Source organism: Tasmannia lanceolata, unplaced genomic scaffold (genome assembly GCF_043159265.1).
Source record: "Tasmannia lanceolata isolate RefF3 unplaced genomic scaffold, GAP_Taslan_0.1 ptg000020l, whole genome shotgun sequence".
Classification (NCBI taxonomy): domain Eukaryota; kingdom Viridiplantae; phylum Streptophyta; class Magnoliopsida; order Canellales; family Winteraceae; genus Tasmannia; species Tasmannia lanceolata.
In genome coordinates this window covers 27,797,192-27,941,370 of record NW_027518697.1, presented here as the reverse complement: position 1 = coordinate 27,941,370, position 144,179 = coordinate 27,797,192, and the positions used below count along the sequence as shown (strand labels likewise).

Sequence of the window (144,179 nt, the reverse complement as noted above, 5' to 3'; positions counted from 1 at the left end):
CGCCTTAGGAGCTTAGTAATTTGGACCCCATAAGGAAGACCACCATGTCCTCTCTTGACTGCCTCATCCATATAAGCCATCATAATGGATCCTAGGTTTAGCTGGATCTTTTCCATAATACAATGGATTATGAGAGCTTCGAAGGGCTTTACGACATCAAAGTTTCATGCTCAAGGGGTGATGTTGTAGGCCATAATTTTGTGAATCAGTCTTGCAGTGTAATTCATCGAGCCGGCATTGATGTTCAGTTTTTCTCCAGAAGGGGGTACAGTTCGTAAGGTTTTATAAACATCCGTCCTTGAAAAATGTTTTTCTATTTCATCATTTTTCTAAAAGAAAATCCTTCTCCCATCATTAGGTATATCAAGCCAAGCACAGAAATCCTTTAAATTTAATCCAAATTGTTCTCCTCGAAGGTGGGTGTTCATTACTACTCCTCCATGGGTAATTTTCAGATTGGCATAAAAATACCTAACTATTTTAGGATAGACCAAGGCAGAATAAATGAGGAAAAATGACCAAGCTTGGAATTTGAAAAGCGATAGAAGATTGAACTTATTAAAGTCTTAAAAAATCACTTTTCGCCCTACGATGACACCTCTAGGTTGAAAAACTGTGAAAAGATCCATGGCCTTTTTGTTGAAAAAGTGTTTGGTGGGGAACACCTCTTCGTCCGACTCGGTTCTCACACGCTTGCCCTTTTGTGTGATGAATTTTCTTGAGGATGACATTTTTGAGTTAGAGTTTTGAAAAAAATGAAGAATCAAAGTGAGAATAAAGGGGTTTTGAGAAAGATGATGAGAATGGATGAAAATGATGGGAATAAGAAGAAAATGAAAGATTTGTGGGAGAAAATGAGGAGAGATGAGGAGAGAATAAGCTATGGGGTGATTTGATGGATGAAACAAAGAAAAAAGATGAGAAATAGAAAAATAGAGAAATAGAGAAAGAGGGATGGATCAAAACTCACTTGAATGCCTTAATCTTGAAGATCTTGGTCAAAAATAATTTTAGGAGAGGAGGAGCACAAGAACCCTAGGGAAGAATGACACGACGGAAGTGAAAAATTGATTCGCGGACGCCCTTTAAAACACAGTTTTCGACCATCGCGGTCGCCTTCCGTGACCCGCCTGTCCCTTTTTATTTTTCCCATTTCGATCATCCCCTGTCGATAGGGTTCACACGGTCGTCCACCGCGTCTAACCTGTTTCGATTTTTTTTTCTCCAGGTTGCCTTCCGCGGTCGCCCGCCAAGGTTCGGTCGACCACCACACCTCTGTTTTCAATTTCTTGATATTTTTTAAGAAATTTTGTGGACAAATCGATTTTCTCCTATTTTTCGCATTTATGGGATTGTAATGAACATGTAAACTCAATTCCTAGGCTATGTGAGGACATCTAAAAATTTGTTTATATTTTTCTAACATTTAAGCTCAAAAAATGAATGGACATGTTTTCAATGAAGTTCTTTGTGGATGTGTGTTTGATGAATTTTACTAGATACAAAATGTGACACTTGTTAGATCTATGTCTAGCAATATTTGACATGTTAGCTCATCTAGTTTGTGGATGCTAAGTGCACGTGTGTGTGTTTTTGCACTTAGATGAATTTTATTAAAAGATTTTCAACAAAGCACAACATATAGTCTAAAGAGGTAATTTCTTATTTTCTTTAGACTATAGAAGATATATGATGTGATCATGAAGCTCAATAGGCAAAGATACATTCTATTAAAAACATAACTAATGATATGTATCTATGCTTAGTTATAAAATGATATATCATTAAAGCATAAGTGATCTAGATACATTGAATCCAACATTGAAATAGTATCTAGATAGAATTCATAGGATATAGCAATTAAAGCACAACCCATATATCAATAATTTTAAACAATGAGTTGAGTGCGGGATTTTGGAACCCAAATCACTTTGGTTCCAACTAAGTTTGTCTGTGGAAGTGTATCTTTTCTTATCCACACGAACTTGTTTGATTTCACAAATCTAAGCTTGCACCTAGATTTATGATCCCTAATCTACCACAATATGAACATGAATATGAGTGGGTAGATGAGGAGCAACTAGAACCACAAGAATATAAATGAGAGCATGTATGTTTATCTTTATCTTCTTGTAATCTTTGGTTCTTTAAAGAGAGTTCTTTATTTATTAATTCAAACTCATTCATTTGATTCTTAAGATGATTTATTTGATGAGTAGAATTAATTTTTATATGTTCTTCATTTTCACAAATAAGTTTATATTTTTCATTTAAATCTTTGTCTGTGTTTTCAAGGCTTTCATTTTCTTTTCTAAGAATAATGCATTTATTTAATTAAGTCATCATTTTTTTTTATCAAAATTTTGCTTAAATGACTTAATTTTTATTTCTTTCCAAGCATTCATTAACTTCCGATTTTAAATTTTTAATTTGTTTTTCTAAATCGAAAATTGAATGTTTGAAAGAATTTTCCTTTGAAAAAGATTTTTGTAGAGTCTCTTTTTCTTCAAAAATAATATTTTTATCATTTGAAGAGAGACTACTATTTTTCTCATAAAAATTTTCAAGATTAGTCCAAATATCTTTTGCATTTATACATGATGAAATTTTCTCAAAAGCATTAGGACATAGTCCACAACATATTATAATAATAGCTTTTGAATTTAATAGTGCATTTTCTTGGAATAGAAAAACCCCTTTCAATAACATCTAAGATGTCAATGTCTATGGATATGAGATAGGCAAGCATCTTTACTTTTCAAGCATTATAATTTGATCCATAAAAAAATGGAGGAATTATAGCTGATTGGCCTAGCTCAAAATCCATTTGGATTGTCACGGATCTTTATCTCTTGTAGATTTTGAATTTAAAAATCTCTTTAAGAGCCTTAGCTCTGATACCAAATGAAATACAAGGTGACAACCCAAGAGAGGGGTGAATTTGCTAATTAAAAAATTTGGGGCTTAATTAAGTGGATTATTAAAATCATTTTACCAATTAAGCCTTAACAAATCTAACCCTTTATCAATCAATAAATATAATGTAGGATAGGGATTAGATATGACTTTATGCTTATATACTCTAACCCTTGTTCAATGAAACATAATCACAAATAAAGGGTAGAGATTACCGAACACCAAAGTACAAAGAGAAAGAGACGAGAAAGCATCCACAAGGCACAAGTTTTATAGTGGTTCAGTCACAACTTGACTTACTCCACTCTTCCAAGTTTTCCTCCTTGGGATCTCCACTAAACCAATAAGATTCTTTAACAGTCGAATCTCAAAGCCGTACACCAACTTCTCCTTCAAAGGGATCACACCCTTTCTGCACGAAGCCTTGCGAGGGCACACTCCCTCTTACAATGATTCATTTTTCTTAAGGGGCCGAATCGGAGACCCTCAAGTACAAATGAAGAAATAAAAGAAAATAACTCTCAAAGCCTCTTAGATAGGCGGATTACAAACCTTGTATAACTCACAAACACTCCAAGGACGATAAAATGTGAAGCCTATGGAGTACCTCTTGATAGAATGTAAAAATCTAAGTTCAAAGAGGTTTTAAACTTTCATATAAAATTTTATGTTCATTAAGATAGGGTTTAATCTTGCAAAAGGTTATTTAGAAAGGTTTAGATAGTGTATATATATCCTACAAGGAAATATGGCTGTTTGGGGGTAAAACTGTAAATTACACGGTAGAGAAAGTCAACATGCGCAAGCCCCAACGGCTCTATTTCCATGTCGTGGCGGTCGACCGATGCACGGTGATCGCCCGCCCTTATCGGGCTCTCTATTTGAATTTCAAAATTCATACCGACGCGGTCGACCGACCATAGGGCGGTCGCCCGACGAGGGCTACCTGTTTGAAATAAATTTTCTGCTCAAAACACTATCGCGGTCGACTAGACCTATTGCGGTCGACCTCCAAGCCCAACCTGGGTATTTTCTGAATTTCCAGAAAACATATCCGCGGTCACCCGGCTTACTCCGGTCGACGGGCCCGATAGTTTTGAGATGTCCCGGACTTCCATGTAGCATCCCGCGGTCGCCCGGCATAGCCTGGTCGACTGGCCCTGAGTAAAATTCTATTTTTAACTTTAAATTCAAGGTACTTTAGGCTTTGGTCTTTGGGCTTAAGCCCTAGGTTTTCAAACACATTTTTGGGTGTGTGTATGGTTTTCAAGGATATTAAACTTTAAGTATGAAAACCATTTTGAAAACCAATTGAAAGTACATTTAAACATAAAATTAAGGGGACTCCAAATACATTCTAAAAATAAGAACCTTGAGTCTTCTTGGAATGTCTTGACTACTTTGCACTTCCTTGGACTTCTTATGCTTGAGTGAACAACTTGAACTTTGGCTTAGCTCTTGTGCCTTGTCCTCCAATCTTCAATGCATGTTGAGGTACATGAGGTGTCACTATGCCATATCCAACTCCAGGCTTCTTCTTGACACTTGCTGGGGAACTTGTGGGATCTTTATATTGAGCTCCTTGACTTGATCATCTACAAATGGTGATGACTCCAATGTAGGTGCAAGCTCTTGGTTCCTTGCTTTCTTGATCCACAAGCTATGTGTTGAGTTGAGATGTGTAATGGCGATTATGACATGAAATTCCTGTATATGACACAACCCTTCAAGGCAACACATTAGTTCATAAAAGCTAATCGATTTAGTTTGCTAGCATCAAAACAAGAAGGTAAGATGAATGATTAAGCCTTGGGCTTACACACTCAAACTCCTATGGATAAGTATTGCTAAATTGTAGGATCTACAAAGCAAGCAATATATTTTCGACACCAACTCTTATGAGATAAGGCCACAAGGGCTGGAGGGAGGCATCCATACACGTTCTCCCATGTATCTTGAGTCTCCCCACCCACCCTAGGAGGTTTGGGAGAGTCCCATTCACTCAAGGAGTCTCAATTCAAGTTGGTTTCTCAATTGGATTGGAATTAGGAGAGAGAAACAAGAATTTATCAAACCAAAACTCTACTTTGTATAAAGAAGAGAGGGGAGAACGAAATTTTAAGTGTAGAATCCTCAAAAATTTGTTCTCCCTTGCTTCCCTCTTTGGAAAAATAGTTTTCCATCTCTCTCTCTCTCTCTCTCTCTCTCTCTCTATTTCTCTTCCAATTGAAATAGTTTAAAAAAGAAAGGTTTCCAATCAATTTCTCTATTCCCTACAAGAAAGGTACTGATTAGATCAGACCTTAAATAGGTGAATAAGAGTTATTCACATCCCCAATAGTCCAAGCAAAGAAAAAGAATCCATCGGTTCAACTTGCGAGGTCTGCGGCGTATAGAACGATCGCAACCGTTCGAGGAGTAGATTAAGCAGCGTGATTCCTTGATTTCTTCTTCAAAGAGGTATTTATTTATGTTTGATTAACATAATTAACTAATATAAACTCTAGGATCTTTGGCAAAAACAAGATCAAAAGGAAAATTTTAAAGTTCTATGCGATTTTTGTTCCGCTGAGCATAGCGATCTTGCCGGAAGGGGATAACCTTCCTTCACCTTCGAGGTCAATAGTGATACCCGACATGGAATTCTCCACCTATTTTATAGGATAACATCTATGGTTTTGGTCAGAGTAGTAGGCCTAGAAAAATACATGGTCAGGTGGATTTGATTAAGTGTTTATCAAAAGGATCTCAAAAAATAAGTTTTGAAATGTTTTCAGCAAATGCATTTGCAGGCCAACACTGCTTGACTGAAAGGTATACCATGAGTGAGCTCAGGGGGTAATTAATGTCCATCCCTTGTAGGACTCAACTCAGTAGATGTGGACTTGGAGAAAGGACTTACACATTTGATGTGATTAAGGGTATGATGATTTGACGGTTATCTTCCGGGTTAAGTCTCAATAGAGGCCACTGACTCAATGCGATTGTAGCATTGGCTACGGAGCAATAATCGCAGTGGGGCCCACTTGTGTGTTCTGCAGTATCTACCGTTAAATCCCTGCTACGATCCCACTCACTACTCGATGGACCTATTATAATCTATTTGATAGAGGTCCTGCATTTATTTGGTTGCTTACACGAACTAGTTTCATGTCATTGGATGGATTAAAAGGATATATACAATGTATATAGTGAATATGCACTATGTATATGCACTATGGGATAAATTGGGAATACCAAAATTGTTAAGTATAAACAAAAAGGGTATTTTGAGAATTATAAAAAAATATGGATGGAGCTTTTATCCCATTGGATGGGAGGAAATATGTTTATTTAATTAAAAAATTAAATAAACAATTGTAAGTTTAGCTTATAGACTGGTTTTACTAAAATAGTCATAACTTACTCATCTTTTGGCCAAAAATTAATGTGTAAGTACTTATTTCGAAAGATTTTGAAATATCTACAACTTTGTAATATATGATTTTTTCTAATTCAGGCCATTTACTTGTCCAAAAATGAGGTCGAATTATGACTTACAGACTTATAACGGGAATGTAGAAAAAGAAAACAATGTGTGAGATATTTTTGAGATAGTTTTTATCCAATTAGGCAACGACATTTTTTACTTGGCAAAAAACCTCAATTTAGGGATTTCTAAAAGTTCAAAAGTTTCTAAAATCATTCCCCACATTGTTTGGTTTCTATTTTGAAAAAGCAAACTACCTTGTTTCCAAATTGGAGCTTCCAATTATGGCTAGTTTCCATTGTTTTTGGGATTTCTCTAGAAACTTTGGATTGTGCATATGAAAATTGAGAACTCTATAAATACAACACAAAGGATTCGAGTTTGCAAGAGCTCTTCCATAATTTCATGTGCTGGAAATTAGTAGAGACACTCCAAAGTCTTTTTCTTCATCTTATTCAATTCCATCAACTAGTTTTGTCGTTTATAACAACAAGATAAACATCCAACCAAGCTCCATTGATCTAAATACATATTCGCATATTATAATTTGATCTAGATCAGATTATAAAGTAAACAAAGAGTTGTTTACAAGATCCTTTGTGCAACGAAAGGAATCCATCGGTTCAACTTGTGGTTTCGCATCGATTAGATTGTTGGCAGATTTTCGAGGAGTAAATCACGCAGACGTTTTTCTTCTCATCAGCAAAATAAGGTATTCATATTTATGTTTATTAAATCACATTAGAATCCATTAGTTCCTAGGAATCCTGGGGTGAAGCAAAAAATTTGTTCTACACGGTTTATTTTTCGGCAACGTGTAGCCGATTTTGCTCGGGGTTTTACAACAAATCTAACAGGTAGTATCAGAGCTAACTAGGGAATAGATTATGAGGCTAACAAACCAAAGATAGATCATTCCATGATCCGCTGTGAGTCCGGACATTTATCCCGGCTATCTGAGGTTCCTAGTCTTTGTGTGTTTTTAATAAACAAATGACTGTTTGTCGGAAAACAGAAAAACTAAACAGCATGGTGGATTTTTGGACTGATCGCTTTTCATGGTTGGAAAGTAGACTCGAATACCAATCCAACGCATCAAGAATCATCAAAATTCGATGAGCGTTTTTGGAGATATGATTTTCCAAAGTTTGGAAAAAGTTGTTGGAATTTAGAAAATTAATTCGGAGAATTGATTTGGATTTTTGTTTCTCCACCCCAAACGATTTGAAAAGCCTATAACCTAGGCATAGACTTTTCTAATAACGTCTTGGGGTATTTGTAGCGTGATCAGATCCTTGACAAAGCATTCTAGTAACTATATCCCACTCAAAGTTACTCGAAAGGTCATGCTATGCGGATTGTGTTCCCAGTATGGAACAATTTTGTTTTCACAAGTTAAACGATCTTGTTTTCGTGCAAAATTTTGTTCGCTAATTTATTAGACCATATAAAAAGGTTTTATGATGTTTTTAATTAAAATCAGGATGGTTGTGTGTTAATCAAAATTGAATTAACCCGATTTTGTGCGAATTGATCGGTATTGGTGAAAGATGGGCAAAAAGGAGATTGGACCTCAATTCATGCATGAGATGCATAATTTTTTTTTTAGATGTTATGATCTGATGTGATGATTTATTTCATGGTTTGTAACATTAAAGTCCACAATGTAATTTAATTATTTCAGTTTTTAATTACTCCCTCTCGGCCGTTGGACGGACGACTGGTTTTTCATGGAGATTGATTATGATGTATATATTACCTGAGCTAGTGTAAGACACTAGGATAGTTTATATTTGTTTGTCCAAGACCAATTGAAGAAGAAATCATTCTCCTGGTGCTCAATTGATGGATCGTGGATATTGCGGCATGGTGATGCTCTGATTGACTAGCAGATGGAGACGGATTCGATCCAACCAAAGATGGACGAACTTGCTGATGTTGCTGATGTTATTGTGCTTCATAGAATGACGCAAATCAGATTACACTCATTTGGTAATTCACTTTTGTGGGACCCGTTCCTACAAGAGGGGTGCGCGAACCGCCTCTCTCTCTTGGTTTCTCGTACCCATGTGAATGGCGTGTGCCTTTTTATTATTAATATAAATCATCTTTTCTGTGAACTTCAGATCATAAAAGAAATCTGAATTTCACGCAAAAGAGAATGACCAGAGTCGCCACCTAGGTAAGGGACCTAGGACCCATAAGTGACACTGCAATGATCTGCGATCCTAGAAATCTAGATTCGTTACCTGATTACGAGAATGAAAGGTATGGCAGATTACCACTATATGCACTATTCTTGCCCGATAATCCAGTCTTCAATTTCAAAGATTAACTCATTTAAATTTCTTTTAAAAGGCTCATTTAAACTCTCTTGATGTGAAAACTACGGGGGATATATCCTAGATGATCTAATTTCAATGTGGTTCCTAGATGCATCTTTTGATTCTCTTGATTTGGTTTGATTCGATCTATGTGAAAGTTCTCCTAAAATCTAATTTTGAAAAAAATCCTATGTGATTTAACCAAGTTAATTTAAGGTTTGAAAAAGGATAAAGAAAAACAAAATAAAACCCTAAAAATCCTATTGAAGTGTGTAGGGCCGACTCGTGCATGGAATGCCATCCCAGCATCCAAGCTGCCTACGTACCCAAGCCTCACTGGGATCAGAGTCGACGTAGTTCGATGGCCTAAACTAAGCTATATGCCTAAGACGTCTAAGACACCGATCTAAACTGGAATGACTGTTTTAACAGTTTTAAAGAGATTATTTAATTCAAGTTGTTTAAGTTTTATTATCTTAGGACTTCATCTAGGATGCTATATGGTCCTATCTAAGTGCAAGACAACTCTTAGACTAATGCAGGTGGACCCTACATCCTAGGTTAACTAGGTTTGTCCTATAGAGAAAAGGGATCAACTAGTGAAACTAGTCTAAGGGTCGATTGCTAATAATAGCAACCGGTCGTGATAAGGCTGGACTCCTAACTGTAGGACTCCTACGAGGCGGGATCGTAATCCAACGGTTCCAAAATCAATTTGAACTTGGGTTTGCCCAACCCAGATTTATTAAGTGAATGATTTTCAGTTCTTTTAAGATTTCCTAACATCTAAAACTTATGGCTCTAAGGTTCCACAATTCTCATGCTTTGCTTTCAATCATGACAAAGAATTATGCCCTCAACCCTTAAACACTTCAACATATAAGTCATAACATATTATTGCCTGGCATATTTTCAGGATTTTCGTGGGCAAAGATCTCGGAGCCAAAAACATATTATAATTTAGATGCTAAACAATCCAAGGATCGATCGCAATGAATAATCAATCATGAACTAAAACCTAGCACTTAAACTAACCTAAGATAGCAATTTTACAAAGGAAGTATGTGACATTTAGGGTTTCTATTTAAGTGGCTTAAGGATTGAATATATGATGGAAAATTAAAGTATTCTGAAAATTTTCATGAGGTTTTGAATTGATTTCGATATTTTAAGTGAATTTATTAGAATCGGACTAGAATCATGATTTTACAAAGTATCCTATAGTAACCTAAGTTCTCTGTTTTAGAAACTTTGGGATACGATGTGTTCCGTAAAATTATGACTTTCTTAAATTTTTCATGATTTTGGAGAATAAATTCAATTTTTAGCGATTGTTCCAAAATCGGACCAGATTCATGACATTACAAAGTAACTTATAACAAATGAATTTCAATTCGAACTAAACTTTTACAGTGACATTATGATTATGAATAGGGCAAACTGTAAGAATTTAATCAGATAATATTATGAGTTAATATGTATTCCAGATTTGACAAATAATGGCTATTTTGGAAGAAGAAATCAAAAGGCATGCATAATGCAATTCTAAAATAATGATAAAATCAAGGTAAACTGAATATAAATCATAATATTTTTAATCCAAATTTTAGAACTCGAAAGTTAATATTTCTCCACGAACTCAATTTTTAAGGAAAGTGATCAATCATTTTCTTGAAATCCAAACCCGTTTTAACATGAAAAATTAAAAAACCATATCAAAACTTTATACAAATTCATGAAAAATTTTCTATAACATGCCAGTAACTTATGCTACTGGTTTGTCAAAAAAAATTCTAAAAAGTATAAATTTTAATATGAAAAAGAATTACAACAAGCAAAACAAAGATTTGAATAGAAAACCATAAAGAAAATAGATTTTTCAAAATTTTATTCATAAAAAATTCTATATATGTATAGACTTAAAATCTGAAAAGTTTCATGAGTTTTCAAAATAATTTGATATTTATTAAAAATAAGCCAATTTTAAAATAATTTAAAATCAAGTCAAATAAATTTCTAAAATTTTAATTTTTTTGGGTACTCTGAAAATATCAAAGTCGGATTAGGAACAAAATGTTATTAAGTTTTGACCTTATTTGATATGTTTTCGATTCTATTCATCGAGAAATAACCCTTTCCTGGGTTACCTTTCGAAAACTAAATAAAACAAGCCAACGTTGGGTGAAAATTATGTTTTTCAGTGGTTTTACGATTTACTTTAATCTCAGAAAATACTTGTTTTGGAAAAATCCCAAGATTTGAATGACTTGCTTTGAAAACCAAACTTGAAACCCATCTCGAATGAAAAACAAAAGAAAATTAATATTTATGGGAAAAAATTAATTTTTCATTGAAATTCTGGAATTAGTGATATTATGATTCATATTACTACATGCTGAAATTTCGTTGAAAAATTCATCCATTTAGACCATATTCAAAAATGAAACCCTAAAAAAATCATAAACATGCTTTCTAAACTAAAAATTGAAAAGGAGAAGAACACCTACCGTTGATCTCGAATCCGTGTATCTAGGGTGTGTAATTCCGTGATATTCGCTTTTACACACCCTTGTAACGCAATAGAAAACCTCAAAGATCGATCGAATATTCTCCAATAAGATGTGTGTTGATAAAGAAAAAGAAGAAATCCAATGGCTTTTGATGAAGAACACTTGGGGAAGATGAACCAAATCACCCAACAAAGTGGGACGAATTTCTAAGGGAGAGGAGAGAGAGGGGCATTTTTTCAAGAGTCCCTCCAAGGGTTGGGTTGTTGTTTATACAGAAAAAGTTAGGTTTGGAAAAGGAATAGTAATTTCCATTGTGAGAGCTCCGACCTTTAGCTAGTTTCCAATTTTCTTCTTTTGCTTTCTTTCTCTTTATTTACTATATTAGATTAGCTTCTAATTTTGTTTTCTTGGAAACCAAGGCATGATAATCATAAGAAAGAATATTTCATACTGCCTTTTTGCAAAATTCTCTCATATAAGCAACTTATCTCCTTCTTTCTTTCTTTCTTTCTTCTTTCTTTTTTATTTTTAAAATAAATATGACATCTCCAAAGCAAGGTTGGGCACCCAACCATGTGGGACCCCCCCCATGTGGGGCGCCCACCTTGTTGGGTGACCCACATGGGCCCCCACCTCATGGGCTTTTAGCCCAATGGGCCTTAAGACATGTATTTTGGATTTTTTCAATGAAATTCAATAAAATTCTTTAAATTTAAAATTTTTAGTGATGAACCCAACCCATATGACATTATGGTGCACCCTCAACATATAGTCGAACCATCCCCTTTAGAAAAATAACTTTTTAGATCAAAATGCCCCTATTTGACCATTACGCACCCAAATGGGACCAAAACACCCTCAAATTGGTTCACCCTTAAAGGGGAAAGTTAAAATTAGAAAGTCTTCGCGGTCAAACTTAAAAAATACAAACTTTTTAAGACGGCTCAATTTGGTGGGTGATATCAAACAGGATCAATTGGAATCCCTTGAAAATGCCCAAAATGCCCCCGCCTCACAAAATTTTAAATCAAACGAAACCCTTGAGAGTTTCTAAATTTAGCAGGCTTTTCAAAATTCATGGAATTACTCAAGATTTTTCAGACACTACTTGGGGGTCAAATGGGACACATTAAAAATGACCAAAATACGCCTATAGTGCAAAAATGGATGAATAATAGGAAAAACCTTGATAAATTCCAGAAATAGCAGATTTTTAAAAATTCATAGAATGACCCATAACTTCTTAGACATACCCCGGCGATCAAATGAATCACACAGGAAATGACCAAAATACCCCCGAAGTGCAAAAATAGACAAAAATGAGGGAAACCCTAAGAAACCCAAAAATAGCAGTTTTTCCTACTTGATTGGAAACATGATTTTTCATCTTCCGAAAACCAATGGAACTCCGTAGAGACTTTGAGGATTGTAAATCAACTTCAAAACTCCTTAAAAATGCAAGAATACCTAATCTAATGCGGAAGACCGATTCAAGACTCGATGAAACTTTCGAATCTCTTGCTTTTCAAAGCGTAGCAAAATGGAGGTGTCTACAGATGCCTATCTTTGGTAAAGATGACGTAATCATTGAATACCAAAGCAAAAGTGACAGAGCCATATGACGCAGCTTTAATTAACAAAGGACTCTCTAGACAAGATGCAACCTAGGCGCTAAATGCTTCCTATTACAAAACTCTAGACGAAGTCCTAGAACCAGAATGTTATAAAAAATCATTTCCTCTAAACACCATGACTTGGTAGTTCAGAATAATGGAGAAATGAATTCAATATAATTGCAAAAATTATGCAACTTAGAACGAAAGATAATTATGATGTGGAGCCGTTTTCAGACGGACAATGAAGGAAGGAGGCACCGTTTACGAACGGGCTCAACGAAAATGAGACACCGATTTCAAACAGGGCCAGGGAGATTTAACTTGTCTGCGAGTGAGAGAAGAGGCTAAAAGATTGACCTGGCTGCAAGTGGGCCCGGGATCAAAATGGTTGACTTCTCTGCAAGCGAGACGGAAGACCGGAAGGAATTAGCCTGTCTGCGAGTGAGACGGGAAGCTAAAGAATTGACCTGGCTGCGAGCGAGCCTGAGGTCAAGACGACTAACCTGTCCACGAGCGAGACAGAAGGTTAGAAGGAATTACCTTGTCTGCGAATGAGACAGAAAGCGAGCGAGATTGAAGACTGGAAGAAAATAGCCTATCTGCGAATGAGACGGAAAGCTAAATAATTGACCCAGCTTCGAGCGAGCCTGGGGTCAAGAGGATTGACTTGTCTACGAGCGAAACGGAAGACCGGAAGGAATTAGCCTGTCTGCGAGTGAGACGGGAAGCTAAGGGATTGACCTGGCTACGAGCGAGCCTATGGATCAAGAGATTTGACATGTCTGCGAGCGAGACGGAAGGTCAGAAGGAATTAGTGTGTCTGCGAACGAGACGAAAAGCTAAAGGATTGACCTGATTGCGAGCGAGCCTAGGATCGAGATGATTAACTTGTCTGCGAGCGAGATGGAAGGTCAGAAGGAATTAGCTTGTCTGCGAATGAGACGGAAAGCTAATGAGTTGACCCGGCTGCAAGCGAGCCTAGGGTCAAGATAATTGACCTGTCTACGAGCGAGATAGAAGGTCAGAAGGAATTAGCTTATCTGCGAATGAGAGGAAAAGCTAATGGATTAACCCTGCTGTGAGCGAGCCTGGGGTCAAGATGATTGAGCTGTCTGCGATCGAGATGGAAGGTCAGAAGGAATTAGCTTGTCTACGAATGAGACGAAAAGCTAAAGAATTTACCCGGCTGCGAGCGAGCCGGAAGGTCTGAAGGAATTAGCTTCTCTGCGAATGAGACGGAAAGCTAATGGATTAACCCGGCTGCGAGCGAGCTTGGAGTCAAGACGATTAACCTGTCTGCTAGCGAGACGGAAATTCGGAAGGAATTAGCTTGTCTACGAATGAGATGGAAAGCTAATGGATTAACCCGGCTGCGAGTGAGCCTGGATCAAGATGATTGACCTGTATGCGAGCGAGACGGAAGGTCGGAAGGAATTAACTTGTCTACGAATGATACGGAAAGCTAATGGATTAATCCGGATGCAAGCGAGCCTGGGGTCAAGATGATTGACTTGTCTGCGAGCGAAACGGAAGGTCAGAAGGAATTAACTTATCTGCGAATGAGACCGAATGCTAATGAATTGACCCGGCTGCGATCGAGCCTGGGGTCAAGATGATTATTTGGACAAATTGGATTAGAATCTGGTTAATGAAGAATGAGGTTATGAATAGGATTGAGATTTAGATTGCTTGATTAATCGATTGAGAGAGGCAGCTTTGATTGAGATGAATTGACGATTTCGACGATAAGAAATTTGGAGACTTTTCGTGAACTTGAATTTGCAGTGAACTTGAATTTGATGAATGAAGGATGAAGCTAGTGATAATAAAATTCGTGCCTAATGAAGATATTGATATTAAGATTTTGAAGAATGACGAGATGATAAACCTTAGGAACGATGAAGCATTACTAGCAAGAATGGTTTAGGAACGCTTTTAGGAAGCTTCAACAAGATTTTTTCGCAAAGAGACTGTTGGTCTTTTTTACTGAGGATTTTGATAACTATAACCGTGATCTAAATACCTGAAACTGATAAATCTAGAACAACGGCTCTCTTGGATACTGAAATTGGAAAGTGGGATTTTTCCTTTGACAGGTGTTTAGACAAACATTTTATGACCAGGATAGAATTCAACTAACTGGAAGAAAATTCTGAATTTTAATGGTTCATCTTTCTGAGAAATTGGCCCACCCATCATCACATCTGAAGCTCTCTCAAGCTTCGTGTACCCTTCTGGGGTATGGTCTTCTTATGGAAACTGCACTTTCCAATGTCTCTATTTTTAATGCTTCTGAACTGATCTTCATTAAAATGAAGCTCCTTGACTAGCTTCTCAAGATCTTTCCTTCAGGACTAGCTTGGCCCCAGTACAAATGCAGGGAGCTATGGGACCCGATCCCGCGAGAGGGGAATGGCCCGCGAGCTGCCACCCTCTCTCTTGGTCTCTCGTACCCACGTGGTTGGCTCGTGTCTTTTATTATTGATTTAATTCGTCATTTCCGTGAACTTGGGATCACTAAAGCAATCCGAACCTCACGGAAAAGAGAATGACAGAGTCGCCATCTAGATAAGAGATCTGGGATCCGTAAATGACCAGAAATCTAGATTCGTTACTTGATTACGAGAATGGAAGGTATGGGGAGTTACCACCACAAGCACCACTCTTGCCCGATATTTCGGTCTTCAATTCCAAACGTTAATTCACTTGAATTTCTTTTAAATGACTCATTTAACTCTTTATTAATATGTGAACTATATGACATGCATCGTAAAATCTAATTTCAATGTATTTCCTAATGTGTATCTTGATTTTTCTTGATTTATTTGGATTCAATCTAAGTGAATGTTCTCCTAAAATTCTAATTTGGAGGAATCCTATATATTTAGTTATTTTACTTAAGAATTTAGAAAAAAACTAATATACAAAACCTCACCATTTGTGGTTGGCCGACTCGTGCTCGATATGCCATTCAAAGCATCCAAAGCTGCCTACGTATCCAAGCCTCACTGGAATCAGAGTCGATCGTAGTTCGGTGCCTGAACTAAGCTACATGCCTAAAACATGTAGGACATCAATCTAGACCGGAATGACTGTTTAAACAGTTTAAGAGAGATTATTTAGTTCAAGTTAAGTAAATTTTATTATCCTAGGACTCCATCTAAGATGCTATATGGTCCTGTGGACCCCGATCCGAGAGTGAGGCGGCGGTGGGATGTGCCCCACACGCTAACTCTCTATGGATCATCCACGCGAATGGAGAGCTCTACCAAGGAACTCTCGAAAGAAGAATGCCTCTCACAGCATGAGTGGCGATACAAAGGGAGATACCTCTCGATTCGGGGACTAGCCCAGATTCGAGGCGTACCTTAAACAAAGAAGAGTCGCCATCCAAGGAAGTGGGCCAAGGATCCCATACTATGCTCTGTTGCAACGGATAACCAGAGATATAAAAGAGGGTTCGTGCCTGGTTACGAATTCGGAAGGTCTGAAGAGCACCTCATTCGTCCAAGTGCAAGCACCTGGTCTCTTATGCCATTTGTCATTGATTTTGAAGAGTTTTGAGCGAAATTCATATGAAATGGGAACATATATCTTTGAGAAGACGTCTACCTAATCATGCATGTCTCAGAGATGAAAATTAAACACATACACAAAATAAATGAAAGATGTGTCACCTAAGCAAAACTAGGTTATAAGTGACATGCCTAATGGGTGTCTAAGTTCTGGTGTGCAAACACATGCATGTTACAGCTAAATGTATAGGATCTGTACATGAAAGTAAGAAAACACAGCAAAACACACAACACAATTCAATTCCATACATGACTGGACAAAATGAGTCCTAACTCTAATGTGACCTGACTCGGACCAAGATGGCCGTCCATCCCAGCTGCTCTACGTATCCCGGCCTCGGGAAGAATCGGAGTCAACGTAGTTCGATGACCTATTCTAAACTACTATGCCTAACCATCTAGAACTGCTATCCTAGACTCGATTCCACTAGACTCGACTGATTTTTAAAGCTTTTTTGTACAATTGCTTAAGTTCATGTGAGTTGTAATTTTTAGGACTCTGGGAGAATATTTGAGCTCCCAATGCATATATTAAGGGGGAGCAAAGCTCTATGCTTAAAATGTTGCAATCAAATTTTCATCCTTAAAGTAATGCCTTAAATGTTCAATTAAATCAAACTCTTAGGGGGAGCCCAAAGTGTTTTATTCATCCCTAAAGGGGGAGCTCCTACCCTAAAACAAATTATGTTTGTTAATCATCAAAACAATTCAATAGGAGTACTTGTTGAACCCTTGGGCTAACAATCTCCCCCTTTTTGATGATGACAAACATAATTTGTTTTAGGGTAGGAGCTCCCCCTTTAGGGATGAATAAAACACTTTGGGCTCCCCCTAAGAGTTTGATTTAATTGAACATTTAAGGCATTACTTTAAGGATGAAAATTTGATTGCAACATTTTAAGCATAGAGCTTTGCTCCCCCTTAATATATGCATTGGGAGCTCAAATATTCTCCCCCTTTTGTCATCACCAAAAAGGTGGAACAAAAGGAGTGAGGGTAGGTGAGAGCAAATGAACAAGTAACGTGAAATGCGATAAAGAGAGTAGGCATAATACATGGTATGCAAGCAAAAAGAATGAAACATAGAGATATATATAGAGGATGTGAAATGGCATACAGAAAAGTGCATACAATCAGTCAGCATACATAGCATTCATGACACAGCATAATGGTGACAGATATAGATAAACCTAAAACATCCCAAAAAAAAGATCCATACAACCAGCGTATAGTCCAAAGACTATCGATACTCAACAGAAACAGATAGATACACCGAATAGAAATAGAAATCTGAGCATCAGAGAACTCGAGCCATCTACTGAGGCGGAGGAGGCGGTGGCTGATGAGAAGAGCTGCCCGGTGCCTGGCCCCACTGGTCACCGGAGAGGTAGCGATAATAAGCGGCCCACTGCTCATCAACATGGGTAGTCATGGTCTGGAAGCGAGCAGAGATCTCAGAGTCAACATGGGTAGATAGCTGCGCAAATTGTGAGGCCATGGATTGTTCAATAGCCTCCTGCATCTGAGCCAAATCCTGGCGAGTGCAGTATGAAGATGTATCCTGTGATGGCTGCGGGGCCGGTGCAGCCTGAGCATCGGCTTCGTAGCCGCCTTCAGCGGCAGGAGCATCGTCAACCGCGACTTGATTCAAAGCCATTCAGTTAAAGGTCTGCTCATCAAACGGGGCAGTCGGAGTCATGGTCAGTTCACCATCCAAGGTGATGCCAAAGTGACGGAAGACACGGGTGAGGACCATGCCATAGGGCAACGAAGAGCGGTAGCGGCCAGGGGTCTGAAACATGTAGCGAAACATGATGTACGGCAGACAAAGCTGGCGGCCCTCGAGAATGCTGTAGATAAGATAGGCCTCTAAGGGTCTGAGGGCTTCACGCATCCCACCACGAGGGATGAAGATGTGGTACATAAAGTTGTGAAGCATACGTGCTACCGGAATGAGGTCGGCGGATTGGACGGGCATACCAGAGTGGTAGTTCCGCGTAATCCTACCATAGACCGTGTCATGATCGATATCATCAAGTGAATGGGTCCCATCTTCCGGCCAGAAATAGTGGGTGAGGCCATCAAAGCTGATCCCAAGAAGAGTGGCAAAGGTGTGATAGTTGAGTTTGATCACTGTTTTCTTGATTTTGGATTCAATTTTGAAGAAGGAAGGAGAAATTGTGAGATTGGCGTAGAAGAGACGCACCAATCGAGGGTATACTGGTTCATTGAGGTGTAGGATGGATGTCCAGTGAAGGGCATCAAATTTGGCCTGTAAGTCGAAATTTTGAAGGACAGGAGGATCAATGTACCTGCCGGTGAGGATGCCCCTAGTGCCGATGTCGGCCCAGAGTTTCTTGGCTTTATCCCCAGTAAAAAATGAGTTAGGCACAACCTCAGCCGCTACAGCCTTTGCCTTTGCCTTCTTCCGAGAAGGCCCTTCTTCCTCGGGAACTTCTTCAGGAAAGTATTCAGGGTCTGCAGCTTGGGAGGAGCCTCCAATGTTGAGATTTTTGGTTTTGGGAGGCATTGTGAGAAGAAATGTGAGTAGAGAGATAGCCCTAAAATGAAGGAGAATAAGAGAAATAGAGAGAAATAGAGAAAAATAGAGAAATAGAGACGGATAAGGGTTTAAAAACAAGGAAATAGCCCTAGAATGGAAGAAAATAGAAGAAGGGGAGAAAGGAAGAAGAAGAAAAACGAAAAAAAGGAGAAATTTTAGGGTTTGAAGAAGAAAAATGGGTTGGTAGGAAGAAGAGAGGTAAAGGAAATGGTTTGAAGGAGGAAAAGGGGTTGTGGAAGTTGAAAAAGGAAGAAAAAGAACGAAAATGGAGGTAGTATTTGAGAAGAAAGGGAAGGAAGAGGGAAAGGGGAGAGGAGAAAATGAAAAAATGAACCGGATCCAGGGGTTTTAACGCTCCTGGACCGATTCTCGGAGCTCCGAGAAATAGGCTCGGAGTTCCGAGAACACACGCGTTTTTTTGTTTTGCTACTGTCCGATTCTCGGAGTTCCGAGAAATTTTCTCGGAGTTCCGAGAACACACGCAATTTTTTTTATTTTTCTACTGTCCGATTCTCGGAGTTCCGAGAAATTTTCTCGGAGTTCCGAGAAGCCTGGAAGAAATCTCGGAGTTCCGAGAAATTTTCTCGGAGTTCCGAGAAACGTTCCAGAGCCCTCTGTTCATTTCCTCGGAGTTCCGAGACAAAATCTCGGAGTTCCGAGAATTTTTTATTTTATTTTTTTTATTTTTTTTTTTTTTTTGAATGGGAGGAGAACAGAGTTACATGTGATATTTTGAGTTGCAACTTAACCAATCATGATCCAATGCATGAACATAGATGACTTTCCGAGGGTTTTGATGATGGCGCAAGGCCAAAGTTTTAAGTATCTTAATTTAGGGTGATAGTACCGACTCCCCCTTGAAATGAAGTGGGCTATGGGTACCAATTGAGTGATTTTTAGAGTTAGGGTTGGATCATCAAAAACCATGTAGTCACAATCAAAATATGAGATATATATATACAAAGATAATTATGTCTTCTATTCATGCTTCATGTGCAAACTCTTTCATTTGATCTAGACTCCAAATGTTGAGTCCACTCCTAAGGTCACAAAATCGATCCTCATTAAGGGGTTTTGTGAAGATATCCGCCAATTGTTCATTGGTGTGGATGTACTTAATTTCAATATCCCCTTTTTGAGAATGATCTCTTAAGAAATGATGCCTTACCTCTATGTGCTTAGTCCTAGAATGTTGAATTGGATTTTTTGTCAAGTTGATGGCGCTTGTATTATCACAATGGATTGGAACATTACTAAATGCAAGATTATAGTCCATGAGAGTGTTCTTCATCCATAGGATTTGTGCACAACAAGCGCCGGCCGCAATGTATTCTGCTTCGGTTGTAGACAAGGCTACCGAGTTTTGTTTTTTGCTAAACCAGGACACTAGAGACCTTCCTAGAAATTGACAAGTGCCACTTGTGCTTTTTCTATCAATTCTACAACCGGCAAAGTCGGCATCCGAAAATCCTACTAGATTGAATTCATTCGATCGTTCATACCATAATCCTAAAGAAGGAGTTCCTTTGAGATATTTGAATATCCTCTTAACGGCACTCAAATGAGACTCTTTAGGACCCGATTGAAACCTAGCACAAATGCAAACGCTAAACATTATATCCGGCCGACTAGCGGTCAAATATAATAGACTTCCTATCATTCCTCTAAACTTTTTCTCATCAACCGGTTTCCCACTTTCATCCTTTTCTAATTTTGTGGAAGTGCTCATAGGAGTTGGCTTGATTTGAGAGCTATCCATGCCAAATTTCTTAAGGAGTTCCTTAGTATACTTCTCTTGGTTGATGAAAATTCCATTTTTACATTGTTTGATTTGAAGTCCTAGGAAATAGGTAAGCTCTCCCATCATACTCATCTCAAACTCTTTTTGCATGGATTGTGCGAATTCTTCACACATCTTATCATTGGTAGCACCAAATATTGTATCATCTACATAGACTTGAACAATAAGCATATCTTTTCCTTTTCTTTTAATAAACAAGGTTTTGTCAACCGTGCCCATTTGAAAGCCACTCTCTAATAGGAAGGAGCTAAGCCTCTCATACCAAGCTCTAGGAGCTTGCTTTAGACCATACAAGGCTTTGTCCAACCTATATACGTGATTAGGGTATTTGAAATCCTCAAAACCGGGAGGTTGTTCAACATAAACTTCCTCCATAATATACCCATTTAGGAATGCACTCTTCACATCCATTTGATACAACTTAAAGTTTTTATGGGATGCAAATGCAAGTAGCATCCTTATGGCTTCCAATCTAGCAACCGGAGCAAAGGTCTCATCATAATCGATACCTTCCTCTTGGTTGTAACCTTGGGCTACCAATCTAGCTTTATTCCTTTGAATATCTCCATGCTCATCGAGTTTGTTTCTAAACACCCATTTAGTCCCAATAACCGGGTGATCACTAGGCCTAGGAACTAACCTCCATACTTGGTTTCTCTCAAATTGGTTTAGTTCCTCATTCATAGCAATCATCCAAAATTCATCCTTTTCAGCTTCTTTTATGGACTTGGGTTCTATTTGGGAGATAAAGGCCATGTTGGCACAAACATTCTTATAGTGAGATCTTGTCTTAACTCCTTGTGAGGTTTCACCTATGATTTGAGTAGAGGGGTGACTAGACATGATTCTACTATGTTTAGGAAGACTTTCTACTTCAAGTTCTTCTATAGGTTGACCTTCTAAATTAAGATTTTCTAAGGGTTGGACAATGGACTCTACTTGACTAAGAGGCTCTAGAAGATTGACACCATCATCATCTTCATTAATGACATTAGGAGGTTCAAATGACTCGTCAAATTTGACATGCACGGATTCTTCCACAATTTGAGTTCTTTTGTTATAGACTCTATAGGCTTTACTATGGGTTGAATAGCCTAAGAAGATACCTTCATCGGATTTTGAATCAAACTTATGCAAGGTGTCTTTCATGTTTAATATAAAACATTTACAACCAAAGACTTTGAAATAGCTAACTTTGGGGGGTGTTCCACTCCATAGTTCATAAGGTGTTTTGTTAAGGTGAGGTCTAATGAGCACTCTATTTAAAATATAGCAAGCCGAGTGAACGGCTTCCGCCCAAAAGTTTCTTGGAACATTGTGCTCATTTAACATAGTTCTAGCCATTTCAATAATAGATCTATTTTTCCTTTCAACTACCCCATTTTGTTGGGGAGTTCTTGGAGCCGAGAAATTGTGCTTGATTCCATTTTCATTGCAAAAGGTATCAAACTCAAAGTTCTCAAACTCGGTTCCATGATCACTTCTAATTTCATTTATGAAAACCCCTTGTTCATTTTGAATTCGCTTGCACAAGTTGACAAATTTCTTGAAGGTTTCATCTTTACTAGTTAAGAATAACACCCAAGTGAATCGAGAGTAGTCATCAACAATCACATATACATATCTACTTCCTCCTCTACTACTAGTCTTCATGGGACCAAATAGGTCCATATGAAGGAGTTGGAGTGGACAAGAGGTAGATAATACACTTATGGGTTTAAAAGAGTTTTTAGCATGTTTTCCATGAATGCAAGCACTACAAACTTTATCTCTAATGTATTTGAGTTTAGGTAACTCTCTCACAAGATTCTTAGAAGATAATCTTGAAATTAAATCCATATGAGCATGACCAAGTCTCCTATGCCATAACCAAGGGTTATCATCCATGGCGGAGAGACATTGGATGTTTTGATTTTCAAGGTCTTCTAATGCTAATGAATACATATTGCCATCTCTATATGCAACAAATTCAACATCATTATTCTTGGAATTCAAAATTTTACATCTATCTTTTTCAAAAAGAACTTTGTGACCAAGATCACATAGTTGACTAATGCTTATTAAATTAAATGAAAGACCGTCAACGAGCAAAACATGTTCAACCTTAATGTCCTTAATTTTAATGGTACCTTCACCGAGGATTTTGCTTCTTGTATCATCCCCAAAGGTGACATTTCCTTGATGACTCATGGTGACAAAGGCGAACTTGCTTACATCTCCCGTCATGTGCCTTGAGCAACCGCTATCCAAAAACCATTTGTCCTTTGAGGGTTTTCCTTTCAAGCACACCTACAAGAATCAAAGCTCATGTTGAAGTTTTAGGTACCCACTTTTTCTTGGGTCCTTCAAGGTTAGCAACATCATAAAGCTCATTCTTTTTAACCCACATAAATTTTGTTGCTTTTGATTTCTTAACATTGCATGCAAACCTTAAGTGTCCTATTCTACCACAATAGTGACAAGTGGGAATAAAGGCACTAGTGTTAGCATGGATGTAGGAGAAATTTCCTATAGCTTTATTTTTGAATGAGGCTTTTCCTTTAGAAAAGGGTTGGTAACCAAGACCATTTTTTTCTAGAGAGACAAGCTTATTTTCAAGAATTTCATCTAGTTTATTTTTGCCACATGAGAATTTTTTAAATGTCAAATCAAGTTCTTTGCATTTCAAAATAAGTTTCTCATTTTCTTCTTTTAAGCTTTTGTTTTCAAAGATTAATTTGTCTACTTCTTCATTCAAAGCTTTGTTTTCCAAAAACAATTTTTCACTTGTATTGGTTTGCAAATCGAATTCCTTTTTCATGAACCCAAAATCCCTAGTGACATTTTGTAAGGACTTTTTCATTGTTTTGTTTTTGGCGAGTTGTAAATCCAAATTTTCATGAAGTTTTTCACAAGCAAAAATTAGTTCATTATTAGAGAATTCATGAGATAAATCATCAACATCATTTACCTCGGATAAGGAGATGTCTTGTGTTACATCGGCGAGTCCCATGAAGCAAAGGTCATCTTCATCCTTTCCGTTGGATTCATTTCCGGATGAAGCACTCCCTTCATCCCAAGCCGCCGCACACAAAGCCTTTTTGCCATGTCTTCTATTCTTCCTATCCTTGTCATTGTTGTTGATGAGTGGGCAATTTGGCCGTATATGACCAACCTTGTTGCACTTATAGCATCTCATCTCCTCTTTGTTTGAGGGTCTATTTCTTCCTTGGCTAGAGTTGCCTCCTTTCTTGAATTTGAGAAATTTCTTGAATCTCTTGGTGAAGAGAGCAAGATCGTCTTGTGTGTCTTCTTCACTCTCTTCCTCTTCACTCTCAACTCTTGCTTTGAAAGCTATTCCTTTCCTTTTTGTATCTTCCTTTTGTTTGTTTAAGGTTTCTCTTCCTTTTAAAATCATTTCATAAGTTGTTAAGGAACCTATTAAGTCTTCTAAGCCCATTTTTGATACGTCTTTTGCTTCTTCAATGGCGGTGACCTTGGGATCCCAATCTTTAGGTAAAGACCTAAGTATTTTGGTAACTAAGTCCTTGCTAGACAATTGTTTACCTAAGGATCTCAACCCATTTGTTATGTTTGTGAACCTAGTATGCATTTCGGCAATGGTTTCATTTGGGTCCATCATGAATAGCTCATACTCTCTAAAGAGAAGATTCATCTTGGACTCTTTCACTTGATTTGTCCCTTCATGAGCTACCTCTAGCATATCCCAAATCTCCTTAGCGGTTTCAAGAGTAGAAACTCGATTGAACTCCTCGGGAGATAAGGCACAAATCAAGGCATTCATTGCTTTTGCATTGATAGTGGATTCTCTTCTTTCATTTTCATCCCATAGTTCCATATCAACACTAGGTTCATTATATCCATTTTGGATACTTCTCCAAACATCAAAATCCAAAGATTTTAAAAACACTCTCATTCTAGCTTTCCAATATGGATAGTTTGAGCCATTGAAGAAGGGAGGTCTAGTGGTGGATTGCCCCTCATTGCTATGAGAAAAGGTTGCCATTTGAATCTTTCCCTTGTAGGTTTTCAAAGAGAATTCCTATGTAAGAGCCTAAGCTCTGATACCAAGTGAAATTCCACTTAGCAACCCAAGAGGGGGTGAATTGGGTTTCTTTTCAAATTTTAAGAATTTTGAAAACTTAGATTGCACTAGTTTTAGATTGAATAGGAAATCAAAAATAGTATTCAAAGCAATAGTGAAAACTTACCACACAAGAAGAGGTGAAGAGGCAAAGAAGCTTTGACACCAAGATTTTTATAGTGGTTCGGTCTTATCTCAAGACCTACTCCACTCTTCTCAAGTTACTCTCCTTGAGGATTCCACTATCTTCTCCAAGGAACTTAAATACGGCGTTCCTTCCGCCTTGTACAAATCGAGCTCTACGCTCCAAGGGTCTTCTACGGCGCCCTTTGTGCCAAATACAAAGAAGATGAAATGAAAAAGCTTGCTTGCCTCTAGATAGGCTAATTTAAGGTAAAGCTCACTCACTCTCACAAGAACAAGATTGAACAAGTGAAGGTCCTAAGGTCTCTCAAGAATAATCTAAGGTAAATGGCACAAGAGAGAGATGGAGAGTGAAGATCTTCAAGAGAAGGAGAACAAATGACTTTTTGTGCTCTTGAAATCTTTGTAATGTCCTTAGGTAGAAAACCCAAGAGTCCCTAAGTTCATATAAATAGAGGGGACAAAAAAAGACAAAATATTCGCACCCCAACGGTCGTCTCGGACTCCGGGCTCGGAGCTCCGAGCGGCTAATTTTTTGAACCTGGAACAATTCTCGGAGTTCCGAGAATTTTCTCGGAGTTCCGAGCTCGGAGCTCCGAGAATATTCTCGGAGTTCCGAGAAGCCTACGGCCAGCAGATTTTCCTTATGTTTTGCTGATTTTGTTTGGGCTTTTGGAACTTTGATTTTTCAAGATAAATGGAGTGTCATGAGGGTCCAACAATGTTGAGACACCACTATGAACATTCACAAACCCATTAAATTCTATCTAGGTTGATTTTAACTCTCCTTTGTGCCATAGACCTAGACTAAACATTGAGGACCGTTTACATTCTAAATTTACTTGGTCTTCAATCTTGTTGGCACCTTGTAGAGGCTTTGACATGTCTTCACTCAACTCCATTGATGCTTGAGTTGATTTGCCATTCTTGTGCTTGAGTTCAACCTCGAGTTCAACCTTGAGTTCAACCTTGTCATGCACTCTTGAGGATGGTACACTGTGAACATTATAACTTTGCCAATGGAAATCATTAGTGTATAAAACCTTTAAAACAAATTTAGTTTGTTAATCATCAAAACAATTCAATAGGAGTACTTGTTGAACCCTTGGGCTAACAGACTCTCTATATGTCCTAACTAATGCAAGTTGGTTAGCCTTAAACCAATGCAGGTGGGCCATACATCCTATGTGTAACTAGGCTGTGCATCATAAAGAAAACCATGGGCTGACTATATGCTTCCTAGTCTAGCAATAATACTAGAAACCCTATGCTTCTTCATCTTCTTCTTCTCCACATTCTACAAACCTTAAATGGAGATTCTCCCAAAGTTCAAATCTAAAGAAAAAATAAGAGAGAAGAAAATCTGAAATTTGAGGATCGGAGGTTAGGGATTAGCAATAGAAATGATGGAAGCCCGAAGTAGATCGTCGGATCTATGAAAAACTCATGGAAATCTGAGGAATTCCGATCGGAAAATGGGTTAGGGTTTGCTAGAGAAGAAGGGGAAAGACTAGGGTTTGTATTAGGGTATTTAAAGAGCAAATTAAAGCTTGATGAGGATAGAAAAGGAAGAAGAGGATCAAAGGAGAAGACTAATAGCTGAAGAAAACAGACAAGGACCGGATCTCCGGTGATTTCACCGGAAAAAGTGATCGGAGAAGATGAAGCTTGGTTGAGATCTGTTTTTCTCTCTCTTCTCTCTTCTCACGGATTTCTCTCTTTAAGAAGAGATCGTCAGCAGAAATCATAGATCCGGAAGCTGTAGATCCAGTAGTAGAGAATCGAGCTTGCCGGAGCTTCGGCAATCCCACCGGAAAAGGTTGATCGGAGAGGATGACCGGAGCTCTCTCTCTCTCTCTCTCTCTCTCTCTCTCTCTCTCTGTGTGTGTGTGTGTGTGTGTGTGTGTGTGTAGATCCGATTTCTAAGAAAGAGAGAAGAGCCGAGCTTTGACGAAGGTTGGCCGGAGCTAGGGTGCTGCCGGAGATGAGGAAGGTGTGCGGCTGGCCGGAGAAAATGGAGATGGTTGCCGCGGCTCTCTCCCTCTCTATAAAAATTCTTCTCGATCCCCTTTTTTTAGAAAATGAAAATCCCTCCCCCTTCAACAAACCTCACTCGATGGGTTTTATAAATGGGAAATGATAAATTTACACCCCCATTCTTGCTTTGGACAACCCCACATAGTGAAATATATGACCATTCTGTTAGACTATAAGATGGTGGTCCAGGTTGAAAGAGACCCTAGGGAAAAACTGTATACTTGCTTCTCCTTTCACTCTTACGGACACCTCTCTCTAAAAAAAAATGACATACTTAACCCCCTTTCTTCCTATGGACAGCCACTTTCTACCAAAATAAATGATATATTTTTGCCCCCATTTCTTCCTAGCCAACCCCTTTTGGGCGCATTTATGACTACTCTTTTCAACCAAGGGGTGGCTCGGATGGGAAAAGGGATGGGATAAATTCTCTTTTCTTCTTCCTTACTGAATTGATATGGGCACATCTTGCAGAAATTTTGAGATCGGGCTTCAAAATTTTATTCGATTTTGAGGACTAGGGTCCGGTCAAAATGGGGTGTCTACAGATGCCCTTCTTTGATAGAGCGTGCTTGTGGCGTGAATGTCAAAGCTGAACAGACAGCACATTTTGACTGGCCCAAAATTGATTGAAAAGAAAGAAGAATGAAGAAGATGATTTTGTGAATATTGGACTTTTGGAAGAATCAGATACCTCAGGGGTTGTGATATGGAATGGATGCCTCAGGGGTTTGAAAATAGAACGGGTGCCTCAGGGGTATTAAAATGGGAGGGATGCCTCAGGGGTCTTGAATGAAAAGGATTTTGATTATTTGCTTGATGCTCTCAGAGATGCTCTCAGAGAGACTTTGGTTCTTTCTACGCTCGGGGCGAATATTATCAAGGAGAATTTGGTTTTACGCTCAGGACGAATGCTCTTGAAAAGAATTTGGTTTTACGCTCAGGACGAATGCTTTCAAAAAGAATTTTTGGGTTCTACACTTGAAGCGAATGCTTTCAGAAAGAATTTGGATTCTACGCTTGGAGCGAATGCTTTCAACGAGACAAAATTGATTTTACGCTTGGAGTGAATGCTTTCAAAGAGACAAAATTGATTTTACGCTTGGAGCGAATGCTTTCAGGAAGAATTTGGGTTCTACGCTTTGAGCGAATGCTTTCAGGAAGAATTTGGATTTTACACTTTGAGCGAATACTTTCAGAAAGAATTTTGGTTCTACGCTTGGAGCGAATGATTTCGGGAAGAATTTGGGTTCTACGCTTTGAGCGAATGCTTTCAGGAAGAATTTAGATTTTACGCTTTGAGCGAATGCTTTCAGGAAGAATTTGGATTTTACGCTTGGAGCGAATGCTTTCAGGAAGAATTTGAGTTCTACGCTTGGAGCGAATACTTTCAGGAGACAAGATGATTTTACGCTTGGAGCGAATGCTTTCTGGGATAATTCGGTTTCTTCACTCGGGGTGAATGCTCTCAGGGAGAATATGGTATTTTCACTCGGGGTGGATGCTCTCAGGGAGAATTTGGTATTTTCACTCGGGGTGAATGCTCTCAGGGAGAATTTTTGGTATTTTCACTCGGGGTGGATGCTCTCAGGGAGAATTTGGTTTCTTCACTCAGGGTGGATGCTCTCAGGGAGAATTTGGTAAACAGGAATCGAGGGTCCATGGTAATAAACCACGAAGAGCCTCACGAGAAAGATATTGAGATGGTTGGTAGGTTAGAAAACTAGGAATCAAGGGTCCATAGCCATAAGCTATGAAGAGCCAAGAAGTAATCGAGGGTCCACGATGACAAGTCGTGAAGAGCCACACAATGAATCTAGGGTTCATGGTAATAAACCATGAAGAGCCAAGCATTGAATCTGGGGTCCATGACAATAAGCCACGAAGAGCCCAGCATACAGAAACAATGACATGTAAAAGATATGAATGGAATGACCATGAATAGTGGGTCCATAATATATCTGAAAGGATATATCACAAAGAGCCACTCAGGAAGGAAGGGTCCATGGTATACCTGAATGTAGACCACGAAGAGCCTTGGAAGGACAAGGATATTGCTGAGAATTGATTGATTTTGAATGATGATTTTTTTTTTTTTAGACTGATCGCCTCTTGCCGAGGAAATTGGGAGTACGAGTTCCTTGCTGAGAATTGGACTCAGATAACTTGTAGGGATTTGGATATTAGCCCTTCTTTGACAGGTGAAAAGCATTATGCTGAGGTTTGAAAATTGTGGGAGCAAATTCTAGACTCTACTGGGGAAATTGATTTTCTTTGGAAATTGACTCTTTTAGAAAGATGGCTCATTTGAAGAGTTCAGAGATTTGGCTTAAGACGTGCTCGTATCTCTCTTATCTCAACTTGTTGAAAATATTGGCACTGATTGCCTTTGTGCGTTCGATATCTTTTATGACACAAGTCATAAAAGATGCCCCTAGTGTATTGTGATTCCATGACAAGAGTCTTAAGGGAACGGAACCAGGATAGGTAAGGGAAATTTGAATTTGCATGGGTTCTTTCTTTGGAATAAAGATAGGATGATGGTTTAGCCAGAAAATTTCTCTTTTCATTGACTATTATTTGAGGTTCACTCTTTCCACCACCTACTGCTTGAAACTTGACATCTTCGCCATGTCTGAACAGGATATTTCTCGCTTTTCTCTGGGACCTAAACCAGGGTCTATTCTAAGAATTTTTTTTTACTTTGGAAAGTATACACCCATTCTCCCAGTGCCAGACAACTTTGGACCTTGAAAGGAAAATGGATAAGAATGATGAACAGACTTCCAAGACTCTATCAAAGAAGATGTACATTATTCAAGGGACTTGACTCACTTTTGATTCACCCTAAGCCCTGATGTGTATTTTTAAATGGTAAGGCTAGCCGCTCTCAAAATAATTTCGAAAACCATGTCAAGAGGCACTAATTTCCTCCATCAGGATTTCCGTTATGGTTATTTTCCCCCTTTGGATTGCTCACTTTCAATGCCCCTAGTTTATAAAGGTGTCAAAGTAAATCTCACTGACACTACTGGATTCCAAGACCCTGCCTTGTGTAGTGATTGTTTCTTCATCTCTTCAAGTTTCCTCTGGTGGGAACTCATGATTATTGCATTCCAGGTTTCTGGTCTAGCAAACCATTTGCCTCAGCTTTTGCCTGGAATTCTCATATTACTCAAACTTCAGAGTTCTCCATAATCGAGGAAACTCCTTCCATGCTTATCAGCTCACTTTTTGGGAAGTCTTCGCCTATGACTGGATTGCCTCTTCAAGTTTTCAATCCAGTGGACCGCTACCCTCATTTTGCATAAGCCGGCTTCTTTGGTTATCGACTTAGCAAATACATGACTTTATCTAGGCCGCCATTTCGGGTTTTCAACCTAGTGGGTCTTCAGACTCTCATTCCTTTTATTTCTTTCTATTTTTTGTTTTTCAATTGCCTTGAACCTTTGCTCGTTTCACCAGAAGAACTTTATAGGTAGGCTCGGGTTCAAAAGGGTTGGATATCGGAAGTTCAAACGATTTGGATCGAATCTGGTCTTGCCAGACTACCTACGTACCCCAAAAATGGAGGATCAGATCCACGTAGTTCGCTTTGGGGTTTAACAAAGAATGGTATAGCTTTTAAGTTTCAAAATTTTGAAAGAGGGATGATTTGACTTTTATCCCCAAAGGTTTGACCGAACCTGAGTTGATCAGGTTGTGGTTTATAATGTGGTTGAAAGAGTTGTTTGGTTTTAAAATGTTGGCTCAAAGGGCTCACAAAATGATGTTTTTAAACATTGGGATTTTGGCTATAAAGGCTCAAATGTCCAAGGATGGCCTCCTGGTGTTTTTGATGTACAAGCTTTTTAATGTTTAAGGTTCAAGACTTTGAAAAAAAAAAATTTTTTTTTTTCGAGAGTCTGGCTGTATTTGCAAGCAAGACTTCTATCACAATGCTCCACTTTCGAATCTTGAAGATTTTGAATTGGTACTCAAGATTTTACAACTCTTACGAGTCTCCAAATGCCGAAGACAATTCTCATATTCAATCTATCTCATCGACTCCGTCATTTGGATCTTTGATTTTTCTAAGGAGTTGTCTTAGGGACACATTCCCTTCTCCTTCTTATCTTTTCATGCTCTTGTTTCTTTTGGACATAAGAATTGTCCGTAATCATGAAATATTCCAACTTGGAATCTTGTCAAAATATGCAACCCAAGTGTTCTTTTGAGGTTCATTCCATGACTTCATTTTCTGAAAGTCTTCTCTAGACTTCTCATCAGCTCTACTGGATGTCTGACGTTCATATCTCTCTCGAATCTTACTTTTGACTGATATCTAAAGCTGATGGAGTCTTGCTTTTCACAACAATAGGGCGTTCACCTGGTTTATCCTTATAGGATCAAGCAAGACTACCTCAAACCCCTATAAACAGGTTTATCAATTCTTTGCGCTCCTCGGGAGATAAAGTTTTGCCAATCCATCTTTCCTGAGTTTTGGATTTCAATACCACTATCAACAGCTTTGATTTCTTCTTTGAGTGGCTATGCTCAACGCTCTTCCTCTCGTTTGATCATGTTTCAGATCTTGAGGGGAATTTCGTCTGCATTCTCATCCGAGAAGGGTGTCTTTAGTTTTATTTTAAACATTAGATCTAAGAGTGAATAATAGAACATCAAAGATATAAAATGAACAACTTTATTGAATTGAAGACTCTTAAGTACATCAGCAACTCTCTTTTTTTCAACGCGCCTCAATGGGCTCTACATTAGACTTGACAAAGGACGGAAACAATTGACTATGAATGAACACGACTGACAAACATGACACTTTTTTCTTCTTTTTTTTACATCGACACAATAAGACTTACCAACTTTGAGAGAAGAAAGTTGGTGTACACTCAACGACAGACAAACAACACGTGACACTTCTTCGATGGTAAATGAATTGGCATTGAAAGGTTATGGGTGGCACTCCTTCCTCCATGATGTCCATAACTAGGGGTTCAACCTTGGTGTAGGTCCTGTTGACCTAGCTTCAGCTAATCTTCACTAACTGGCATCGGCGACATTTTTCTTGACATATAACCACCTCCTGACATTTCAAGCTCTAACATTCCCAAGTTTGAAGATGAAGAACGCTCTGACTCAAAACTGGGATGCATGATGATGGAGGGATCTTCAAAAGGTTCAACTGTCAAGTTAGCTTTAGCAACAGCTGGAGGAACATCAACACATCTAGGTGAAGGATTATGATTAGCATTAAATCCGGGCCAAATAGGACGGTCCCTATCTATGAGGTCCTGGATCGCAAATCTGAGGGAGCGACAACGATTGGTGATGTGACCAGGGCCTTGGTGATATTCACAGTATTCCTCCCTGTTGTAGAACCTTGGAAGAACCTTAGGAGGTGGCTTCTGAGCCATAAGTTTCAACTGTCCATCCTTAACAAGTTTTTGGAGAATGACCGCTGGTGGTTTCGGTAATGAAGTGAACTTCTTCTTCGGCTTCTGTGCTAAGTTTTCATCTCCTGGACCAGACCTCTGCATGACAGGTTGAGGTGCTTGATGAGATGACTCAATAATGTTGATCTTCTTAGAATCGACAACTGATTTGCTATCGTTTCTTGGATTCTTCACGCTTTGGTGATCAAAGGTCAATTCTTCAATTTCTTTAACACGTTCTTTCACTTTCCCTGCTGAGGTGGGAGATGGGAGACACTTGTCTTCGACATGTTGCTTGCCCTTGGAATTATCAATATGTGATACCGGGACCGAGACAGGAATAGGGATCATAAGAGACAGCTTCTCAACCTCGTCAGCAAATTCTTTCTCCTTTCCTACGACAGTTGGAGGTGTAAAACACTTCTCTTCAATAAATTCTTCTTCAGAATCACCAATATGTGCTATCATGGCCTTGGTAGGATCAAGGGTCACAGGAGGATGATTTTGGACTACAGAGTCCTCAGAGATCACAGATTTATCATCATCTTTTGTTTTCAAAAATGCCACTTCCTCCTTCACACTTGACATTTCTCTAGATACTTCATTCAGTAATTCTACCATTTCAGAAATCACGAATTGTCCATCATCTTTTGTTTTCAAAAGGGCCACTTCCTCCTTCACACTTGACACTTCTCTAGATACTTCCCTCAAAACTTCTACCACTTCCGCTAGGATGTCCATAGGTAGAGCCATTTTATCAGGGTAAAATGAAAGGAAACCGATGCAACGGATGGGTAAAGTCAATTAGGTCTGACTCCTGTCATGGAAATGACAAACACTAATTTTAGTGTGAGACAATCTCGTTGAATGTTATACACAAGTTGAAACAACAGATAATACAAACACATCTCTCCCTTGGGTAAGAACCAACAGCATAACAATTGGAAGAAGGGTTATGGTAAGATAAACACATGACTCATCAACAATCCCAATAGATGGCGATCACACTGAAAATGTGTTGGGTAAAATTCGACAGCATGACGGCCACACAAAGGGATCCCACAAGTCATTATAAGGGTATATGGATAAACTCGGTAGTATAGGACTCCCAGCAAGGATATTTGCACTCAAATGATGGTGGCAAGATAGGCTCATGAGTGAAAAACAGAATATGGTCATCAGAGGGATGTAATCAAATGAAGGACTGACCATGAATGACGACACTTGGCCATGGGTCGGATTTGTGACAAAGAGACTGAAGGATAGATCATGACAATAAGAATGGTGACGAAAAGCTATCGATCTGATCATATTCCAAAAAATGAATGGATAAGGATAATTGATTTAGATTAGGAATGAAAACCTAACTAAGAGATAAACCATAATCTAATAATGTAAATACACGATAGAAAAAAGGATCAATTTTATGAACAATAGATCACGAGATAGATTATGGATAAAGAGCCAATAATCTAATGAGTATCCACAGAATGGATAAATAGAAAGAATTGATTAGATTACGAAAGAGAACCTAACTAAGAGGTAAACCTTAATCTAATAATGCACATATAGGATCAATGATACAAGGTATGAATCAGATCAAAAGATCAAAAAAATACGTCACGGCCATAACGATGACAAGTAGGATTCAACGGCCAGATCCAAATCTCAAATGATGAATGAATATAATTGATTGGATTAGATAGGAAACATTACGAGGGATTAAGCCCCAACCTAATAATCAATAGATATAAATATATATACATACATATATATATATATATCCTAACCAGGGGCACCAGCCCTAAATATAATTCCGCAGAGTCAAGAAGCTTAACTCAAGACAGACATGTGAGTGTACTAGGACTGCGTCTGTAGCCACATAAAGTGAGCTACCCTAGTCTAAAAAAATAGGATAAGGCCCCTAACTTTAGGCTCCACATGTGTAAGCAACACATATGTTCGTCCATACATGCAAACAAAAGGACCATGCAATAATGTAAAGAGAGTAATGTCGCGAGGTCCACCTGGCCGTGTGCATAGTTACTTGTATGCTGTGACTATCGCCCAGCATACGAACTATGTCCGTTTTACACACAAGGTGTCCAGGTGTTGAGATACTACTAGTGCGGTGGCACTAGAAGGCGGGTATAGCCCTCACGGCTCCTACTTATAGTATCTCTCCGAAAGTAACCTGATAGTATATCCACAGCAATCCATAGCAGAAAGTAACCACAAAACAGATATATATGCAAGGGATGAGAGTGAGTGTGTGAGCCCTTGTTTTATTTTGTATCTATTTGGTGCCCCTAGCATTCTAACGGAAAAAAGGTTCCCATTTAAAATGATTTTAGTTCAAATGTCTTCAAAATTAAAAAAAATGGCATTTTAACAGAGTTAGGCAATATCTTGAAAGAATGTCCCCAGCAGAGTCGCCAGCCTGTGGACCCCGATCCGAGAGCGAGGCGGCGGTGGGATGTGCCCCACGCGCTAACTCTCTATGGATCATCCACGCGAATGGAGAGCTCTACCAAGGAACTCTCGAAAGAAGAATGCCTCTCACAGCATGAGTGGCGATACAAAGGGAGATACCTCTCGATTCGGGGACTAGCCCAGATTCGAGGCGTACCTTAAACAAAGAAGAGTCGCCATCCAAGGAAGTGGGCCAAGGATCCCATACTATGCTCTGTTGCAACGGATAACCAGAGATATAAAAGAGGGTTCGTGCCTGGTTACGAATTCGGAAGGTCTGAAGAGCACCTCATCCGTCCAAGTGCAAGCACCTGGTCTCTTATGCCATTTGTTATTGATTTTGAAGAGTTTTGAGCGAAATTCATATAAAATGGGAACATATATCTCTGAGAAGACGTCTACCTAATCATGCATGTCTCAGAGATGAAAATTAAACACATACACAAATTAAATGAAAAATGTGTCACCTAAGCAAAACTAGGTTATAAGTGACATGCCTAATGGGTGTCTAAGTTCTGGTATGCAAACACATGCATGTTACAGCTAAATGTATAGGATCTGTACATGAAAGTAAGAAAACACAGCAAAAAACACAACACAATTCAATTCCATACATGACTGGACAAAATGAGTCCTAACTCTAATGTGACCTGACTCGGACCAAGATGGCTGTCCATCCCAGCTGCTCTACGTATCCCGGCCTCGGGAAGAATCGGAGTCAACGTAGTTCGATGACTTATTCTAAACTACTATGCCTAACCATCTAGAACTGCTATCCTAGACTCGATTCCACTAAACTCGACTGATTTTTAAAGCTTTTTTGTACAATTGCTTAAGTTCATGTGAGTTGTAATTTTTAGGACTCTCTATATGTCCTAACTAATGCAAGTTGGTTAGCCTTAAACTAATGCAGGTGGGCCATACATCCTATGTGTAACTAGGCTGTGCATCCTAAAGAAAACCATGGGCTGACTATATGCTTCCTAGTCTAGCCATCGGTTCGACTAAGTGTCTAACCGATCAACTGAGGCCTCCTAACTCTAGGGAGACTCACGCGACGGGACACACCATATCAACAAATCAGGACAGACATCTAACTCTAAAACACCCTAAATAGCTAGGACAGACTCCTAACTCTAGGGGAAGATCTTTTTGAAAAGGGTTTGAATATTTTTGTAATTTTGAAAGGTTTGAAATGTTTATTTTTAAAGGTTTGGCTGGACTTGGGATGTGGATCCCAAGCTGCACTACGTACCCTGTTGAAAAGGATCAAGCCAACGTAGTTCGGAACAGAATTCCTAACTACTCTCCTAATGACTCAAGATTTTTGAGATTTTTGGTTTTTCAGATGTTTTTGATGTTTTTGACACGAGAGGACTGAATCCTATCTCATAAGGGGAGGACAGGCTCCTGATATCCCGCAAAGGTTGGACAGCATCCTATGCTTTGCGGGGGAATGAACAGAAACACGACTCTGCAAGGGTTGGACAGCATCCTATACCTTACAAGAGCGGATAGAAGAACATGATCTGATGAAAGGTTGGATAAAATCCTAACCCCTATGATGATAGAATTTGATTCCTGAACAAGAGGACTGACTCTCTAGACTAAGGACGGATTCCTATGCTAGTGGACTATCAAACCAAAATAAAGCTCACAAGTAATAAGGAAAAAAGAGACCCTGTGCATATTTGGCAAAGGAAAAACACCCAGCCGGGCCGGACAGCTACCTAGCCCTAGGGTGCAACAAATGTGCAACCCAATACCCATAAGGGTAGGGGTATGTTGCCAAGCCAAGTAAGGTGTTCTCCCAAAACTAAACGACGCACAAAGAGGAGGTTTAGCAAGAGAATGAGACTGTGTAAGTCTCTTAGACACAGAGGTAGGATAGAGAAAAATGCTAGCAAGACTGGACAAGTCTCCTAAGCACAAGGATGGGCTCCAAGTAACCTTATCATTGCCTAAACAATGATAAGAAAATGAGATAACTGACAGACCAAGTTGGTCTTCGACTAGAAGAGGGTTTAAGACCTGTGAGACTAGGGTAGTCTCCTAGGGGTTGACTCAGGTTGATTCATTAATGAGACAATGCCTGTCTCCAAAGATTTGGATCTAAAAGACTAGGCAAGTCTTTTGAGAAAATGGAATGCTATTTGGACTGTGCAAGTCCATATAGAGATGGGCTTGAAATGACAAAGGAAAGAAACCTGAAAGACTTAAACAGTCTCATAAAATGAAGAAAAGATTAGAAGGGAAAACATTACTAGGACTATGCAAGTCCTCTAAAAAAATGGGCTCGGGATGACTCCTTCATAGCCCTTGCAATGAGAGGGGATTCTAGTATCTAAAGAAAATTAACAGAAATCTGTAAGACTGTGTTAGTCTATCAAAGAGAGAAGAAAAGGCTACCAGATAATCGCAAATTCCATTCTATTCTTATAAAAATAAATCAAGTGCTAAGCAAAGAAGAATTTTCAATAATAATAAAAAATCTATAGCAATCATAAAATGATAAACAACATTATTAATTAGTCCAGACCAGCCGCTGGATAGCCTAATAAAGTAAAAGAAAACAATATCAAACACTTCTATGCCCAACCACAAACACCACCCCAATATGGAGATGAAATCAGATGATGCTAAAGTAATCATCTGATATCATATACACATGATAATATTTCTATATCCCGCCTTGAAATCAGACAGTACTCATGTCGATAATATCGAATAGAGTAGTCATCTGATCCACCTTCTTCCTATTAAATAATTTATTTAAATAAAAAGGAATGAGTATAATAAGCTTTGAGATAATCTCACCTGAACAATCCATTTATTACCGTCTTCGAACCCTAACTCAAAGCTTAGTATGAAAGAGAAGTATTAAATTTATAAATACTGGACTATAGGCTTAATTTTGGAAATCCTTATCGAAATCTTCTCAAATTTTATTTCAAAGTACTCTTTATTCAGTTTTTTTATATAATCAATTCAACATGAATCCAAATGTGTGTGATGTCCACTAAACACTTAGCATGCTTATAACTTTGTAGATTTTTACAATTTTTTTTTTAAGAATAGGATAAGAAAACACAAAAATTTCTGAGGCTATATGACATACATCCACAAAATATTCACAACAGACTTATAAACACAAGCCACAACATATGAGATCTTACGAATTTTCTCCTGGAAATACTTACAGATAACAGAAAAATGATAAGAGATTAAAAGATCTGATCAACAAATCTGATCCGAGGTAGGAGAGCTCGCCGGATATCCAGCATATTCACACAAAATCAACAAATTTGGGGGGAAATGACAGAGAATTACCTCAATTGCAGATTTCGGACAAATTTTTGCAAAGAACTTACAGATCCGTACAATTAATGTCCTGTGATGTTAGCACCTGGCGAAGGCCATGAACGACGAGCAATTCATCGTAATACATGTCTGGAAAGATGACCGGAATTCCGCTCAACACCGAGATATCACCAGATCTGGTGACATTGATTGAAAACCCCTCTCAATAATACTAGAAACCCTATGCTTCTTCATCTTCTTCTTCTCCACATTCTACAAACCTTAAATGGAGATTCTCCCAAAGTTCAAATCTAAAGAAAAAATAAGAGAGAAGAAAATCTGAAATTTGAGGATCGGAGGTTAGGGATTAGCAATAGAAATGATGGAAGCCCGAAGTAGATCGTCGGATCTATGAAAAACTCATGGAAATCTGAGGAATTCCGATCGGAAAATGGGTTAGGGTTTGCTAGAGAAGAAGGGGAAAGACTAGGGTTTGTATTACGGTATTTAAAGAGCAAATTAAAGCTTGATGAGGATAGAAAAGGAAGAAGAGGATCAAAGGAGAAGACTAATAGCTGAAGAAAACAGACAATGACCGGATCTCCGGTGATTTCACCGGAAAAAGTGATCGGAGAAGATGAAGCTTGGTTGAGATCTGTTTTTCTCTCTCTTCTCTCTTCTCACGGATTTCTCTCTTTAAGAAGAGCTCGTCAGCAGAAATCATAGATCCGGAAGCTGTAGATCCAGTAGTAGAGAATCGAGCTTGCCGGAGCTTCGGCAATCCCACCGGAAAAGGTTGATCGGAGAGGATGACCGGAGCTTTCTCTCTCTCTCTCTCTCTCTCTCTCTCTCTCTCTCTCTGTGTGTGTGTGTAGATCCGATTTCTAAGAAAGAGAGAAGAGCCGAGCTTTGACGGAGGTTGGCCGGAGCTAGGGTGCTGCCGGAGATGAGGAAGGTGTGCGGCTGGCCGGAGAAAATGGAGATGGTTGCCGCGGCTCTCTCCCTCTCTATAAAAATTCTTCTCGATCCCCTTTTTTTAGAAAATGAAAATCCCTCCCCCTTCAACAAACCTCACTCGATGGGTTTTATAAATGGGAAATCATAAATTTACACCCCCATTCTTGCTTTGGACAAACCCACATAGTGAAATATATGACCATTCTGTTAGACTATAAGATGGTGGTCCAGGTTGAAAGAGACCCTAGGGAAAAACTGTATACTTGCTTCTCCTTTCACTCTTACGGACACCTCTCTCTAAAAAAAATGACATACTTAACCCCCTTTCTTCCTATGGACAGCCACTTTCTACCAAAATAAATGATATATTTTTGCCCCCATTTCTTCCTAGCCAACCCCTTTTGGACGCATTTATGACTACTCTTTTCAACTAAGGGGTGGCTCGGATGGGAAAAGGGATGGGATAAATTCTCTTTTCTTCTTCCTTACTGAATTGATATGGGCACATCTTGCAGAAATTTTGAGATCGGGCTTCGAAATTTTATTCGATTTTGAGGACTAGGGTCCGGTCAAAATGGGGTGTCTACAGGTCCTATCTAAGTACAAGACATCCCTTAGACTAATGCATGTGAACCTACATCCTAAGTAACTAAGCTTGTCCTATGGGATAAATGGGTAACTAGTGTAACTAGATCTATGACTCGATTGCTAATAATAGCAATCGGTCGTGATGAGGGTGAACTCCCTAACTCTAGGGCACCCACTCTAGGACACCCTAAAACCTAGACCACAACACGACATAAGTGTTCCTAAGGGGCCCTAAAGGTTCCTACAATGGGAGATCGCAATCCAACGGTTCTGAAAGCATGGATCGAATGATCTTAATTTATTAAGTTAATAATTTTCAATTTTTTAAAGATTTTCGATTCCTAACATCTAAGGAATACCAAAGGGTCTAGAGCTTGACGAATTTCAGCTTTGAGTTGCATTCATGAAAGAAAATCGTGGTTTCTACCCTTGCATAATTTGGCACATAAATTATAGTATGTTATTGCCTGGCATAGTTCTCAGGATTTCCGTGGACAGTGGACCTCGGAGCCAACAACATACGATAATTTAAATGCTCAAATTATCAACAATTGATCGCAAATTGGATACGATTATGAACACAATCTGAGAGGTTAAACTATAGCATAGCAAATATTGAATGCATGATAGAGAATAAGAATTCTCTAAAAATTTGAATTTATTTTAATTCTCTTAAAGATTTTTAAAATTTCAATTCAGATTATAGATTTACACATCAACCTTTAACAAATCTAATCCAATTAGGCTATATTTTTTCTGTAGCTTCCTCTTGACCATAGAAAGTTACTATAAGATTGTCATGAATTTTCAAGATGATTTACTATCAGTTTTCCAATATTAAAGATGTCTGTCCAGATTATAGATTTACACATCAACTTATAGCAAATCTAATCTAAATGATTTCAAAATTTTAAAGTAACAACCTCTCGACCAGAGAAGGATACTGTACAATTTTCATGGATTTTAAAAATGATTTACTATCAATTTTCCAATGTTAAAGAGATTTGTCCAGATTATAGGTTTACACGTAAACTCACAGAAAATCTAATCCAAATAAGATGAAATGCTTACACTAGATGTATCTAGACAATAAAGGATTACTATAAAAGTTGCACGATTTTTAAAGATGATTTACTATCAATTTATTATTTTACAAGTATCTGTTCAGATTATAAATTTACAAAGAAAAATATAGTAAATCTAATCCCAATAAATCCAAACTTTGTGACAACATGTAATTCCAGCAGTAAATATTAATAACATATTTTTAGAATTTTTCATTGCAATTTGCTATTTTATTCCGATTTAATATGGCATGATTGATTTGGCATAAAAAATCATAAACAAGTATCTAACAGCAACCAAAAATCTTCAAACATTCACAGGAGATTAGATAAAGTCTTAGTTACTTCTCATCCAAATTACATCTCTAGAAACTCTATATATGTTTCCAAAATTAGTTTTTTCTAAGAATACCCCCGGGATTAAATAAATTTTTAAACCCCTTAACAAAAATTCAAAATTCTTCAAAAAATTCGTACTGTTTCAAAACCTTAAAAGTCCATCATGTTTAAATTTTTATTGATTTTTTATCTGTTTTGACATCTTTTTAAATTCGATCTTTAGAATTTTACCCCTTTAAGGGTAAAAGTTCAAAAGTTCAAATCGTGGTCAAAATAAAGTCAAAATTTCTGAAAATTCCAGATTTCTATGCTTTTTAATACACAAAAGACTCAGAGATTGAAAAATTCAAGAAATTTTAAAGGTTTATTAAAGTTGCTTTGTAAAGTGGATTTAAACCCTCTTAATTTTAAAAATAGGATTTTAATATTAAAAATAGATTTTCCAAGAAAAATTTTTGATTATGAAATAACCTAAACCTGATCTCATCTCCTCAAAATTTCACATGCAAACAATTTCATCTTAATAGTTTTTCAAAGAAAATCACAAATTCAATCCTAGCATGCTTCTAGTTTAAACTACATGAAAGAGGGTTTTGGAAGACCAACCTTGCTAGCTCTCCTTGTCTCTAGGTAAGTAATCCTTAGATATACGCTTTGACTTACACTATTAATCACAAAGAAAACCCCGAATAGCCTCTAATGTTGAATATGTTGAATATATGAAAGCACTTTGCGTAGAACTAAGTGATAGAGATGAACTTCAAAGCACACAAAACAATGGAACAAATTCCAAGATGGCGGAGAGAGGGATAAAAAAATTTTGAGAAAAATCAAAGGTTGTGCTTGCTTTATTTTTATAGAAAAAATTAGGGTTAAGAGAAAAATAGTAATTTCCCATGTGAGAGCTCACATCTTTAGTTAGTTTCCAATTTGTGCTTTGACTTTCTCATTGTTTGATTTTCATATTGAACTTATTTCTAAACCTTGTTTCTTGCAAGCTAAGCAATGCTAAATTACACAATGGAGATCCTTCAAGATCAATCTAGAAGTCTTCTCACATAGGAAACTAGCTTTTATGAATGATTTTCGTCTAAAAAGGGATGTCCGACGTTTGAACTCATTTTTGACCAATTTAGAGGCTAATTCAGGAAAAGTCATAAACTAGAAAGTTGTAGATATTTTCGAGACGTTCGAAACAAGTATAATCAAAATTATTTTGGACGAGAAGGTAAAACGTTATGGCCATTTTAGTAACCTGATCATACAAGCCCTTTCTAATTATAACTCTTCATTTCTTTATTCTTTTTTCAAAACAAATATGATGTCACCAACCACCTCATCCTATGTTGGACGTTTTTGCATGTGGCCTCCTCATGTGAGGCGCCCACTTATGTGGCCGACCCACATGCGTAGGTCCCCATGGACCCCCACCTTGTGGACTTTAGCCCAATGGGCCTTATGACATGTATTTTGAGTTTTCTTAATGAAAATTCAATAAAATCCTTTAAATTTAAAATTTTTATTGATAAACCCAACCCATATGACATTTATGGTGCACCATCGACATATGATCGAACCATCCTTTTTTGGAAAAATAACTTTTTGGACCAAAATGCCCCTATTTGACCATTACACATCCAAATGCGACCAAAATACCCTCAAATTGGTTCAGTCCTAAGGGGAAAAGTTAAAAATGGAAAGTCTTTGCGGTCAAACTTCAAAAATAGAAACGTCTAAAGTTGGGTCATTTTGTTGAGCAATATCAAACAGGATCATTTGGTACCCCCTGAAAATACCCAAAACGTCATCAACACTCAAAACTTCCAAATTAAGTGAAACCCCTTAGAAACTCTAAATTTAGCAGGTTTTCCAAAATTCAGAAAATTATTCATAATCTCTCAGACACATTTCCGGGATCAAAGTATCACACAAGAAAAGACCAAATTACCCCGAGGTGCAAAAATTTGGAAAACCCTGAGAAATCTAAATTTAGCAGGTCTTCCAAAACTTATGAAATTACTCATGATTTCTCAGCCATACCCTCAAGATGATTTTGGATATATAGAAAATGGTCGAAATATCTATAAGATGATAAAAATATGGATGCCCAATGAGTTTCTAAAACTAGCAGGTTCCTTAAAATACTTGAAATTTTAGAGGATTCTTCAGTCATACCTTAGAGGTAATCTTTAGGCACACCAGAAATGACCAACACAACCCCAAGTTACACAAAATGGGGAAAATCTTGAGAGATTCTAAAAACAGCAACTTTTTCAAAATTTATGGAATCGCTCTAGATTTCTCAAACACAACTCGGGGGTCAAACGGAACACATCGGGAAAGACCAAAATACCCATGTAGTGCAAAAATGGGTAAAAATGAGGGAAACCCTGAAAATTCTAAAAATAGCAAATTTTTTCACTTGCTTAGAAACTTGAACTTTCATCTTCTAGATACCATTGGAACACCCTAGAAACCTTTAGAATTGTGAATCAACTTTCAAACACCTAAAATGAGATTAAATCTACCGTAGAATGCATGGATGCCTAATCTATTGCGGAATATGGAATCGAGACTTGACAAACTACCGAATCTTTTACTTTTTTAAAGTGTAGCAAAATGGGGGTGTCTACAGGAGCTGGCGACGCCGGTCCTCTTTCACCGAGATAGTTGCATCATTTGAACATAAGGACGACGATTTACTCTTTTCAAAGTGAAAATTTGGCTAAAAGACACTATTCAAAGGGCTGAGGTCTTCACATCAAGGTGGTGTAATAACCTTGGGAGGACACGAGATTCCAGTAATCTGACGAGGGAAACACAGAGGTGCATAGAAAGAAGATTTTTCTAAACCCATGAGATAGACGAATGAGTATGGGGAGGTGCTGGTAATAACTTGTGAGCACGAATGACTTACCAAGTAAAATTGGTTTTCCCCTATATGCTGCAACCAATGGCGCCATTCAGTAGGCTGAGGTTGCTTAGTCTTTATTTTTCAGGAATGAAAACTCTTAAGGGTGTACTCAACGCGGTTTTGTGGCTGAAGGATAGTGAGTTTTTTCACAAAGCCACACGTATAACAGCTTAATACATCTGGAAAAATTATCCAGAACCTTTTTACTAGCAATACGGTCTAGTCCATAAAAGGTTTCTGCTAGCATTATAGGGATAGGATTCCTCCCTTTATTGATCTGATCTACTACTACTAACAAGGTCAAAGGAGCGGCGTGAGAGTCTCCGCGAATAATGTAACGTGCAAAGACGGCAAAAATTAAAGCATTACGTTGACACTCTTGAAAACGGGAGTTGGTATGATCGACATTTTTGAAAAAAAGGTCAATGAGGGCTTGGACTTGCACGTCTGTTTTTGTTAAACATGACAGAGCTTTTATGGCCTTTTTTGAATAATTTGCATAAAAGTTCTTGAGGAAAGGCTATACTTGAAGGTTTAATCCATAATCTTTCATTTGGGAGTTCCAGTAATGCACACCAGTCTTCGAAGATGGAACAAAGTTGGAAAGGACCAAATCGAAAAACATGAAGAACGGGATCCCATAGTCTAGCAGCTGCTTGGAGAAAATGCCAATTCACTCCTGATGGATTCAAGTGATAGAAAGTACTGATAAATTGCTCAACTGTACTCCACTTTGATTGTTCACTCGGAAAGGCTTCAATAGTCTCAGTTATCCATTTTCTCATCACATTGTTCATCGATGATCAAAGATGATTAGTAAATCAGAAAATAGACCACGGCCACAGAAAGACAGAAGTAGGTCATAGACCGGGTCTAAATCTGGTGATGAATATCAACAACTGTATGATCAAGAGGATAAAAAAGATAGACCATGGCTATATGAGAACAACAGACAAACTATCGGCCAGATCTAAGACAAAACCAGTATACTGACAAGGATATAATCTAATAAGTAATAGATACACAACATGAACCTGTGACACAACAAAAGAATGGATATATTATCAAAGGGTAACAAATAGATCGTGGTCATGAGAACGACATGTATAGGCCACTAATCTAATAATCAAAGTAATTTGATGAACAATCTACGAAATGGATAAATAGAAATAAACAAAAGGATCAGGATAAAGCAAACTGATGGTTTATCCCTGACTGGGTAAAAGTCGACAGCATAACGGCTATACAAGAAGGTCAAAGCAAGATAAACTCATGGTTTAACTGACTCTAAATAATAGTAATCATGCTCAAAATGTTGTGTGAAAAAATTCAGCAGCATAACGGCTAGACAAGAAGGTCAAGGTAGGGTAAACTCATGGTTTAACTAACTCTAAAGAATAGCGGCCATGCTCAAAATGTTAGAACAGCGGTCATGCTCAAAATATTCTAGGTAAAATCTGGCAGCATGACGGCGCTACAAAAAGGATCCCATAACTCAACATAAAGGTATATGAATAGGCTCAGTAATATAAGACTCTCAGCAAGGATACCAATACTCGAATAATGATAGCAAAAAATAAATAGACTGTCAGTAAATAGAATATGGTCACCAAACAAGGGTAATCAAATGAAAGACTGTCCATAAATGAGAATATATGACAATGGGTCAGATCCGATGACCGAAAGATCGAACGATAGATCATGAACATGATAACAGTAAGTAAGACCCACAAACCAGATCCGGATCTGAATAACGAATAGATATATTTAATTGAATTAGATAAGGAACCCGAACTAAGAAGAAATCCCTATTCTAATAATCAGTATATATAGATATATACATATACATATATCCTAACCATGGACACCAGCCTTAAATATAGTCTAGCGGAGTCAAGGAGATTTTAACTCAAGACAGACTTGTGAGTGTACTAGGATTGCGTTGTAGCCATGTAAAATAAGCTACCCTACCCTAGTCTAAAAATGGGACAAGGCTCCTAACTCTAAGCTCTACATGTGTAAGCAACACATGTTCATCCCTATATGAATGTAATATATATAAACACGTGTATCACCTAGTTGGATTTTATTAAGTCAGTAAAGATATACATAATTTATAAAACAAAGTAGGGCTCCGAACTCAATCTATCGAGCACTACGCATATGAGCCGAATGTTATGCATAGTATGCTTCATTGCTCATCTGCTGCTGTAAACACAGGTACACCGAGTGCTTACGGCCGCAGCACTGGCGCGTAGCTTGTAAATAGATCCAGTAGGCCATCAGGGTAATGACCTCCCAGTCGGGCATATATTGTATCTATACCATGGACCCAATAATAATAAAAAATAATAAAAGAAATAAAGAATATGATAATGCATGCTGTGCAGTGTGAGAATCCCTCATTTTATTTACACACCTATTTGGTGCCCTTAGATTCTAAGCAAAAAAGTTCTCATTTAACTTGGTTTTGGCCCAAATTTCTTCAAAATTAGTAAAAATGACATATTTACAGAGTTAGGCAATGTTTCAAGAACTCCACAGCAGAGTCGCCAGCCTGTAGACCCCGATCCGAGAGGAGGCGGCGAGGAAACGGTCCTCCGTCGGTCCTTTTGATCATCCACGTGAAGGAGAGCTCCACCAAGGAACTCTCGAAATGGTGCCACTCTCATAGTATAGCACGAGTGGCGATAAAAATGAGATACATCTTGATCCGGATCCAGGGCTTGAAACCAAGACGTACCTAAAATAACTCAGAGTCACCATCCAGGGAAGTCAGCCCTGGAACCCATAAAAACTAATCCTCTGTGCAATGGATAACCAGAAATAAATATAGGTCCGTGTCTGATTACGAATGAGGAAGGTCTGAAGAGCACCCCATCCGCCCAAGTGCAAGTACTTGATCTTTTATGCCATTTATTATTAACTTTGAAGAGTTTTAGGCGAAAATCATGTGAAATGGGAACAAATATCCCCGAGAAAAATGTCTACCTAAACATGCATGACCCGGGGATAATAAGCACATACAAAATAAATAAATAAATAAAGTGTCACCTACACATAGCTAAGTTATGAGTATCATGCCTAATGGGTGTCTAAGTTCTGGTGGGCAAACACATGCATGCTACAGCTAAAGGTATAAGGTAAATAAAGGAACAAGTATGATGAGATATGATAAGCGAGAAAAACAGTAAAGTAACTAACAACTAAGCATGTGATCAATAGAATATGAACAAATGCTATAGCTAAACATGTGAACAAGCCATAAACTAGATAAGATAGGCATGCCAATGCTACAGCTAAGCATGTGAATAACCAAATAAGAAAAATAATCTCAATCTGAGAGGAATACACGCAAGAAACAATGGTAACCATAAATACAAACTCTAAAATATTAATAACAAACCCTAAGATTCTAAATGTTGTCACCCGATTCTTCGGATGGTCTGATGTTCATCCGAAGCCGCCTACGTATCCCCGCCTCCACAAGAATCAAGGCAACGTAGTTCTTCCTATTTTAAACTATGATGCCTAAGACATCTAGACCACTAAACTAGACTCAATCCTAAAAGACCAAACTGATTTTTAAAGCTTCTTGAATGATATTTAAATTTAAATGGATTGTGAATTTTAATACTCCCTATATGCCCTAACTAGATGTTAGTTAGCCTTAAACTAATGCAGGTGGGCCCTACAATCTATGTGCAACTAAGTTGTGTATCCTAAGGAAAACAATGGGCAGACTAACGCATCATATTCTAGTCATCAGTCGGCAGTGTGGATCGCTAACTGACCGGACGGAGGCGTTCCTAGCTAGGACAAACTCCTAACTCTAACACAAACACACAACAACCAAAACACTCTATCTAAGACAAACTCCTAACTCTAGAGGAAGAGCTTTTTAAAAACAATGTTTATCGAGAAAGGTTTGAAATATTTTTGTATTTTGAAAGGTTTAAATGGTTTAGTTACAAAGTTTGACTGAACTTGGGATAAAAAACACAAGCTGTCTGTACCTCGTGGAAGAGGGTCAAGCCAATGTAGTTCGGAAACAAACTTTTCTAACTACTACTAATAACTTTAAAAGTTTTAAGATTTTTTAGGTTTTAAACTTTCCAATGTTTTTTGAATTTTTAATTTCTGATGTTTTTAAATTTTAAAATGATTTCAAATGTTTTTGGATTTTTAAATGTTGCAATATTTTTTAGTTTTAAAATGTTTTAGCATTTTTAGATTTTTCAAATGTTCAAATTTTTTAGATTTTTAAAATGTTTTCACCCTTTCGGTTAAAGGCCAAAGGGAACAAACGAAGCAACACCCTAGGGCAAAGGGAAACCCTAAATAAACAAATTCACTAAAAGTGAAATGATTCCAAAACGAGTAAACTAGTGTCCCAACTATGAAAAAAAACATGATAAGATCCCAAGCAGGTAAGGCTTTAATAAGACTAATATAGTCCCTATAAAGAGGAGTAGCAACAACTCTAAAAGACAAAGTCCTAACCAATAACCACTAAGGAAGTGGTGATAACAAATCAAAGACTCTTCAATAACGCTACCAAAATGGGGGCAAATAAGTCAAAGACTGTATAATAAACACACGGGAGATAAACAAGAGTGCTAGTGAGACGGGTCAAGTCTCCTAGACACAAAGACGGGCTCCAAGTATCCTTATCATTGCCCTTGCAATGATAAATAGGGAATAAGGTAACTAACAAACCAAATTGGTCTTCTACAAATAGGGGGTACAACTTATAGACGACTTTTACAAACAAGGCAAGGCATGCCTCCTATAAGCTAATTCTTTGCCAAAGTCAAGGTTTACTTCCTAAAGGATTGGTTCTAAACAACTAGGCTTATCTCCAGAGGAGAACTGCCTTAATGAGACAGAGTGTGTCTCCTATTGGGGCTCTAGATAACTCTTTCATTACCCTTGCAATGAAAATAATAAATGTCTAAGGGCGTCTAAAAGACTAAGAAAGTAGTCTACTATATAATAGAGGGGAGTGCTAATAGGACTGAGCGAGTCCCCTAAGGATGGACTTCGGCGAGCGCCTTCATCACCCTTGCAATGAATTTCCATAAAATTTAGATGGAACATACTAACCAAAATGCATACAAACAAGAGAATACAAAGTAGGGTGAAGCTTTTGATTCTTGCACTATAATGTTTTGACAAATAATGTAATGGGAAAATAAGTGAAATTTTGTTCAAACCAAAGCAAATCAAACAAGGGAATAAAAATTGGGACCTACTGCTCTCCTACACGGTTACATGATAGACAATAAGAAAAATATCAACTCATCGTACTCTTGCCAACTTTCTACTGATGAATATCCTATTCAAATAACATATTGACTACATGCATCCTTTCAAAACAATCCCTAAAATGCATAACATGAACAAACTAGATACCATCCATAACTCTTAGTGAAACCACTATGAAGCAATCAATATAAAGAATAAAGTATAGACTACAATTTACCTCTTTACTAGAGCATCATCAATGTCTGTAACCTAAACACAATAGTGTCATGTTTTAATGATGACCTTGCTTGCCTTATATTTTCAAAGTTGGTTGCTAAGTAAATGAAATTTTATAAGCCTGAAATATCCTATGATAGAAACTAACCTTAGCAGCCATCAATACAAGAGTATAAAACAGACAACTGTCCATTGATAAAATAAAATAAAACTAAAATGACTACTATATATCTTATGCACCTTAACAGAACAAACTTGTAAAAATAATATCCTTTCCCAAACACAGCTAACGTTAAAAAAGAATTTCAAGATATTGGCAAATCATTTTGGAAGCACAGAAAATTACTCCAAACAAACTCTTAATGAATAATAAATATTTTTACCAAATTAAGTCATAATATTTTATTCTCTTTGGCTTATGTCAAACGTTCAGGCCCTGTATCTTAAACAGGTTTTGCTATGGTGAGGGCTGCTATGGTGAGGGTTGCTATAAGTATCACCATGTCTTAATGACAAAGGAGGGACTGCCATGAGCAAAATACTTACAAACAAAACCAAACCATGGGGGAGTAAAGACAAGTTCATTCTACTCCCTATACAGCTCATGTCATACAATGCTAAGCATTATGAAACAGTGGTATCTTCATATCACCAATATGAAATTCAAACTAGTAATTCCCCCTATACTTGTGTCCAAGGAAGGTGAAGAGTGAAACATCCAAAGGAGGCTAAAAATAAAAACAAATTCATCAATCCATTCAAGACACAGAGGCTGATCCAAAATAGGTATCGAAACAGGAGCTAAACAAATGAATGATTCACACTTACTTCAAACTTCAGAATCAGTTTTCATAACTCTTTCTGACAAACTTACAATCTATGAGGAAAAGTATAATCAACTAATATTTCCACCGATCAATCTACATCATTCCCCCCTAAATCATCTTTGTCCTATAATCATCTACTTCTTCACATCCAGAATATAACATAGAGAAAACTCTTAGTAATTCACTCATGCTTCAGCAACGAAATTGAAACCTTACAGAATGATACATGCAAAAAGCACACTTCCTGTTGTAAAAAAAAATTGTCCGAGGCATGTTGATTAATTTGTTTTAAAGCTAATTTTTGAAAGAAAAAAAATTAACAGAGCAGAGCAAGATACAATAAAGAAATATGTAAAGTAAACACACAGCTAAGCCACAACAAAAGAATCAACAAAGCCTAAAACATGAGATCTATCATAATTTTACATCTAACAAATAATAAACTGAGAAATCATCATAAAAATTTGGATATAACATGCTTTTCATCAGAAAATCTTCACAAATCCTAGGTCTAACAGGTTTAAACCGAAAATTCATCTTAAATTTTAAATGCATTTATATGTATCTTAAACAATAATCTGAACCTTACCTGAATAAGATTATTTTCTTCACTTGTAATACTCTTTTCTTCTTCTTCTTTTTATCTTCTGAAACTTCTACTTTTATTTCACAATTCTTCACAGATCTTCTCACTTTCCACAGATCGGCTAAAATCACAAATCCTAACGGAACAAATGAAGGAGAAGAGTAGATCTTGTTGAAAATAAAGTTTCAATTTTCAGATCTAAGCTCCTAAGGCCTGATCTAACTTTAAAAAAAAGAAAATTCTAGGGTCTGAGATGAGGATAGGATAGCATAGTCAACAACTTGAAGTATATAGAGGAGGAATGAAAAGAAAATGAAGAAGAAGAAAAGGGGAATGAGTTAGGGTTTCATGAGGCTTTAGGGTTTTGTGGCTGAAAATGATAAAAAAGACAGTGAAATTCAGCAAACCGAAATGAGGAGAAGTAGTGGCCGAAGCTTGGCCGACTTGGCCAGAGAATAGCTGGAATCTAACCGGTGATTTGAGAAGAAGGAACAAATCTAGGGTTTTGATGTTAGGGTTTGAGGATTTTGGAGATTTTCTCTCTAAGCTCTCTCTCTCTCTCTCTCTCTCTCTCTCTCTCTCTCTCACGAATTTTCTAGAAAAATAGAGAATGTGTCCCCCAAAAAAAGACGAGGGTACTTCTATTTATAGAAAACCCCATAATTTTTAAGCCCTACAAGTTGACAAGACACCCTCTAATAGTTATGATTTAGCTTGCTTGTATTCAAATAGGGGTGGTCTCGGGAAAAAACACTTGGTGAAAATTATCAATGAGTTTGACTCCCTTTAGTTACCCACAGACAGCTCTCTGCCACCAATGAATCTAAATAAACAACCTCCGAACATGATAAACCACTCCCCTCTTTTACACTATATATACACTATCTCACGAACTTCGCTCATTTGCTAGGCAAACCTTGACGGATTTCGACAAAATTTTAAAGGAACCTAATTGGGATCCTAAACCACTCTAAAACTAAATTTGGGACTCTAATTCACCTATTCAATAGGTTTTTTATTCAAAATGATGGGTTAAGGGTTCGGTAAAAATAGGGTGTCTACAGTATCTTTTTTATATGGTAGAGACCTTCCTTGAGGTCTTTATGAATGATTTTTCTATACACGGCTCCGCCTATGCTGAATGTTTATATCACTTGAAATTGGTCTTAGAAATGAGTAGGGAAAAGAACTTGATCCTTAATTGGGAAAAATGTCACTTCATGGTAAAAGAGGGCATAGTTCTAGGGCACGTAATTTCCAATGAAGGAATCAAGGTTGATAAAGCCAAAGTGGACCTCATTGTCCATTTCCACCTCCCAAAAATGTGAAGGACATCCGAGCATTCTTGGGTCATGCAGGCTTTTACCGAAGATTCATAAAAGATGTTAGCAAAATTGCTAAGCCGCTAACCAATTTATTAGCAAAGGATCAAAAATTCAAGTTTTTCAAAGAATATTTGGATTCTTTTGAGTGTTTGAAAAAGGAGTTAACTACGGCTCCTATCATTCAAGTACCCAATTGGACCGAATCATTTGAAATAATGTGTGATGCTTCTGACTTTGCAATAGGAGCCATTTTAGGTCACAGAATCAATAAATTACCACATGTAATCTATTATGCAAGTAGAACTCTCAATGATGCACAACTCAACTACACCACTACGAAAAAAGAATTTTTAGCAGTTGTGTTTGCACTCGAGAAGTTTTAGACCTACTTGATTGGATCGCATGTGATATTCTATACCGACCATTCGGCAATCAAGTATCTTGTTAGTAAGAAAGATGCTAAAGCTCGCCTCATTAGGTAGGTTTTACTTCGTTAAGAATTTGATCTCGAAATTCGAGATAAGAAAGGTACAGAAAACTTGGTTGCCAATCAGTTGTCACGTCTCCCTAATGTAAAGGATGACGAAGGGCCTAATAATGAGAGTTTTCCTTATGAGCAGTTGTTGGCTATTTCGAGTGAGCCACAGTATGTGAATATTGTGAATTATTTGGTTACAGGTGCAACACCGGATCATTGGTCCAATCACGACAAATATCGATTTCACTCACAGGTAAAGTATTTATTTTGGGATGACCCATATTTGTTTAAGACTTGCTCGGATCAAATTGTCCAACGGTGCGTTCTCGATCATGAGCAACACTCGATCCTATCATTTTGCCATGATCATGCTTGTGGTGGTCACTTCGGTGCAAGAAAAACCGCCCACAAAGTTCTCCAATGTGGTTTCTATTGGCCGAATCTTTTAAGGATGCTTTTGAATTTTGTAAAGCTTGTAAGTCGTGTCAGTAATTAGGTAGAGTTACTAAGAGGAACATGATGCCCATCAACCCGATCTTAGTGGTCAAAATTTTTTATGTGTGGGGTATTGGTTTTATGGGTCCATTTTCCAATTCCTTTGGGAATTTGTATATTTTGTTAGGAGTAGATTACGTTTCAAAGTGGATTGAAGCCATTGCTTGCAAAATCAATGACCATAAGGTGGTGGTCAAGTTTCTAAAAGAAAACAAATTTTCTTACTTTGGTACTCCTAGTGCCGTCATTAGTGATAGGGGAAAATATTTTTGTAATAGACCTTTTGAGGCCCTTATGGAGAAATATGGGATCACTCATAAGTTGGCTACCCCTTATCATCCCCAAACGAGCGGCCAGGTGGAGGTTTCGAATAGGCAAATTAAGCAAATTTTAGAGAAGACAGTTAATTCTCATCGCAAGGATTGGTACATTAGATTAATGGATGCTTTTTGGGCTCATAGGACGGCATTCAAGACTGATCTTGGTCAGTCTCCTTACCACCTTGTCTATTGAAAAGCCTGTCATCTCCCGGTTGAATTAGAACATAAAGCTTTTTGGGCTATTAAGAAACTAAATTTTGATTTGTCTGATGCAGGAAATCGAAAAAGACTTCAACTTGCCGAATTGGAGGAGTTACGTAACGATGCTGACGAGAATGCAAAAATCTAAAAAGAGAAGACAAAAGCCTTTCATGACAAGCATATTTTGAGGAAAATATTTCAAAAAGGCAATAAAGTTTTTCTCTACAATTCAAGATTGTACATCTTTCCAGGTAATTCTTCTCTACAATAAATTTTTATCCCGTTTTAAGGAAGGAAATTATTCTATATTCTAGTTTTGAAATTTGAGAAAAGAAAAAGAGCACTTTATACTTATAGGTTAGATTTCTTTTGTAATCTTGTTTATAAAAGATTTGATTGGGAGACGTGATTAGAATTTTGGCTCATATATGGTACAGTGAAAAAAGGAAAGAAATGTACAAAAAAAAAGAGAGAAAGTACTTTTTGATCTAGTCTTGACTTGTAGCCTTTTTTACTCAAGCAAGTCTGAGGGGTGTTCTATACCTAATTCCTTAAAGCTATCTAGTTTGAGAGTAATTGACCAAAAGCTCATTTCAAGGGTCATCTAGAAAGCTTAAAAGGTCAAGACATTGCACGGATCACAGTGACAGTTGAACTCATATTGCATCAATTTCTTAAAGATATATGCAAATTGCAAAATTATTCCAACACTGCTTAGTAACTTGGGTGTCTGGTGCAAGCCCTGCATGTCATTCACGCCAATGGCAATAGAGGAACAATTGAGTTTCAATTCTTAGAAATAATGGGAATGTAGAAAGAATGTTGGAACAATATAATTGTTCAATTTTCAAACTCTTTTGTAACTAAGATGATATTAGAATCCAACTTATAGGGACAAAGTGTGAAAAATATAAAGAATGATTCCTTAATTAAGATATATGTCAAATTTCACAACTTAGAATGGGATAACAAAGATCAAGTATGGGGGAAATCTAGAAGTTTCTAGCTTGAGTAAAATATTAAAGCAAGAGGAAGGGTTGTTTTGGCTTTATTCCATATTAAGGGTTTGCAATGAATGCTTTGTTTTATTTTTGGAAAGTTTAAATTTTTGAAATTTTGTGTGTATATTTACTGCAAACACTCACGAGACCCTACTCGTCCACTAGGGTAACCTAGGGGTTTAAAGGCTTGTTTCACGTGCTAAGTGCAATCGTGATTCCTACGAAAGTGAGTTTAGGTTATTTTTGTTTAATAATATTTTTGTTTATTTTCTTTTTGTTTTCTCGAGGACTAGCAAAGCTTAAGTATGGGGGAATCTGATGAGCACATTTATGTGTGAATTGTAGGTAGGAAAAGCATGCATATTTTACATTTAGAGAGGTACTACTAAGGTGTTTTCTTTGTTTTTGGTGTTTCAGGATTATTCCTGAATTTCCACGGATAATGGGGCTAAGAAGATAAAATTTCAAGGAAATTAATCAAAGCTTGGAAAATCCTAGCCGAAATTGATTTGTGCAATGTTTTGGCCAAATTCACTTGTGCATTATTTATGGTTGTACGGCTCAGATCAGCCCATGAAATTGGCTGGGGCCACGACCAATTCACATCGAGGTCCACAATTTCGACAGTTTGGATGATGCTATAGAAAATGATTGTGGGGTGCAACGAATTTGCAATGCGGACCCATTCATTGAGTAGTTCGGATCATCTTATTGAATGGTTTAGGGGTGCAATCAATTTACATGGTGGACTATCAAATGAATGGTTAGGATCAGCCCATATAAATGATTTACAGGACACGACCCATTTATATTGTAGCCCAATCAATTGGATGGCTCAGATCAGCTTTGGGAAATGATAGGAGGGGCACAAGCAATTTACATTGAGGCTCACTAAATGAGCGGTTCAGATCAACCCATGGAAACGAATTAGGGGGACAACCCGTTTATGCTTTGGCCTAACAATTGGACGGCTGGGATCATTCAGTATTGCCCATCTCACGCTTGCTCGAGTATTTTTTTTTATACAAAATGAGATTTCGGCGGAGAAGTAGGGTCAAATATTTTCGAAAAATCGGAATTTTATTTTCAGTCAAGTTGAGAGTAGAGTCAGCAAAGCTTTTGGAGTTTGACATCATAAATTAAAAGAAAATTTCAATTATTAGGGATATATGATTCGGCCACTATGGTGTGGGACCCACCAAGTTCGTTGTTTTTGCAAAGCATGAATCAATATCGGTGGGACCCTCTTGCATTCTTCCTAATCTATCCTCTAATGGGTAATTTTTTTTGAATGACACTAAATGCCAAAGGCTATAAAAGATCTCACCAAACTCACTCGGCCATTTTGGGCTCACTAGTGCTAAGGAATATCAAGGATTGGAAGAATCGTATTTTGCTTCACATTGGGGATCTGGTAAGTAGGACTTCTAAATCACCCAAGATATGTTGATATTTGAAGTGCACTAAAAGGAGGAGACTAGGCAAACTTAGTGAGACCCACTTGGGATTCTCTTTCCAACTCCAATGAGGTCATTTTAGCACCTTTTCTTTATTATTAGCAACCGGATGTTTTCATTGCGTCAACTATTCTATATCTTCAAGAGAAAGCTAATATTTTACTTTCCATTCTAATTTATTGGAGCCACTGATTTAGGAATTATTTCTCATATAGAATCAATTGCCTCATCAGCTGCCGAAAAGAATAAAAAATGAAGGAGATACATGCTAATCGGGTAGTCCTGATAATGGAAGGATGTCATTTCCACACGCCATCTCAGCAGTGGGAAATAGCAACTGAATTGCAATAGTTGATATGCTCGTGAAATTAAGAAAATTTTGCCGTTTGAAGGGCATTGCAAGATGATCGTATATGAGGGGATAGTTGCTATTATATTCATATCAATGCTATTTTTTTCTCTTTAAAAACGGCAACTAGTATTCTTTTCCAATGGGAATTGTTGCTTTATTAGTAAGGTTGTAATGAAAATCTCCTGGATGAATACCCGAATACCCCATACGTTCGAGGACTCTCTCTCTCTCTTTTTCTTCTCACATAGGATTCGGCTAATCAATCTTACATGTCTCTCTTGTTTAAGTTGGCCCAATATCCAGCCCCTATTCATATAACGTAAAGCTTCAGCCCATCTCTTATTTTCAACCGAAACACCCCCATCCATACCAGCCGTCTATCCTTCCCACACACTTCCTAGCAACTCAGCCACTCCTCTCTCCCCGTCCTTTAGATTATTCTACCATCTCTTTCATTCTCTCTTACCCTACAATTCCCTCTTACCCAACCGAAATTTCTTTTATCTCTCTTCTATCTTAACAAGAATCAATCATCCAAGATCCAACCAGAGGTGACATCAAGGAAGGAAGAGGAAGATTCGGTCATTGAAAAAAGAGGAGAAAATACTAAGTTCTTCCATCTTTTTTGCTTTTGTTTGTTCCTTTTTATTTTGTAATTTCAAGTTCTACTTCAATGTATTCTTTGTTACGAACTTAATTAAAGAAAAAGTTATTTTTATTTCTTCTCTTTTTTCACTTTCTTAGATGGCACTATATTTCTTTGATTTTGTTTGTTTCACCTTTCCCATGAGTAACTAAACCCAATTGACATAGGGTTTAGATGAGGCCATGGGGAAGGAGAAAGATTATTAGTTAAATTCAATGGTATGAAATGAAATATTATATAGGGTTTTATAATAGTGGATTCCCAATTATTCATGCCATTGGATTTATCCTTTCATATGAGTAATTGTTGATGAAACGTTATAGATTCTTATATATTATTTAAAATTGGATAGTGTGTTTGATAAATTACTCATAGAAAATGACATCCTTTGATCTTATCTCCCATTGACCTGATTTATTAAATATACAATTCAACGTAAAAATTGGTTTAATTAATAATCCAATCCAATCACATGGTGGAATCCAATCCTAAGTAGCATTTTAATCATATTCAATCCATATTTTCAGTTCAAATTAAGCTTTCAATTAAATTTCCAATCGAATTTCAATTCAATTTAGGGTAGACTTCTAGTCAATTTTCCCATTCAATCTAGGTTTTTAATTTCGGTTTTCTAAATAGACTAAGTAGTCGAATTTTCCAAGTAATTATTCTGAAATTTTTCATTAATTTAGGTAATTAATAGAAATCCTTTGAATATTGGTTCACTTTGCCTAAGTATAAGAGTTGAAGCTGTAATCATCTCTTCCCTGAGTTCGACCCATATCTACACGTGATCCGTGTACTTACGGTTATTTATTAAGACAAACAACTAATAAAATAGTCTAATCAAATCTGGACAGGAATATTAAGTCAGTTAAGCTTGGGTGATGGCATCCCTTGAAAAGATTTTATTTTTAATTATTTTGATTGTTATTAATGTGCAATTTGCGAGTCCTTGATTAACAGGTATGTCATTTGAAACTTGGCTCTGATAGGACTTGTAATTCATATTTAGAGTATGGAAATTAGTTTGGTATTTTTCTAATAATATTTTGTAGTTAACAAATAGTCTAGTTTGATGTTCTTCATCAAATATTCAGCATATAATTATGCTTGAATTTCAACCATGATAAGCTAAGTTTTCAAATTTTGGTGAAATGCTACTAGTTAAGACTACATTTTGCACTAATTGAAAATAAAGAAGACATGATTTTATTCAGTAAATCAAATTTTTGTTTATTGTTTCTGTGAGAATCGATATTATATGATTTAAATCCTTTTATAAATAGCTTAGTATGTAAGCTCCTAATCTCATGCAACACGGGTCATTAATCTTTTTCTTATGGTCAAATTACTTTTATCTACAGTGTACATCTTCGGAGAGCCTAAAATAATCTCATACTACTAGGTCCTCCATGAATTGATAGTTACATTAGGAATTTGAAATTTTTTAAATTGCATGTCTCCTGTTAAAGGTCAATATAGTTGGTGGATTTGAGAAAGCATATAGTATGGAGTCATTGATTTTTATTTTTTTTTAAAGAGTAAGAGCAAACTATTAGAAGGACATTGGAGATAAAGAAATAAAGGCAGTAGAAGCTAGTTAGCATGATAAGCTTTATTTTCATAACCTGCCTCAAGTTTTGTTCAGACATTATCTTCTTTTGTTACTATTCCTTTTTGAGATATTTGATCTTATAATTCCTGGCATTTATGGTTAATTATACAAGATAATTCTTGTTTCTGGACTGGAGATAGACTTCTGATAAGATGGGTAGTTGCCTGCTTTTATTGTATGATTCATATTCGAAATTTTTGCATTGGAGAAACGCATGTGAGATTCTTTGGATTTTCATCTATTGTGCATATAGGGTGTGTTGGTCCATATTGTTTCTAACTTTAGATTCATGAATTACATCTTGTTTCTATGGATTCATTTCTCTCTTTGATTAACTTTAACATATGAACGCTAGAGTAAGAAGTGAAATTCTACAAATCATTATTCTTACAAACGTGATACTCAAATTAGTATTTTATATCTGTAGCAGTTAGTTCCAGCATTATTTCTAACATTAGTGCTACTTGACTTTAGGCTTTGGTATAAGGTTGTTTATTCTCTTATCCTTAGGGGACTTACTTAGTCCTAGTAGCATCCCCTACTTTTCCTTTCTCTCATGAGACTTGTTTAATCTCTTAGGTAATATTCTTAGACATTAGTTCCTACCATTGCAAGGGCTATGATGGAGCTATACGGAGCCTCCCCTTTTAGGAGACATGTTTTGTCTCTTTAGCAAATTTTCCCCTTTTAGGAGACTTGTTTAGCAAATTTTTCTCCTTTAGGAGACATACTTTGTCTCACAAGCTAGTCTTCCTCTTTAGGAGATATACTTTGTCCCATTAGGCAGTCACCCCTTTAGTAGACAGGCTTTGTCTCATTAGACAAGTCACACCCTTAGGAGACAAGTTGTGTCTCATTAGCAAAGTACCTATCTAAGGAGACTATCCAAGTCTCAAGTAGAGCAACCCTTTAAGTTAAAGAGTAACCAAGTCTTTTAGATGCTTATTCCCTTATTTATCATTGCAGGGGCAATGATATGGTTACTTGGAGCCCATCTCTGTGTCTAGGAGACTTGCCCAGTCTCACTAGCACCCTTGTTTATCTCATCTTCCTCTAAGAGACTTGCTGCAGTCTAGTTAGTACTCTCCATTATGGTCAGTAGACTAGGAGTTAGCCTTATATACTAGGAGTCAGCTCTCAAGTTTAAGGGTTAGCCCTCTAGTTAGGAGTCAGCCCTTTAGTTAGGAGTTTGTCTTATAGCATAGCTCTCTTTCATAGAGACTAGCTCAGTCTTGTTAGAGCTTTATCATCTTGGGATCATATCATTTACCCTGGGACACTAGTTCACCTGTTAGGGATACCCTTAGGCCATAGGGATTTTGTCTTTTAGAGTTGACACTTCGCCAGGTTGTGGATCACGGAGTGTGGTCATATAGGTTCCATTTAGCTGAATGGGTGAAAATATTTCAAAAACACAAAAACATCATAAATTTAAAAGACAAAAACATTAGAAAATAACAAAAACACATACAAATCAAATAACAAAAATCCAAAAACAATAAAAAAACACTAAAAACATTTTTGAAAAAATTATTTCCGAACTACGTTGGCTTGATCCTCTTTCACGAGATACGTAGGCAGCTTCGGACCGTCATCCCAAGTCCAGTCAAACCTTTCAAACAAAAACTTTGCAAACCTTTTAGAAAAATAATGTCAAAACCTTTCAAAAACTTCTTTTTATGCTGTAGGAGTCTGTCCTAGATGTATAGGAGAGTCTTAGAGTTAGGAGTGCCTCTGTCAGGTCAGTTGTACACATCGTCAACTGATGACTAGAATAGGATTCACTTAGATAGCCCATCTTTTCTTTTAGGCAAAGCCTAGTTGCACATAGGATATAGGGCCCACCTGCATTAGTTTAAGGATAAACTTGCATCTAGTTTAGGAGCATATAAGAAGTCCTAAAACTCACAATCAACTTCAACCTGACTAATCATCTTCAATAAACTTTAATCACCAGTCTAGTTTAGTTGGTCGAGTCTAGTTTAGTGGTTCTAGGCACAATAGGCATCATAGCTTAGAATAATGCCACCGAACTATGTTGATCTTGATTCCAAAAAGAGGCTTGGATACGTAGGCAGCTTGGATGGCTATCCAGGTCCAGATCACTCGTGGCACTTTTTTTTTAAGTTTTTAGGGTTTTAGGGCGTGTGGTCTTTTGTTTGTCATGACTTCTTATATAGGGCATGTTAGTTTGTTTATTTCCTTACCTTGAGTATTCACACTTTGGATACGTCTCTTGTGTAGTTTTATTTGTTCATGCACATGCTTTTACATGCCTATCTTATCTTGTCTACTTTCTTGTTCACATGCTTAACTGTAACATATACTTGCTTATTATCTTTTAATTATGTGCTTAGCTATAGCTCTTTTTTTATTACTTGCTTATTATTTCTTGCTTATCTGCTCAGGACATTCGCTTATCTTATCTCATCATATATCTATTTATATTTGCTTATCTGCTTAGTTGTAGTGTGCATGTGGTTGTTTAATACTTTCTAGATGTGATGAGTTAGGATTAGTGAAGACAGGTAGCAGGGTTATCTGGTATTGGATTAGCACTAGTCTTCTCCGCCTCCCCATGAGTGATGTGAGGATATTCTGATGTACATTGTTTATATATACATTTCAGAGAGGGAAGACGGCGGACTTTAGTGTTTATTCCAATGTCAGGTAATACTGATATCAACCCTCAGTAGGACATGGATGTTTTTCCTTTTCTTTACCCATCCCCACGTCATGCATGCTTGTAGATCATTTTCTCAGGGATGCATGATCTCATATAATATGATTTTTGCCCAAAATTTTTCAAAATCACTATAGCTCTTCACACACTTCAAATAAAAAAATATCATAAACATAAAAATCGTTCTAAACATCATGTTTAACAACTTTCATGTTCAAAGTTTTTACTAATTCCTATTAGATCAGAGTAGAAATCATGAAAATCCTCATTTAAACCCCTTTTTGAGCTGAGATCTTCCATTCGCATAATGATTTTTTTTTAATTCAAATTGCACACAAAATGCACAAAATCTCAGCACCATCATAGCAATGTATACTATCAACATATCATGAGATCAAGAATAAGACACAAAAAGGAATTGAAGAAACAATCTATACTCACAGTAATTTGATGCACTGAACTAATCCTTGATCCCTTAAGAATTGCAGATTTCTTTCTTACCTTTTGATTGACCAAAACCTCTTTAAAAAAGTGATAGAAATGGTGGCTGAAATTGATGACGGAAGGGGTGGAGCTCAAGCTTGGTGACGAAGTGGCCCTTCTCCCTTTCTCTGGATTTTCTCTTTTTTTTTAAAGAAAATGGAGTTGGTTTTAATGGAGGCTAATAATCAGATATGGGTTTGATGATTAGTGGCTGAGATGTGGAGAAGGAGGTAGAGGTAGATGGGGATAGAGATGGTGGTGTGGCTGTAGCAAAGAAGATGATGGTGATGGTGGTTGTAGAAGGAGAGAATTGGAGAAGAAAAGATGAGGGTAATGGTGGCCGAAGCTTGGAGATGGTGGCGGCTCGGCCAAATTGGCATATGGGTAGAGTCGGATTCCGGCACGATTGGCCGGATGCTCTCTTCTTATTCTTCCTCTTCTTCTTCTTCTTCTTCTTCTCTCTCTCTCTCTCTCTCTCTCTCTCTCTACTGTGGGCGAAAAATGAGAAACCCCCGAAACCCTCATTCGTTGGGTTATGATAAGGAAAATGATAAATTCGACCCCCCCCCATTTCCCTCTTGGACAGCCAGCTCTAGTGTATTTATAATTACTTTTTTATATTAGCAGAGGTGTGGCCAAAGTAGAAAACAGAGTAAAAAAGAAATCTCTTTCCTCTCCATGATCCTAACCCTTCAAATTACCTTTTTGAATAAAGGGTTGGGATCAAAAACTTTAAACCACCTAGGAAGCTTCCAGGATTCCTCCCCCCCCCCCCCCCAACTAATCTTAACCCTAAACTCTCATTAACCTAGATTAGGCCTAATTGTGACTTGAAAAGGAAGAAAATGATCTTCTCTATTTACCAAACTATCCTACTCCCGGATAATGCACCTCCTAATTATGTTACACATTAATTTGTATGCCTGCATATCCTCTGGACAGCCCACTGCAGTACACTTGAACTGGATTTTCAGAGTGCACCTCCCTATCTGGCTAAATTGCCACCCTTATTCCTACACTACACTACGCTACGACGCTCGTTTGCTAGGCAAACCTCAACGGATTCAAACAAAAATTTAAAGGGACCTACATGGGATCCTAACCTACCTTAAAGCATAATTTGGGACTCTAAAACACCAGTCTACTAGGATTTCTATTCTGCCAAAGTCATTAGGGTTCGGTCAAAATGGGGTGTCTACACATGTGATGTCAAATTCTAACAATAGCAACAACCAACGAGTGGTCCTGCCGACCAAGGCTGGTTTTTCTAACAGATACTTCATTAGATCCATCCGAGATTTGAGGAAGGTTTTCTGCGATAACAAATAGTGTCTGAGCCTTTGAGTGGCCCATACTAATGCTAGACAGGTTTTCTCCAATTGAGTGTAATCCAGTTCATATTCCAACATCTTCTTGCTGAGATAATAAACTGACATTTCTCTTCTTGTTTCAGGATCTTCTTGTGCCAACATACATCTGAGAGATGTGTCCGTGGTTGAAAGATACAAAACAAAGGGTCATCCGGCGCCTGCAGGTGTTAACAGTAGTGGTGATGACAAACTTTCTTTGATCTTCTCAAAATCTTGCTAACATTCGGGGTTCCAATGTTTGGAAACATTTTTCTTTAGAAGCCTGAAAATTGGTTCGCATGTACTGGTAAGCTGTGTTATGAAACAACTCAAGTACTGAACTTTTTCCAAGAATCCTCTGATTTCTTTTTCTAGTTTTGGAGACGGCATCTCCTAGATTGCTTTGACTTTGGCAGGGTGTACCTCAATTCCTCTGTGGCTGACCAGGAAGCCTATCAAATTTCCAGAGAAAACTCCGAAAACGCATTTCTTAGGATTAAGCCGAAACTTATATTTCGCGATTCTTTCGAAGAATTTCCTTAAAACTTGAACATGATGTACTCGATTTTTTACTTTAACTACCTCTACTTCCTTGTGGATCAAGTCATGTAAGAGAGTAGTTGCAGCCCTTTGGTAAGTTGCACCAGCGTTCTTGAGACCGAATGGCATTACCCTGTAGCAGTAGGTTCCCCACTGTGTAGTGAACGTTGTCTTGGTCTTGTCTTTTGGAGCTATCTTTATCCTATTGTACCCAGAAAAACCACCCATGAAGGAGAGTAAGGCATGACCTGCCGTGTTATCGACCAAGATGTTGATGTGAGGCAAATGGAAATCATCCTTTGGACTAGCTTTGTTCAGAGAGGGATATGGTGCTAAACAATTTTCTCACTTAATCCTGGCATATCTTCGTATGATCAGGCAAAGACTTCTTTGAATTCTTTTAACAATTTGATTAACTCCGCATGCTCTTCAAGAGATAAGGTTTTGCCAATTTTTATCTCCTGAAGCAGGGATTCAGTGCCTATGTTAATAGTTTCGAACTCATCTCCTAAAGGTTTTGCTCGACGCTCCTCCCCCCGTTTGATTAAATTTTTAATCTCGAGGGAATTTTCATCTGCGTCCTCATCTGATGAGAGTTGTTCGATTTAAAGCATTAGTTTCAAAAGAATCGAGAGACAGGGGCGAGTATAGAAAAATTTCTTTGATTGATTTAGTAAGATACATAAGAAGAAGAACTGACTGACGCGCCTTCTTCAGGCTTGGTTACATTTGAAACTTTTTCAAAAGATGAATCAGAATCGGAAAGGGATTCTGATTCAGAGGACGAGAACTCTGTATCTGAAGGAATAGTTGCAGTAAGGAGTGGGACAAAGGTGTCAGACCAGTTAGAGAGTTCTGAATTGCCATCATCGGTAATCATACTCTGAGGGGAGAACATTGGAGTGGGTTCCCTGGTCATACAAACAGCGAAGAAACTTCTTGGAACATTGATCGCATCATTACCGGATCTACGTAGTCTACCCAATCAAATTTCAGAGTCACTGCACGTCTGTACTACTTTCTACACCAAATTTCATCTTCTTCACCTGGCCAACCCGTAACAAAGTAGATTTGGAATCCAGGAGCCCTTTCTCCAGTGATAGGATGTGTGGACCATTCTGGAAAATCATAGTAGGGGAAGTCTTCTCCTTCCCTATAGAAGTGACCATTGAGGGTCAGATTGATTTCTGGCATTGGCATAACCTCTCCAGCTTCTTTGTACAACCTCCTTCGAGTTATACTTCGATACATTTCCTGTTCTTCCTGGTACGTGTTGGGGTAACCCAGACCAGTTGTACCAACATTGGAAGGAAACTGCAGATCATCGAACTGAACTACTCCTTGTTGATATCGACCTAATCCCATTCCCGGGATGTAACCATTGATCTTAAGAATTGTAGATACAACAGGGTTGATATCGTATGGGAGTGGAACTAATTCCTTAGCTTGTTCCCAGCTGATTGTGCTAACTTCAAGATGAAAGCCATTGAGATAGACATTATCTCCTACTGACTTCCCATTAGGATTTGACAAGATGACGCCTACTTCTAAGTCTTCATCTCCTCGGATGGTGATAACTTTGTTACCTTTCATGAATTTAAGCTTCTGATGTAAATAAGAGGGTACAACTCCAACTTTGTGAAGCCAGGGTCGTCCTAACAACAGGTTGAAGGATGACTTGATGTCCAGTACTTGGAACTCAACATCAAAAATTTTGCCACCCATATAGATAGCAGTAGAAAGAGATCCAACTACATCTTGTCGGGAGTTGTCGTAGGCCATGATGCCTTGATCAAATGGGGAGAAATCACTAGGACCAAATTCGATGGTTGTGGCCGTGCTCAGTGGTCAAATGTTCAAGGCATAACCATTGTCCATGAGTATGGCAGGTAACTTCTTATGATTACATAACACACTAACGAGGAGGGGCTTGGAGTAATTCTTTCCTTCAGGGGTCAGATCTTGATCTGAAAATGAGAGGGTCGTAGAGGCTCTGACAGCGGCAACCAGATTCGTAAGCTGCTCGGATGTAGTATCTTTCGACACTTGGAAAGTTTGCAAACTTTTGAGGAGAACTTCTCGATGTTTAAGGGATACCATCAATAATCCCCAAAGTGAGATGTCTGCCTGAGTCTTGCTGAGCTACCTGATGATGTTCAGATCTTCCTAATCAACCTCTGTGCTAACAACCTTTCGTTTGACAGTGTCAAGCTGCTTGTCTGATCGAAGTTCTGGGGGTTTGTAGTTCCTACCACCCCTGGTGAGATGTCCTATGTCTGAAGTTCTAGGATCACTGATTCTGCAATCTTCTAATGAAAGGATGAATGGAGTTTCGTCTATTCCAGCCTCTTCTATGTCCAGAATATAAGGTTCTTCGTCGAAATCTGCTCAAATGGCAAGAGGATAGTTTTCTTCTTCCCCGACTTCTCATATATAATTGTTGTTATCAGTACCCCACGGATAGGGTTCGATAGTACAAATTAAGGAAGAGAAGTCGATTGGCGGAGGTTCAGTGAAGATAGCATTTGAAGTGGACGAAGGTGGGTTGTAATTTGGGAGAGAGTTTGTGTTAATATTTGGCCCAGACAAAAGAATGAGCTGCTTCTTATCAAGAAGGTCTTGGATGGCATGTTTCAGAGCAAGACATCTATCCGTTTGGTGTCCCCTACCTTGATGGTATTCACAATACTCTCTATTGTTCCAACTTTTTGGCAGAGGGTTAGGAGTTGGACGGGGTGCAAGTAGAAATAATTTCTTTACTTGGAGAAGTAATTTCATGATGGTGGAAAGATTGGCTGGGAAGGGGGTGAATTCCCTGGGTGGCTTATTTACAATGGAAGGTCCCAGAGGTGCATTGCTTGGTTGCCAAATGACTGGAGTTTCAGAGATTTCTGGAACTGATTTAGTCTCATTAACTTCCTTAGATACGGGAGGCTTCTTGGATTGAGTATTTTTAGAATAGAAGGAGGCTTTACTGAGCCAACCACGGGCTAAAGAATCCTCAATTTTATTGCCGGTATCAATGAAATGTTTGAGGCTAGTGAAGCTTTGAATGGCCATAGGGCGCTTGAAGGACAACGTCAGATTCTGCTGCATCATGTCGATCTGCTCTTCCTCATTGAGCCGCTTGAGCATCTGAGCTGTCTTCTGACGCCAGCGCTTTACAAAATCGGAGAAGGCTTCCATGGGCTTTTGTCTGATTATCTAAAGATCTCGACGAGAAGTTTTAGTACCGTCTTCATAAGAGAACTGCTTGATCAATTCATTTATAATACGTTCCCAACCCATAGTCAGCAACTCAGGCAAACTCAGAAGCGATTTCTGTGCCACGCCTTTCAGAGACATCTGAAAGACGAGGGCCAATTGATCTGGGGACATACCTTGTGATCGCAGCATACTTTTGAACACTGCTAGGTGATTACGAAGACAACCAATTCCATCGTATTTACTGATGTCATGCCATTTGAAGCTGGCCAGGAGCTGTACATCTGGAAACAAAGAGATGTCACGGAAAGAGAGTCCTGATGACCCCTGAACCTTGATAACTTTGAGGTCTTGACTAACCTTGGCAAACTTATCTTCCCACTGCTTCAGAATATGGGCAAAGGGATGGTTCTCATCTACATACTGCTCTCCTAGGAACGGATCCGGTGGCTGAACTGTAGACTGATTAGTTGGTGGAATTGGTATGGTTTCCTGGACAAGAGGAAGAGGTTGCTGAGATGTACTAGGTACTACAATAACTTAAGGAGGTGATCTCAGTGCGGCATTCTCTTCTGAGAGTTGGCGGAGACTCTGAGTGAGTTCAGCTACTGCTTGCTGCAGTTCTTGGATAACCTGGGACTGGTCCGTAGGTTCTGCCATGATGGTAAGAGGAGTTGTAGGACTAGATGGTTCTAAAATTTCTACTGAGTGAGTAGGAACTAAAGAACTAGAGAACTAGGTAGTCTTAAAGTTCTCACTGAACGAGAATCAGTTTGGTACCAGCTTTTCTCTTTCCTAGGTGCAATGGTTTCAAGTGTACGAACTTTCTACCTACAGATGGGAATATATACTAGTTTTAGAACTTTTTCATACAAGGAGAAAGAGTTATACAGATAATTTAAGATTTCAAACAAGATTTTTCAGGGAATGATCTTATTTTATTCATATGTCTGTTCAATTTTTACAATTTTGTACAAAAGGCATGTGCTAGCCTGACTTTAGATAGTATTTTTATAAAATTTTGTAAAAAAGGAAAGGAAACTTGATATCTTCTGTATCAAGTAATCCCTCGACTGGTAGGTTTGAGTCGTGACGAAGATAACAGAGAGTTTGTAGTGCTTCTACGTTTCTGAGAAATCCGAAGGCTTGGCATCCGAAGGGATGTGTGAGAGAAGTGATGCGTTGTAATCCGGCTGTATCATGTCTCCACGAGGAATATGTATGTCGCGGATATAGACTATTCTGCGATTCTCCTGTGCTGAGTATGCAGTCCTGGCTGTATTTTCAATGAATTCTTTAGGTGGGCAAAAATAAGAGAATGGTTCCCATGGCCGTTGCTTTCCTCCGAACTGACGCATAATCTGGTGGGGAATGTAGAAGGATGTGTCCTTGTAGACACCCCCATTTTGCTCTGCTTTAATTGACAAAGAAGTTAGTGTTTTTCTATCGGTTTTTCATTGTTTTTCATTTTCGTGTGCGTCTCTTACATTTTCTCAATCTTTTCGATCATTTCCGCCATATTTTTTTATTTTTCCGCCAGGTGTTTTTCTATCGGTTTTTCATTGTTTTTCATTTTCGTGTGCGTCTCTTACATTTTCTCAATCTTTTCGATCATTTCCGCCATATTTTTTTATTTTTCCGCCAGGGTTATTCACAAAATCCAAACAAGAGAGAATTTGGACCCATTTGGTAGGCCCGCGTTGATCATTTTGATTAGAAGTGTGCCCCGCATTGTTTTTAATGAAAAACATGAGTCCAATAAACAAAACCGATTTCCATGGCAAGCATAGTGTATTTCGACCAATCTAGCATAGGCCCATTATTGTGAAAAAATAAAACTTAAGGTGGCGGCCCATCAATGGAATGATTTAGGGTCGTCTACTAGAATGATTTGGGGCATGGCCAATGGACATTGCCGCCTACCATTCGGATGGTTAGATCGCCCTACGAACATGATTTATGGTGAACAACATATTAAAATTATTGCCCATCACTTGTACAATTCGGATCATTCTATGGAGAAGTTTTGCAAGGCATAACTACATATGTTGTATGTGACTTATCAATTGAGTGGTTCGGATCATCCCATGGAAATGATTTCAGGGGAGTGACCAACTTACATTGCAACCCATCAATTGAAGGGTTTAGATCGTTCTAGGGAGTAATTTAGGAGGGCGCAACCCATTTGTGCCGCAGCTCACTAATTGGACGGTTTGGATCATCTAGGAGGGGCATGATTAATAGTGGAGCCCGGCGTGATAAATAAAAATCAAATTTTGTTTTCATAGAAATTCGCCCAATATGGAGTAGGGCCCACCATGATCTTGGAAACATTCGAATTTTATTGGAATTCGGCCATTGTGAATGGGGCCTGCCATTGTTTTCAAAAGCATAAGCAATTATGGAAATAATTTAACCGACTTGGATTGGGATTTAAATTTCGGATTTCATTGGAATTTGGTGTACTACATTTGGAAATTGTAAAATCCAATGTGTTTCCCATTTGGGTTCATATTAGTCAAAGGAAGGGAAATTTCTTTATGTGCAAGCATGTCAACGGTTGTTTCTTTCCAAAAATGTAAAGTGTGCTCTCTTATAATGTGAAGGGAGGGGTGTGTGGGTATCACTTTTGTCAATCAAGCGTAATTAGCTTTAATGAAAAAGTAGAAACATGGTTTTTTTTAGTAATAAAGAAAATCACGATTTCATGTGGGCCCACTATTGTGCTTGTAATTCAGTTTCTAAAATTATATATCTTACTTTAGAATTCCTCCACAAGACTTTCTAAAGTTCAAATTACTCATTTTGGGCTTCTTTCCGTTCTCAAAAGTTTGTTGCCGAAGAGTGATGATGCTAATTTCTCCATCTTACTTACTTTTTGGTAATAAGTATACATTGAAAAATTGCCAAAATGGTGAGAACAATTTTGGCCCTTTAATTGGAAGATCCTAAACTAAAGCAACTCAAGATAACCATCATTTATATAAACCCCACCAAGATCACTCGGTGGAGGATGATCCCGACACCCCATCATCCCATGCATCCATGCTATACCTATACCCATCTCCTCCAACAGCAGCCGATCTCTCTACTCAAGATCATGTATAACCCCTGTTCCATCTCTCTCATCTTGACCCTCTTTATTTCATTGATAAAAGCTTAACACCTGTGCTTTGCAAAAGGGATGCAACTCTCCCTCTCCTCTCATCCCTTTGATATTGGCAGCCCTCTTATTGATTTGATATAGGCAGCCCTCTCATCATAAGCTTACACACTCTCTCATCCCTATGTACAAAATCGTGTGATTCTTGGAATCAAATCCACTTGGTTGCCGAACCTTTGTGGTGCAATCCTTGGATCCGAAACTTCGTGGTCTAATTCTTAGGAACCGAACTTGGGTGGATTAATTCTTTGTGGATCAAGATCTTAGGGGGCGGTTATTTTCCGTAGGGATGCAACTCTCCCTCTCCTCTCATCCCTTTGATATTTGCAGCTCTTCGATCAATTGCATATTGGCAGCCCTCTTATTGATTTGATATCGGCAGCCCTCTCATCATAAGCTTACACACTCTCTCATTCCTATGTACAAAATCGTGTGATTCTTGGAATCGAATCCACTTGGTTGCCGAACCTTTGTGATGCAATCCTTGGATCCGAAACTTCGTGGTCTAATTCTTAGGAACCGAACTTGGGTGGATTAATTCTTTGTGGATCAAGATCTAAGGGGGCGGTTATTTTCCGTTAAGTTTAGTGTAATCATCGAAAGGATTCTTTCGGACTCTCATGCTCTCGGTTTTGGTTCGAATCGTCACTGAAGGTAGGTGCTCTATTCTCATATTTTTCTGGAATTTTTCTATATTTTTTTCATATTTTTTAGCATAATCTTAGTATTTAATAGAAATATGCTTATTTAATTCAATATTGCATTGGTTAGCTTATAATTATATTTTACACGAGTGTTTTACGTCCGATTCGTCTCAAAATTTAATATGAGGTTATATTTAGTTATTCTAAAAGAACTATCAGATCGGATCGAACGTTGGATCTAAGGGTTTGTGAAATTTGAATGAAGTTTGAGATTAAATTGAAATTAATGGGCTAGATATTCGGAAATTGCGAAAAATAGCTATTTTAGGATGATGTTTTTCTCAAAATATTATATTTTTCTCATACTCATCACATCAGAATAATGTTGCAAAACATATTTCAAAGTCAAGTTTAAAAAATAGAAAACCCTTAAAAGACACCTTTTTCAAGAGAAAAATTGGGAAATATATCAAATAAATTCAAAAATTAATGAGACTTGGTTTCCAATAGTAATTCAATGTTTCAAAACTAAGAAAATTTTCTCCAATGATTTCGTAGTGTTTTGGTATTTCTTGTTGATTTATCGAAAAAAGGTATTCTATTTATAAAATCAATAAAAATAATAAAACACCACGAATCCCATATTCTCAGGACCAAATCCCTTATTATCATTATTTTCAGAAGAAATATAGAAAGAAAATTCAAATTTTGGAGAAACCCTATTTTCTAGGAATTTTTTAATGTAAAAATCAATATAGGCAATTTCCGTGTGTGCATATGTTCTGTGATCAAACGTTTGTTTCTGGAATCTATCTTCTAGAATGTCATATTGTAACCTATGGTATGCATGTTTTGAATTTTTCAGAATTATTGGATATGTTTGACTAATTTTAGTAATTTCTGTTTAAATAGGTAATTTTCATGTGTGCGTATGTTCTGTGGTCAAACGATTGTTTCTAGAATCCATCTTCTGGACTGTCATATGCTTACCCATGATATGCATGTTTTGAATTTTTCAAAATTATTCGACATGTTTTGCTATTTTTAGTAATTTTTCTTTAAATCAACATGAATCTTAAGAAAATTACTAAAAATAGAAAATTCCAGTAAAAAATTACGAAATTTTTCCTGTTAAATTTGAATGATATAAAAATGTAATTTTGCTGATTTGAACAAATTTTGATGAGATTTAGTAAAGAAGAGAAGGAACATTATTAAATCGGTTAAAATACTAAAAATCATTAAAAATTGGTAAAAATCCAAAAACTTCTAGGAAATTTCAAAGTATCAAACCATATCAGAATATGCATAATGTGTATAGGTTTAAAGCAAAATCATCTAAAATGGGTTAAAACCCATCTTATCTTTAAACTTGTCATAATCTTTAGTTTGGTTAAGTACTCTTAGAGCTCTGGATTATCATGGACCTTTAGGCATTAGGAGATCTCAAAAGAACTGAAATCATTCAATTTTTTAACTCGGGTTGGTCAAACCCAAATTTCGATCAATTCTGGAACCGTTGGACCACGGTCCCACCTCGTAGGAGCCTATAGAACCCCCTTTAGGAACACTTCGGTCACATCGAGTTTTAGGTCTTATGGAGTCCTACAGTTAAGAGTCCAATAAGCCTCATCACGGTCAGTTGCTATTATTAGCAACTGAGCTTTAGATTAGGTTTCACGTAGTTAACCCTTTTCTCCTATAGGACATGCCTAGTTAACCTAGGATGTATGGCCTACCTGCATTCGTCTAGGGAGTGTCTTGCATTTAGATAAGATCATATAGCATCTTAGATGGAGTCCTAGGATAATAAAACATAATCAACTTGAATTAAATAATCTCTCATAAACTGTTGAAACAGTCTGTCCAGTCTATATCGGTGTCTTAGATGAGTTAGGCATGTAGCTTAGTTTAAGTCACCAAACTACGTTGACTCTTATCCTAGTGAGGCTTGGGTACGTAGGCAACTTGGATGCTTGGATGGCATTCCAAGCACGAGTCGACCCTACACACACTCTAGTAGGGTTTTATTTTATTTATTTCTTGACCATCTTCAAATCCTAAATTAAATTGATTAAAACACTTAGGATTTTCCAAAATTAGATTTTAGGAGAACTTTCACATAGATTGAACCAAACCAAATCAAGAAAATCAAAAAATGCATCTAGGAACCACATTCACATCAAGAGAGTTTAAATGAACTTATTAAAAGAAAGTTAAGTGAGTTAATCTTTGAAATTGAATACCGAATTTTTGGACAAGAATGGTGCATATGGTGGTAATCCATTATACCTTTCATTCTCGTAATCAGGTAACGAATCTCGATTTTTGGGATCGCAGATCATTGCAGTGTCACTTATGGGTCCTAGGTCCTTTACCTAGGTGGCAACTCTAGTCATTCTCTTTTGCGTGAAATTAGAATTGCTTTAGTGATCCCAAGTTCACGGAAAAGATGATTCATATCAATAATCAAAAGTACACACCACTCGCGTGGATACGAGAGACCAACAGAGGTGGGTAGCACCCCTCTCGCGGGATCGGGTCCCACAGTCCTCTAAACCAAGGATGCAAACATATTTGGCTCTGGCGGTGTTCATGGTAACGGCATTAGGTCCTGAAATTCTCCATGATATGTCATCATCGGTAAAGGTTCCTAACCAATTATGCCACTCGGATTCATTGTTGAAGTGAATGTGTTGTCTCCATGACACAAAATTCATAATGCAAGGAAACGTACGGTGACGAGGGATTGCTATACGAAGCTTTAGATACAACCAAATTTAAAGAAGGGTGGGACACCCTGTGAAAGGGAGATGAGGATACTGAAAGACATCATCAAGCCCTTTGAAGGTTTTAGCAAGTATGGTTGGTATGGGGTTGGCATCTAGTGACAACTGGTCCAACACACTGAGGAGAGCAAGAGAGACCGTATCAGATCTAGGACATAGGAAATATTTATCATATACACAGAATATATATGCTTCGTGACGACGCTGTTGAAATGTCTGGTCTTCTAAATCTCCCTCTTGAGCGTAGGCATCAACGAGCCTATCTATATAAACACCATCTGATGACATAAAGTCATCTGGGTGTTGTTCCGACATACAAAGTAGCCGAAGACACATGAATTTGTTAAATCCATACCTAATCTCAGGACGGATCTGTTTTGTAGGTGTTGTAACAAGGTACAATCTTCTTCGAAGGTAGGACACATTTCTGGAAGACCAAAGCGAAAGACATGGTATTGGGGATCCCAGTACCTAGTCGTTGCTTTAAGAAGGTTCCAGTCTATTTGGATAGACTCAAACAGAGGAAAAGTTTGCTCATGTCGGGTGAGATGGCTGAACCATAGGAAGCTCTTTGACTCACTATAACTTCGAATCCATTCGGACATCATTTCTGCAGTTATGGTCTACTCCATACAGAAGATAAAAAGGAAATTTTCAGACAAAAAGATAAGTACAATACCTATGCACATATTTTTATTTATTCACATTTTCTTTTTCTTTTACACGGCCTGTAGTAGGCTAAATACAAAAGAAAGAAAAACGGTGTTTGCGTAGACTGGATCAAAGCCTGATAGCAGTGGTCTCCTGAAGGACATCCCTTCCAAACAAAGAGTAATAGTTGATTGCTACTTCATTTCCACGTGCAGTAGCCTAATCACGTGTGGGGATCATTCTCCTCCTCTTCCACTTGGAAGTAATGATCTTAGCGACATCATTGGAAAACTCTTGTTGAGGAAAGAAGCGACGATAGGTTTGATGACCTCTTGCTTGGCCCCGTATTGACGCATGATGTGTTTTGGGGTATAAAAGGAAGTATCTTTTAAGCCAAGAATTTGGACGTAAGAAGCTCCGGGAGTTGAAACGACATTGGGACAATATCCATGAAGTCTTCAATAAATGTTTTCGGCTTTGAAGCTAGACATCCATGAAACCCAACCAGATACCGTCTCAAGGTGTTGAAAATGGTGCCAGTTACGGTAACTATAGATTGAGATATCTAATAGGGCACTCGGGGTGGCGATGTAAAGTTTTAAACAAAGCCAAATGTAGAGAAGGACAGGGCAACCTGAAAATTGGTGTGCGGGATTATCTCGAACTTTATCTAGCCCATTCAAAGTTTTTGCTAGGATGATAGATACCGGATTGGCTTTGTCAGGGACCTGATCTAGTATACTAAGAATGCCAAATGAAGCTTCGCCGGAATTTTGCCTTGTGAGGTATTTGGCGTACACACAAAATATGAGAGCCATGTGTCGGACCATTTGATAAGAGACATCCTCTATATCTTGCACAGACGAAAAGGTGTCGATCAGCTGGTTGATAAGGACACCGTCTAAAGTCATGAAGTCCAACGGGTCTTGCCCTCGAATACAGAAAAGTCTGTTGCCTTGTTTTACATAACCCGGCCTGACAAAGAGTCCTTCGTCCGGTGCCCCGAGCAAGGTACAAAATTCCTCATAGGTGGCACAAATTTCTTCCAATCCGAATTGAAAGATATGATTGTCTTTATCCCAACACTGAGCAGCAGCTCTAAGGATACTCCAATCGATTTGGATGGATGGAAGTAATGGAAAGAACTGCTCAAATGGTCGGTGAACCATTGGTTGAAATCGAAACTTTCTACATAATAGAAATTATGCATCCACTCATCCAGTGTATCAGGGTTCATGATCTATCTACACAGAAGACAGAGAACAAAACAAGGTAAAACAACTGTACAACTCACGGTAGAACATTTGTTTTTAGTATTTTGTTGTTTTTGTATTTTTATACTAGGACGGATCCTGGACAGTCGAGGGGTTGAGAGCAAGGTCTGCCCCTATGGTCTGTGAGTTGGGAAAACACCCCTAGAAAGATTGAATTTGATCAGGGTTTAGATAAAGATCTAAACCTGCTTTTGAGGTGACAATTGGACAAAGATCTGACACTTCGATTATGACAAAGGTTGAGCTGGGTATGTCCTCACATGGGGGGTTATATTCATTTGAACAAAGCCCTGACACCTTGACCATGAAAAGTGGTCGAGATAGATTTGTCTTCAAAGGAGAAGACAAATGGACTTGAGCATGACTCATGAATTGTGACCATGACGATGGTCAGAGTCCTACCACTGTTTTGACCGACAGAGACAATTTGGGCAGAGTCCTACCACTGTTTTGACCATAACAGATGGTCAAGATGAGTCTAACCATTCGAAAAGACCTACTTGGTTTGAGCATAGCTCTAGTACTGTGACCATAACAATGGTCATGACAGGACTATCTTCTTACAGGAAGACGGGTTTATTTGAGCAGAGCTCCGCCGCTTTGACCATAACAATGGTCAAGACAGATCTATCTTTATATGGAAAGATAGATTCAAAGAGGGTTATGACCAGGATGGTTGGGATAAGTCTATGAAAAGATAGACTTATCATAGCAAAATTCCGCCATTTTGACCATAATGATGGTCAGGACAGATCTAAAAAAATTTTAGACAGTAGAACCTGATAAGTCTATGACCAGAATGGTAAAAAAAAGGTCTATCTTCTTATGGAAAGATAGATTTATCAGGGCAGAGCTTCGCTGCTTTGACCATAACGATGGTCAGGATGGAAGATGAATGAGGGGTCAATATTTCAAAGAGAAATAATAACTTTTATTTTTGAAAGATGGAACTAGAACGTGGGTCTTTTGGTGAAGTTTGTTAACTGCAAGACAGACATTCCTCCAGGGTATAATGGTTGCTTATCCAAAGAAGGTGATGGTATGGGTTTGCAACCACGACTCTAGACAAAACGAAAGGTTTGGAATAACGCCTAGTTTTGGGAGAAAATGAGCTGTGACCGATGCGCATCGGGCTAGGGTAATGGCATCCCTAGCAAGAATTGAGGCAACCCGGGGACACCTTTCTAGACTCACTGGACATGCCCTAAGTGGGCCAGAGGTTTAGTGTATTCCTATTTTGAGAATATGCTCACGTCTCTTTAGAGTAACTGGTTTTGGCTTTGCCTAACTCTAAACTTAGCATGCCCTATGTGGGCATAGTATACATCTACGTGCGTATGCTGGGCTTATGCATTGTGATGAAGGCTTGAAGGTCCCTATTGACAAAGTGCTCGAACAACCCTTACTAGGAGCCCTAGCGCAGCGGGAAGTTCAATATAGCATCGTTTTAACGCCACCACAAGGGCGACGTACAAAGAGGTAGCACTTTCACATCAAATGGAGCCGTGACAAACAGCAATCCGGGTAATGACATCTCAGACGCCACCCATCTGTCCCAAGCGCTAGTCACTCCCGAGGGTAATAGGTATGCAAAACATGGTGTGTGTGCAGTGTTTAACATAAAATAAATGGGTAAGCCTAGATGCCTCCCGGGGCATTTTCGCACAATTTGGCGGCAATTTAGAGCATTGGCTCAAGCAATCCCTGCAGAACAAGCGTATGGTACTGAAAGTAAATCTAACACTTGTTTTATTTTCGCTCGTGAGGAGCATCCATAACTTGCGAAGTATTCGCAACTTACGGGTGCCACTGAAAGCTACATCGGGTTAAGGGTAACCTTAATAAAGGCGGAAAAAGCCAAGTTCTTTGATTAAATTTTTTGAAAATGCCAAGTCAAGTCAATATAGAGCTATAACCTTTTGATTTTCAATTTCATCAATCCCCAGCAGAGTCGTCAACCTGTGGGAGCCGGTTTTTTCCGCATCACCACATCGGGTTCTCTGGAAGTGTTAGTTGATCTGCGTTTCTTGTGAACTCGGAATCGTGGTCCGGAGGAAAGAGAAACTCAGAGTCGCCAACTAGGTTAGGGCCTAAGACCCGTGCCTGTTCTTATATTGAAAATGGGATAGGTTCTCGAGTTTCATTGGAGGAACAGTAACCAAAGAGGTTCTTTTGTTCTGGGCCTAGAACTTGTAATTTTGCTCTGTTTGTTAAGGCATGAGGTAAGGGTTATGATTACAATTGGGGAAGGTGTTAGGCACCCTCTTTCCCGGATGAATCCGGTCTCTTGACTTGATATGACATTTTTGAAGAATTTAATCAGGATAACTTATCATTTTATCCTTTATTTGGATTACACTTAATTCCAGAATGTAAATAAAATGAATTTACGAAAGAAAGAAAATAAGCGGTTGTTATCCTGATTGAGATCGTATGATATTATATGAGTCCCGAAAAATCTCGTAGCTGACCACAATCAAGTTAACTAAATCAAACAGAAAAAGACATACATAAAGGAAAAAGAAACTCTAGGTTTATGATTCCCACCGTTTGTCCAACACCGTGGAGCGCCGGGCTCTCATCTCTATCTCATTTGTCTATGGTAGGACCAGAGACAGAGTGATAGGATAAGGAGATGGAACGTAGACCTATTTACAGATAGGAGAGGGGTTTATGTTACAGGATCTAGGGCAAAAAGAGCCATAAATCCCGTAACTACCCTGCACCGAGTTTTGTAATGGAAATATAGAAAGCTTGGAAATAAATGTAAATTTACCAGAGGAGCGTGAGAGCTTGTAGAGAAATCGGCGGCGTAACGGCACTGATTAGACGAGAGAGCTTCGGATTTGTCGAGATTTTGGTAGAACAAAGGCGCTTTTTGGAGAAGGAGTTTCGGGTTTGCCGAGATTTCGGCAGAACAACGATGCTATTTAGATAATAGGGTCTCGCGTTCTCCGAAATTCAGCAGCACAACGGCGCTATTTGGACGAAGGGGCTTCGGATTTGCCAATATTTCGGCAGAACAATGGCACTATTTAGATAATAGGGCTTCGCGTTCTCCGAAATTCAACAGCACAGCGGCGTTGTTTGGACAAAAGGACTTCAGGATTGTCGAGATTTCGGCAGAACAACGACGCTATTATAGAAAAACAGCTCGTAGTTCTACAAAATTCTACAGAAAAATGACGCTATTTGAAGGATGTCGCTCCGATTCTTCAGAATTTCGACAGAATAACGACGCCCACTGTAAGCTACCTAAGAATTTATCTACTTTCTCTCTTCTAAAGCAAAGAAACTAGGGTTTTCTGATATTTAGAAGGGTTTTTGAACTGAAAAACAATAAAAGAAATAATCAGAAGTTTGAAAAACTAAACCAGAGAATATTTAAAAACTAAAAATCTGATTTTTACTCTTACCTCGCACTCTGCGAAATTGGAGTTATCCAATTTCGCAAAGTGCGAATTGGGACCTAACATGTCATGTCGGCAACATTTCAGAAAATGTGATTTCCATTTTTATTTTATTTTCAAATAAAGTGATTTTTCGTCTCTTTTGACGGGTTTTCGGGGAGTTTCGGCGAACCGTAACTCCACCGTTTGGACTTCGGATCGCACGGGGTCAAATCCGTTGGATTCCTCGTTCCGAGGAGATTCCAATGAACCTAATATCGGTGATTTTCGGAACACGAAGTGTTTTTTGGGTAAAAACGAATGTTTTTGACTCAAAGCTAACTTCTCGGTTGAAATGCCGTGTGAAAACGGGCTTTTTAACCGTGCCGTGAAAGGCGGGATACCATGTAAAGACCGGCTTTTGTTTTACCTCTAGGGTAAAGTTCTTTTTTGAAAAATTATCCTAGTTTCATAACCTAGAGAGAGATTTGAGAGAAAGACTACTGGTACTCTAGGACTCGTCATGAGACTCTTCCTCGAAACAACCTATCATTAGTTCCACCTTGACAAAATTGGGTGTCTACAGTATCTTTCGCAGTTGGTGCAAAGACAGGAATCCCGGTTGCAGATGATGGTGAGAAGGTGACAATACCTACGTTGGGGAGGATTGATCGAGATCCCTCTCCATAGTTGACTGGGTGAGTCAACGGGTTGGCAACTACACGTGCATTGGTCGTGTTGTTCTAATCGGGGTGATTCGATGGTCTGTAGCTGGTTCTTCAGAAGGCCAATAGTGGTTTGCAGTGACAGTGGACCGGTGGTGACATAAGCAGAAAATATTCAAGTGGCTGGGAAATAAGCCAAGGTGGATATTGTTAGGAAAGTTGCCTTATTTCCCATCGTCAATGGGAAGAGAAAATGTGAAACCACTCTTGTTTCCTAATATGCCAAGGAATGGAAGGCTATTTATGTGTGTTGGTTGCACAAGAGAGGTATGACAACAACCTAAGCAACAAGAGATGTGTCGACTACCTCTTGGTCTAGAGCGAGAGAGAGAGAGAGGAGGAGGAGGAAGAAAGAGAAGGAGAAGTAGAAGTGGGTTTTATTCTTGGGTTTTCTTGAGTTCCTCTTGGGTCTTTTTCTTGAGTTTTTTATCGTGTTGCTCTCAGATACAGTCTTGGGTGAGAGAAGCAAAGAAAGGGTTGCAGGTTTGAGGGTTTTGGGTTAAACCATTATAATCTTTGTATATTGTTTTCTCATAGTGAAGATCGTGTTTCTCGCCCATGGATGTAGACTTGGCCGAACCATGTAAAATATCGTTGTTCATCTTGTGGCTTGTTTTATTTTATACTTTTACGTTAATATGTGCACGATCGGATCAGATTTCCCCAACAGATTTTCTCAACACACTTCCTCATGACAGAATTTGTTGAAGCAATTAAGGAAATTTTTGAGTTACGTGGCACCCATGGTGATGCAGGTGGGAAAGTAGAAGCAAAACAAAATTTGCAATTTGGATGCTCTACAGGAAGTTTCAACTAATGTCTGTATGGAATCTTGATTAAGGACTGGTTAGTAGGAAACTAAACTTTATTCTTATTCCTGATGGAGTTGAACCACTAAACCTATCACAATTCATAGATCTAACCGAAATTACATATCTAAACAATTCTTCCAGCAGAAAATGTTCACTTCACTATCAACTTCCCAAACAAGTAGATCTGGAAATTTTAATTCGATTCAGAAAAGAACTAAACTACAGATATGAACAAGCAATCTTCGCCCACAAATCAACTCCAACAATCAACTAAAAATTAGAAGAAGAAAAACCTTAGATTTGTAATCAGTTTGGAATGGGGAATGTTCTTGATTCCTTGGCCTGGAATTTGTTCCACCAAACAGACTTAAACCTTTGAATATCAATCCGATGTTCTGGTTTTAGCTTGTTGCTTTCAGGTAATAGTTGGATCAACTGTTATAGTTCAATTGCAGTTCAAAACAAAGGCACAAGTCTAAACGTGAATGTTCTTTGAATTCAAGATATGAACTTGCAATTCTTCTTAGAATAATGGATCTGCTACTTTTTGAATCAAACTAGTTGATTAAAGTTTTCTTTGCAAAACAAATTGAGATGCAACAAACATGGATCACAATTGTAACAGTTCAGAGTTGAAGAATCAATGTGCTTGAAGCTTCGGTTTACAGCAATAGTCATGGAATTCATGACTGACAAATTTGGAACTGTAAACTTGAGGATTTGTGCTCTCAGTTTAGTTCTTGAGATGCAACATATATAGAAGATGAGTAAATCTGTTCTATAACACCAGCAATTCAGATCTGGTAAGATGAGTAAATTTGCCTCTATTCAGATAAGATCTGTAATAGGTCTGTCCTCAAACTTGATTTCAGGACCACTCTTCAGAAAAATAATTCCACAAGGCTCCATTTCTTTAGACATAAATTTTGTTTTATTCTTCATTTTTATAACATTAAAAAAAAAAAAATTCCGTCCATTTTTACGTTGAAAGAAACAAAGCCTACCTAACTGAAATTTGGTGTTCTTCTGAGAATCTAAGATGTAGAAATAGAAAGTGTGGACAAGCTTATAGATCTGCTTCTATTTGATTAAGCAATGAATAAAGATATGATTCTAGCGAAGGAGGCTCCTTTGAATCATGTGACAGACATTGAACTCGAATGTGGACTCATCAAACGTCCACTGACGACGAACTGATCTATATCATTTTCCAATCCTTGTATCCAACAAGACTAAAATAAAACTGGAAGATCTGGAGAAAGACAAAGAATGTCTTATCTACAACTCAATTTATCTTAGGGGGTCCACCCTTGGTTAATATGAATCGTCCATTTCATAGGCATAGACATCAAAAAAGGGGTCAGTTTAACCGTCCAATGAGGGTCCCACCCTTCAATTGTTATGATCAGTCCATTTGTTAGGTATAGATGTGGATATCATCTTGCCCAGTTGATTGGCATAGGTAAAGAACAAGGGGTTTACTTAACCGTCCCTGGTGGGTTCCACCCTTGTGAGTGATATGAACAGTTCATTTTGAGAATCTTGGTCTAAAAGGGTCAATGTAACCGTCCATAGTGGGTCCCACCCTTGATCGATATGAACCATCCGAAGGGGTCAATGTAACCGTCCATTTATTGAGGATCTTGGTCTAAAAATGAAATATTTGCTTCTTTTCCGGTAAACTCCCAACAATCTACTTGCAACCAAATGCCACTTTTTGTACTTTTCTACTATTCTCCTAGCAATTTACATGCAACCAAATGCAACAAGGGTTTTTTTCTACCAATCTCCCAGACATCTTCAACGCAACCAAAACAACATTTCTTTTATCCAATACTAATCCACCGGTTGACTTCTTATTCCACTAATCTCCCAGCCATCCTTTAGCAACCAAACCTCTTATTCCACTAATCTCCCAGCCACCCTTTAGCAACCAAACAGAGCTCCGTTCAAGTTTCAAGGCAACACAAAAAGACAGTGTATTAAAACAAGGGAGATTCTTTATTTTGAATCTTCCCTCCCAATTTTTTAGTCAAATATTCCCACACTTTTTTATTCGTGTTGAAGTCTCTTCTTGTGGTACTCTTAAAGGACTTCATAGATCCCTCCCTGTGTATCAATGGGGTCCCCTTTAAAGAGGACAAACTTTTGGCCTGCCTAGGAAATCAGCTATATTAATGAAATAAAAGAAACCATCTACAAAAGGACTTTCATGGCATGAATGTATTATTTTTTGCTACACAACATGCAACTGAATTTGCTCACTGAAATGAAGTAGAGCCGTAGAGGTCTTTCGCTGGATTGTTAATTGGTTGGTAGGAAGGATAATAATGATGATGATGATTAATCAAAATGAAAGGATGAAGCAGAGGAAATATAGGGTGAAAAAAATAAGTATGTTCACTCTACTGAAAAAAAAAAAAGAAGGATTTATACCAGAGCATCTAGGAGGTTCACAGTCCATAGAGCGTAATGACTTAATTGAAATTGTTGTTTACAGTAGCTTCTATTTATTCAAGAACCTTTATGGGGAAAACCAGCTAGTTTAGAAAAGTTCTAAAAGGAAAAAAACTCGAGCAACAAAATGAACAAAAGAAATTATCCACAATAACAAATTTCAACTTTATAAAAGACAACATAATGAAACCCAAAAAGAAAGCCCTTTTAGCTATTATATAAGACAACACAATGAAACCCAAAGTGTTTACCTGCCTTTTTTTAAAGTTCAACACCCCACGCATCTGTGAATTAACTTACTTTTAGTCAAAATTTTCATGTTTATCAAGGTTTTTTACATGAAAGGAAAGTTATTTTAGCTTTTACAGAAGACAACGTAATGAAGCCCAAAATGTTTTCCTGTTTTTTTTTTTTAATGTTCAGCATACCACGCATCTGTGTATTAAGTTATATTCTGTCACAAATTTCATTTTTATCGAAATTACAACATATTTTCCTTGTGATAAAAAACAGGGCATATGACATTCAGGTATAGTGGGGAGAGCAAGGTTTGATGATAAGGGTTTGATGAATTATATGTTTTCAGTTCTGGGTTAAACTAGGAATGGTACAGGAAGTATGCTTTATATATGTATAGGTCCATCAGCCATCCTAAAAGTAGTCGTGTCAGAGAGGAGATTGTCTTGGTTTTTCTATGATTTGCAGACACAGCAAGGCTGGTGCTAAAGAAACTGAAAATTCGTGTCATCTACTCATTCGGTGTTGTGGTTCTTATGGTTTGTGAACAAAGCAAGGTTGACACTAAAGTGGACTTTCAATAAAAAAGAAAAGAGTGCATATTTATTTTCTTTTCTTTTCAATTTCGTTAAAAAAAAAATAAAAAAAAATTTGTTGCACTAAGAATATTTTATGTATAGATCTAATGCAAAATAGCAACCAGCATATAATGAAAAGAATAAAAGATACTAAATAACAAAGAAATAAGCATAACTTTATTAAGATATATAGTCAATTATCCTGAAACCAACACTCAAGAATGATAATCCAAAACTGTGACTAAAGCTTCCTCGATCCCTTGAGATACAAGTTCTTAAGCTCCCAAAAGTTACCAAGATTTTCTATCATTGGGGTTGAGTTTTAATGAAAATGATTTCATTGAGTTCCAAAACATTACTGCATGGCTGATGATCTGAGATAACTGAAGCACACAAATTGTTTATATTGAAGGTTAGTTGAATCTAATTGAGGGCTTAAGGATATAAGGGAAAGAACTGCAATCTCAACAACTTTCCTCCTTTATTGTCATTTCACAGAATGGGTGTATTTTTTTCGCTATACAAGATGCAACTAAATTCGCTTGCTTAAATGAGTTACATGACTTGCGCTCCCTCCCATCTACTCTCTTCTTTACAATTGAAGGGATCCCTTACAAGTCATTGAACAGTGTACCCCCGCAACTTATACAGTTCGACTACAAAGTTCAAATTACTTCAGCAAGCAACCATTGACGTCAAATTTTACATGATTCCATGTTTAGATCAAAAGGACATTATATTCCAAACAATCCTGGCATCAAGAAAATTTGGAAGATTAATATCTGGTTATGAGGGATAATGATGATGATGATGAATCCAAAGGATGAAATACATGAAATAGATGGTGACAGAGTACGTATGTGCTCTGTATTGAGAGACATCAGGATTTATAGTGAATCTAGGTTTGCAGTCCATGAAAACATAGTAAATGAAAAAAATATCCACAATAACAAAATAATTTCATATTTGACATGAAAAAGTCCTTTTGACAATTATAAATCATAACTTAAGGAAACCCAAAGCAGGATAATGCTGCGTACATCTAGCCCTCCCCAGACCCGCAATGGCAGGACCCTCATGCACTGGGCTGCCCTTTTTTTTTAAGGAAACCTGAAGTATTTTCCCGTCATTTTCGAAAGTTCAGCATGCCACACATGGTATTTGTGTATCAAGTTAGTTTTAGTAACAAATTTCATGTTTATTGAAATTACAACAGATTTTCCTTCTGGGATGAAACAGAGAATGAAATTCAGGTATAGTGAGGAGAACTAGGTTTGATGAATTGTATGTTTTCACTTTTCATTAATGGATCAAACCATTAATGGTGCGAGAAATATATTCTTTATAAGTATAGGTCCATCAACCATGCTAAAAAACCAGATTCCATGGGTCCTGAAGAAGTGTCTGCATAATCCAAACCTTTAAATCATATCAGAGCAGAGAATGCCTTGGGTTTTCCATAAGAAGGCTGCTAGCAAAATGGGATTTCGTTTGAAAAATAAAGACAAAACCTTATGTTGTGACACGTGCAAGAAGACAAGGAAGTGAGCTCGAATCACCATGGAATGCAAAGATCACAGTGGAAGTGACCAAATCGTCGGTCAATTCCACTTCTGTCTTTATTTTCCAAACGAAATCCCATTTTGGAAGTGTGTTTTCCTTTCTATAATTTGTAGACGCAGAGGCTGATCATAAAGAAACTGGATATTCAAACCATGTACTCTTTCAGTGTGTTGTGGTTCTTATGATTTATGATTCTCATCTTTTTCAATTTGGAAAAAAAACAATTTTATTGAACTAAATAAGAAAGATAAATCAAAATAGCAACCAGCATATAATGAAAAGAATCAAAAAAATATTAAATAAGAAAGAAAAGCATAAGTTCATTTTGATATAGAATCAAATATGTTGAAACCAACAATCAACAAAGATAATCCAAAATTTTTACCAAAGCTTCCTCTATCTCTTGAGAGTTAAATTATTGTGCTCCCAAAAGTTACCAAGGATTTCTACTGTAGGGGAGGAGTTTTACTACAAATGATATCATAGAGTTCTAAAAGGATTAATGCATAGCTGATGATCTGACATCGACAGCAGCACACAAACTGCTTAGTTTGAATCTAGTTGGACTTTGAATTGAGGACCTTAGGGATAAAATAAATTTCCTTCTTTATTGACTTTTTTGGCTCATAATATACTCAAGATCTTGCTTACCATTCTTTAGTTGTCAAAGATGACATTTTTGTCGATATTCACGTGATTGCATTAGAATATTCATACCAGAAACATCAAAGTTCACCCATCAATGACTGTTAGAAAATTCATCTTACAACAGAAATGGCACGAGTGTGCAACCATAATTTAATATTGGTCACAATTACTACGAGAAATAGTAATCTAGGTAGGAACCAGATTAAAGCTCCTTTCTCCATCATCAATCAACAGTGCAGAGAAGATGGCTGCAAAAAGAATCAAGGAAAGACCACAAATCAAACCAAGTGAAGCCTTCCCCAAGCTTCTCCTTTTCAGGCCTACATTTTGAACCCCGTTCTTTTCTCCATCGCACCCTTCAAATGTCACTCTGCTGTTAGCAACAGCAGAGATATCATCCGTTGATGACACTGACTCAGATAGGCTTGAATCGAGCTGAGCATTCCGAACTATGTTCTTTGAGGTTGCGTTATTTGGCCTTTTAGAATTCTTGTTGTCTTCAACCTCATTGTTCATGTTATGCGAAAAAACATTTCCATTCATTTCTCTTGTTGGGCTCCATCCCTCTTCACGGAATACTGACCTTCTCATTTTCCTGGTTTGTTTCTCAGAGTTGGAATCGACATCATCTGGATCTTGAAGAGACAGAATGAGCTTCCTAGGAGTTGTGAAGATCCCAATATTGTCAATGTTAAGTGGTGACTTTGGTCTCTGAAATAGCAATATGAACATCAATACAGTTTATGTTTTGTGTCCATATCAAACGATGGCATACGATTGTAAAGCTTAGATATGAGAGGCCAGGTTAATAAAAGTAAACTTTCAGACAAATGTCAATGAAAAAGAAAATTTAACAAAAGGTAATTAAGCAGTAAATTGGTTTCTCTATGACAGCACAGCCTCTGAAATGCCAAACTGCCAACCCCATAATACTACCTTAGACCCACAAACAAACTAATGAACCATTAAATAGAAGCTATCCAGTACCTCTCAAACCCCCCCCCCCCCTCCCCTCTCAATGCCAGACACGATGACAACAGACACCACATCATGTCAGAATAGGTAAAATCTAATATATAAATGTTAGCATACATCCAATGCTTTGATAAACATGCGCTCACTTGTTTGTCGTGTAGTATTTAAAGGGTTTTAAGAGCTTTTTGAGAACTGTAATATCCTCTAACATCCCTTTAAATACTACACGACAAACAGGTGGAGCTCATGTTTATCAAAGCACTGGAGCACAGAAATCATTTCCCTTAATATATGACTATATACAAAAAATTGTTATGAAAACTAGTATAACAATATAATGGAAAAAAAAAACAAAGAAAATCCAAATATAGGTTTGCTCCAGATGCCTGTTTAGACATGTATCCAACATGCATTCAACACCCACATCAAAACGGTAGGATCGTGGTGGGGCATTGCTGGCCTCCATAGGCGAACAAAAACTATAAATTTTTTCTAAAATAATATCTTCTTCACACATATGAAATACAGAAGAAAAAGAAAAAACAAAACATAACTTATGAACGATAAATGAAGTTAGTATTTATCTTTTGTTAAAAGAAAAAAGATTAACAGGATACTCAAATTGACATACCTGAGGACTGGGAGTAGCACTTCGCATTAAAGTGTTCGCAGGGCTTGCAAATCCAGAAAATGCCTCCAAGCAATCTCTTTCAGCATCACTTAGTTCACCATTCCGAAGCTTCTCAAAATGCGCTTTTGAGCAGTTCCTAACTTCTGAGTATATACCATCCTCCAATGATACATCCACAACACCATTTTCATTCTTCCAAAGCTTCCTAATAGTAGGCCTACGATATTCAAAGTTACAGGAAGCCTGCCCCATTGACAATGGTGACTCAGCCAAAGAATCATATCCCATGAAAGAATCAACTGTTTGAGACTCGGGTGATGAAAATCTAGGCGACCTTGAATTATTTCTAACACCCCCTAAATTCCTTCTCCTACTAAAATTCGAACTAGACATCGAACTTCCATTCTCAAATTTCGACCCCTTCTCTGCAACTATTGTCTTTGCGGTCTGCAATGCCTCAAGGGCTGCCCCTCTAACAAATGGCATTTGGTCTGAATGGCATCTCTCCATCATATCAACAACCATTGCAAGCTCCGAGAAAATACTCCTTGAATCCACACACTTCATCAAGAAATTTATCATCTGAATAGCCGAAAACCTCTTCTGCGAATTCCCTTCCCCAACTTTTAGAATCTGTAAACCAGATTGAATTAACAACCTTGCATAAGCCTCAACAATTAGGCTATTATGCTTAGCTAGAGCCATCGCTAAGCCCATATGACAGTTAGTCTGCGTTAAACTTTCCTCCAAAGCGCCCGTAACTCTTAGGCAGACCTCATTCACCATTTCCTTAGACGCAAACCGCCAGTTGTCTGACTCAACAAGTGCGGTCAAGCACAATGCAGCCCCCGAAGAGACACTGTCTAAAGAACCCAACATGATATCGGACAAAGGCTTACAAAGCGAGTCTATTATCTTAGCCTTTTCATGGTCGGGCGTGGAAGGATCAATCCCATATCTTGCAATGGCAGGGACCACTTTCGAGCAAGCTTGGTGGAGTGGGAACGAACCAGCGCTCGATGTTAAGGTATTAACAATAGTTGACATGATGTTATCAATTTGAGGAATTATGTTCCGACCGTGAACTCGAGCAAGGACTTCGTAGAGAGAGATGGTGTATTCACCAGAAGACGAACCGGGTTCTTTTCTTTCAGAGACTTGGGCTAGAAAGTGAGGGATTGCCTTCTTGTCAAGGTCTTTAACATAGGACTTCAATGCTTTCATGGCAGATCTACGACTGTCCGCATCTTTGTCAAGGTTTGCGAGCTCTTGTCTAAGCATTGGGCTGAGATTTCTACCCATTTGAGAAGCTACAGCCAGAAAATACTATCAAAGAAATGATAAAAAAACAGAGAAACAGAGAACGAATTCAAGGCCCTGTTTGGATTGTAAGAAAAATATTTTTAACAGAATTTTTTCTTAGGAAAAATTTTTCATTTCCACAATTTAGAGGAAAATGATATGGTTATAGCTTATTCAGAGAGATATCATTATAAATTAAGGGAAATGATATCAGCAGAACCACATTTTGATATTTTCGGTAACCCATCTTGTCTTTTAGTGTTTAAAGAGCTGTCAAAAGGTTATTACACTTCCAAAAAAGAAAAGAAAAACCCTCACCAGCCAATTAAAGAAGAAAAGAAAGATGGGATTGAGCAAATATCAAAAGAAGGTTGTGCTGATGACATTTCCTTAAATTAAAAGTCACTGTAAATAAAAGGTAAACTACAATGGCTCAAGATAACTTTATTCAATTGTAATCAAACAATAGAAAATGGGGAAAACATTTCTTTTCCAAACTTTTCAAGAAAATTCCTGCAATCCAAACAAGGCCTTAGTTTTTCATGTACAGATTGGAAAAAATAAATAAATGACAAGATGGGATGAGATTTCTACTCATATGAGAAGCTGGAGGGCGAAAATACCATAAAAGAAATTAGAAAACAGAGTAAAACAGAGACCCAATTCAATTAATCATTCTTGGACCAATTTGTGAAAAAAAAAAAAAATGAAACAACGAGATGGGTTTTTGATACTATTTGTTTTTTCTTTTCACAAAATAAGATTCAGTATTGTGAAGTTGAGATTATTTGTACAAAATATTTTAGGGTTTTCCCTTTCTAGGGCTTCTTGAAAGAAAAAAAAAACAAGTGGGCGGAATGAATTTCTTTTATATCTTACCAAATAAAATTCAAGAAACATTACAGATCTGTTATGGGTATCGTGTAGTTTCGATTCTACGAGCATTCACAGATAAAAAAAACAAAAGAAGAATAAAAAAACCTGATTGAGAAAGGGAGAAGCTCTGACTTTTGCTATTTTCCTCGTTTTCTTTTGCTCCTTTTGTTTCTTTGGTAGGGTTGATGAAGAATAAATCAAAGGGGAGAGATGGGTTGTTCTAGGTTTAAAGATCTAGGCCGGGGAAATCAATCAAAGTAATAAAGACAAAAATATTCCAAGATTTGCATTTTTAGGGTTTAGGGTTCTCTTTTACTCACGAAAAAAAATTCCATCTTAAGCTGAGGGTGGTCCCTGAAATTTTGAATTTTTTGGGCCCCCGCCATTCCTTTTTCTAGTCCTTTTTTCGAAATACCCCCGCCATCCTTTTCCTATTCATTTACTCGGAATAACCCTCATATTTGTCAAACTAAAAGTCTAAAAGACATGTGCAATGATATCAACACAATCATATTTTTATATTCATACTAATTCATATTGTCTTCTATTATTTAAAGAGCTGTCAAAGGTCATTAGTCAGTTCCCAAAAAGCTCTAAAACCAATTAAAACATGGATAAGACAAGCTGGGTTTCTTCAATTATAAAACATGGTTGTGCAGATATCATTTCTCTATTTCTTTGTCTGAGCTACATAAATTCAAAAGATAAATAATAACGTCCCTCCCTTGTTTTGATTATGGCACTCCTAACTTTTACGTAATATACTTCTTTTAATATGAGACTCATTCCCTTCTTTTAATAGTAGCACTCCATATTTCAATTTTAGGCTGCTTATAATATCCAGACTCACTCCGTTCTTCTAATATTGGCACTCCATATTTCATTTTTTAGTTTTTTACCTCTTCTATCTGTTAATCAACTCATGGCAGAAGTATTATGTAAAAGTGAGGTGTGCAATAGTCAAAACAAGGGAATGAGTCTCAATCCACTATTTCAACTCAAACTTGTGACTGGGAGAGTCAGGTTCGGTGTTGGGTAATAATTTTTAATATTATTTATTAAATGAAATGTTAAAAATAAAATATTAATAGACCATCTAAGAAAAACTAGAAAGAAAAAACCACAAAGGAAAGTGACCTAAATAATAATAAAGTAAGATAAAAAGATAATATAAAAGGCATAGCTAAGACAATTAAAAACATAAAAGCTTCGAAAGGTCATCATCGTAAAATCTACAAAACAGTCTTTGTTTTGATAATGGCAATCCACATTTATTAATTGCTTTTCTGATTACATGTTAATGCAGTCAAACACCACAAAAAACGTTCGCGCGTGGAAAAAGTCTCTTATTCTTTAACTTCTATTTTTGTCATCTTAATTCTACCCTACTTTTTCAGGCATCAAATCTTGTCTGTTTTGCTTGATTTTAGTGTCATTATAAAGGTTTTTCTATTACCTATCTAATGAGGCCAAGATCATGTAATTTGGACATGATTTGAGGAAGTTATAGCCTATCTACAAATGTAATATATTCCTATTATGGGGTTTCTATTTTAGGATTATTATAGTCAAGTTTTTAATTTTTATTGAGGTTACTTTAGATGGACGGCTGAGATTAGTTGCTTAAGTTTTAAGTTAGATTTTATGATTTTTTTTTTTGGGAAATGATATTCCCCCCTTAAACGGATAAAATCCCCCCCCCCCCCCCCCCCTTTAACAGTTTCTGTGAGAATGGTTCACTGCTTGAGGATAAATTCACCCCCTTTAAAAAATTTCTTTGCCTTTAAAACTTAACGAATAATGTTAAAGGGGGGGATTTTATCCGTCAGAGGGGGGGAAATATCATTCCACTTTTTTTTTACTTATAAATAGATGGTACCAAAGAATTATAATTGACTTCTTTGAATTACTGAATGAAACTTGGTCTTTAGGCTTTTTAGTTCTTTGAGAACTTTTGGTTTGGTAGGATTAACCTTTGTAGGAGTATCATTCCACAAAGGTTAATTGACTTCTTTGTAGGGGGGGGAAATATCATTCCACTTTTTTTTTACTTATAAATAGATGGTACCAAAGAATTATAATTGACTTCTTTGAATTACTGAATGAAACTTGGTCTTTAGGCTTTTTAGTTCTTTGAGAACTTTTGGTTTGGTAGGATTAACCTTTGTAGGAGTATTTTCCACTTTCGCTATGAGAAATTTGGCTTCAACGGGATCGAAGTAAATACCATCCCCTTCGACAATGATTGAAGTAGTATATTCCCTACGACGGTGATCGAAGGACCATTTCTTCTTTATTTTATCTATTTTGCCTTCGTTGGTAGGCAACAAAGTAGTTTCAGGTTTTCAGACTGCATTACTCGGTATCATAGCATATTCTTTCTTTAAGTTAAAGAAGATGTTTAGTAGCGACGTTTGCATGGATCTCTGATGGCTAAAGAGTATCTTCGAACATTTCAAAAGAGAGTTGTTAAACGTCAAGAATGCGAGGTAACATTGGACTTGAAATCATTTTATTATTATTTAGAGCAAGAAATCATAAATTGAGAGTTATCACTAACATATGATGAATATTTAAATAACGAATATTCAATTATTGCTAAAATTCCAGGTAATGAGCTATTGGCTTTTGATGGTGAATAAGTGACTAATAATCCAGTTCAAGTGATAGTTGAAGTGCACTATAAAAACATGAACAAAGAACCAAAAGAAATTGGATCTAACAGTAAATTAGATGAATCAATAGAGATTAAAATGATGGGTGAATGGAAAAATATTACATCAATTTCTATCAATATATTTTTATTACATCCTACATTGAAGCTTGCACCTGATATTTACGAATTCAAGCATGTTCATGATCATGACATATTACCTCTTAATCTTGGAAATTATGAAAAAAGGTTTGATCTTCGAAAGTTTAAGTTGATTAGTTCTTTGATTGTTCAAAACTCAAGGACGAGTTTTCTTGAACAAGGGGAGAATAATGCCGACGAAAACTGCCAAAAATGTGGGGCGTGAAACATATCACTTATTCTTCAACTTCTATTTTAGTCATCTTATTTGTATCCTACTTTATAAGCATCAAATCTTGTCTTTTTTGGATTGATTTTAGTAACATTAGAATGGTTTTTGGATTACCTATCTATCAAGCCCAAGATCACACGATTTGGACATGATTTGAGGAAGATATGACCGATTTATGGACGTCATATATGTCTATTATGTCTATTATGGGATTTTATTTTAGGTTTATTTTAGTCAAGTTTTTAGCTCTTATTTAAGTTACTTTAGATGGACAGCTGAGATTAGATTCTTAGGTCTTAAGTTAGCTTTTAGTATTTCTTTTACTTACAGATAGATTTTATCAGAGAATTGTGATGGACTCTTTGAATTAATGAATGAAACTTGGCCTTTAGCTTTTGTAGTTTTTTGAGAACTTTTGGGTTGTTCGGATTACTCCATGCATGAGTATTTTACAGTTTCACTCTTCAAAACTCAACTTCGACGGGATAGAAGCAATTATCATCCCCTTCAACGATGATTAAAGTATTGTATTTCCTACGACGATGATCGAATGACCTTTTTCTTATTTATTGTCTACTTTGCCTTTGCTACTACGCAACAAGGTAGTTCCAGGTCTTCAGACTGGATCACTTATTGATGGCGTCCTCAGAGTAACAACTTTTAAAGTTAAAGTAGAAACGTGTAAAGGTTATCCATTCACCCCACGGGTTTTTGTCTAGCGTGAGTCAACAGATTTTAAAACAGTCTTCTAGTTTGACAATTTACAAATAGTCAAATATCGTTGTCCCATCAATTTGTGACCAAAATACCCATGTTAGATTTTTTTACTCATAGAAAGACCCAAATGTCCTTATATGTTAAAGACAAAAATTGCCTTGTAAAAGACTAAAATAACCATGAAGCTTAGTGATATATTTTGATAGGGCATGGGAATATCATGTCTACATATGCTAGCATTCTTGGCCCATGCTATGCATGGGTGTATAATAATGTGCTCCACTTGATCAACACATGAGGTGTAAAATAGTGAGCCCCACCCTATGCATGGACTTGGGTGGAGATCGCGGAACCTACCCCATCAAAAAATGAGGTAAAATGGTGGACCCCAGCCGATATGGTTTTGATTTTAGTTGGTGGGACCCACCCTATCATAACATATTACTAAGCCTCACAGGTAGTTTGGTGTTTTTACAAGGTAATCTTCATCTTTTCACATATAAGGATATTTTGGACTTTTTATGAGTAAAAAAATCTGCCACTGGTAATTTGGTCACAAATTGATGGCATAACTAGATTTTCAAAATTCACTCAATGATGACTCTATTTGTAAATTGGCAAACTGGAAGGCTGTTTTTGCAAAGGAAAGCACTTTGAAAACGGATTCCATGTGGGAAATAAAAGCGGGAGTGATGTGGCTGTTGATTTGACCTTTCAACATATATTTATTGCTTTTTTGGGATTTGAGTTCCCTTATTTTGTCATTTAGTGGACGTGGAGTGATGCCCGTTTTTATTCACAAATCGGATTCCCGTTTTCCTAGCAGTGCTCTTTTGCAAATGAAGCAAAATAGAAGATTTGTTTTGCCAAAAAAACCTATTTCTTATCAACAGGTTAATGACTGGGTCAAAAGCCAACCCAAGTGAGTCTGGAGCACAGTTCAGTTTTCAAACTATAATGCTATGTTTGGTTGCTTGTGGATGGGTGGGAGATTAGGAGAAAAAGAAGTCAACGGGGAGATTAGTGGTGGATATAGGGAAGGTTGTTTGGTTGCTTGAAGATTTGTGAGAGATCTCCCAACGTCTTCTCAAATCTATCACCCCGAGATTTTCTCCTAAAATTTCTTCATTTTGGTAAAATTTGGCGAGCGAATTTAGAGGGCGCCACATCACCCGACCGGCTCCCGACAACCCCGGTGGTCAAAGACCCCAAAATTGCTAAAATAACGACCAAACAAGGTTCGGCAAATTAGGAGAAGATCATTCCCCCATATTTTTCTCAAAAATAAGCAACCAAACAGAGCATAGTTGAAAATATAAAGAAAACTAAGGGCCCTTTGATAATGCTTCTCATTCTCCAACCTTGGGAGTGTGCAAAATAGGTGGAATAGAATCGTCGTAAGAGACTTCACTTTGCTTCAAGATTTCATCACCTTTTGTCTCTCAAAAGGAGATTTTTAGAAACAGAAACTGGTTGAGTTTAACGAATGCTATTTTTTTCTTATTCACCACACCAGAAAAGACTACAAGCACTATAAAAAATTGATTGCCAAAAACAACCTAATATTTTGAGAGGTTGTTTCATCTCTGTCGCAGCTAAGTGAGTGACCACCCAAGAATTAGCCTTTCACCTTTTTGTAAAAGGCTGAGATTGTTGGGGTTCCACACAAAGCAAAATAGTCCCACATCGGTAAAGTAAGATGGATGGGGATGGGTTATAAAGGAATGGGCACCCTCCCTCTAATAGCTAGCTTTTAGGGGCGAGTTGTACCCGGATTGATTCCCTACAAATGGTATCAGAGCGAAGGGCGAGGTAACCCTGGTTTGCCTCCGAGGGTAGGAATGTCCCTCGGGGAAGATCTCAGAAACCCTGGTGTAGTATCTCGTGGCTCCCACGTTGCCGCCACGCGGAGGGGCAAGAAGGTCCACGTTGATTCCGCGTGGAGGGGGAGATTGTTGGGGTTCCACGCAAAAGCAAAATAGTCCCACATCCGTAAAGTGAGATGGATGGGATTGGTTATAAGGGAATGGGCACCCTCTCTCTAACAGCTAGCTTTTAGGGGTGAGTTCTAATTCCCTATAGAGATTAATCCTTCCAAAATGCTTGTTTTCAATCTCAACCTTCACAAAAAGGTGAAAGACTGATTTTTGGACCACACAGAGGTGAAACAATCTCATATTTTGAACCTCTTTACATTTAGAGCTTGTAATTTGGGGAGTTGGCCACGTTGGACTTTGGGGAACTCCAGAAGATTTGGGGAGTAACACATTAGTCCCACCCAATGGCAGAGCCAGGAATTTACACCGGGGGACGGGGTGCAGGGGCTAATTTACACTTGCCTTCATTGATCACTAAGGGGCCGTGGCCACTAAAGTAGCTAAGAATGCTTATGCAGCCATGCAACATAAAAGGGATTTTGTAAGTCTTTTGGGGGCCATGGCTCCCCTCATGCTATATGTGCCTCTGCCCTAGTTCCACCTAACTTATAGCTTCCGCTCTGAAAACCTGTGTTAGTCGGGAGGTCCGAGATTTTGCCCAGAGACTCCATCAAAATTCCATTCTCTTGTTAAAACGCTCACCAAAGAATCCTTTTCATATGGTTAGAACTTCAAAGCTCCAATCGGCGGCTCTTTCCCCTCTCATGAAAACCAATATACCCTTATCTCGTGAAAAGACGAGAAAATAGAAAAAATGGAAAATTTTCTAAAAAGGAAAAAAATTAAAAAAGGGAAACACTTAGACCCCCTGTGGTTTCTGACACATTCAACTTAACCCCTAATGTTTAAAAAGTTAGAAGTAAACCCTGTGGTTTCATTTTGTTATAAGTAGACCCCCTCCGTCGACGGTTCGTCAGTTTAACCTGACGGAAAGTCCTAAACTAACCGTGGTTGATATTTTTGGGACAAAAAATACCCTCGTCTCTCACTTTAGAGCAGAGAAGGGAGGAAGAGAAAACAGAGAAGAGGGTTTTATGGGTTTGGTTCAAGCTGTTTGGTGGCCATTAATGGCAGTTTTCATAAAGGGTCAAGAGTCTATGGGAGATAGAGAATGGGTTCGAGTCATGGATAGAGGCGAATGGCGATTTTGGGGGTTTGTGTTAGGGTATGTAAAAGGTGGGTTTTTTTAGCTTGAAGGAACGAAGGGCGTGAGGTTTTGGATCTGATTTGGGGTAAGTTAATTGAGGGTTTTGATATGCTTATTGGTTGATTGGAATTTGTCAAGGGTTTGGGTTTAATGGCTGTTCTTCTTTTATCATTTTGTGGGTTTGGTCATTTGTGGTGAAGGTGGTTTTGTTACAGAGATTTGGGCATTTTTTATGGAGACTTGGATCTGTGATGAGGCATGGACAAAGGAAAAGAGGGTTAGATTTGGGCAATATCTGTGAGTTTGGCTGAAATTTGTTGCAGGGATTTGGATTATAAAGGTTTGAATGGTGTTAGGATGTAGAAAAGAGGGTTGTTGCAGGTTATTTGAAGCTTTGGCCACTGCATGGGTCAGAGTGGTTGCTCGAATGGGGTTGTAGCTGATTTGTTGCAGCTTAATGGTCAATGGGCTGGGTTTTCATGGTGATGGGCTCGAACAAATTGGGTTTATGAAGGGTTTCAAAGATAAGCAGCATGGGTTTGGAGTCTGTTTTGTTAAAACTCCCTGTGGTAACGTTGAAAAATTATAATGTAGAACTTTTTAAGACTTCAAGGTCTCATTTCTTCACAACTAGTGCAAAAATTCAATGCCCCGATCACTCTGAAAGCCGTACTGAATTCCATGCTTGAGGAGTCCCAAACCTGAATGACCCACAATCCGCTGGATATTCATAGAGTGGCCCAAAAATTATTGTTAGGATCGCTCCTGATAGTGATTGTACTCCAAGTAGGACTAATGGGTTAAACATAAATCTTTGCTTTAATATTTAAAGTAAGAATTTAGTAGGAAAATGATTAGGAGACCGGGAGTACCACCGAGCAGGGGACCTACAATGAGAATGTGATACGTTTTAGAGTATATTCCCTGAAAAGTAAGTAGAATGACATTTTCTAATTAATAAAGATTTATTTCATGACATGAACGGGTAATTATAATAATGAATGTGTGTGATGTGCTTGTTTATTGACATATGTTCGTCTTTAGGTAGTGTAGTAGAAATGCCATGCTCAAAGGATTCACAGATCCAAGGGAGCAAGGAGATATGTCATCTCGGTTCTATGCAAGCCTTAATAGTTCTTAGTTGGGAAAGAGACTTGACATCTCTTTCTGTATACAACTAGTACCAGTCTTGCCTACATGCATGTGTCGTGAGGTGACTTATCTCGTTCATCAGGGTAGTGAACCCTAAGCAAGAAGAGTGGGTGCGACGATTGGATCGTGCAACCGAACCGGATCAAATAAAGAACAACTTGTGGACAAGAAAGTATAAAGTTGTTCTTCCAGACAGGATCTTTTACAAGTCCTTAGATCAGAGGGATCTTATTGGTCTGTCGGCCCGTTTTAGGGTCTTAGTCTATCTTATAGTGATTCCTTTTTAGAGTCACATTCGGATAGAGCTACATCCTAGAGCAAGCCCTCGAGACCAATAGTGATACTCAACAAGGGATTCTTCGCCCTAAAATTTAGGGATTGACATCTACAATTTTGTCAGAGCGGTAATCCTATTAAATAGCCTGGCCAGGCAGATTTGATAAAATGTTTATCGGAAAGTTTTATGAAACATTGAATTGTTTTCAAAGGATTTTACAAATGCATTTGAAGGCCGAACACCTCTTGACCAAAATGGTATACCAAGAGTGGGCCAAGGGGGTAAATGGTGTCCACCTCCCGTATGATTCAACTCAACAGATGTAGTTATGAGGAAAGGACTTGCACATACATGATGTGATTAGGGATAAGATGATCTGACGGTCATCTTCAGGGTTACGTCTCGATGGAGGCCACTGACCTAATGCGAGTGTAGTTTAACTACAGAGCGAGATCGCAGTGGAGCCCACCATAGGGTTCTGTAGGATCGACCGTCGGATCCCTGCGACGATCCCACTCACAACTCGAATGACCCTGTAACATCTAAATGGATCAGGGTTCCGCATTTTATGTAATTGCACAGACGGATATGATCCGTTAGATTAATGTGGATATTAATTAAGTATATATATATATATATATGTCTTTGTTAAGTAAGTAACAAGAGACAGTAAGAGAATTTTTTGAAGACAAATTGTAACCGAAATAACTCCCATTGGATGCGAATTATATTAATTAATTAATTATTTAATCATTATACGTTATGATGTATTATTAATTTGATTAATAATAAGTATAATAATGTGTAATCCAAATGAGGATAGTTATTCCCAAATCGGTTTTGCAAAAGTTGCGGAATTGTAACAGAATTGGGAATTGGGATAATACTACACATTTGGATAAGGTTTGTGTGGCCCACAACACTCCTAAATTAGTTGGAGAGCTAGGAAAAAGAGTCCTAATTGCTCAAGGACTTTGAGTTGCACTCAAACTCCTTATTGGATAAGAATTGCTAAATTGTAAGATCTATAAAGCAAGCAATTTGTTTCCAACACCAACTCTTATGAGATAAGTCTGCAAGGGCTGAAGAGAGAGGCATCCATACACGTTCTCCCATGTATCTTGAGTGTCCCCATACAGCCTTGGAGGTTTGGGAGAGTCTCATTCACTCATGGAGTCTCAATTCAAGTTGGTTTCTCAATTGGATAGGAATTGGGAGAGAGAAACAATGATTTATGAAACCAAAACTCTATTTTCTATAAAGGAGAGAGGGCTGAACGAAATTATGAAGGAGGAATACTCCAAAATTCATTCCCCCTTGCTTCCCTCTTTGAAAAAATTATTTTCCATCTCTCTCTTCCAATTGAAATAATTTCAAAGAGAAAGGCTTCCAATCAATTTCTCTATTCTCTACAACAAAGGTACTGACTATATCAGACCTTAAAGAGGTGAACAAGAGTTATTCACATCCACAATAGTCCGAGCAAAGAAAAAAAAAATCATTGGTTCAACTTGCGGGGTTTGCGGCGTTCAGAACGACCACAACCATTAGGGGAGTAGATCAAGCAGCGTGGTTTCTTGATTTCTTCTTCAAAGAGGTATTTCTTTATGTTTGATTAACATAATTAACTAATTTAGACTCTAGGATCTTGGGCAATTGCAAGATAGAAAAGAAAATTTTAAAATTCTATGCGATTTTTATTCCGCTGCGCATAGTGATCTTGCCGGAACGGGATAACCTTCATTCAATACGTGCATACATGCATAGTGACGTGGCTCCAGCATGCATTTTAGGAGTATTTAGAGTCTTTATGTTTATCTAGTATTGGTAGCTTAGTCTAAGAAAAATCTAGGAGTCTAGTGATAAATCCTTATAAAGTAAGATAAGAGATAGTTGAGAATTTATAGGGATGTGAATTGTGGCTGTTTTATGGCTCTTTTCTTGTATTTAAAGTAGTTCATCAATAAAACATGCACTCAGAATTTATTCCAGAAATTGTGTTTTCACAGAGAGGAACGACTCTTCCCTCGAAGTGGGTCAAGAGACTGATCTTCTCACTGAGAAGATCAAATCCGTTACGAACAGATTTAGATTCGTAACAAAATGTGCCATGTGTGCAAAAAAAATTTAAATTTTGTTGATTTTCCTGAATCTAAGGAGTGCTCACGTCACTTGTGATTTTGTGACAAGATCCCATTTGTTTGGTCCCCTTCTAGGTCCTACTCTCGTTTTCCTAGCATTACTCAATTTCATATGCTGTAAGGGCAGCACATCTCGGATGTACATGATCATATGTTTGATGTTTGGACCGTACATCTAGTGGCCCTATATCCCCATTACTCCACCTTTCGGGGATATAGTAGCAAAACTCAATAAAGGTTTTTTTCTTTAATAAAGTGCATTTGTTCACCCATTTTATATATTCAGTGGCAGATCCAATTAGTAATATAATTGGAGAAGAGACATAGAGGTAACGGAGGTTGGTAAAAGGACAAATGGCAATTCTTTCAAGCATGCAATTGTACAAAGCAATGTGGAATAATTAATTAAGGCTACTGATATTAGCACTACCATGTTTTGATAATTGCATCAACTTATCTTGTCTTTTAATATTTAAATAGCTGCTAAAAGGTTGTTACAGTTCCCAAAAAGCTCAGTTGGCAATTAAAAAAGAAAAGACAAGTTGAGTTTGTGCAATTACTAAAACATGGTAGTGCCAATATTAGCCTTATTTAAAGCTAATGATTTTTCCTTTTTTTAGGGGAATGATTTTTCCCCCCCTCTATGGATAAAATCCCCCTCTTTAACGTTATTCGTTAAGTTTTAAAGGCAAAGAAAAACATTAAAGGGGGTGAATTTATCTTCAAGCAGTGAACCATTCTCACAGAAACCGTTAAAGTGGGGATTTTATCTGTATAAGGTGGGTAAAATATCATTTCCTTTTTTTTATCATTTTTTTGGGTCCAAGAGAGTATGCTTAGAAGCCTGCATTCATCCAGAATGGACAATTCTAACCCTTGGACTGAAATGTAAAACTTTGAACAATTTCCTCATTAATGGATAGTTGATATTTGCAGGCCTTAATTGAGCGATTTGATGGATCTCGTGCATGGATCTAGACATGTCATATTATGATCTTGTGGTGATCGATGAGATAAAAATTCCAATCATCACAACCTTGTGTGAACACTAGGCCTACCAAATGATAATGGGTCTTATTGGCTCAAATGATGCTGCCACTCTTCATGCTATATTATATAAGAAAAGAACACCCACTAAATTCGATTATGATTGGTGGAAAAAATATGTGCTTCTATGATTAAGTTTTATTAGCTTCTATGATTTAAAATCAAGCAGTTTTTACAAAAGACTTCATGTACTTTACCTAAATCATAAAACAATTATTTCTGGTATCAAATTTTTCAAAAAACCACCTTACTGTTTAATAATGTACGCCAAAAGAATACTTTCCAATAGTTTCAAACGGAAAACCCTGGTGATAGATAACTTCAACTTTTTAAACGAATATATTGCCAGATCGAGCTAAATGTGATCAACTTTGCTTCAAATTTCGGTGAACAACACGAATCATATGACCATCAACTCGCTCATCCGCTTCTTCTCTTTCTACCTTTTGTTATTGATCTTGAATGGCACGAACAGCGCATGCATAGAAGTCATGATAAAATGAACGAGGAAACGCTAAGAAATCTTTACGTCTATTCCATGTAATTGGGAGGCCATATCATTCATTTTTGTGATGTATTTCCTGATGGTCGTTGATACTTCATTGTGATTGTCCTCATCATTAGGGTGCTAGCAAATGCCGAAAGACCTTTTTAACGGATTCTCCATCGTCTGCAAGAACTCCTTGGCGATGAACTCCTTCCTTTATCTGAATAAAGGATCACATGAATAAAGGTAGAGATCTGTAGACACCATATTTGGTCCCCGACGAGACCCCTCCCCCCCCCCCCCCCCGCCCCCTTTAAAAAAGAAAAGAAAAAAGAACACACTGACGAGAGCATGTGGTAGCAATTCCGACGTTGAAGATTTATTTTCAGTAAGATTAATGCTCTTTATAGACCTTTGGCACAGTGACCAAGTTTGGGCCTCGATCCTCTTTGAAACCTGGATTCCCGAATTTAGTCGATAATGGAACCAACCACTATGCTTAGGGTAAACACCTTTGCACCTAACATGGAGCCCCGATCACAACCAAAATTCCCAGAAATACCAAAATGCCACACCAGTCTAGCCACCTCTGCATATGTTTAGGCGCACGAGTTTTTTTTTTTTTTTTTGATGGGTACGCACACGAGTTTTTTTTTATGTTTACGCGCACGAGTTTGCGTATGCAGAGGATTAACATTTTTCTCATATTAACCAATCAGATTACTTCCCTCCATTCCAGTAACAATGGGATTAATCCCACATCCACAAAAACTAATATCTCCCCCGTGCCCTTTGATCTCTTGGAAAATGCAATAGATGGCCCCTTGAGCCAAGAACTTGGTGCATTCCCCTTCATGGTAAGATTTTGGTAAAATAAGCCAATCTCCTTTGAAGGGCTTGCACTATGACAGCCTAGGTGTTCTTGGGCCGACTAGAACGAGGGCAAACCACTAAGGGCGTGTTCGGGAACTATTCTTTAATGGGATTTCCCTCTTTTAGGGGTGGAGAATGACGAAAGCCAAAAAAATCTTAAAAATCTTGTTCGGCTGTGTGACCCGCTAAGGTCCGTTTCCAAGATTTCTGCTACTTTTTCGACTGAAAAATAGGATTCCTTGAAGCGATAAATAACCGTTTCTAAAGTTTCTCATCACTCTGTTTCCGCCCAATTCTTTATACAGAGTAAACATTTTTCTCATATTAACCAATCAGATTACTTCCCTCCATTCCAGTAACAGTGGGGTTAATCCCACATCCACAAAAACTAATTTCTCCCCTTGCCCTTTGATCTCTTGGAAAATGCAATAGATGCCCCCTTGAGCCAAGAACTTGGTGCATTCCCCTTCAAGGTAAGATTTTGGCAAAATAAGCCAATCTCCTTTGAAGGTCTTGCACTAGGACAGAACGAGGGCAAACCACTACACTCTTTTCACGTATTTCTCATTCTTCTATTAGGTAGTCATTTCATTGCATGCTAGGATAGCCAATGCCGTATCAGCTAGCTTCATATTAGCCAAAGAGTAATCCAATGTTTTGATTAAGCTCAAATAGGATAAGGTGAATTGATTTTTGATTTATAATACCAATATTCATGGTGACTTAGGGTAGTCCATTAATTGCATTGGGCATTGGGGGCCCCGGGTTGGATCACTTCATGACTTAAAACCCGGGACCCTCAGCCCAAATATTCTCATGTAGTATTCTCTTTCATATTGCTTTGTTTTCATTGCATTCCCTCTCCCCCTCTGGGTTCCAAAAGCTTAAGCTTGTTGGAGACAGCGCTATTCAATCTTTTATAAGTTAACATTGTCCTACATGTGGCATGTGGAATTTTAATGTAAAGGAGTTTTGAACTCTAGGACCTTTGCTGTGAGACCATGTCAAAACAACTAATTCCTCCAAAAGTTTAAGCTTGTTGAAGATCGCGTTATTTAATCTTTTATAAGTTAACAGTTCCTAAGGGTAATCCAACCTGGAGCTGCTGAAACTCGGAGGGTCAACACTGAAAAGCAGGTGATTGCCCGCAGAGCCTTGTACATCCCGCTTACGTGAACCCATGACTGGCATATGCTATCGTACGTACCACTGTGGTGGACACTCATCCACACTCCTTTCTTCAGTCCTCATCCATGCCTTGTAAGGATCCAAGAAACCACATTCTCCTCATAAAAAACCCATTTTCTAGTAGATACCGACATAGGTCGGGGGGGGGGGGGGGATTGCTGCCTCGTACCTTCCAATCTCGTAACCGGATTATAGACCTGTCATTGAGGAAGTAGAACAGTGCTATGGACCTGTCATAGAGGAAGTATAGCAGTGCTAATAACAGTCTCTAATAAGAGTCTTGAAGAACCATTACTCGTGATCCAAAGGTTCCTTCTTGACCTCGGTCCTAGCCCGCCCCCAACCCCCCCCCCCCCCCCCCCCCCTCCCCCCCCCCCGAGGTAGCGACTATTGTCATTTTTCCATAGAACCCGGTTCTGCCCTGACTCTAAGGAAAATCCTTCCAGTTAAGAGAGACTTAATCCCCTATTAAATCAGATCCCACATTTCCTCGAAAAGAATGTCACTCGGATGGAGATTCGTCCACCAAAAACTAAGAAATCCTCTATGCTTTCATGAAGGTGGCAAGAGATAAGATCCCAAGTCTATTCCATTTTAACTTGCCGATACTTGCACAAGTCTGTATTTAACCTACAAAGTCAATCAAACTCATTTGACTCTTCCGAGTTATGACCATGGTTTTAAATTTCGACTAGATTTCGGTGGAGACCGACACCGAAATCGATAAAAACCGAAACAGTATTTTATTTCGGTCGAAATTTCGGTTTTTCCAAAACTTGACCCAAAAAATCTGTTTTTTTTTAAATATTAATTTAATATTTCACCAATTTTGGTAATTTCGGCCGAAATTTAAAATTGAATAAAATATTGGTTTCAGGTTTTGTACCAGATTTCGACCGAAAATTTGAAATTTCAGGGTCCGAAACCGGTGCTGAAACTGAAATTTTAAACCTTGGTTATGACTACGTCAACCGAGTACTCGATCGCATGCTAAGTCAACTAGGATTTGCTTCGGTCGTGTTTTGGCCTTCACCCACATTTCAAAACACTGGTTCAATGTCCAAAGAATTTAAGACACATCAGCTGACAGGAGTCAAGAAAACCTACTTTTGTTGTTCTAGTAGAGACTTAGATAGATTTCTGTGAAAATTGGGGATAGAAACTCCGATCTCAGCTTAGCAGGAGGTCAACACAAGGGTAGCGGCAGAACCCATTATGCCTGGCTTTCAAGTGGTGTAGCTATGCCAAGAATAGGTCATTCAATTGTCTCAGAAACAAAGAATTTGTTGAATGGTTGCTTTAGCTGAGAGAACTCAAGAGGAAAGCTTGAGCATCTAGCTCAGTCAACAACGAGGAGTAACTGTTCATGGGAAATGTGAAAATAATATTCATATCTAAAACATTCCGAAATTTTCCAAGATATCAGGACTGCTCATACCATTGCAATAATGTTCAGAACCAGGAAGCTCACATTCAATAACCAAAAGTTTCCAGAAATAAAAGAACCTTATATTAAAAATAGAATTTAACAGAGTTAAAATTTCCTACCTGATTTGGAAGATCCCAGAGAATTAAATATACAGCAATTCCAATATTCGGCAACCCATATGTCCTGCAGCCCAGCCCGGCCAATGGTAAAGTTGTGCTTAAATTGTGGAAGTTATGATGGTGTGAGTCTGCAAGTTGGGCAAAACCACTTCCCCTTAAACCTTGTCTCTGGTGTGAGCCCGACGCATGAATAATGGAACCATTCACCTCCTTCACACTGTCAAAAGAGAAACATTATGGCCGAGAACTTGAAAGAAATTATTCGATGATGGGTAACAGATGAAGAACCAAATAAAATATAGACTGTTGGTCAATACAAAATGGGCATATTGTTAATTGTGAAAACTAGTATTTTATGCCACTCATAGCACATTGTCATATCATTAGACCATTGGAGATGATAGATACTGGCTAACACACAAAAATGGTGGAAGAAAGGGATGCTATGTTCTATAACAACATAGATTAGATTTCATATCAAGCATGTAGATAAAATTCATGAGCAATATCGGAAAAATGACTCACATTCTCGTTGTCACATGCGATCATGTCCCCAAAAGATACCTGCAAAAAAAGTGAAGAATTAACTATTTTAATCCAAATATAAGAGCAGTACAGATCAAGTGATAAGCACTTCATTTGTTAATTGCATCATAGAATAATAAAATTCTACGAATTATCATTTCATCTCTGATGCGCATACTAACTGGGGAAATGAGAGGTTTTCAATCCATAGAGCAAAGCAACTGAGATTAGATTCAGAATGGGTAACAGGTACTGAACCTGAACCATTAAAAAAAAATACAGGCAATGAACCTGATGACAGATGCAGTAGGTTGGCTCATTTGGATCAATGGGCTGATCAACATCAACAGGTTCAGGAACGCTCTTCTTATGGCTTCCAGGAGGTGGCATAAGCTCAAAATCCCTATCACGCTCCCGGTCCCAATCTCTTTCTACTCTGAACTCGAGCCTCTTAGATTGAGGTGTTCCAAAATATAACTTACGCTTTTCTTCCTTGGGGACTATAGGTAGTGGTGGAAGGATTGCTGGCTCATCTTGTGGTATTTTTCCCTCTGTACATAAAATTCAAAATACAAAACACATACTGATTAATTTTATAGATATCTGGGTAATACCCTACAGTATAGATTTAGACCAAGAAACAAAGGAGATGATAGTGAGAAATAATATTGCCATTAGGCATATTCAAGATGGAGTATACCTTGCTTTAGATCTTCTGCAAATTGGCTCAGATCTTCGTCAAGTCTTTTTACATGGCTATCAATCTGCAAGAATTTGTAATTTGGATTTAATTGAGGATTCAAATTGGGACCAAAGAAAAAAATAGTAAAAGATAGTATAACAGGGAAGCATAACACCATGGCATACAAGAGGTTCCAAGATATTTCAGATTTTCTTGCTCTTCAACAGATTAGTTTTAAGAATATTATCAGGAAAATGGATTCTCATAAGGATTTGTAACCAGTATTCTCACAGATAAAGATTGATGGTTTAATTCTAATGGGAATAGTAAAGTTCATTCCAAAAGTTCATTTTTAAGTGATTGGAAAAGTATGTAGAAAGTATGACCAAAAAGGGGAGAAACTAGGTATTGTAGCTCTAATACCAATTGATTGGGGGGCTCTTAGGTTCAGATTTAGGTTGACTAGCCTAAGGGAATGTGAGAGGATAGAGAGGCAGGCTTAGGTATGCTTGGGGATGGGATAAATATGGACTGTTATGACTTGTAGGTGAACTGAAAGGAAGGTAAAGTGAACTGTAGTGAGTATTTGGGGGTTACGGTTGACAATGTTAGGTTAAGGTAAGGATAGGGCTGTTTAGAGGCTTAGGAACAGGGATATAGGAGCGTAACCAGTTTGGATAATAGGGTATTAACATTTTATGGTAATTAGTCTAGTAGGTGATAAGGTCAAGGCTTGTCTCAGGTAAAGGTTCAGATAACCGGTGCAGAACAGTCTAGATTCAATCTGGTTTAGGTGCAGAAATTTATAGGTTTTTGACAGTCCTATTACATTGATAAAAGTGTAAATCTGTAACAGAAATTTATGAAATTTTTGAACAGATCCGTAATAAAATATGAAAACAAATTCTGTGATGGTTCTGGGTAGAAATCTTTCAGGAATTTTGTAATAGGATCTGTGACAGGTTTAGGGCACGTTTGGCTGCCAGGAATTCATTTTCAAGATAAATCGGCAGTTTTCAAGTGGTAAGTTCCTAAAAATCGGGAAACCAAATCCATGATTGGATGTCTTCCGTGTTGAAATTAGGGGTGGACATGGTTCCGGTTCAACCCGAAGAACCGAACCGAACCGAACCGGCCTATTTGTTTCGGTTCGGTTCTTGGATTTGGTGGTTCAGTTCTGGTTCTGGGATTTTGGAACCGTGAGAATGCGGTTCGGTTCTGGGTTTGGGATCCTGGAACCGAGAACCGAGTAGGATCATATCCCCCCCCCTACCAAATACGATTTCCGTGAGAAAAAAATGCTTTAGACTCTACACTTACTGTTTGAGGATAAATTCACCCCCCTTTAACGTTTTGCTTTGCCTTTTAAAGTTTTAATCGTAAGTTATTAAAAACGAATAAAATTTCAATCGTTATGTGGAAAAAAATTATAAAATAAAGGTTGGGTAAACCCAGAACCAAACCGATCCGATCAAGTTTGGTTCTGGTTCGGTTCGGTTCCAAAGATAAAAGGTTCGGTTCTGGTTTCAAATTCTGGGAACCGATTGCATATGGTTTGGTTCTGGGTATACCCCAGAATCGAACCAAACCATGTCCACCCCTAGTTGAAATGCCGCTAGAAGTAAGGAAATAAAAAAATCTACTCAAAATTCGATCAACCTTTTCCTGATTTTTAGCGGCATTTCATCACGGAAAACATCGGATCATGGATTTAGTTTCCTGATTTTTAGCAAATTCACCCTAATCTCTACTTCAAAACTTCTGATTTATCATGAAAAAGAATTCCTGGTAGCCAAACGTGCCTTAGGGTAAAATCTGTACTAGATATTGTAGCACTTTGGTAGGGGTTTAAAGGTCTAATCTTGGATATGGGATGATTGCAGAAAAGATTTTTTCTGGGTTGCACAGGATTGCACAGGAAATCCTAAGGATGTCAACAAGCAAAGAAAAGGGGGTAAAGTGAGAACTGATGGTTGCGGGCTAAAGGAAATGATAGGGTCGATGGACTGTAGGTATCTGAAAGGGTTTCTTTGACAGCTTGTAGGGTAGGGATTTAAACTAGGGTTGATCGATTATGGCCTACGGGGAAAGGGAGTCGGGTGCTAGGTTTGGGTCTTAGGACTATAATAAAAGGCAATGGCTGATAGTCAATGAAATGGAAGGGGTGGTGGAGATGAAGGTTCAAACTGGTCAATGGGTTTTTTGTAGCATGCATGGAGGCTTAGAAATAGAGAAAAGATCGCAAGAAAGAAATGAATGACAAATAAGAAACTCACTCATGCGAGAGGCAAAATACCAAACCTCAAGTGATCAAATTCTCATGCCATTTATAGACAAATCAGTCCTCATGAAATTCTAAGGTAGTAGGTGTAGACTCCTAATCCTGCTTGCCTATTTCTAATAAAAGCCTAATAGAAAGATACCACATGGCATTGACCAGACTAACTCAAACCTATTACACAGACTCTTCACCCTACTACTAGGACTGTTAAACCAACTAATACTAGGACTTTTAATCTAATATCAGCCCTCATGAAATTCTAAGGTAATAGGTGTAGAATCCTAATCCCGCCTGTCTATTGCTAATAAAAGCCTAGGAAAGAGGACACATGGCATTGACCAGACTAACTCAAACCTATTACTTAGACTCTTCACCCTAATATTAGGACTCTGAAACCAACTAATACTAGGACTCCTAATCTAATACTTTTCCAAGATAAATAAGGACTCCTAATAAGTCTTTTTTATCAAATACTAAAGCACCATAAGTCTCCTAATCAAGTAAGTCTTTTTTTATTGGTAGACCGTAGACCACCATTATCACTTGTTGCATGTATGAGTGGAGATGAAGGAGAGATCTAGAGACGAGGAACCGTCGCGAGAGAAGTTGTTCTCTCTCTCTCTCTCACTAAAATAATATATATATATATATATATATATATATATATATATATATATATATATATTTATATAAGTGGGACAACAATACATGAAATGACATACCCTACATATGGTTATGTTACAATATAGCTCTCAACATCACTTATGTGGCATGATGTCATATAAGAACATAACAACACAAATTTTTGTAATAAAATGTGGGGCCCATTTAAAATACTCATAACTTAAAAACCGGTTTATGTGGGAAAAGACAGTGCCACATTACTACCCCCAATGGCTTAAAAGACTTGAATGACACAAAAGAATTTAACAAAGAAAAAAAACAGGGATGATCCCCATCATTCTCCCCTGCTTGAAAGAACTCGACCTCGTCAAGCATAGTCGATAGCACTTGCAGGAGTTCATCTGCAGTAATCCATGTACGAGTGGAGAAGGGCTGTCCTTTTCACCGAACTAGGGATTTCAATTGGGCAAGAAGGCTTTGAGTGTCACTTCTTCTAGTTGACACCACGCCAGGATGTGGTTCATTTCGTGCACAACACATGTTCAATGGAATTGACATTACATCTCTTTTTCGCAATCTCATGCTCCTTTATCAACAGTGACATAGCCTCCTTGAATTAACACAGCATCTCTGATAATGCAAATTGCAATCTTGAATTTTCTATCGTTAAGGCTTTCTCAATATCAACTCTTATCTATCTCTCCTGTTGTAGTTTCCATGAAAGTTCTTCAACTTTCCTTACCAGTTTATTCTTGGCAACTTGAATAGTTATGGTCACCTTCCCGATCCGTAATTACTCTCTGCGAGCCAGGTATTGCAGAAAGCAACTTTGGATAACATTGTTAGTGTCGTCTGCCGCTTTAAGAGTACGCATACTCTGTGAGAAGGCTCCAAAACTGTGACCCTGAAACGTGATGGATTGTGTGTCTCTCTCGTACGAGGTGACTCATCTGGGAGTTTCTATGGGGCTACGTATGAGAAGTTGAGCAGTAGCTCTTGGACTACATGGGGTACTTTCTGAGGTGTAGGAGCTTTGGATTCTCTTTAGCATGGCTCCTAAAACCCTCGGCTGACAATCTGACAGGTTTCAAAACGACACGTTTTCTATTGTGCAAAAAATTGAAAGAGTTCTCTTTCCCACTATAGTATATGTCTTGGACATACATCCAAGGACATCCCAAAAGTATGTGCGACATTCATAGGAATAAAATCACACCAAATGGAGTCGTTATAAGCACCATAAGAAATATTCATTAAAGAACACTGAGGCACCGAGAGGGTTGTTTTGTCTACCCGCAAGATCTTGTAGGGTTGTGGATGTAGTTGAGCAGTTACTAATACATCTCATGCACAACATCCAAATACTCTTAGCAACATTCCGAAACATAACATTGGCACTGATGAGAGATTCATATTGTTTAACAACCACGAAATTATGACTGGGGGAAAAGGAAACAATTCATACCATTTAATTTCACAAAAGTGATCAGCATCCCAACATCATCATGTGGTCCTTGAAGAACTGTTAGTATTCATTAGATTGTTGCAAGGCAATCAAATGTGTCATGATATGTAACAACTAACTAGTAGAGGAGGCACATAGAATTCTTTTCACCTCACCGAATATTGCAAATCACCACCACAAACACCAATCAGCAATGCTATTTTCTCAAGAACAACCATCCTTTGTAATTTAAGCCACAAGTCATCCCGTTGCTAGTGGGATTCAGGCCATTTTTGCCAACACTCTTGTAGGTTTCAGTGAGAAAAATTCCCGCCCATAAACCAAGGTTATAAATTTTGATTTCGGTGTCGGTTTCGGCCACCACCGAAACCGAAATGTTTCGGTTTCAGGCCTAAATTTCAGCCGAAATCGTGTAAAAATATGATTATGATTTCGTTTATTTTTTTAATTTCGACCGAAATGTCTAAAATTTCGGCGATTTCAGTTGAAATTTCAAATTATAACATTTCGGTGTACATTTTTAAAATTTCGGTGGAAATTTTGTAAAAAAAAAGTCCAAAAATGAGAAATTTCGACGACATTTCGGTGAAATTTCGGAATTTCGGAATTTCGGTGAAATTTCGGTAAAATTTCGGCGAAATCTTGTAAAGAAACGACTTTATGTGAATTTCATTTCGGTTTATGCCGAAACCGAAATATTTCGGCCAAAACGTTCGAAAGTTAAAACCATGCCATAAACCAAATTATAGGTTTATGAATTATCTGCGAATGAACTTAATCAGGGTAGTATGTAGAGAACACGAGCATCATCACACAAAATGTTGTATACATCATGTGAATGCAACTCACAAAGAATATGAACCCAAACTTCGGAAGTCACATGAGAAACGAGTGGAAAAGGATTCCAATTGCTTTTGAGATGCCTGACAAAGGAAAAAAGGGTTTAAGATCTACACATGGTAGACAGTTGGGATTTTGGAATTCAAACAAGGGGAAAAGATTATTTAAGCTGATTTAGGATTTGGGGGTGTGGATGGAAGGTAGTTTTAACATTGCTAGAGAGGCTTTGATGCCATATCAAAATATGGTAATGACAACAAGGCAAAGAAGAAGAAGGATAAAGAAAAGAATTGGGAGGGGGGTGGAGAATCCCTCGCATTATCGTCGACTCTCCCAAGTAGACTCCATTTTACCTTGGCCACGTTCTAGTCTGAGCTTGCATTTTTCCGTACCAAGTCAACTAAAATTCCTCAGACTCCCAAGTTATTATTGTGTCAACTGAGTACTTGGCCACACCATGCTAAGTCAACTACGATTTTCTTTGGCAGCGTTTTGCCCCACATTCACATTTTGAAATAAAGATTAAACTCTATAAATCCTAGTTCTTCAAAACCTCCTTGAGACCCTATCGCTCCCTATCTCAAGTTAGAAACCCAATTTCTGTGTCCAAATTTTTGGAAACCCTATTCTACTCTAATTCCAACAACTTCTAGAACATTTCTCTTCTTTTTGTGCACAAACGATCTATGGGATCGTGTTTATAACTACTGTGGTAGAATGTTTTGTTGGTTGCTAAAATAAAAGAGGATGAACTGCCATCATGTTAATGTGCCTGCAAGTGATAGAATTTTCTCCTCGTATGTGCAGTTGTTCTTCATATGGAATTTGTGCCTGAGTGGAACATTTATGCCTTAATAAGAAGGCAACTCACTTTTTAGTGAACTGTTGTGTTTTTAGTGGAGTGTGTGGACTGCTGCCTCATCTCATAGAGTGAAGTGTCCTTATAGCAATCCCAAAATTAAAAATACTTGCCAAACCAGTTTATGACAGACTAAAGAAGAATCCTCCTTTGTGGACGTTTAGTATATCTTTTGCTGCTTTATAATCTACATGAAGTAGAAATTCTTGATTTAAAAGATCACTTTGAAATTTTGAATTACAAAGGACAATGGATAAAATTTCTTTTTTGATCGTAGACAGTTACTTGAGTTATGACTCCTAAATATTCAGGGTCATCAGTTTGGTCTTTTGAAGATTGAATGATTTGTTTTGAGCAAGATGCTTTTGATTCCGATAATTAAATTTTGTTTGTGTTTTCGTTTACTTGGTTTTGGAGGAAGAGGACTATTGATCTTCCAATTCAGGATTGTTGTACCTCTTTCATGGGTGGTTGTATTCTAGTAGACTGCTGTAATACTAGTTCATGAACCTTCTATATCGTGTGGCCTGTTACACATTCATGTGATGTGACTATCCACGATTCATAATATTCATTTATACGACTGTTGTGTTTTGTACAACCTGCTGTGTTGTCATATGCATTGTATTGCCTCGTGTGGCCTACGGGGTTGAGTTATGTGGGCTAACTTGGACTGCTGTAAAGTGTATTTTTAGCCTGGAATTTGCATTCAGGCCCAGAGGTCATAAAAGTTTATTAATATTTAAAAGAAGATGCAAAGAGTTGGAAAAACCTGAGTAAATTGGCAGCCAAATGTAAACAAAAGACAATACAACATCAATCTAAACAAGACAATTAAGGAAAAACTATGGTCCTGAAGTTGGGGATATAGCCAACATGTCGAATCTGCCTGCTGCTTTAGTTAGGTCCCTTTAATTGCAATACTGTCTATTTTCATAGGTATTACACTCCACGTTAGCCAAAGCATCAACTGCATAGTTTGCCTCCCTATAAATGTGAGTAACAAGCCGGGAGATTTCTTGCATAAACTCTTTAATTTCAAGCCAGAAAGACCATATCTTCCATGGAATTCAAGATTTAGAGTGTGCCATATCCACAATCATTTTGGTATCTAGCTCAATGGTGATGTGATGCATTTTCAGGTCTTCACAAAATCTGGAGCCATCCATAAGAGCTCTACATTCAGCTTGAGTGTTCAATCCGTTTCCGTAGAAGTGGGAGATTGCTTAATTAAGTTAGCATTCTTGTCCCTAATCAAACCTCCCACTCCCTATCACTCCGGGTTCCCTTTTTCCGCTCCATCTATGTTGAGTTTGAAGATACCAGGGGCTGGTGGGTTCCAGTACATCGTTGAGATTCCGCAACTCTCTGCAGCTTTCCATTAAAGATTGAACCAGCGATATATCTCCCAAACTGACCTATTTAGGTCCAGTGTAGCTTTGGCTTTCTTGTAGTATGATCGGATCCAACCTTTTAACCTTCCATTCTAGCGTCTTGGAATGTGTGGCTTTCACTCCATTCTTCTATTGCATCTTTTTAGCCATATCTCCCAAAGTGTGAAGAAAGAAATCGAGCTCATCGACTTTCCAAGTAGTTTATTACTCCTATTGTTCATTCTTCTCCAAATCATCAATCTGTGTTGCACTATTTGATAACCAGCGCTTTCCATTCGAAAAATATCTTTCCATTCGAAAAATATCTTATTAATCAAGCCTCTCATTCGATTTACGAACCAGCTCCCATGTTGTTTTCATAGCAAATTTACCTAAGTTTGTTGAGCATTATATCAGTTCATCGTCGCGTCCCTTTGGTAGATACCCCATTTTGACCTGCCCAGGCGATGAGAGGCTGTGGTGACAATCCCATTGATGATTACAATACCTGTCCAGTAGCTTAATACCTTTTATAGCCCCTCGGCACAGTGAACCCCGCACAGAACCTTGATTCTCCAAAAGACTTAACTTTGACGAAGGACTTACTGGTGGGGACATCAACAATGGGCGTGGATTCAAGGTTTACAAGCGCAGACGTGGACGAGACTGATGGTGGAGACTCTAGCATGAGCCACAGACATGGGCGTCTTTTTTTTATTATTTACTTTCTATTTTCGTCATTTTATTTGTAGCCTACTTTTTAGGCATCAAATCTCATCCGTTTGGTGTGTTTTTGGTGTTATTAGAAAAGTTTTTCAATTACCTATCTAATGAGCTTAGGGTCACATGATTTGGATGTGTTTTGAGCAAGTTATGAGTGTTTTTAGGAAGTGGTATATGTCTATTACGGGATTACAATCTTTGGTAAGTTTTGAACTTTATTTAGTTTACTTTGGATTAGATGAATGGTTGAGATTAGTTGCTTAGGTTTTAAGTTATCTTCTAGGATTTCTTTTCTTATAAATACCTCTTATGAAAGCAATGTAAGGGGCTTTTTGAATATTGAATAAAATTGACGTTTTTTTGTAAGCCATTGAAGCTTAGAACTTCTTTTCTCTTCTCTTCTTGGTGGTTTGGAACCATCTGATCTCATCTCCTCTCACCTATTCTCTTCTACTTCTTCAATCAAATCAGCACAAACAAGGTTAGTAAATCAGATTTTTTAATTTCTTTGTTCTTGAACCCTAAAACTAGAAAAACCCAAAATCCATAGATCTCCCTTCTTCTTCAAGATCTTGTTTTGAGATTTTGAGGGATTGTTTTAGTAATTAAACCTTACCTATAAAACTCATAAGAATCTCAATTTTCAAACCATTTTGAATCCTATTGCAAGTTTTACCCTTTTCAAGTCCGGAAATCCTTTTTAAAGATCTATAGCCTAAACCTACGATCAAATCAGAACATAAACCCTAGAATTACCTTTCTTTTACCCACCTAAGCACTTACCTAAGATCTGGATAGCAGTTTCCTTCAAATTTCCAGATTTGCAGAAATGGCCAAAATACCCCTACGGCCTAAATCTGGATTATTTTGACCCAATTCCTGCTGCTAGACTTCTTTTTTTTTTCTTCATTGATTATTATTAATTTTTCATACATTTGTTATATCTAATTGATAGGTCTTACATTATCTTTTAGTTCTTTTAATTGGTTGCATGCGTAGGCCTAGTTTCAGACTAATCCTTCTATTATCAATTCATCTTACGAATCTTTATCACTTTGTTTGATTTGTATAAGGTTTAGTTCATGTTTAATTACAATTTTTACAACTATTTATGCTATTTAAGTTTCATTATTCCTGCTGCCCATAGATTAATTAAGCATTAATTCAGCTCTAGGTTAGTTGTTAAGTGTTCTTTTAATTTTCAGCGTAAATTGTCCTAAAGTCTTAATCCCATTAGGAGTGCAGGATTTTCCCTAAATTACGTATTGTCCTGCATCACTTACCTTCTTGTTCAATGAAAAGCCAAAGCCTTCATTTCAAACCACAAGAATTTTTCCGATGTTGGATCTATCCCCAACACATGCCCATAGTACTTGCCAAGCAAACACGGAGCTCACGGAATGTTGTGTCCTTAGAGCAATCCCATCCTTTATGTGGCTTTTATTCCTTTGACGACTGTTACTCTTCTGTTTCAGGATTGTTGACCTCTTTCGTTGGTTGTTGTATTCTAGTGGACTCTTGTAATACTTGTTCATGAACCATCTACATCTTGTGGTCGGTTACACATTCATGTGACTACCCTCAATTCATAATGTGCATCTATACGACTGTTGTCTTGTGCAACCTACTGCGTTGACATATGCAATGTGTTGCCTCGTGTGACCTATGGGGCAGAGATATGTTGGCTAACTTTAACTGCTGTGAGGTATTTTGTTAGCCTGGAATTTGCATCCAGGCCCAGGGCAGGCCCTAAAAGGTTTTTTTTTAATAATAAAAAGAAGAAACGAAGAGCTTGAAAACCCTGAGTAACTCGTCAGGCAAATCTAAACAAAAGACAATACAACATCGATCTAAATAAGACGATTAATCAGATTAATTTTCCAAAAAATACCATCACATACACAAAGTTTCAAACACCTTTGCCTTTGTGCCGAGAGTTGACAGACCCCCCCCCCCCCCCCCCCCCTCTCTCTCTCTCTCTCTCTCTCTCTCTCAACACACACACACACACACACACAAAATAATCATATTAATTCCCTCTATCAGTGTTAAGCGGAGAAATTAACCCAATATTGATAAAATCCAGTGATTTCACTGTGCCAAGGGCCTATAAAAGGCTCTAAACCCATTGTAAAAGCATTGAATGCACCACTTGAGCCAAACACTTAGTGCAACCCTCTTCAAGGTCAAAGATTTTGGCAAAATAAGCCAATCTCCTTTGAAGGACTTGCAATAGGAAAGCTGAAGTGTTCTTTGGTCACCTAAAAAGAGATCGGTCCGCAAGAAGGCTCGAAGCAACTGAGGGAACGTCGTCACGCCCCTCCAAACACACCACTGGGGTACTTCCTAACCTCTTTTATCACATTTCTAGGTCATAGTTCATTTTTAATAGCTAAAGTAGTTAATTTTATGGAAACATGCTGATGCGGATTGTAGGCCCAATAAGAGACATATTTGCCCATTAGGACTTTTAGGGATTTATTTCCATGTTATTTAATTTCTAGGATTTTATTTCCATGGTATTTAGTTTTATGAGTTTTATTTTCCATGTCAGTTAGAGTTAGGGGTGCAACTTGGGTCGGGCTCAACCCGATTTTTTCCTGGGTTGGGTTGGCGATTCCTCAGCTCGGGTTGGGTTCGGGTTAGAAAATTGGAACCCGAGGAACACTCGGGTCGGGTTAGGGTTGTTTTTACTTTAAAAAGGGCTGAGGAATCAATGTGTGTCTGCATTGTCACGTGATACTTTATTTCCTCTCATTAATGCTCTTGGGAAAGTGATATACTTTATCCTCTCATTAATGCTCTTGGGAAGTGATATAGTGGCGCCCTTTTTTTAACTTGGGACAGCCCATCTAGTGTATTTATGACTCTTCTACACTAGAAAGGGTTGTCCCATGTAAAGAAGAAAGAGAGAATATATCATTTACCTTTTAGTCTTTTGACTCTTTTCTAAGAAGCAACAGTCTTTTCCCCTGTCAAATAATTACTCTTTCTTTTCTTGACAGATAATGTTATCTTTTTTGTCTTTTTATATTTGATTTGACCATTTTGGAGGACTTCATCATCGTCTTCTCTAAGCATAAGAACCCTAGCTTCTAAGAGGAGTTCCACTAGTAGCTTCTAAGTGAAAGAATCCCACTTATGATTATCTGTATGAACTCACGAAAGCACACATGAACAATGCCTCTCTGAAGCACGGAAGAACACCTTCTTCATTTTTTTCCACTTCTCCTGGGTCTTTTCTTCAACTCGCTTCGGGTTCAGGTTGAGGAAAAAACTATGCGGGATGGGTCGGGTTGACCATCTTTGGGTTGAGATTCGGGTTGGGTCGAGTTAGGGTTGGCCAAGTATCCCTTGGGTTGGGTTCGGGTTGGCCTCAACCCGACCCAACCCAACCCGAGTTGAACCCCTATTTAGAGTTGGGGAATTTATTTATTTTCCATGAAATTTTATTTCAACTGCCTATATGTAGGCCTCATGTATTAGAGATTATTAGTTTTTTACGATTAATTGATTGATTGTAGATTCTCCCATCTAATTTCTATTCTTCCCTTCTTCATTCCTCCTTTCTTTCCCTATCTCATCTTCCTCTTCTCTTCTTTTCCTACTCTTCTTCTCTTCTTCTTCTATTTTTCGTCTCTAGCCTACATCAGTTTGGTATTAGAGAGAAGGATCCAAGTTCACTCTCCATTATCGACCATCTTCAACCCCTCTAGGTCCCATACAACTCACATCCAAACAGTCTCAACCTTGTTGCAAACACTCTTTCTCAATTCAAAAAGAAATCCCAACCTCTCGTGAACCCTAACCCTACCATCTATTAGAACCCAAAACCTTGATTTTGGCGGCCCCAAAACACTACCCGCAAGCACCACCGATACCCTTACACCCCTATTCTCCTGTATCTCAGCCCTAGGAAGCCTCTTCCCCACACCATATTAACAGCCCCATAACCTAGCCCTAGCTGAACCCTCCACCCCCTTGCTGCCTTCCCCACACGCAAACAAAAACCCAAAGCAGCCTCATCCTTCACTCCTCGCCTTGTTAACTGCAAGTCGAACCGCGATCTCCGCGCTCCATAGGACCCACACCTCGCCGCCGCTCGGTTTTCCGCCATCTTCTCCTTCCCCAATCCTCTCAGTTTCGTGAGATAATAGGAAAAGTCACAGACTTTCCTTTTTATAGAGAACTAAAGATCTAACAAGGTAAGTTACTTTATCTTACCTTATTATATCTTATTTAAAAAGGCAACTTACCTTATCAGAGTTATGCTGTGTCATTCAAAGGGAAAAGAGAAAAAAGGTAAGCACTTTATTAAGTTACCATAGCTGGTAGAAACTTGGTAACCTCCCTACAATTGTAGGTTACTGAGGCAAAGGTAAAAAAGAGTCATGTGAACTGAGGACAAGGAAAAAAGAGAAAAGGAAAGAAAAGGAAAAAAAAAAGCGAGAAAAAAATGAAAAAAAAAAATCCCTCTCCCTCTCTCTCTCCCTTTTTTCTATCACTTATCTCTCGACTTTGTCTCTTTCTCTCTCCTCTCTACATCTTATTTTCTCTCTTCACTCGGGTAATTTCCGCTCGAAATTTGACCTCGACGTCAACATGAGAGTCGTTCATGACGACTTGAAGAGTCTCTCCAGCCCACTTTTAGCAGCCCGCTAAGCGCAGGTGCTACTTTGGCCAACCTTCATCATCCGTCAATTTTGGTCCGGCCATCGATCCGGGCTATTCGGGAGTCCGATTTGAGATATGCAAAAAGCATCATGTTCCTTTCAACATGACAGATTAGACGGCTGATTTCATTTTTCGACACCAATCCTAATAGCCTAATAGCTCCACCAGTTGTTCCATATTTCAATGGGCACGACGATTGATATTTTAAGGACTACACCCCGTATAACTATTATGAGGATGCATGTCTACGATGGGTCGATGCCCTTGAGGCATACCATGCGTACTGCGGCTATAATCACCGAGTGGCCATTTGCCGATCCAGAGAGACCGTGAGACAAGACACCTAGTTGTTTTGGATGGACATAGTGACAGAGCGTCATAACTTAGGTGAACCTCCATTCCGTCGATGGGAGGAGGTCTGTGCTGTGTTTATAAGGGAATTTGCACGTAAGACTTATTATAATCATGAACAAATATTGATATGTGAGTGAGCATCATATAAACAAAGATTGATGTGTGAAGAAGCCGCTCAACTTGAAGTAGTCGAAGTTCAGGCAATGTTTTTTTGAAAAGTGACATATATATTGATACCATGAAGAGTACAATGGGGACAAGAAGTCCCTAGGACCATTACATAGTATCTAAATAGGCAATTCAGGGCATACCCTGAACTACCAGATAGCATTGGGACTATCGATCCTAAACATTTAATAAAATCCAAAAACCCGTGTATCTCACCCAACTTTAAGACATCCTCCAGGGCATCCCACCATTCCTTCCTTCTTTTTTGAGAAAGAAGTTCAGGCAATGTTGAAAGAGTTAAAGCTTGACTTGAACTTGATGAAGATGACGCTCCAATCAACTTCAGAGAATATAGCGGGCATTATTGAGGAATTACATGGCAATCCAGATGCCATGGCTGATGAAGCTAATGTCAATGAGCATGATAATCCAGCTGCCATAGTTTGTGAGACCGTTATCGACGTTGAGCCCGAGGTTATGTCAGACCTTGATCAGTCAAATACAGAATCAAGAGTGTATAGTGCCTGATCAACCATTACTTGAGATGGATAATCGAGAGCATATTGTGGAGGATTGCTCTATCTTTGAGCTGATTAAGCAGATTGTCGAGCTTTGTGTTGATACAGAGGAGTTTGTTATGCAGTTTGATCAGGAGGTCTAAGCATTTGCAAAGATTGATTCAGCTCGGCCAGATGAGATTACAGAGAAGAATATTATTGAGAAGTTTTGCCAAGGCTGGCTAGAGAATGACCTACGTATATAACAACTTTCATAACATAAAAGATGGGAATCAATGGCTCAATTATGCTAAAGAAAACTCTGTGTACATGCTGTCCACAAAATAAATAAAAAGATCTAGGGCCCAAATCAACACTAAACAACGATAATAATCCTAAAGTAACCAAAGGTAAATCAAGGGTAGAGTTCCTATGGGTAAAAATGGGGTAAAAGGCTCAAAATTAGGGCTGAAATAAAAGGAAAATCCTCATCGGGAAGTGTAGCATTCCTTTAACTTCAAATCTGTGCAAACGAGGGCCCAAGAGAGTGGGGGGAGAGATTCGTGAGCACGATCCGAATGCCGGGCAGCAGCAGCCCCTAGGATAGTGATGTGGTTGAAGGTAAAGAGGAGTAGAAGAAGTAGAAAAAAAGAAGGAGAAGGAGAAAGAAAATAAGGAGGTAAGGGAGATAGGGGAATCAAATGAGAGATTGAGTGAAATATAGAGAGATGGGATAGCAACAGAGAAAGTGTGAGACAGAGAGGGAGTGGCCAAATGAAATAAAGAGGGGCTGATAATGAGAGAGGGAGGGAGGGATAGTAGATGAGAGAGGGGGTCTGAGAATTAAAGAAAGATGAACAGAGAGTGAGGGAGAGTGAGGGAGAGAACGTATGAGAGAGAGAGAGAGAGGAAAATAGAGGGAGATGGAGTGAGGACCTAGGAAGCACAGGTACTCTCCCGGGGCTCCCGTACCCGTACCCGACACGTATGGGGTGCGGGTACGTTCGGGTACGCCCCGGGTACGTCCTGGGTACGTACCCCAATTTTTTTTTTAAAAAAACCCCAATTTTGGTTGCTGGATGCGTGTCGGGTGCGCACCCACGCGTACCCGACACCTCCTGCTTCTCTTATCTGGTGTAAATCCTTCTTGTGCTTCTCCTCTCTCATCTCCTGTACTTAGTATTTTATTGTCCATTTACTTAAGATTTACATGTAAATAACAGAATACCCCGCATTTGGATTTATTAAAAATAGTTTCAAGACCCAAATCTAAAAGGAAAAAAAGTCAACTCTCCTGTTCTAGTACAAAATCCGAAGAAAAAGGGTCAGGTCAAAATTTCAACTTTCTTAACTTCCAAACGGTGGGGTATTTTTCAAATGTTAAAAATTCATAAAATCTATCATGTCCAAACATTATTAAATCCCAAAAGTCCGGTATAAAAAATCTCATAATTTGGTCTCTAAAAATAATTCATCTTGTCCCGCACTGGTCAATACACCGGTCAACACACCGGCGACAGACTTTTTTCTAATGAATGATATATTGATGCCTCATGTTATGAAATATGGAACTAAATCACTTGAAATGAAGAGTAATATTAGAATTTTCCATTTTGGTGATGTTATTGTTATTTAATTGCTCTCCAATTTTTTTTTTTATAAATTTTATAAATATATTATTATATTCGGCGTACCCGAACGTACCCGCACCCGGTTTTTTTGGAAAATCACGTACCCACCTACGTCGCATGGATTCTTTGCCCCCCTATGCCGAATCCGTGTCGACACGTCTCCGCATCCGAATCGGACATGGATTCACATGGGACACCCGAATTCTTGTCGTAGCCGTGTCCCGCACGAATCCTGTTTTTTCAGGCGAATCCGATTCATCGTCGTCTCTTTTGAAATGCGAATCATGTATATTTTCCCTTTAAATGTATTTTTTCTTAAATTTTTTTTATACGAAAGCACAACCCGTACTCTTTAAATAAAAACCCTCGCGCCTCGCGCCTCGACCCTCGAACATTCTTCAACTCTCTTAATAGAAAAACTCGCCTCAACCCTCTACCCTCAAATTTTTCATGAATATATACGCGCGCACGCACGCGCACACACACACACATATATATATATATATATATATATATATATTTAAATTTTAAATTTTGAAAATTTTCTTTTATTTAAAAATTACCGAATCCGAATCCTACTTTTGGAGGTTTGCCGAATCCGACACTTCGAATCCGGGTCGGATCCCGACACACGAATCCGAATCCATGCAACACTGGTACCCACATATCCGTGTCGTGTCGTACCCGCACCCGTACCCGTGCTTCATAGGTGAGGACAGAGAGGAAGGGAAGAGAGAGATAGAGAAAGATAAGAAGTCGAGAGGGAGACCAAGGGAGGAGAGAAGAACAGTGAGGGTAAACAGAGGAGAAGAAGATGGAGAAGAAACGAAGACGAAATAGGGAAAGAAGAAAGATAGATAGAGATAAGAGGAGGAGAACAAGATGAGACTCACCTTATGTGGGGAGAAGAAAGAGAAGAAAATGCTATAGGCGTCTTTTCTTGGGAGAGGAGGCAATGGCTCTTCTTTGGGGGTTTTGCTTTCAATTTCCAACTTAGGGTTTCTCCCCACAACCTTCTCTCTTTATAATGTGCCTTGTAACTTTTGTGTTGGGCCCTCTTTTGCAAGCCAATGGGCTTCTTTTCTTGACGTAAGTCACTTAAGTGATGTAAATGGAGGTGAAATGACTACTACGCCCCTATCTTGCAAAAGAGCATATGTTAGTAGGAAGGGTAGAATAGGAAAACAAGCTAACTCAAAAGAGGGAAAAAAGATAACATTGGTGTATGCATGAGTGGGCCCTAGATGATGTGGACATCCCCCACATATAGGTCTAAAATAATGTCCAAAATAACCCATAATCCTCAAAAAATAACATAAATAATGTGCCAAGTAATGAAAATGATGATCTAACGGTCAGATCACATCACCCTGGGAAGAGTACCCTGTGAGACATTCGAACAAACCCGACACTGCACAAGGAAATTCCCAACTCTTAGCCTCATACCTTGTTAGGTATATGAAATGGACCCCATATCCCCGTACTGAGAACTGAATTTTCAGTGAGCAGATCTTAAAAAAAATTCTAAAGTGGACAGCGAACGACAGAGCAACAGGTAGTTGATTTGAGTTCAATTTTGAAGCTTAACTATCAGATCTAATGTGGATAGAGTGTGGGGAGCTCGAATCAACCATGAAACCATTAATTCCAGCAATTTAATAGAAATAGACCCAGATAAGATGTAGGTAATGAATAGAACTGTACAGTTTAGTTTAAAAGTCTGTTTCAAGAAAGATATCTGCTCTTCTGGTGCTTATTCAGATCAAATCATTGAGATCTGGAATGAACAAAAGTCGCTAAAACAAAAAGTGGCGCAACAGTTGTAGAATTTTAATTCAAATTTCTTTCAAACTGTCCTTCGATAAAAGCATGAGCAATCAAACTCCAAAAAAGAACAGCAATTAAAGATTCTTGTTCAGGAGCATCCAAAACACGGTAAGAAAGACATCATAATGTTGTTTCCAATTCAGGAACAACCGAAAAATGCACTGTTTTATTGCAAACAAAAACAAGGATAGAGAATTCAAGAGATAGAGATCCATGAATGCAGAGAGAACTGGAATGAAACTCAATGAAATAGTAATTCTTTCAGCAAAAAGAACATTGCAAAGTCTTGAATGGAAGATTTTTACCCAGGCAATGCTTAGGAAAACCTCTCCTCAAGGTTGGAACTCCTCTCCAAGAACTTCTCTAACTAGGCAAATCAAAATCTACAAAATTATGACTGCAACAAGCTATTTATATTTGAGTTTTTGACGGTAAATGCCCCTCCGTAATTGCTGACATAAGCAATTTCCAGCCATCTAATATTCAACTCATATAATGGCTGATATAGCAGCTGACATAAGCAATCCAATTCCCTAGCTGATCTGGTGCAAGATGTGGTTATGCTTGAGCTTTCAACCTCTTTAGACCTTTTGAGGGCTTTTAAAAACCTCATCCTCCATTAGTTCAGCTGCATCCATGTCCTCATCAGATGGCCTATAGGCCAAGGTGCGGGAAGAATACCTCAAGTCATAGGCGTTGGTCACAGGTAATAGGCATTCAGTCCATAGGTTGAGGAAGGTCCCTAGTTGGGGAAATTAGGTTGAAAGTTATGTTTCCCACTTCCCCTACCTCAAGCTCAACCTCTTCTAGGTCCACAGGTTATACAACTATCAACGTCGGAACATTATACTGATCTAAAGATTTATTAGGCAGTTATTCTTGGGATCATAATAAGAACATGCTTTCGAGCTCAAAGTGAAGTAATCACATCTCAAAGATTTATTAGGCTGTTATGATGATATCCTTTGCAGCTTTGGAGCTTCGTAAGATGTTGCATCATCCAAACCTCGAACTAATGGACATAAGTATCATTCAAAGACTTGCACAGATCGTGTTGTAGGCATATCAAATGCTTCATCAAGAATATTTGAGGAGTGTAATTAGCAAAGTGCTGAATTTTCGTCCTTTATGGTGACAAAATAGGGATTTCAAGGCCCAAAAATCTTCTTATTATATACATCATCTTTTGAAACTTTCACATAGACATTCAAAAGGATCAAAAGAAATACTATCAAGGTGCCCTAAATTACCTTGTCCGCATGCAATAGGAAGGAGCTTCCCTTTCAAAGGGTGAAGTTATTAAGTGATCACTTGATATTAGAAAGTTGAGGCAGGCAGTAGAGAAAAGGAGGATATGATGACAAGAGGAAGAAGATGGTGACCAAGGAAGTAGTCGATTGAATAGAGAAAGAGAAGATACTAAGAGTTGTATAGAGAAAGAGAAGATGCTAAGAGTTGTATAATCAAGAAAAAGAGATGATAGCTGAAGTTCGACCAGATAGACAGGGAAGTTGTGTGAGAAAACAAATTGGGTTTAAAGTTTCTTCTATTAAAGATGCCATGTGACTTAAGGGCATGCTTGTAATTTTCTATTAATTTAGGGAAGTGATATATCCGCCCCTTTTGATTACTTGGGACACCAAGGGCTAGTATACGTGGCAATCAGCCCCATTAAATCCTTATGATGTGAAGTACATAAGCCCCTCTGCAATCATTGATACACTGCTGCTGGGTGTCCCAAGTAATCAAAAGGGGCAGCTTTATCACTTCCCTTAATTTACTTCTAAAAAAACATCACTTCCCTTAATTTAATATGTGTGTGTATCCAAGGTTTTAAATGTCAGTTTCGGTGGAAATTTCAGCCGATATCATGTAAAAATTTGACAAAAATTTTGGTTTTCTTAAAATTTCCACCGAAAGTACACCATTTCAGTGGAAATCTTTAATCTATTACATTTCGGTAGAAAATTTGTAAATAAGGGTGAAAAACGAAATTTCAACCTTTCGGCGGAATTTCAGGAAAATTTCGGGGCAATCATGTAAAAATCCGATTCAATGTAATTTCGGTCCGAAACCAAAATATTTCGGCCGGAATTTCGGATTTCGGCCAAAATTTAAAACTATGTGTGTATCATGTAACGCTATTCGTAACAATCCAATGAGATTAAACCCCTTCTCATTCGAAAGGTAAGCATCACATTCCTCAAATCTTTCAACTTAAAACCCTAATTTCTCCTCTCCTACTTGAATACCTCACATCTAGTTTCCCCTTCTCTAATCTAAAAACCTAATTTCATCTCACTTGAAATCTTCTAAAATGGGCGAGCATTGGCGCAACGGTAAGGTTGCTCCATTGTGACCTGGTGGTCACGGGTTCGAGTCACGGAAATAGCCTCTGCAAAGCAGGGGTAAGGCTGCGTACATCTAGCCCTCCCCAGACCCAACAATGGCAGGATCATTGCGGGAGCCTCGTGCACTGGGCGGCCCTTTTTCTGAAATCTTCTAAAACCCTAAATACCAATTCCAACTCTCTAAAGTTCTATTCATTCATTCGAAGACCCAAAATCCCCAATCCATTTCTTGGTAACCCAACTTCACCCCTTTGCAAAACTAAAAACCAAACTCTTCCCTTCATAACTCCAAAACTCTAATCCGTTCCTTTGTGGCTCGAAACTCAACCTCCTTTCCTTGATATCAAGAAAAAAAAATCAAAATCAACCTCCTTTCCTCATAAACACTAATAGTAATGCATCCCTTCATGAAGTCAAAAGCCAAAAGCTTACCCTCATAACCCCAAAACCCTAATCCATTCCCTTGTGGCCCAAAACTCTCCCTATCCATTACCTTCTTTAAAATCATCTACATCTTTCTTACTTTTTTTGAAAATTTACATCTTTATAAATTCATGGATTTATCTTCTACAATCTTCAATTCCTCTTCTCATATCCTAAGGAATAAAGCACTCTTAGGAAAATGGTTATGGGGATTATACAAATAAAAGAAAGCCCTTTCAAAGGAAGATCAATATTGGGAAATGTAGATAGGGTTGAGAGAATGGGAAGGGGAAAGCCTAAGCAATGTTATTTGGAATGAGGTTCATTCTGGTATGAGGTACGATGGTTAGTTCAGTACGAAGTACGATGGTATGCCATACATATTTATTCAAAAAGAAAATTCCAATTCCAAACCAAGATATATAAAATTTGAAGATCTCAAAATAACACTAAATAAAGTACTCAAAATTCCAATTCCAAACCAATATATATAAAATTTGAAGATCTAAAAATATCATTAAATAAAGTACCAGTCTATGATTTGCGGACACGGACACGGAGTGTCGGACACGGCGAACTCCCAAAATTTAGAAACGGGGACACGCCTAAAATAGAAAGTACATATAATCATTATTTGTGAACACGGATTCGTTTGCCGAGTTTCGACACCGATATGAGGTATCTAACATGGCAACCCCTAAAAATCTAGAAATAGTATCACACTCATACACATACATACATTTAAAGTTACTGACACTTCTAGCAGTACACTTAAAAGTGTCTAAAGGAGTGTCGACACGTGTGGACACGGGTGTCGTGTCGGACACGACACGACACGACACGTGTGTCGACAATAGATTCAAAGTGTCGGCCAAATCATGGGTACCAGTATATGTTGCATACTCAATCCTAAAAGAAAGCAATTAAAAAACAACTATGAATTTCAGAAATAAAAACATAAAAACATCATAAATGACAAACTATTAAACTAGTGCGCAATTATCTTGCCCTTGTCCACCGAAGTATTCCCTCTTGCAAAGCTAGATATGCGAGTTTGTTATAGTCGGGGATGGTCGAGCTGTCATTTTTAGCAATCTGGATCACAAACGTACCACGTTTGCAGTTGTGCGACTCAGATTGCAGGAAAATAGGGGGTAACAACCTTGGAAACATTGAACCTAAGTGGACGAAGAGGCTAACTTTTTGTCAATGATGAGTTCCCATTTAGAGTTTAGGGTGGAGCTTGGGGAGACTGATCATTCCCAAGCTTTTGGGAAAATATGCAAATAATCATTCCCAAGCTTTGATCCCCAAGCTTTTGAGTTTTCAAACATTGATCCCCAAGCTTTTGAATTTTGACAGGTCCACTGAATTTTACCAAATGATTACAACAATAACCTACGAACAGTCTAGCATCATTCACATCTCCTTTTCTTCCGGTTACTATTTATAATGATTTGTGCATGTATAAGTATTCTAGATCTGATATATTGGATTTGCTGGCTGGAAATTTGTTTTCCATCATGTAAATTTTGGGGTTGAAAAAATACAATGCAGTGTAAGAAATCCCAATTAACAAAACAAGCACTCAAGAAACATAGTAAAACTAAATACCTAAATCGAATTGCGCAAAAAGAGCAAATAACTTGAATTAGTTCTAAAAAAGACAGATATCCATATCATCCAACAAACCAAGTCCATAACCGACCATTGACTGCTACAAGCTGTGTTCTTGAATCAAGTCATAAGAGGAAGAGCATAAAATTCAAGTGACTTCAATAAATTGGATGCCATTATCATCTGACAACCCCTGTTCATGATAAGATAATTAAACCGAATACGGAATATCCACATCAAATTGCAAGAGAATGATAATCACATTCAAGTGATTCCAATAAAGCTGAACACCCTTCACTTGAATACCCCACATATTCTAACAAACCCAGTAAAACTACTACTCATTGACAAAAAATGAAGTCCTTAGAAATGCGAGGGAAGGGATGAAATGATAAAAATGAATACCAATGTCGTCTAACAAACCCCAATTCAAAATAAAATCCACTCAACGACAAATCCACCACTGACATTGATATGCAAGTAAAGACCATCATATTGAAGAAATGCCATATAACCCTAATATTGAAGAAATGCATCCCATGTCCACTAACCAGCACTAAATTACAAAAATGAGCTCATCGCGACAAACCAAGTTCTCATATCAAATTCTTGCATATATTTCAAATCATTCTGATAAAATTCTTGCAAATTAGAGAAGAGCTGGTGATAAAACAAATAAAATAAGCTTACAAGCTCGTATGCCTGGCGTGCAAGTAAGACCTTCTCAGTACAAAGGCTCAATGCATTTTCCTGATAAGTCTCAATCTCTTTTCGCATTTTCTCAAGTGCTGCTTCATCTTCTTCATTGTTTCCTTTCTTTGAAGGAAATCTCAAGCAGTTCTTGGTCTGATCTCTAGTTTGGTTGATCATGGCTGTCATTAAGAGAGGGAAATAACCATTTCATTCTAAACAAAAGAAAAATGATATCAGCATAACCATTTTTTGATAACAGCACTAATTCATCTTGTCTTTTATTATATAAAGAGCTGTCAAAGGTTATTAATCATTTCAATCTAAACAAAAGGGAAATGATATCAGCACAACCATGTTTTGATAATTGCACTAAGTCATCTTGTCTTTTATTATTTAAAGAGCTGTCAAAGCTTATTAATCATTTCATTCTAAACAAAAGGGAAATGATATCAGCACAAGCATGTTTTGATAATTGCACTCAGTCATCTTGTCTTTTATTATTTAAAGAGCTGTCAAAGGTTATTACATTTCCTAAAAAGCTCTCACAAACCAGGTAAAAAAGAAAAGTAAAGCTGAGTTTGAGCAATTAGTAAAACATGGTAGTGCCAATATAAGTTACCTAAACAAAATCAGAAAACTGATGAAATGAAGAACTGGGCAGTTGTTCAGGAGAATCATGGCTACCATGAAATACAATAAATCAAAATCAAAATCAAAATATTACATAAGAAAATCATTAATTGTGGAAATTGGAGTGGGTATTTTTCATGAAATACAGTAAAAATAAAATTCAAAATCAAAATTTGACAAAAGAAAATCATTAATTGGGAAAATTGGAGGACTGGGTATTTTTTATGAAATACAGTAAAAACAAAAATCAAAATAAAAAATTCACATAAGAAAATGAAAAATTGGGAAAATTGGAGAACTGGGTATCCTTCTTATTAATAATTATTTCAACTAAAAAGGGAATAAAATCAACATTGCTGAAAAATAGCAAAATAAATGATCAAATTGACGAATTGCGTGGAGAGAAAAAGGATAATTTGGGAAAACCAAAATTTACCTTGGGATCTTTCATCGAGTTCTCTCATTGTGTTGAGAAGCCTCTGAAGCTCTGCTGGCAACGTGCTTGAATCTAAAATTTCGAAAAATAAAAAAGAGAATATTTAAATAAAATCGAGAAATTTCAAATCAAATGATAAGGAAGAGAAATTTCTCACACTCTAAATAGTCGTCGACAAAAACCCCTGTTCTAGCTATCGCCATTTATTTCTGATTTTTTTAGGGCTTCTTTTCGTTTTTCTTCAGAGAGACAGAGACAGAGTTTCTATGGAGTAAGGACGTATTGTCATAAGTGTTCAAAAAGTACTGTACGGCTAACCCCATAAGATGATCCAAACTGTCCATTTAATGGGCCACAGCATAATTAGGATGTACGCAGAAAACCATTCCCATAGGTGATCCCAACCCTCCGATTTATAGAGGTTTCCATGATACGGAGTTTCCTCTATAGATAGGAGGGCTAGGATCATCTCTTGAAATGATTTTTTCGGCACAACCTATTTACGTTGTGGTCCGTCAAATTGACAGTTTGGATCACCCATAGAGTATAAAAAGTACTAGACTATAAGGTATTAAGCCATATAAAATCTCCTCGATATCCGTTCTGAAACAACAAATGATTTGTTGAAATCTTTGAACAGGATGGGCCCACCCATACTTATTCTCACAGACATATTCTCTCTCATCTTCTTGAACAGGGCCCAACAATGAATGGTTTAGATCTTTAAGAAAAAAATCACTCGGGCTTACCTTATTCAAAGATCCAAACCGTTCATTTGTTACAACCCAACATAAATAGGCCTTGCACCAAAAAACGTTCCTCTAGCACGATCCTAAGTCCTAACTATTCGATTCGTGGAGATTCATATACGGTGTCGTCATATTTGATTGGAGGATTAGGATCATTGAGATGATTTTGGGGGCATACCTTATTTAGGTTGAAGCTCAACAAATGAGCGGTTTGGATCTTCGAACAAAGTGGCCCAACGAATTTTCTAAAAAATACACATTATATGATGTATGCAAGTAGGTGAGGTGGGCCTAGAACGTATATATTGGGTATGTTTGTAGGGGATCATATCTATTTATATTTATAAAGCTGAATGTGGTAAGTTGGGGTGTCGCCACGTGGCACCCCTACTGCATCCCAAAATTTAAAAATGCTTGATAACTAGTTACAGACCCGTGCGTTGCACGAGGCGACTAAAAAGAAAATGATTCATAAAAAATTGTGGGAAGCATGTTATGGAGAGAAAAAAAATCAAAATGTAAATGATTCACAGAAAGATGAGTTTAAAAAATGAAATAAACTGCATTCATATAACGGGCATAAGCTTTGAATTTGTTTCTTGAAGTGAACTATGTCTATAAACCAAGTTAAAATTTTCATGGAGCCCAAGCAGGTCTAATGCCAACATTAACCGATTGTAAGCAAAAAGAACCGAAGGTGCTATACAACACTGGTTTTTTTTTTTTTTTTTTTTCGGAATTTTGACATGCGCGGAATACTGCATATGCACAATTTATAGTAAAAAATTTAGGATCTAACCATGGAAAGAGCCATAAGAAGTAACAATATTGACCAAAAATGAATTGTCATTCACCTAAATGACTATAGAAGGTTAAAATGCATGAGGGAGAGACCTAAAAGGAAGCTTTTTTTTTTCTTTAGGGGCCTAAGTTCAATGTTATGTAATTGCATGTGAAGAAATTGGCATATTTCTATATATATACTATAAAATCGAAAAAATATAACCTTAAGTTGGAAAAAAAGGAGATAGTGTAGTAGATTTTGAAACCAACAATTGGACATGATCTACTATTGTTTAAGGTAGAAGCAATATAAATGGGAAAAGTACATTAACCAAATTAGAAAACTTATAACTTTGTATTGATTTTTCGTTTCATAGGATGAGTAAATGACACTTTTATGAGATAAAATTTAAACTCCTCTTCCTTTTCTTTGATGAAACTGGTCGACTGAAAACTTCTACAAAGAGCTTGTGTAATCTACAAAAAGAAATCCAAGAAAAAAGAGTTACGACATTTCAAGTAGCTAGAATATGAAATTAAGAGAAAAACATCGTGAAGACCTAATGTCAAACACATGGTGAGTTACATTAACATGCCTGAGGCAATTTTTTGGTAACCTGCAAAAAGAAATCCAAAAATAAAAGAGTTACCATATTTGAAGTAGCTAGAATATGAATTCAAAAGAAAAACAAAGAATAAAATTAAGCGAAAGAAAAATATATCTTCAGATACAAATTGGTAAGACACAAATTGGTAAAACCTTTAACAGACACATACAAACTGGGATTGGGACGAAGTCTTCCATATTTTAAAATATTTTGATTAGTTGTGAATAATTTTCATTATGGTGAATTATATGTAGGGAAACAACTGTTTGAGTCAAGCAAGGTTGCTTGAAGCATTACACCCAAGGTATCTAGTTTAGAATACCTAGTTTGCTGCCTCCAACCCCTATATATAGAGATACACTGATTAATGGACTCTAGCCCATGTAGGCCCACTACACTGGTCCATTATCTTATTGGGCTTATATTAGAACATAATTAGGGTTATACAATATACCCAATAATCTCCTCCTATGTTCTACATATAGCACAATCCAATAGATAGACAATGTAATGTCCAAAAAAATATTGAATCATCCATATCACCATATCAAAAAAGATCCGTAATCCAACTGAAAACAAGAATACTTTTAAGAATAACCAAGTGTTTTAAAAATAATATAAACTCAAACAAAAGCAGTTTCACATGTAAGTGAACTATTTATTCAACTGAAAAGAATATAATAGTCCCCCACAGCTCTATAAGGATTCACTCATCAAGTAAGTCATTCTCATCAAAATCCAGATCGAGGCAAGCTCCTTCTTTTTCGCCAATTTCTGTAAATTACCAAATATGAATTTCATGAAAATGGATCCAATCATTTGTGTAAAATACTAAAGTATCTAGTTCTACCAGAAGAACTTAGTACAATTTCATAATGGCTGAAAAATAAATATCTATAAGCATCATTGTCAAGTTTCGATACAAGAACAAGACCTAAATAGTTTCTTTTGCAAAGAACCATTCCATGTTTCCATTTGGAATGTTACAATCATCTTATCCAAATTCAAGTTAAGTTGTCTTATAAAGTTTGGAATGAAACAACTTTTCCCAAAAAAGGACATGTCATCAAATGTGGAATAACACAAAATAACTGTAAACATCATTGAAACATATTAAGTGCTTATCTTGGCCAAAAGAGAGAGATTCAAAAAATTCAAAATAACATGGATGTAGGTTAATACCTGTCTATACAGTCTTTAACCCCATCTCCCCCATAGTTTTAAATATTTGATCTTTGTTCAGTCCCTTTGTTAGAGCATCGGCCATATTATCCTTCGATCGCACATCAACCAAAGTGATTATACCTTGTTCTATGAGATAATTCAGCCTGACATGTCTCCTCTTACCATTAAAGAGTGAGTTCTTTACAATCGTAATTGTAGCTTGATTATCACAGAACAAACTTAAAGAGTTAATCTTCAAACGGGTCAGTGGACTGTCCATGATCAAATCTCTTATCCACTCTCCTTCATATCCTGCAGAAGCTAAAGCATAAAGTTCTGACTCCATGGATGACAGAGAAATGCAAGTCTGTCTCTTTGACTTTCACGCAACAACTGTTTCGCTCAGTGTAAATATATAACCACTGGTAGATTTACTGTTTCCTAATTCTGAGCCCCATGATACATCAGAATATCCTTTCAGGATTGGAGGATGGTCACTATAATATAGAGCAGAACCGAGAGTACCTTCAAGATGTCTCATTAGCCGCAGAAGGGCATTCCAGTGCTCATGGCCAGGATTACTAGTGAAATGACTCAGCATGCCTACTGTAAAAGCTATGTCTGGTCCAGTGCAGCTCATCGCATATATGAGACTACCAATCAGTTTAGAATAATCCAACTGATTCACGTTGTCTCCTTCATTAGGTCTCAGCTTTTTAGTATAATCAAATGCTATCTCAATCGGTTTACACTCACTGTATCCCCATGTAGAAAGTAGTTTTTCAATGTAATGAGCTTGGCTAAGAGTGATCCCTTGCCTATCAAAACTTACTTTCATACCAAGAATGGTGTCTACCTCACTAAGATCTTTCATGTCGAATTCTTTAGCCAACATAGATTTCACGTCACTCACTACAGAGAAATCGGAACCAAGAATCAACATGTCGTCTACATACAAGCAAATAATTGTAATCTTATTCGACATAGAACAAAAGTAAAGGCATTTATCTGAGTAACCAGTCTGAAAACCAAAGCTCTTTACTGCGTTGTCGAATTTTTGATGCCACATTTTAGGTGCTTGTTTAAAATCATACAAAAATATGTTTAACTTACAAACTTTGTTCTCCAAACCTTCCATGACAAACCCTTCAGGTTGGTTCATGTAGATTACCTCTGTGAGGTCTCCATTAAGGAAAGCTGTCTTTACATCCATTTGATACACAACATACTGCTCAATAGATGCCAAAACAAGAACAATTCTTATCGTAGACAAATGACAGACAGGTGAGTAAACATCAAATTAGTCTATCCCACTGACTTGAGTATAGCCCTTACCTACTAAACGTCCTTTATACCGAGCTATGGATCCGTTAGGATTAAGTTTCTTATTTAAAATCCATTTACAACCAACAGTCTTAGCCCCTTTTGGCAAATGACTAGCTACCAGGTTTGATTTTGTAAGAGAGAGAGATCATTTCATCATCAATGGCTCCTGCCTATAATAAAGAGTCCATATATCTCATCGTTTCCTTATAAGTTGATGGATCATTCTCTAAATGATAGGTCACAAAGTTCTCACTAAAATTCTTGGGTACTCGATCTCTTGTAGAGATTCTTAAAGGTTCTGATTCAGAAATTAGTGTGGGACGAGTGTCAGAAATATTCTGTTCAGACTCTACATGCGATTATGTAACCATCTCTGTATAGCCTGGTATGGCCAAACCATGATCTCTAAGAAATTTATTCTTAAAGAATACTGCATCCTTAGATTCTATAACCATATTGGTAGATAGATCCAAAAACCGATCAGCAACACTGTCTTCTGCACCACCCAAATACACACAAATGTTGGTTTGAGGTCCCACTTTGGGTCTCCTAGGGTTTTGTATCCGCACATAAGCAATACATCCCCAGGTCTTAAGAGTGTCATATCTACAAGAATATTTATGCCATAACTCATAAGGAGTCAAGGTCAATTTAGAGTGTGACACTCTATTCAGGATGTGATTGGCAGTTAAAGCTGCTTGTCCCCAATAACAAGTAGGCATGTCGGCTGTCAATAACATAGAGTTTAACATTTCTGTTAACGTCATGTTCTTATGTTCAGCTATACCATTAGATTGAGGCGAGTAAAAAGCAATAGTTTTAAGTATTATGCCCTGAGAGGCACAAAATTCCTTGAACTCTGTCATAGTGTATTCTTCCCCTCTATCACTCCTAAATCTCTTAATTTTCAAGTTCAATTGATTTTCAACACGATTCTTAAAAATTTTAAATTTATCAAAAGTTTCATTTTTCAATTTTAACAGATAAATATGACAATACCTTGAAAAATTGTCTATAAAAGTGATTAGATACTTCCGACCACCTCTAGTAGTGAAGCTTTTAAAATCACAGGGGTCAGAATGAATTAACTCAGGAAGTTGTGTGCTTCTAGAAACCGAATAAAATATTTTCTAGTGATCTTGGTTTGTGCACACACTTCACATCTGTCAAATTTAATCGACTTATCTAAAGGGATATTATGAGTTTTAGCAAGTTGTACCATTTTCCTATAGTTCACATGTCCCAATCAAGTATGTAACAATTTAGGATCAATTAGAGTTGAACTAACCTGACGAATTATGTCATTTGCTAAACTCAATCTATACATACCATCGATCAAGAATGCACAGCCAAAATAATAAGATTTAACAGTTATGGTTATTCTACCACCTAAAAAGAAGAGCACATACCAGCATTGTCTAAAAGACTAACATAAATTAAATTCTTTTGAAGAGCAGTAACTACTTTAACATTTTTCAAAGTTATTATTTTACCTGAAGAAAGGACCAAGTCCACAGTTCCAGTGTGAGTCACCTCCGCCTCTACTCCACTAGCCACTGTAACGGTCTCTTTTGCTTCAACAACATCAGTAAGCAGTTTCTTGAAGTTGCAAACATGACATGTGGCTCCTGTATCTAACCACCAGTCGGAAGAAGTACTGGCCTTACCATTGTCCAACATGGCAACAAAACTATTAGGCTCAGCCTTGCCCACCATCATCTGAGCTTCCTTATGTGGTGTGTCAGACTTAAGCTTCTTAGGTAGCTTACAATCTGCTGCAAAGTGACCCCATTTCCCACAGTTGTGGCACTTGCCCTTCTTTTTCGTAAAGATAGTCTTTTTGGCCTCCAACTTGGGTTCACTTTTAGGTGACTTGGATTTTCGAGAAAATTTCTTAAGATTTGTTATCGCGTTAGCAGCAGACTGTTGTTGTCTAACCATCTCCAAGTTAATCCTGGCTCGATTCTCATATTCGATTCGAATGAACTATTTGAGATCATCCAGTCCCATTTTCTATACATTTCAGTTTCAAAAGAGTGCCATGCAGATGATAACTTATGTATGATTGCACCAACAAGAAACGAATCACAGACAACAATTTGCTCATTGTTTAATTTAGATCTCAAATTCTTAAGATCAGTCACATGAAGAGTGATTTCCTTGTCTTCTTGAAACTTGAAATCCATGAATTTGTTCACCAGATGAGTTTTGGACAATTCCTCATCCTTTTTAAATTGAGCATCTAAATTATCCTAAATTTCTTTAGCAGTTGTAAATTTACTATAGATTTCTGCAAGACGGTCTGAAAAATAATTTAACAAGTAGTCTTTGCAGAAATCCTCATCCTTAACCATTGAGATTCATCAACTTCTTCAAACGTATCAGCAAAGGTACTCAAAACGGTGTAGAAACAATTCAAATATTTTAGACCGAATTGAGTCATTCGCTTCAAAGAATTAAATTCAGACCCCCAAACGATTGAAGTTTGATCATCTTAAAGGGAATACCATTCTTATCCATTGTATATTTTAGATGAAATTAAAAATTGGAAAGAGTGCACCTGATTGGCGAAACGCAGTACCAAATCTAAGAACCGATGGCAAGAACCTAATCGTGTGAACCGTGTGCAAGAACCGAATCTAAGAGAGTTTCGGCCAATAAGAAAGAGATGCCAATATGCAACCGGTGAGGGAGGGCTGCCAATATCAATTTCCAATATAAGATTTGGTCACAAAGTGGTCAAGCAGAGGTTGTTCCAAGAAGAATTCAGAGATGGGTTTTGTACCCAAAACTAGAACTCAACAATGATATTTTCCAAAAAAGTCATATATGGGATCTTGTACTGGTTTGTCACCGACCAAGTGAGAGTGATATCAACCCCAATCGAAGTCTGTGGGGGAGAAACCCACGACCAATTGAATTCTGTGGGGGTGAAATCCACACCCAAACGGCTTTTGTGGGAGTGAAACCCACGTCCAAAGCGATTGCCACCTACACTAACAGATATGGCAGGTATTCTTGACGAAATCTCTATGTGTTGTTCACAAGACTCACCGACCAAGAATTCAACCACAAAGCGGTAATCTCAACCGTTTGGGTGAACAAGAGAGACTTATTTCTCTGTAAGCCCAAGGCTTTCCCATGGGTTCATTCAATCACCTTGTTTTGATGATTAATAAACGCAAATTGATTAGTCGTTTATGGACTGATCATTTGCCTTGAGTGTTGTGCTTTAGACAGGTCATACACAAGTCAAATAATTACTAACACACACCTTGTTGGCCTATGCTTGAAGATGAACCAACCAATGGACAAAGGAGCTAGAGCATACTTGGACAAACCACAATCATCTCAAAGCATCAAGCTTAAGTGAAGATCAAGAAAGGCCAAAGAGTGAGGATCAAAGCAATGCACTATCAAAGAGCTTGAACCAACTTGAAGAAGTCAAAGAAGCTCATCCATAGAAGATCCCAAGTTTCAAGAGTTCAATAGAGTGGTCTTAGAAGGGTAGAATGTATTCCTATCTCTCTTGCATTTTCTCTTGTCAAGGCACATTGTTTTAAACCTCTAAAACTAGTAAAAAATAATATTTTTCAAAGAGACTACAACACACCCTTAGAGCCTAATTGGATTAGTGAATGACCATGTGGTGTTCCATCATTGTGGAACCCTCATGATATTCCATTTAAACATGATAAAATTGAGTTTCAAAAGCCAAAGAAAAATCAGCACTGAAAAATAAAAAATCTGTTGAAATTAGGCTTCTCGGAACTCCTAGATTTTTCTCGGAGCTTCGAGGTTGAAACTCCGAGAGTTCCCTCGGAACTCCGAGAAATGTTCCAGGGAGTATAAATTATACTCTGGACATTTTCTCGGAACTCCGAGAAATGGTCAAGTAGTAAAATTTTATACTCTAGCCGTTTTCTCGGAACTTCAAGAGCTTTTCTCGGAACTCCGAGAACACTACGAACTCAAAAAATTATAGCCGTAGGAGGCCCAACAGCTAGTTGACAGTTTGACCCGAAAATAACCGTTTTGCCCCTGAAACGGTCACATTGAGTTGGGACACCATATATACCTATCTAATGGGTCTAAAACATATGATGAACATTGTCCAACTTCAACAAACCCTAAAAAATAATTTGTGAATCATTTTTGGGTAAAAACTCTCACCAACCTCTTGTGCCTTGATTTTGAAAAAATCATTTGAGATTGGTTTAGGCTTTCATTTACAAATTATTCTTGAGAGAAAGTGTGAGCTACAACTTGTAATCAAGCCTAGTAAGAGGCTAATACTTCTTCTTCTTCTTCGTTCAATCGGTGGCAAGGAAATCCGGTATTAAATTCCCTTGGGTGAAACGCTTAGAACTCGGCGGTGTAGGAGAGTCATTGTAAAGGTGGAAGGGCATCCTTATTTAATTCCCTTGGATTGTAAAAGCCTCGGAGCCGGGCGTCGTGTAGGTCTCAATAGTGGAATTCCTTAAGTACGACCTTGAGAAGAGTAGAGTAGGCCATTTGCCGAACCACTATAAATCTTGGTGTCACTTGTGTGATTGGTATTTCTCTCACTCCCTCTCACTCTCTTATTTGATTACTTGTGCTTGCATTGTTACTTAGAATTGAGTGAGTAGTTAGCATTAATAATCAACCTAAATATCTTAACCTTGCTAACTAGGTTATTAAATCACTTAATGAAGTTTGCTAATCAACAAAGGGTTTTGAACTTACATAAATTTGTAATATTGTTTTAAGTTTAACTATTTCAAACTTAATTAAACAAGGGATAAAACTAGGGTAAAATTAGTAAAAGTTTTAAAAGGCAAAAGTTTTATAAACATCCTATTCACCCCCTCTAGGTTGCCAAACCAAGTCACTCATTGGATTTCAGTCTTTATTGTAAACGTGATAGGGGAAGGGAGAGAGACGATGCCCTCTTTATTAGAGAGACAGACGTTTCTGTTTGTTTTTGCACACGAGAGAGGCAATCGAGGTGGGTTGGATCAGATCCAAGAGGCAGACGTCTATTTTTTTTATTTTTATCTTGAAACAGATCCTAGTGTGAGAGTATCACACGATTAAAGAGAAACAAACATTTCTTTTGGGCAGGACACCCTAGGTATCTAGTTTGGAATACCTAGTTTGCTGCCTCCAGCTCCTATATATAGAGATACACTAGGGTTATTGATTGGTTAATGGACTCTAGCCCATGTAGGCCCCCTACACCTGTCCATTATCTTATTGGGCTTATATTAGAACATAATTAGGGTTATATTATATACCCAATAACAACCACTTAAAATCAAGGAATTCCTTTTCGTGAATAATTTTCATTATGGACCTTAAACCCATAGAGCTCTCTTGTTCCTCACTCTGCATGCTTCCTTCAATAACTCAGCCAACCTCTTCTCCTCAGTGTCGACATCAGGATTCATTGTCCCAAGATTTCCCTCAATGCTCTCAACTACATAGCCCAAGATATTAATTGCATCATCCAGCCTATACGTAAATATGGAGATGATCGAAACATAATACGCAAGAAAGAATCAAGAAACAGGAAAATACTGACGTAGGTATGAATATGCTTGGATTATATTCATCAGAACGGAGAAAGTAAGCCTGGAGCTATATTATGAAATAAAAAACATACTTTGAACATCAAGTGGTATATTGTATTTTTCCTGCACTTATACAACCCAAACCTGATTTTTGTCCCCATTATGGATAGTTAGACACGAATACAGATTGGGAAGGGAAAAAGAAATCGATGGAAATGTTATGGAAATCATTAACAAACCCAATCCAAGTAGAAGAATGGATGCCAAGATTTCCGCAGGGACAATCCTATATAATCAAGAGGTTGTTCAAGAATAAAACTAACCATAAATTTTCAAAAGAAAAAAAAATCCAACCTGAATATCGGCAACTTCAAGATCCACAACTTCATCGAAGCTCCTTCAAATCTGTTAAAAAATTGAGCCCTAGTTGAATACATAGAATTTCTTTTCGTATTCTAGAGAGATGGATAAATGTAACTACTAAATAGGGAGAGAGATTACAGGAGATTTAATTGGGATAGGCCATGTGTCAAACGGTTTTGGATTCTAAAGATATTAGACATAAATCGAAAGGGCTATCAAATGAATGGTTCAGATCAATCAAAAGAATATCTGTTTTTAGGAAAAGTCTTTAAAGAAGGGGGATTCTAGTATTTATAAAGATTATGTTCCCAAAATAATCTCTTTCCAAAGGGCTATCAAATGAATGGTTCAGATCAATCAAAATAATATCTTTTTTTTAGGAAAAGTCTTTAAAGAAGGGGATTCTAGTATTTATAAAGATTATCTTCCCAAAATAATCTCTACCTATTTAAACTTGTGGAATTCCTTTCCTATACACAGAATTGTGGTGTATATTTTTCTTTCACTTGAAAGGAGCTATACACAGAAGTTGCGTGTATAGGAGGGTGACACGTGGCAGCACCACATTGTCCCACATTCAGCTTTACTTATATATAATTAGATTATAATAACTAAAATTGGAATTACAAAAGAGATTTGCAACGCTATTATTCCAAACACTGTTTTATCCGTTTGGTTTCCCCATTTACCTCCTTAAATACCTCCCTAAATAATGTATCTCACTCCAAACAACGTTTCAGCCGTTTCGTTTCCACAATAACCTTCTTTAAAATCTCTAAAAATTAGGAATATAGCACGCTGTTGTCTATATCACCTACCGTTTTTATATGAATCGAATCTAATAGAGACTCCTGATTGCGGCTAAAATTTTGGTAACTCTAAAGATTCAATTTTGGTGACTCTAAATTTTGGTAACTCTAAATTTTGGGTTATCCAAACCATTCATTTGTTGGGCCTTGGCATATATAGGGGGAGCCCAAGGAAGAAAAAAGGAGTGAACTTATCACTTGCTTTATGTGGGAAGCCGAGGTTGTGCCACGTGGCACCTCCTCTGGACACTATCCTCTATTCGCTAATTAATCGTCATTATTGGTTTCTTTTCGTAAACTTCCTAAATGGTCCAAAGCGGACCACTCAAGACCGTTCAACTTTCGAATTAAAATAAGGATATAAATCTTGGAGATGTTCTTGGGTTTTACATGCACCTTAAAGCACCACTATTTATTTCCACCCGTCTCTTCCTATTCATCTTGGGAAAATGACCAAAAAAAGCCCTCTTTTGCACGAATATTAAGAAAGCAGTGGTGACTTGAAAAGGACCAAAGAAGAGTGTTTTTTACTGTTCATGATTTTTGGAGGACGAAAATGCCCTTCACCTTTTTTCAATTACATCTATTATTTTATCATTATTTTTTCAAACTTACCTCTCTTTCGTCTACCTCTTCCATTTTTGGACGGAAAAACCCACGATTTCATCTGTGGAGCCCGCCGTTGACGCCCGGCCTCCGTTTTTTGCACGCCGGTGAATCCCTCCGTTAAAGATCGGCCGCCGTTTTTTCACTCCATTGAAGTAGGTTTTCTCATCTTTCATTGCTTGTTAGGGTTATGTAAGCCCAATGGTTCCCACCTTGGCATTACCTTCTTGTTTTGATGATTCCAAACACAAGTTGATGTGTTTTGTTTATCTAATGTGTTTGATGGTTCAAAGTGCATGTATTGGAAATCAAGGAATAAAAGACCAAAGTCAACGAAGCATGGATCGTGGCATGAACCAATTGAAGACATCTCATTGGAAGCAAAAGGAATTCGAAGGCTTGGAGAAATCAAGGAGACATCTTGAAGAGCCAAAGAATCAAGAGAAGATCCATGGAAGTGACCAAGACATGAAGAGCTTCAAAGTTGAAAATTTGCATGTGATTGTCTTGAGTTAGATTGTAAGTCTAATCCCACTAGGGTATCCCTTTTAGAGGTACAAGTAATTGAGTTTCAAAGGCCTTAAAAACTATTTGAAATTAACTTGAAAATATATTTGAAATGAACTTGAAAATATATTTGAAAGCATAGGGAAAAGCCCAAAGACCTTGACCCAAAAGCCCATGAAGTTTTAAAGTTAAAGTGGAATTTTTACCAGAGCCGGTCGACCAGGGTTTGCCGGTCGACCACGGAAGCAAGTCTGGAAATCCAGACTTGGCTTTCAATAGCAGGCCGGTTGACCGGGGGTGTTTCGGTCGACCGCGGATGTGTTTCTGAAAATCCAGAAACAATCCGGTAAGGTCGGGCCGGTCGACCGCCATAGGGCCGGACGACCGCGGATAGAAATCTGGACAAAAATAAATATTTTCAGGTTGCTTTCCCCGGACGATCGCCATGGCTCGGTCGACCACTGCGGTTTGAAATTTGAAATTAAAAAGATGAACCCAATAAGGGCGGGCGACCGCCACAACCTGGTCGACCGCCGCGGCCTGGCAATGTGGTCGTTGGAGCCTGCGTGGCTTGACTTTTTCAACCCAGTTTTTTACCCTTTTGCCCTCAAACGGTCATATTTTCAAATGAGCTATATATAGCTCATTTAAGACCTCTTAAGAGACAACTCTTACATTCCCAAACATGTTTTAATCTTGTGAAGAGTGATTAAACACCTTTGTGCCTCATTTGGGATTTATCTAAAGGGATTTGATCTAGAGCTTATCTTTGTACATCTTTTAAGAGAGTTTTGTTTGTATAAGCTTGAGAGCTTCATCCATCCTTGAAGAGGGTTTTGTATTTTCATTTTCTTTTTACATTCATTTGTATATTTGGCGAGTGCGAAGAGACACGTAGCCATCTCAAGAGCGAGTGTTGGAGACGCGGAGCTTTCTCCGGTTCGTGGCGAGTCTTGAGAGGCGTAGCCGAACCAAGTTGTAATTGGGTTGATTCCTCACCATTAAAGGAATCCGTAGTGAAGCCATCAACGGTTTTGTTGGTGGAGTGGAGTAGGTCCGAGGTTGGGACCGAACCACTTAAAAATCTCGGTGCACTCTCTCTTTACTCTTGCCTTTTATTTTGTGTTGTGCATTGGAGTTTTACTTTGTGTGCTTGATTGTTTATTTGCCATTTGATTTCGCTTCCGCATTTACTTTTTGCAAGAATTTTTTAATACCCAATTCACCCCCCCTCTTGGGTTGCCATCTACCATGGGATTTCAGGTTATTTTTAATAGATTTGATAGATGCAAAACCCATTGCTTCAATGGGTTTTACAGATGTAGGAGATTGAAAACGCATTGCTTCATATGTTTTCTCATCTTCTATTGCTTGATAAATTATGCATGTTAAGGTTTTGCAAAACCTTTTTGAACCACTATTTAGGGTTATGTTAAGGTTTTGCAAAACCTTTTTCAACCACTATATAGGGTTTTGTTGGGATTTTGCAAAACCAATTTCAACCACTATATAGGATTATGTTGGGGTTTTGCAAAACCAATTTCAACCACTATTTAGGGTTTCTTTGTCAGAGTTCTGTAAAACAAACTTTGACCGCTGTTTAGAGGTTTTTTGTTGGGGTTTTGCAAAAC

The 144,179-nt window shown here is 37.9% G+C and overlaps 3 protein-coding genes across 5 annotated transcripts; 1 reads left to right on the top strand and 2 right to left on the bottom strand.

The window, feature by feature from the left end:
- The first annotated feature begins 52,780 nt into the window (after positions 1–52,780).
- Positions 52,781–53,966, top strand: LOC143853938 (uncharacterized). The gene is made up of 4 exons (XM_077363633.1): positions 52,781–52,852; positions 53,003–53,055; positions 53,576–53,781; positions 53,893–53,966. The coding sequence occupies exons 1-4, from the start codon at positions 52,781–52,783 to the stop codon at positions 53,964–53,966; spliced, it is 405 nt and encodes a 134-aa protein (XP_077219748.1).
- Positions 53,967–86,025: 32,059 nt separating this feature from the next.
- Positions 86,026–90,215, bottom strand: LOC143854639 (ARM repeat superfamily protein). Of its 3 annotated transcripts, none has more exons than XM_077364692.1 (3): positions 89,971–90,215; positions 87,688–89,013; positions 86,026–86,792 (listed from the first exon to the last, which is right to left on the bottom strand). In XM_077364692.1, the coding sequence occupies exons 2-3, from the start codon at positions 88,987–88,989 to the stop codon at positions 86,268–86,270; spliced, it is 1,827 nt and encodes a 608-aa protein (XP_077220807.1). In that variant the 5' UTR covers positions 88,990–89,013; positions 89,971–90,215; the 3' UTR covers positions 86,026–86,267. The 3 variants fall into 3 exon arrangements, with proteins under 3 accessions (XP_077220807.1, XP_077220806.1, XP_077220808.1); XM_077364691.1 differs by having other exon boundaries at positions 87,688–88,997; XM_077364693.1 differs by having other exon boundaries at positions 87,688–88,997; positions 89,998–90,215.
- A 15,091-nt stretch (positions 90,216–105,306) lies between these two features.
- Positions 105,307–130,480, bottom strand: ING2 (PHD finger protein-like protein). The gene is made up of 7 exons (XM_077364406.1): positions 130,236–130,480; positions 130,079–130,150; positions 129,010–129,191; positions 106,631–106,694; positions 106,222–106,481; positions 105,931–105,969; positions 105,307–105,622 (listed from the first exon to the last, which is right to left on the bottom strand). Exons 1-7 carry the CDS (start codon positions 130,279–130,281, stop codon positions 105,518–105,520), a joined length of 768 nt encoding a protein of 255 aa, XP_077220521.1. The 5' UTR covers positions 130,282–130,480; the 3' UTR covers positions 105,307–105,517.
- Between the last annotated feature and the right edge of the window lie 13,699 nt (positions 130,481–144,179).

Bases quoted from the DNA above. Each gene is read 5' to 3' on its own strand.
- LOC143853938 (XM_077363633.1), top strand. From the start codon at position 52,781: ATGCTAAAGCTCGCCTCATTAGGTAGGTTTTACTTCGTTAAGAATTTG. The intron at 52,853-53,002 runs GTACAGAAAACT...ATTTGGTTACAG, and splicing joins CGAAATTCGAGATAAGAAAG to GTGCAACACCGGATCATTGG. The intron at 53,782-53,892 runs GTCAGTCTCCTT...TGTCTGATGCAG, and splicing joins GGCATTCAAGACTGATCTTG to GAAATCGAAAAAGACTTCAA.
- LOC143854639 (XM_077364692.1), bottom strand. From the start codon at position 88,989: ATGGGTAGAAATCTCAGCCCAATGCTTAGACAAGAGCTCGCAAACCTT. The intron at 86,793-87,687 runs GTATGTCAATTT...TTGCTATTTCAG, and splicing joins GTGCTACTCCCAGTCCTCAG to AGACCAAAGTCACCACTTAA.
- ING2 (XM_077364406.1), bottom strand. From the start codon at position 130,281: ATGGCGATAGCTAGAACAGGGGTTTTTGTCGACGACTATTTAGAGT. The intron at 129,192-130,078 runs GTAAATTTTGGT...TCTTAATGACAG, and splicing joins ACTCGATGAAAGATCCCAAG to CCATGATCAACCAAACTAGA. The intron at 106,482-106,630 runs GTATACTCCATC...TTTTATGTACAG, and splicing joins TGCAGAAGATCTAAAGCAAG to AGGGAAAAATACCACAAGAT.